This window comes from Arachis ipaensis, chromosome B4 (assembly GCF_059453495.1).
Source record: "Arachis ipaensis isolate K30076 ecotype BB chromosome B4, ASM5945349v1, whole genome shotgun sequence".
NCBI classification, from domain to species: Eukaryota; Viridiplantae; Streptophyta; class Magnoliopsida; order Fabales; family Fabaceae; genus Arachis; species Arachis ipaensis.
The window spans coordinates 30424951-30569129 of record NC_142439.1 but is presented as its reverse complement, the minus strand read 5'-3'; the positions used below and the strand labels follow the sequence as shown (position 1 = coordinate 30569129).

The following is a 144179-nucleotide window of genomic DNA, read 5'->3' as shown; positions in this document are numbered from 1 at the left end:
TAAATTTACTTTGCATTATAATACATAAAATGGTTTTCAATTTTTCAACTATAGAGTTTCTTATTTTTTAAAGAAAAATCTATATGTGATGCCAGTGAAGATTTTAAACATAATTGAATTACAAATATAATTTAATAACTTGATTAATTTTGATCATATGAACACGTAAAAATAATTTATATTTAACATGAATCTTGAAGTGAAAACTAAATATTTTATATTTGATATGGGAACTATCATAACATTCTCACTTCAATATTCAGAAGAAGGAAAAAAAAAATCAATTTATAACAATATATTATGGTATGCCCGAAACTCTTATTTGGGGGGAGAGAACCAGCCAAAGTTTGTTGTGTTCCACCTTCAAATTCTCACCTGAATAATTAAGCCAGAAAATAGGAAAGTCAACCTAATAAGGTGGAGCGAGGTGCAAGGAGAACCAAGCACGTGCAATGGAAGTTACACAACTTGGGAGGAAATCAATAGCAAGTATTCAACCCAAAGGGGTATAAAAGGGAGGGGGCAAGGCACTAACAAAATCAGAAGAAGAAAAAGCAATCATCTATCTCTTTGCTTCTTCCCACTATCTATTAGGCAAGGAAGGAGATACTCACAAAAGGGTTGATCTTTCCTTGCCTGCAAGAGAATAATAAATTTATAAGAGGGAAAAAACCACCAAAAGGGAGAAATATATATATCTATTTAGAAATGGCTCGTGCGGCTATTTCCGTGGTGATGCTTTGCCTCTTTGCAGCAACTGTGATTGCTGAAGATCCATATGTCTACTACACATGGAATGTCTCTTATGGCACCATTTCTCCATTCGGTGCTCCAAAACAAGCTATCCTCATCAACGACCAGTTCCCTGGCCCTGAAATCAACTGCTCCAGCAACAACAACATCGTTGTCAATGTCTTCAACAACCTCGACGAGCCACTCCTCTTCACCTGGCACGGAATCCAACACAGGAAGAACTCATGGCAAGATGGTACCCCAGGTACCATGTGCCCCATCCTTCCTGGCACCAACTTCACCTACAAGTTCCAGGTCAAGGACCAAATTGGTACCTACTTCTACTACCCAAGCCTTGGCCTCCACAGAACCGCTGGTGGTGTTGGTGGTCTCAGAATCTTCAGCAGGTTGTTGATCCCAGTTCCGTACCCAGATCCCGAGGCTGAGCACTGGTTCCTCATTGGTGACTACTATGCCAAGAGCCACACGGCCTTGAAGCAGATCCTTGACAATGGCGGCTCCCTTGGAATGCCTAATGGTGTCCTTATCAACGGTGAAAGTGTCAAGCATTTGCATGGAGACAACAAACCACAATTCACAATGAAGCCTGGAAAGACCTACAAATTGAGAATCTGCAACGTTGGTAGCAAAGACTCATTGAACTTCAGAATCCAAGGTCATCCCATGACACTTGTTGAGACTGAAGGCTCACACACCGTCCAGAACGCCTACGAGTCTCTCGACGTCCACGTCGGACAGTGCTTCACCGTTCTCATCACCGCCAACCAGGAGCCAAGGGAATACGCCGTTATTGCCTCAACTCGCTTCACTCCTTACATCCTTGAGGGAAAAGCCATCATTAGCTACGAAGGAGCCAAGAAACACGCTTCATTGTTCCTTCCACTTTCTCCCATCACCTGGTTCTGGTCCCTCAACCAGTTCAGGACATTCAGGTGGAACCTTACCGCTAGCGCTGCCAGGCCTAACCCTCAGGGATCTTACCACTACGGTCAGATCAACATCACTCGCACTATCAAGATCGTTAACTCTGTTGCCAGGGATGCTAGTGGCAAGCTCAGGTATGCCATCAATGGCGTTTCCCATGTTGATCCCGAGACTCCACTCAAGCTCGCTCAGTACTACGGTGTTGGTGACAAGGTCTTCCAGTACAACCTCATCAGCGACAGCCCCGCCGATTACATCAGCGAGGTCACCGTCGCCCCTAATGTCCTCAACGCCACCTTCAGGGATTTCGTTGAGATCATCTTTGAGAACCCCACCGTGTCCGTCCAGTCCTACAACCTTGACGGTTACTCTTTCTTCCTTGTTGGGTAAGTATCACTCAATCGGTTAATAATACATGTATTTATATATAAATGCATCAAATTCAGATTTCTTGACGAATAAATTACATATTTCTTGTGTAGCATGGAGGCAGGAAGGTGGAGCCCAGACAAGAGGGAGAGCTACAACCTTCTTGATGCTGTGAGCAGGCACACCGTGCAAGTGTTCCCTAACTCATGGTCCGCCATTTTGTTGACATTCGACAATGCCGGAATGTGGAACTTGAGGTCTGACAATGCCGAAAACCGCTACTTGGGACAACAGATGTACGTTAGCGTTTTGTCACCAGAGAAGTCCTTGAGGGATGAGTACAACCTTCCCCTCACCCAACAAGTCTGCGGTATCGTAAAGGATATGCCAGTTCCTGCACCAGTTTACCACTAAGCTATTATTTCATTGTTCAACCCTCTTTCTGGAAACTTAGTCGAAAGGAGCATTTATTCATTCTTTTTCATGAGGATACAAGGAACATCAATGGTTGTTGTTCAACCCTGAGAGATATTCATTATTCAAAGAGATGTATTGCTTTTATAACTTGTGTGGTAGGCTTGATATATATGTGATGTATCATCGCTTTTGTTAGCGAACACAACAATTTTCCCCATTTAATGCATAACATATATATCAATTTTCTAACAGTGTTTGGTTCGCTAGATAATAAATTTATACTTAAGGATATGATTAAAATGTGGACAAAAACACAACACGTGTATTATATTTTTTATATTAATAATTAATTTTTTTAAAATATATATCATATCAATTATTTTATTAAACTATTTTTATATTTTAATAACAATAAAAAAATATTTTTTTAATATTATAAAAAAATTAAAATATCATTTTTTATATATTAAACAAAAAATATATTAATCTTTTTAATTTAATCAAAATTCAATTAGCTTTAATTTTATAATTTTAAATCAGAATCAATTTAAAAATCAAAATATACATTTTATTATTCATATGCACTAAAAGATTGTATCATTTCTCAAGAACCCTAATCTAATATCTCTTAATCCCATTCATACAAAAAAGAACACATCTAAAAAATTGTTCTTCATTGACAGCAGCCTATCCTCACTCTCTCCCTCCCTTCCTTGTAGTCGCACGTAGCAGCACGTACCAGCGGTTTTCCATTCATCAACAGCCCTGTGTCGCCCTCCATGCAGTAGCCATCATGTCGTCCTCCACGTAGCAGCAACCCCTTATCACTCTCCAGTGTCATGCCTTCCTCCACTCCTCCCTATAATTGCTACTCTCTATCTTTTGTTTGCAGCTGTTCAGCCCTGCCGTTTCCGTCGTCTAGCCCCACAGTTTTCGTCAACACAGTCCTCTGCATTTAGAATGGAGCCTCAAGTAATTTACAGTTCAGTTCCAGCGTTCTCTGTTCTCACTTTTTTTTTTTTGATAATTTATTATTTTGATAATTTTAATTATTTATGATTCTATTATTTGTGGTTATGTTCGCTATTCCACTGTTCTCTCACGTAACTTTTGCGATTGCTGTTTCTTGATTATGTAATTTTAATTTGTGGAATCAAATTTGTCGTTTTCATAATTTTATTTTTACAAGTATTCTCTTACTAATGTAGAGAAGAAGGGAGGCACATCGATAAAATCTAACCTATTATTATAGTTTTGAGCTTCTGTTTTTCCTTCAAATAAAAAATATAACATTGTAAGTTTTGTTTTTCAGGTAAACTAACTGATAAGAGCGATGTGTATGCTTTTGGAAAAAATTAGTATATGCCCTCATTTGATACTTCTACATCAGTTACTTTGCATTCTGTATTCTATTTGTTAGATTTGTAGCAGAATAATAGATTGCACAAAATGGCTATACCTTCTATTTTGTGTACTTCTATTGCTGAAGGCAGAAACTTGTTATGTTCCAATCACTTTTGTCCAAAATGCGATCACAAAAGGAGCCGGTGAGAAGTTTTTTGCTGTGTCTGATAGAAGTTAACTTTCTTTATTGAGCTATTCTTTTTTTGCTATGAACATTGCTTTGTTGGTACAATTTGGAAGTAGCTATTTGATTGGGTGCTAAGTCCCTGTTCTCAGTTATTTGTAGTGTGCAACAATTGTAAAAATGATTCTAGGAAATATTTAGGCCAAAATAGGTAGTGAAATGCGGTGAAATTTCTGAAAATTATGCATTAGTTATTAGGAATAAGATGGTATCCTCTTTTTTAGCTTACCTTATGCACATTACATCAGTAAATAGAATTATCCTCTTCTAAGGAGGTCCTTTTACGAATCTGTATTTAAACTGTTGAAAAGTATCACCAATTTTAACCAAGGAAAGGGGTGTGTAGCGAAAAGAAAGCGCAAATAGAGAATTATCTTTAATGTTGTTCTTGTAATTATATAGACTGGGCATTTATGGATGACATTTATTCAAATTTGGCCTTAGTACTCGAGTATATTCCTATAAAGTAATAGGTTCCTAGAGAAATTTTAAGGCATTACTGTGTCATTTATACAAGTACCTGGAATAAAAAAATGCCTAATAATAATGGAATCTTCCTTTAATTGTTGAAAATTAAATTGACCAAAGAAATGTGCTATTTGATTTAATCACAAAAAATGTTCATCATTCAAGTTTGTAAGAGTCAAGTTTCCAAAACAAGTATACAGATACACCAAAAACAAATAGGAATATAATAGTACTTCATCATCAAAAAAGAAAACAGTTGCTTTTACTCAAAACTCCCTTAACAAAATCTTGCCTTAACCTCCCTGATTTTGCTTCCAATGGCTTGAACAAGTCCTTGAAGGAAGCATGGAACTCCAATGCCATGATACTCGGGCTTTAGTCAAAACAAATTTTCCAAGCTTCAAATCATTTCTATATTCTCCTGGTCTACAAGAATAATCGTGATGCATTATACTAACCAAAATAATCAGGCTATAGCCATCAGTTCTATATTATTTTCCAGCTTCTTCAAATAAATGAACTGCTCACCAAGTTGTGCCTCAAGAGCAGCTTGAACATCAGGCGCCAGAGCTTTATATAAAAATACTTGGTGAGGTTGAGTTTAGTCAAGATTTCAAAGATTTTTATACAAAATTTCTATACCTCTGACCTCCTTGCTTGCTTGCTTGGCATATTTGTCACCAAATCTTTCATTAAATTGGAGAGCTTATCCAAATTGCTCTTAAGAACCTTTTCGGCTGCATTCTTATTATCACTACTCAGTGTCACCAATGACTTCAATATTTTCATTACCAAATCTAGTGCCTCCACTCGTCGAAGGTGACCAGTTAATAAATTATTATTGTCTTCAATACCAATCAAAGTGCAATAGGTAAAACATTTATGCTAGTATATTCTAGTATGTAAACAACACTTAATAAGCAAGTGATATCAACTCTTGCAAATGAAGTACTAGCCAATCACCAGTGTCTGACCCCTTTTCATATTCTTGCCTTGCCAAAATCAGGTCAAAATGTGCAAGATTTCTTCCTACAGCTTCTGGGTGATGGATTAAGCATCTGTAAAAAAAGTAATTACTCAAATAACAACAAATAATATAATCATCAACAGCTACGCCTTGCTAGGCTACATGAATCAAACAGGAAAGCCCAACCATAAATGATGCTTACATCCCTTTTTACATTCAACTTTTAAAGAGTATATATTTTTAAAATTTTATTAGTTTCACCTATAGTTTTTCTAGGTCTCCTGGCCAACTCTCTCTCTAGTGATAGAGTTACTGCCCTATCTGACAAACTTGCCACGTGGAACTTCTACTAAACCTTTCCACTCATTTCCACCTAAGACAAGACTTCATCTTTTGACCAATAAGTGCGACCCAACATATAAATCATCCTCATGCTAATTCTTTACCAAAGGATGAAGGTATATTTCACATTACATTCATTAAAATCACATGAAAGAAGCCAAGAAAACATAGGGTTTGAATCTAGGATAGGTTGGTATTTTTGAATCATATATATAAAAAACTAAATTACATGGCTAAACACAAACATACTATGCAGCATTAAGTCTGGTCAGGTATCTAAGGTACTTTTTTCTCTTACGATCAACATTGGATGCTTGAAAATTGTAACTCTGCTTGCTGTTGGAGCTAGAAATCATATCTTCATCATCCCCTTGGTTCAACTGTGTATCACCATCTATGTTAAAACTAAAACTAGAATAGCATAAATTAAAATTATAACAATACTAAAATTAGAACAAATACAAATTAAATATCAAATCACAAATTAAAATTACATAATCAAGAAATAGAAATCGCAAAAGTTACATGAGAGAACACTGGAATAGTGAACATAACCACAAATAATAGAACCATAAATAATTAAAATTATCAAAACAACAAATTATCAAAAAAAAAAACCAAAAGTTAGAACAAAGAATGCTAGAATTGAACTGCAAATTACCTGATGCTCCATTCTAGATGCAGAAGACTGTGTCGACAAAAATTATGGGGCTAGACGGCGGAAACGGCAGGGCTGAACAGCTGCAAACGGAAGACAGAGAATGGCAATTGCAGGGAGTGGAGGAAGGCATGACGCTGGAGAGTGATACGAGGTTGCTGCTACGTGGAGAATGACACGATGGCTGCACTACACGGAGGGCGACACAGGGTTGTTGATGCATGGAGAACGACAAGGCCACTGCTGGCGCGTGCTACTACTGTGTGAAGACCGACAGAGAGAGAGCGGCTACGAGGAAGGGAGAGGGTGAGGATAGGGTGCTGCTGTCCAGGTAGGGATTAGGGATGATGTTGCACTTTATTGGTAGATTGGTATATAAGGATGAAGAACAATTTTTTAGATGTGTTTTTTTCAGTATGAATAGGGTTAAGAGATATTAGATTAGGGTTCATGAGAAATGATGCAATTTTTTAGTGTACATGAATAATGAAATGTATGTTGGTTTTGATTTTTAAACTGATTCTGATTTAAAATTATAAAACTAAAGCTAATTGAATTTTGACTAAATTAAAAAGGATTAATGTAATTTTTGTTTAATATATAAAAAGGGATATTTTAGTCATTTTGTAACATTAAATAAAAAAATATTTTTTTTATTTTTATTAAAGTATAAGGATAGTTTAGTAAAATGATTGATATGATATATATTTAAAAAAATTAATTATTAATGTGAAAAATATAATACACGTGTTGTAATTTAATTTGTCTACATTTTAATCGTATCGGTACATGTGAATTTATCATCGTACCAAAACAAACACCTTTTCTAATTCCCTGATATCCCTTTAATTCCTTGTTGTTTATATATTTCTTTTCGTCGCAAACAAAACTTTTATTGGAGCTAGAATTATATGTAAATTAACTTAACCAAAACTCCAAAAGAGATATTTTTCACATTCAAACAATTTTGGCATCCAAGTTCATCTAAGCAATTTTAGGTCACGCTTTTTTCCCACTTTCTTCTTTTCTCACGCTTCTTCTCTTCTCCCCCGCCCTTCTTCTTCTTACGCTTGTTTACGCACAGAGCGTCTTCTTCTTCTTTTTCGCCTTCTTCTCTGTGTTCCTCCTCCTCCTCATTCTCCTCCTTTTTCGCGTTCCTTCTTCTTCATGTGTTTTCTCCTTATCACCATTCTTTTGTTGTTGCTGCTGCTATTTTTTCTTTTTTTTTTTTATCTTTTCATCCTTCTCTCCAAGGTGAAAAAGTAGTAGAAGGTGAGAAGGAAGTGTTTTGAATTGTGTAGAACAGAAATGAACCGAACATGCTATTATGGTGAAATAATTGTATAGTACTAAATGAATGGAACATTATCCATTATATAAATTCAAATTCAAACAGTTTTCTGTATATTGAACCGAATACGTACTCATGGTGAAACAATTGTATAGTACTGAATGAACAAAACATAATCCATTATATAAAATCAAATTCAAACAACTTTCTGCACAATGAACTGAACATGTACTCATGGTGAAACAATTGTATAGTACTGAATGAACAAAACATAATCCATTATATAAAATCAAATTCAAATAGCTTTCTGCATAATGAACCAAACATGCACTCATGGTGAAACAATTGTATAGTATTGAATGAATGAAACATAATCCATTATATAAAATCAAATTCAAACAGCTTTCTGCATAATGAATCAAACACGTACTCATGATGAAATAATTGTATAGTACTGAATGAATGAAACATAATCCATTATATAAAATTAAATTCAAACAGCTTTCTACATAATGAACCGAACACGTACTCATGGTGAAATAATTGTATAGTATTGAATGAATGAAACATAATCCATTATATAAAATCAAATTCAAACAACTTTCTGCATAATGAACTGAATATGTACTCATGGTGAAACAATTGTATAGTACTGAATGAACGAAACATAATCCATTATATAGAATCAAATTTGAAACACCTCTGTCTATAATTTAGAGATTATCAATTCAATTCAATTCAATTCAGGTTCAGAACACCTGCATCCATTCAATTCAATTCAATTCAATTTAGCAATTCCATTCCCATTCCATTCGATTGAAAAAATAATCTATTGGCAAAATGTTGGTGTTGTTGGTGATGACGATAATGAAGAAGAAGAAGAAGAAGAAGAAGAAGAAGAAGAAGAAGAAGAAGAAGAAGAAGAAGAAGAAGAAGAAGAAGAAGAAGAAGAAGAAAAATCTGCGTGCGCGAAGGAGGAGGAGGAGGAGGAGGAGGAGGTATACGTGAATTTGAAAGAAGAAGAAGATGACGTATGCGTGTATTTGAAAGAAAAAAATGCGGGGGAGGAGAAGAAGATAAAGCGCGTGTGATGACGCTTTATATAAAAAAATTTTATTAAAATTTAAATAAAAAATATCTATAGTAATTATTATTATTATAAATATTTTACAACTTAAAAATATTAAAAATAATTAATATTTGTTTTAATCAATTTGGATTGGGTGAATAGTCATCTCATTTGTCCGTTTAAGCAAGTATTTAGAATTTGAATCTCGCCTTGTGTGTATAACAATCCATTAGTTAGCGACAGACATTTAATAAATAGAGCATCAATATGTGGTGGATTAGTCATCGACTTGCCGAGTTAGGAAATCCGTAGAAAAAAATTGTATTTGTCTTTAAAATAGATTAATTTTTCATTAATAGCAATACTTATGGACTTTTGTTTTGTTGAAATTTACTTGGGAGAATTTTATTTATTGGTATCATATTCATTCTTGAAGTCAAAACAATATGATCAGCACTGTTACTTGTTAAAACTTCACATTTTATGAAATGATTTCTAAATTTTTAAATTCATAAACTTATGTCATTACAAAAGTTATTAGATCGATCGATTAATATTTCTTGGTAACATAGTGTACCGAAATACCATCGTTGAGTATTAGTTAGTGTGAAGAGAAACTAATAACAACTTTTGTTATTCAATATATAATTTATTCTATTGAAAAATAAATTAATATTTTATAAACTTGTAAATACATTTTTTTCTAATTTCTTACACTATTTTATTTGAAAATATTTACCATTAAAAAATAGCAAATGACCATACTATTTTACAATATATATGATGTATAAAGTAATTTCTTATCTTGAAATTAATTCTGGTTAGTGAGATAAAATTTAAAATATTTTTTATTTTCTTAGTCAAATTGAAATTTAAATTTAAAATTGATTAACAACTCATTTTTTTAATTCAATAAAAAAATAAATTGGTTTGACACAAAATATTGAGCATTTAATAATTTCAATTATTTATATTTTAATTACCAAAAATTAGATTAAAAATTAATTATAAACTTAATAATCGATAATATATATATTATATTAATACTTAAATAATAATATTCAATGTATTAATTATTTATTTTTTGACAGAGTTAATGTATAATCTATTTAGAATTGATTTATTATCCAAAATTTTTTTCATAAACTTTGTAATATGTGAAAATAGTGATCTTATTTTTATTATTATTTAAAAAAATTCATAATTTTGTAATTATGTAATTAAATTAATTCATAACCTTTATTATTTCTTTTATACTAAAAAAATATCAATTTATATTATTTACATATTTTTTCACTACTAATAAATAAATAAGTATTTTCACTATTATACTTATTGTCCTAGATAATGACTTAAATTACTCATTTTGTATGTTAAATAATATTTTATATGTTAAATTTATTAAATATTAAGATGAAAAAATTGTTCAATAAATTATATAAATAGTCATTATAAAAAAGAAAAAATTATATATCATATATAATAATCCTTGATATATATATATATATAGTGTCATGTATATATTAAGATTATCTATTTTAATTATGTGAGTAATTATTTTTATTTTCACTTTTTTGTTACATTAGAAAATAATATTTAAAACTAAAAAAGAGATAATTAATTTTTTTAATTTGAATTAAAAAAATATCTTATAAATATAAAATTAAAAAAATATCTTATAAATATATCCAACTTATATATATACTAAGTGTTATAATATTAAATAGTATAGTATTTGTTATAACAATGACTTAAAATATTAATCCAAGATATATTTGGGCCTAGTAAGACCTCAATGCAAGCAAGATAAACTAAAATTCATTGTTAGGGTCCCAAATCCGACTTAGGTTCATTATCTTAAATGCCCAACGCAGATGAAGTCCACGCGTCCCCTCTTAAATCGGCTCAGATTAGATCCCGTTGCTAGTTAGATATGGTAATGAGTACTCAGGGGAGCGTGAGAAGCCCTCTTCCCATCCATCACTCCTATTTTAAGAAAAATGGCCTTTTCCTTCTCTGTCATTGCAAGTTCATGTTTAATTACCCCTTAAGGAACGTAGATCTCCTCGGGTATCTACGAATATTCTTTGAAAACTTTTGAAAAAAAAAATAACACAAAAAGACATAATATAATAATAATAAAATAATCGATTCAATATAATTCAACACAATTTATAACATATTCGTTATGAAAATTAACATTCCAAAAGAGAAAACATAAAAACATATTCCAACATAATAACATAACATAATTTTTTGGGACGATACTGAGCGACGTAGTGACGGACTTAAGAGGCAGAGAAAGTGAGTTAGAGAGAGAGAGGATCAAGGCTGAGAATGAGTTTGGAAGAAAAAGGAAGAATTTGAATTGGAGGCAGAAATTAGGGTTGCTAAATTCAAGAAATGGATTTATGTATATAAATTAGGAATTAATAATTTTATATTCCCGTATATTTAATAGGTTCTATAGGGCAGATACTTATGTCCATGTCCCCATTAGGGTGACAAACAGAAAAGCCCGTTCTGTCTTGCCAAAAGCCCGCCATCTGGTGGGTTGGCCTACCCCGCCTCGCCTAGTAAGGCGATCCTGAATTTCTCTCCCGCCTCGCCTAATGATACGCTGGCGGGTTGGCGGGTTCTCCTTTTTTTTTATAAACCATCAAATATTAAACAATATATATAATTTCACAATAACTTCAATAAATTTATAATTTCTAAAAATATAAAAAAATTATAATTTTTAAATTCACACACATTAAAGTCTTTATAATTATAAATATGTAATAAACATAATTATAAACCAAATTTATTGAAACAAAATAGTAAAACCAACATTGTCCAAAGCAAAATAAATATTGTCCAAAATATATAATTAAACACCTTCAAGTTTATAATCAATCAAACATAAAACATAATCCAAAATATAATTTAGAACATCTTCAATTATCATCTTCATCCTCTTGTAGATCAATAATATCATAAAAATTTGTAAAAAAATGGTCCTGACAAAATAAAAGCTTGGCTCAGCGGGGAAGTCTACCCCACCCTGCCGAAACCTACCAAATCTCATGAATTAGGCAGTGCGGGGTAGGCAGGCTTTTTAAGTTTGGCAGTCTTAAATTTCCAACCCATCCCGCCTTTTGGGGGGTTATGCGGGCCAACTCGATAGGTTTCGTCCTGTTTACCACCCCTAGTTCCCATCTATTTTAGCGTGGCAGGTCATGAGGATTTCACAAGTCCCCATCTAGTCCCAAAACGCGAGTAATTCCTGCAAATACCCGTTTCAGCTATTTTTGTGATCATTCCTATTGCAAGCATTCATTAGTTCGTGACGTGGAGCTATTCTAGCCACTGAATAAATTCTCAGATAATCAAAGTTAAGGTTATATCATTTTTATAAAGTCACATATATCCTTGTCATAATAATATTAATAGAAGATAAATGGATAAATACTAAACTATTGTTTGGATATAAGATGGAAAATAAGAGGAAAGATAATGGAAAGAAAGAAAATGAGAGGAAAGAAAATGGAAAGAAAAGTATATTTCTGTGTGTTGTTTAGATGAAGAAAAAATGAATGGAAAGAAAATAGAGAAAAAATTTTCTTTTGCTTAGATGGAAGGAAAAGTAAGAAGAAAAAAAATTATAATAGAGTAAAATTATATTAATGTTTTTATATATTATATATAAATTATATATTCAAATGATAACTTTATATTTTTACCCATGTTTGCACTTCTGCATCAATTTTCTTCACAACTTTGAAGAAAAAAAATTTACATGACCTTCACATACACTTTTATGTTTTCCATTCAATTTCTTTGTTGATCCAAACAATAAAAAATTAATTTTTTTCGTCCATTTTCTTCTCCAACATTTATTTTCCTATAAATTCTTCTAATCCAAACAATGCATAAATAAGTCACATTTTTCATATATATAACAATAACTAATATCACATATTAGGTTAATTTATGTTGATAAACCAAAGCCACCCCAAAATTATTTGAATCTCCCAAACTCAAAAATATTACTTGGTTGTCTCTATTTACATTTCTATATAAATCGAATTTAATGAATTCAAATTAGGGTAATAAGTAGTAAATCGAATCTATAAGATTCGAATTACTTGACATTGTGATTCGAAAGTAAATTGAATTCAAAGAATTCGAATTATGTCATCTCCTACAAAATCGATATAAATTTCGATTTATATGGTCCATACTAAATCGAAGCAATAAGGTTCAATTTATACTCACTTAGTAGCAATCCAGCTCATTGTAAATCGAATCTCCTTCATTCGATTTAGTAGTGATATGACTGTTACAATCCGAAGATATAACTCGGCACTGTACGTTACTACGAAAACACATAATTCGAACTCCATAAATTTGATTTACATAGATATGTAAATTGAGACATGCACGTAGTTTTTTTATTTTGGGGGATATACGTAAAATTGGTTTGTAAATGGTTTATAAAGGTGATTTACCCCACATATTATAACTTGTGAAATCATAATATTTTGAGAAGTGATGTATAGACAACTTAAATGTTGATAATTCTAAAAAATTTTAGAAAAAAAAATATCAAAAAATTACATGTTGACCCATAAGATTTTTTTTTTTAAATTTGTCCATAGTTTATGATTAATAACTTTAAAATTATATATATGTTATTTATTTTATATATTTTTTATTTAATAGAGACATATAATTTTATTATCAGCGATGTTAGTGGTTATAAAGAGATTTTTACTTTTAAATAAATTATAGAGAAATTAAAAACAAAATTGGTTGCTATTTTTCTGACACTTTATTTATTTATTAGTTTAAATTAAAATTAAATTATATATTTAATTTATATTTATTTGTTTATCCTAACGATTGTATATAATAAATAATATATTTAAGCATATTTTGAAAGAAACTATTGAATTTTATATAATTAAAAGTTAACTATGAAATTAAAACTAAGATGAAATGAAATACAATAAACATATGAGAAGTGAAAGTAAAATAAATAATTAAAAATAAGATAATAAAATAATTAAAAAAGTAAAAAAAGACAGAAAAAACAATGCATGTAGTTGATAAAAATATACTGTAAAAAAATTAGTATAATCAATGAATATATGAAAGACAAAAATTAAGATATATTTTTGATAAAAAATTCAAGAAAAACATTATGAAGAAGAACCTATTAATTAATCAAGTTTTATGAAAATATTATAAAAAATTTAAAATATTAGTAAATAAAATAGTAACTCCTTTAAGAACTATTAATCTAAATATATAAAAATACATTCTGATTCATAAATATAAAAAATAATAAGAGAATGATTTAAATTAAATTCATTTATTTTATTTTTTATTTATTATTTATTAAATAATTTAATATTTATTTAATTTTAGTCAAATTAGATAATATAATTGATTAATATAATTGATTAATTATAATTAATGTTGTTCACCCTAATGGTATAATTGAAACATATTGAAACTCTAAAGGTAAAATTAAAATTAAATATTAAGGATAAAATTAAAATAAAGTTGCATTTGCTATCTTGTAATTTTTTTTAATAAAAATCTCATTTATACATTTTTAAAATGCATCACTTTAATGCAATAATATTTTATTAAAAATAAAAGTTATGATAAATATCTCATATATTTGTTAGTTAATTATATATAAATATTTTTTGAAGCATATCACTTTTATTATATGAAAATAACTTAAATATCTTTAAATGTGATTATGATAATTTATTAAGTATTATATTTTTTATACTAATTTATATTTAATAATTTACCTCTGACTTTTAATTATAATAAAAATGTAAGATATGATGCCAAAAAAAAAAAAGCTAAAGTGACATAAATTTTTTACTAACAAAAAAATATATTTTTTTCATTTTTTAGACACGTATCATTTTTTTAAGTTATACATTTTAATTTATATAAATTAATAACAATTAAATGTACAAAAAAATACTAATTAATAAAGAAATAAAATTTAAGATAAATATATCTTGAACAAATTGAAATAAAATAAAGACTTTTAATTATGATCATTAATTATAATCACATATATTTACTTCAAGATTTATACTTCGAAAATTCAGTATATTAATATTTTGTATTTTGATGTCTCAATTTTAGACTATCATAAACATTAGTTACTCTCCAATAATGACAATACTTTTAAAAAATATAAACATAATTAAATGATCTTAAAATTATATAATAATTTTTAAAATAACAAAAAAAATATACAATTACCTAAAATATAATATTTGTATAGTAACTAAAATCTAATTGCAAATATAAAAGTAATATATAATGTCATTTCATAATCAAATAAGTGTTTAATCAAAGAATTGAATATTTATATAATAATATGACAAAATAAATTAAAGTTTGAGTTTAACAATAGCTTTTTCTCAAATTTAAATTTTCATAAATTAATTTATTTTTGATAAAGTGAATTGCGCAATAAAAAAATTCATAAAAAAATTTATATATTAAAGTAGAAAATAATTTATTTATAAATACAAAATTAAAAAAATTATTCTTAAAAGTTGAATATGCAGGTAAAAAAATTAATTATAACTTGCAAAAATTATCTCTAGAATTTATTAAAATAAATAATAAAATTATAAAAGTCATGTATCTATATAAATTAAATTATATTAAATTATAAGATATCTAGATATTTAATCAACCTAATTAATTAGTTTGTAACTGATTTTATTTAATAATTTAAAAAAATTGAATAACCCTTTTTAGAAATATACCAATCTAAATAATAAAGAAACAATCAAATACAAAAAAGTTATAGAACACCTATCATACATTACGATTATTAGTATTGAGGAAGTTTTAACCATTTATTCTTTTATTGGTTGTCTTTTTATCTACGAATATGTTAAGAATTAAACTTATGCTTCAACCTTTCAAAATCTCATATATTCTTGCCAAATACAATATTATTATGTCTTTTTTTTTATAGAAACCATTGAATAGAAGAACCGTTGGCAAAAAGATGAGGTTCTCCTATAATATGTATGATTTTTTATGATAATAAATTAAAAATAAAAAGCATGAAATAATATTGTGTATATTTAAGTTAATTTTAATCTTTTTTAATAACCAGATTTGTTATAACGTAATTGATAAATAATGACAATTAATACGGATTAGATATATTTTGAATATGCTATACATTTTATAATTTTGTACGAAACAATATTAGTTTTAATTTATATATTTATTATTGGGTATTAAAAATAAAAAGTATTTGTATTGTTAGCATTTTTTAAATTTTCATCAACTCGGACCGTGATTAGGCCTAAAAAATCATCTACCTTGTTAGAAATAAATGTAATCCAATCAATTTTCATCTGATAGTGCTATACATTCGCATAATTATAGGAGAATTAACTTTAGCGAGATAACAATATGGTATGTAGTTACTACATGAGTATTTTTATATATAGAATTATCAATCAATTATGTATGACTTCTGATAAAAATAATACAACATAGATATTGTTTGTTAGGTAAAAGATAACATATTGACAAAGAAAATTAATTACAATGGGTATATTTATTTTAAAAAATATTTTTCTATGTAATACTATAAAAAATATCATGGTCACCCTGAATTATTAGAGGTTCAACTTCTATCGACAGCGATAGAATGCCTAAATTGAGACATTTTCAGACTATAATATTTATCAAACAAACAATTAATGAAACACTCATCCATACCTTCTCATTTTGAGTACATTTATACATTAAAAAAAAAGTTAAAACAACAAAAGCAATAAAAATGATGATTTTTATAATTTTGTGTGGCTATCTATATATAGAACACCAGAAGACCATGATTATCTAACAAAATTAATTTTATTTATTGCATTTAATTTGAATAATTAAAAAATTATCTTATTTTAGTTTAGTCCTTAATTCACATGATTTAAATTTATCTCAATAAATATGATTTGATTTGATTTAATTATTAGTGAAAAATATCTCGAGAACCTATTTTATTCATAGATTTATTATTTTAATGATTAATTAATTAATCTAATCTAATTAATTAATACAGATAATTAGTATAATTAATTTGATTTAATAAATTAAAAAATAAATTAAAAAATACAAATAGAATATTAAAAGAAATAAATTAAAAAATGCTACCAAATCAAATTGATATAAATTATAATAAATTATGTGATATTTAAATATCTAATCGAATTAATTAGTTGATATAGTTAATTTATTATAATAAATTATATTTAATGAGTTAAAAGAAACAAATTGCTAAACACCCTCATAAGCATGTCACGTCATTCCATCATTAAGTGCAGAAACCTGATTTTTATATAATAGAATAGATAATAAATAGAATATATGAGAATATGATATGTGCTATTTTAATTATGAAATTAGTATTATATAATAGATTTTTCTGAATTTTTATTGCTTGCTCGTTGTTAATTTTATGTAATTACTTAATAATTTTCGCCTATAAAATTATCAACTACCTAATATTATGATTTAATTAATAAAAATGATGACATTAATATTTTTTTATAAGTCTTGTTATTATTTATAATTAGAAAATAGTCATAAATAAATTTATTTCTTTAATGAATGTTAATTTTGTTGTCAAATTCTATATTACCTTTAAAATTTTAACGTAATTGAATCTAATTTCTATATTTTGAAATGAATTTACCCGAAAAAATTAATATGTAAATCACATTATTATTACAAAATTACTTTTTTAATATAATTAGTGGTGCTTATTTGAACCATTAAATTTAACTTCTAATGATATTAAAGTTAACCTATTTTATTATCTTGTACCTTCAAAGAATTTACACGACTGACATAAAAATATAACAATTGAAAAAAATTCATTACAATGGGTATATTCATTTTAATAAATATTCTTCTATCTAATACTATAAAAAAATACATTTGCCACTTTGAATTGCTACAGGTCAACTTCTATCCACAGTAGTAGAATGCTTAAATTTAGATATATTCATCAAATAAATAATTAATAAAATACTCATCTGTACTTTCTCATTTTGGATAAATTTATATATAAAATAAATTATACATAAAGAAAAAGAAGAAGAAGAAAAGAAGAGTTGAAATAGCAAGAACGATAAAAAATACTATTCTTATAATTTTGTGTGGCCATCTATATATAGTAGACCAGACAACTATGATTATCTAACAAAATTAATTTGTATATATTGCACTCAACTTGAATAAGTAAGAAATTATCTTATTTTAATTTAGTCCTTAATTCACATGATTTGAATTTAGCTCAATATATATATGATTTGATTTGATTTAATTTAATTATTGAATGAAAATATCTCAGTTACCTATTTTATTCATAAATTTATTATTGTAATGACTAATAAAATAATCAAATTAATTAATTAGTACACATAATAAATTTGATTTAATAAATTAAAAGAAATAAATTAAAAAATACTAACAGAATATTAAAATAAATAAATTAGAAAATGCTACCAAATCAAATTGATATAAATTATAATAAATTATATGATATTTAAATATCTAATCAAATCAATTAGTTGATATAGTTAGTTTATCGTAATAACTTGTATTTAATGCGTTAAAAGAAATAAATCGGAAAACACTCTCAAAAGCATGCCACGTAAGCTCCATCATTAAGTATAGAAATTCGATTTTTATATAATAGAATAGATGGTTTTTGTTGGTGTTGGACCTATTTAAATAAAAATTAGATAAAAAAATACTTGAATGTATAACATAGTCCTTACAAAAAAGAGCTGCTAATTATTAACGCAACAATAGAAAAAATAATCTAAAATTATTTTATTTAATTTAATATTTATAATTATATATATAATTATTACATGTAATATTATTAATTTTTATAATACAAGATAATTAAAGAATAAAAATAAATAATTTAAGATTATTTTAATTAATTTTTTATTTCTTCTAAATATTTTTAAATTGCTAAATTTTTTAATATCAAAATTAAGTACTAAGTGTTTCTAACTATGATGCACTGATATGCATACATGATACAATGATACATCAAATTCTAATAATCTGTTGGAATATATATATATTATAATCTTATGTTAATATATATTTTACTGATATTAATAAACAAGTTAACTTTTTTCAATGTAATTTAACGTCTTTTTCAAATTACATAAATAGTCTTTTTTAAACTCGTATAAAAAATATAGGTTGAGAACGATATTACATATATAATATATTAATATGTAATTATATTTAGGTTATTAGGTGTATTTAAATATATTTAAAAAATAATTTTTCTTACGCTATAATTGAATATGAAAGATGTTCGTGTATTTGAATAATATCATATCTAAAATGTGTTTATAAAATAGCTCAACCAAATATTTGTATTTCATAGTTATGGCTAAACCAAAATCTATAATCTATTTTATATTCAAATTTTACAACTAAAATATATCGTATGTCATTTTTTTATTATAATTGAAATTAAATTTTTTTCTCTAAAATTAAGAAATTTTTCTATCATCCTTACTAATTTTACAACTAAAATGTGTTATATACCACTCTCTCATTGTAATTGAAATTAAATATTTTTCTTTAAAATTAAAGTTAAAGATCTATTATACATCTATTATACATTCTAATTTTACAACCAAAATGTATCACATGTCACTTTCTCATTGCAATTGGAATCAAATCTTTCCCTCCAAAATTAAGAAATTCTCCTCCTTACTAATTTTACAACTAAAATGTGACACATGTCACTCCTTCATTGTAATTGAAATCAAATCTTTTCCTCCAAAATTAAAGAATTCTTCCCTCCTTCATACTAATTTTACAACCAAAATGTGTCACATGTCACTCTCTCATTGCAATTGAAATCAAATATCTCCCTCCAAAATTAAAGAGTTTTTCCCTCCTCCATCTTTCTTTCTCTATCTCTCTCATTCCTTCAACCACTCTATCTATTTTATATATCATTATTAATATCATTGATTAATTACTAATTTGACAATCAAAATATACAACATGACATTTTTTAATTGTATTAAAATTAAAATATTAAAATTAAAATTGAAATATACCTATATTATGTATCATATATTACTATCTAATTTAATAATCAATGTGTCACATGACACTCTCTTATTAAAATTGAGCGAAAATATTTTTTTCCAAAATTAATAAACTCCCTTCCTAAATTCTCACATCTACCTCTCTCCATTTTTTATTTCTCTCTATCATTTTTACTCTATATATAATTTATATTTTATATTAGTAATTTGACAAATCAAAATATGTCATCCGATATTTTTTTATTATAATTAAAATAAATTTTTTTCTTCCAAAGTTAACAAACTCTCACTCTCATTTTTCATCTTTATCTTTCTCTCTTTTTTATCTCATTCTCTATTTTTTCTACCTTTCTATTCTACAAAAAATAAAATAATATAATTCAAATAAAAAATATTATTATTATTCTATACATATTTTTTTAATTTTTTATTTAGTTTTAAATTTTCACCGCTTATCTTTTTAATCTATATTTTCATTTCTTTTCTTTCAAATATTTATTACATATAATTTGGAGAGAATACTAATGTTATAATTAAAAGTTAGAATCAAGATTCAATTATTTTAAAAAAATTAGTTTTGAGTTAATTTTATAACTATCCATATAATTTTTTTATACTAATATTTAATTATATTTATATATAGAGAGAGAAAAAATATTACTTTTAAATAACAGGTATAAAAATTAATTATTTCTATTTGTACAATAGACTTAACACCTAATTAAATATAAAAGTATACACGTTAAATTGTTTCAAATTTTAGATAATGAATATTAAAATTAATTATTAATAAAAAATGAGACTTTTTCATATAAAAATAATAACTAAAAATCTTATTATTTGATTTTTTATCTATAGATATATTGATTTTTTTAGCCAGAAATTTTTGTTAATCTATAATTTTTTTTTATAAAAGTAATTTAATTTTATAAATTTTTTGTATCATGCACAATCTATACTGTCAGAATAAAATAAACTGTAATTTTAAAAAATAATCTATACTGTTAAAATAAAATAAACTATAATTTAAAAAAAATGTATATTTTCGTAATGTTATTACGGATAAAAATAATAATACTAAATAAATCCAGATTAGGGGTAGAATACTTCTACAAAATTACAGCATCCATTTTATTTTAGCCTTTATTTTTCCCAATAACGAATTTGAAGTGTGAAAGCTAAGCTAAGCTGGCACATAAATTCAATTCATCATGATTGATATATATATACGGTGATTATGATTGTGATGAATATAGTAACTATAAAAGTTAGCAATGATAGTTAAAATTAAGGTCATATTTGTCACATTTGACAACACTTTTAATTTGATCATAGATTTTAATTTTTATTTTTTAAATTAAAAATATTATCAAATAATAAAAATCTATAACCTTAATTTTAGTTATATTTTTTAAGTATTATCAAACTTTCACAGTTATTATATTCACCATAATCAAAGTTACATAAAATGTATTTTTGAAATAATAAGTAAAATAATAAAAAATAACTTAAAAATTAAGTAAAAATAAAAAATAATAATAAAATATTTATTTTGATTATGTATACTTATATATATTAGTATAGTTATAATAACTGATACATAGAATACGCAAATTAAACTAGGAATTTTGTATCGATATTAAAAGTTCATTAGTATTGTTAAGAGAATAATTAGAATCAAATTAAATTAATTAGTATCATTTGTATTTATATAGTATATCTATATATTAATTGTAGGATTCTATATTTTTATTATTTTAATTTTTTTAGTAGCTATATATACTTCATGTACATTGTACTTTTCCTCAAATTGAATAATACACAAAATACTTTCTTTAGATTGCTCTCTTGTTTCTAACATGGTATCAAGAGCTTATGTTATTTTTTTCAGAAACAATTGGTTTCTAGCTCCTTTATTTTGTCTCCTCCGACAGTATTTTATTTTCACTTTTCGATTTCTTCTCGACGTTTTGGCTCGTCATCGCTGTCACTCTCGCCTTCTCCTCATCGTAACGTTTCCAACGCCACCGGAATCACCGCCGGACGTGCTGCCACGCGCCAGTTGAAGTTGCCTGTCCGATTCAAGACGCTCTCCTTCCAGACGCCTCAAGCGCCGTCGAATCAGTGCCCCATATCAAGGGTTCTGCATCGCACCACGTGTCAGACAGAAGCTCCAGGACCCGTGCTTGACCCGCGCGCCTGACTCGATCCGCTTCGCAACCCGCGTGCCACCTCATGCCCCGTCAGCGCTGATGTGTTCTTCCGCCTCCAATCACGCAGCGCCACGTGTCCTTTCCTGCTGACATGGCAGCTGACGTGTCACTGACGTAGTGCTTACGTGGCAGACAAGTGGGACACTCCCAAAAGTTTTTTGGTGAGCTCTTTTCGATTCTGCACTCAGATTTCTCATTTTCTACTCCGAAATTGTAATTTTTCTCCTTTCTTTGATCTCTATGACTACTATTATGAAAAAGTCAGATGTTTTTGCTGCCACAGACAGAAAGGGTAACTTCTGTCGAAATTGTAACTGTTTCGGGCACCTCTTCTCCGATTGTCCCTCTGTTGAATGTCGCACATGCCACCAGAATGGTCATATTAGCTACCATTGTTCACAGCTGTTCTGCCATTATTGCAAGCTCTCAAGACATTTGATTACTACCTGCCCTACTGGCCCACCACATCCTGATCAACTCAAGTATCATTCTCGTCCCACCTTTTCCAAGATGTTGCCTGCTTTTGTTGTTGCTGCTACTACTGAATCTACTATCTCTGCTCCTCTCAACCCGTCTTCTATCTCTCTATCTGATATTGCGTCTCTTCTTCAGCATCTTCTCTCCCTTTCTGGTAATACCCCTACTGCTTTTTCAACTCTTCCAGGTAATTCTAAATGGTATTTTGACTCGGGTTGCTTTGATCACATGTCTTCATTGCGTAATCTTTTCTCGTCTTTGTCTACCACTACAAATACACCTTCTGTCAATACTGCCAATGGTTCCCTACTCTTGCACGTAACATACAAGGGTTCTATCTCCCAGTCGACTCTTAATCTTCCTGATACTTATTATATTCTCAAATTAAACCTTAATCTTATTTCTGTTGGTCAACTTGTTGATCTGGGTTTTGATGTCACTTTTTCCATTTCTGGTTGTCGTATACAGGATCGTCGGATGGGACAAATCATCGAGACTGGACGTAAGGTCAGAAGGTTGTTTGAACTTGAGAATCTTCATATTCCTCCTGTACCAAATCCCTGTGCTGCTTCTTCTCCATCTACCCTTCACTTATGGCATCAATGTCTTGCCCACATCTCCTTAAGAAAATTGCGTCCTCTTGTGTCTCAGGGTATTTTGGGTCAGGTTCCTAATGAATCTTTTGATTGTATTTCTTGTCAAACAGCCAAACAACCTGCTTTATCTTTTTACAATAATTCCTATCTTGCTTGCTCTCCTTTTGATCTCATTCACTTTGATGCTTGGGGCCCCCTCCCATTGCTTCTATTGGTGAAACTCGATACTTTATCATTTTCATTGATGATTATTCACATTTTACTTGGGTTTATTTGATGACTAATCGTCATGAGTTACCTCAGATTTATATTAACTTTGCCACTATGATTAAAACTCAGTTTTCCAATGTCAATAAAGTTTTTCAACGTGATAATGCTATGGAATACCGTGATTTCAAACTTTTAACCTTTCTTGCAGAACAAGGTACTTTGCCTGAGTTTTCTTGTCCTGGTACGTCTCAACAAAATGGCCGAGCTGAACGCAAACACCGTCACATTCTTGACTCTGTTCATGCAATGCTTCTTTCTTCTTCATGTCTTGAGCGCACTTAGACTGAAGCTGTTCTTATTGCTGTTCATGTTATCAATAAACTCCCTTCTTTTGTTCTTAGTAACGTTACTCCCTTTGAGCGTCTTTATCATACCTCCCCAGATTATAGTTCTCTTTGAGTTTTGGGTTGTTTCTGTTTTGTTCTTCTTTAGCCTCATGAACATAGTAAACTTGAACCTCAGTCTCGTATGTGTTATTTCCTTGGTTATGGTACTGAACACAAGGGTTATCGTTGTTGGGATTCTCTATCTAAACGTATTCATATATCTCGTTATATTGTCTTTTGGGAGCATCACATGTTTTCTAGGTTCTCCTCCTTTGAGTCCATTCCTCCTACTCAGTCACCTTTTTTTACTAACCCCAATGTTGATCTTTTTTCTAGTGATGATTCTACGGGTTCTATCTCGAGTCACCCTCTACAACCTCCTGTTCTTCTGCCTTCTCCATCTCCCGATGATCCCAGACCGAACGACGATCCTGCTCCTACCGTCATGCCTCCTCCTTCCACTCGTTCTTCTAGGGTAAGAAATCTACCTCTTCATCTTCTTTATTATCATTGTTTTTCTACTATTCTTTATCAACATGAACCTAGGTCATTCAAAGTAGCCTCCATAAATCCAAATTGGAAACAAGCAATGTAAGAAGAAATACAGGCGCTTGAAAAAGCACACACTTGGAATTTGGTTGATCCTCCTTCTAATCAGGAAGTTGTGAGAAGAAGATAGGTATACAAGATCAAGACTCGCTCTGATGGTTCTATTAACCATTATAAGGCACGATTAGTTGCTCAGGATTGTACGCAAGAGCATGGTACTGGCTATGAAGAGACTTTTGCTCTTGTTGCTCTTCTCATATCTGTTCAAGCTCTTCTTGCCATTGTTGCGGTCGAAAAATGGTCTCTGAGTTAGATGAATGTGAAGAATGCATTTCTTAATGGAGATTTGAAAAAGAAGGTCTATATGAAACCCCCACCAGGTTATCCTTGTCCTTCTAGCAAAGTTTGTCTCCTTCGCAAGGCACTCTATGGACTTAAGCAAGCTCCTCGTGAATGGTTTGACAAGTTCAGCACTACTATATGTAATCTTGGTTTCACTTGCAGCCCTCATGAGAATGCTCTCTTCATTTGTAAAAGTGAACGTGGAGTTGTTCTTCTACTTCTGTATGTTGATAACATGATCATTACTAGAGATGATGTTGATAGTATCTCTAATCTCAAGGCATCCCTTTAGCGTACTTTTGAGATGTAAAATCTTGGTTCTCTCAGCTATTTTCTTGGTCTAGAAGTCATATCCACCGATGATGGCATCTATCTCTCTCAAGCTAAATATGCTTCAGATCTTCTTGCTCGAGCTAGAATTACAGATAGTCGCACTTAGTCTACTCCTCTTGAGCCTAATATTCGATTTACTCCTATGGATGGCGCTGTTTTGGATAATCCTACTCTTTATCAACAGCTAGTTGGAGGACTCGTCTACTTAACTGTCACTCAACCAGACATCGCCTATCCGGTTCATGTTCTTAGCCAGTTCTTGTCAGCTCCTCGTACTACTCACAATTTGGCAGTTCTTCGCATTCTTCGCTGCATCAAAGGCATACTATTCCATAGCCTTTATTTTTCTGCCCATTCATCTTTATCCCTTCAGGCGTACTCAGATGTTGATTAGGCTGGTGATCCCACTGATCGTCATTCCATTACTGGTTATTGTTTGTTTCTTGGCGACTCTCTCATTTCCTGGCGAGCTAAGAAGCAAACATTCACTGCTCGATCAAGCACAGAAGTTGAATATCGTGCTCTCGCTGACACCACTGCTGAAGTTATCTCGTTTTGTTGCCTTTTCGAAGACTTGGGTGCTCCTCAGTCATCCCTAACTAATGTTTTTTGTGACAACCGCAGTGCTATTCAAATTGCACATAATAATGTGTTTCATGAACGCACCAAACACATTAAGATTGATTGTCACTTTGTTTGGCAACGTATCCTTATTGATGTTGTTGGTCTCATCGTTGTTAGAACATTGGATCGACTGCTGATATCTTCACGAAGGCTCATCATCCGAATCGTTTTCGGACTTTGTTTTCCAAACTTAGATGGTATCCTTAGCTCCCACTTGAGTTTGAGGGGGATGTTAAGAGAATAATTAGAATTAAATTAGATCAATTAGTATCATTTGTATTTATATAGCATATCTGTATATTAATTGTAGGATTTTATGCTTTTATTACTTTGATTCTTCTAGCAGCTATATATACCCCTTATACATTGTACTTTTCCTCAGACTGAATAATACACAAAACACTTTCTTTAAATTGCTCTCTTGTTTCTAACAAGTATTATCTAATTGTATGTTTTTATTTATAAAACTTGTTAAATAATACTTTCAAAAAAGATTTGTCAAATAATAAATGGTTTAAACATTTTTTATTAAAGCAAATACATATAATTAAGTATTGACAGAAATAATATTATATTAAAAGTGTGTGAAAATTTAATTATTTAGTGTACTATACATCCAAAGAAAAATGAAAAAAAAAAAGCTCTATTAGAATCTCGTTGTATGAATACACATAGTTACTGTGCAAACGGGGCTGTCCTAAGTCGTTAACCTGAGAATCTGAGAAGCAGGTGGCACCACAGGTCAAAGGAAGAGATTTTTTATTAAAAAAGAAAACATAAAACTGAACATCATATACGTACGACAGTAACATAATTATACTGATCTCACTTCTAAGTGATTAATGGTTGTTGATTTTCTAGACTTTTTTAGAAAGAGTGTAAAATCAAGAAAAATAGGCAATCCTACCTATAGGAAGCATTTTAGGTAGTCCATTATATTTTTCTAGAGTTTCAATACTCCAGGTACAAACAGTTTTTTGTCTAGGTTTTGTCTTATAGTGTGGACGTAAATGATTATGGTGCCCCTAAAGGAAGTAGGGAAAAAAAGTAATGGGCAACTTGTATCGAGCGTCGCAAACTTAGCTAGGAAGCTAAGTTTTGCACGAAAAGGAGATTGTAGCTTGATTTTATTGGTCAAAAATGTTTTTTTTTTGTTTTGAATTAAGTCCTCGACTCGTTGGGATAGGGTTGTTGTGCGCAACGGCCTGTGGTGAAGGAAGAAAAATAGCCGATCAAGGGTGTTTGAAGGGTACAAAAACATTTATGTAAGGTATGATTCCTTGAATGATTTATCTCTGTTAGAGTATAATTATGATCAATTAGATCAAATTAGCATTATTTAACATATCTGAATATTTATTATAGGATATTACGTCATTATTATTTCGATTCTCTTAGTACCTATAAATACCCTTCTATATTGTATCATTCTACACAACTTGAATACTCACAAATCTTTTTTCTATTGCTCCATCTCCCATTTCCAACATGGTATCAGAGCTATGGTATCCTCCTTAAGGAGGATAAGTTGATTTTCTTCTGGTGAAATCACCGTACTTTTCATATTTTTCTTCCTTGCCATTTTTTTCCTTCTCTTTTGTCAATACTTTGATGCTTTTCTGACCCCACCAATTAGCTCATCCACTACTTACTTATTCTCATGGAGAAACCATATATTTTTCGTCACCTTCCGATAGTTTGTCATCTCTTCGCACTTTGTCACTTTTCAACAGTTTTCCGGCAGTTCGCCATCTTTTCAGCAGTTGGCCACTCTTATGGCAGTTCCGTCTGCGTTCTCTTTTGCCAGTTCTATCTGTGTTCCTTTCTAGAAATTTTGTCTATGCTTCCTTTCGACAGTTCCGTCTGCGTTTTCTTGTGGCGGTTCTGTCTGCGCTTTCTTTCTGTCTGTGCTTCCTTCAGGCAGTTCCATCTGCACCTGTTTTATCAGTTTATGTATTTTTTTTGTTATTGTTTCAAATAAGTTTCAAACTCAAATTGTCATTTGAATTTAAGGGGGGATGTTAGAGTATAATTATGATCAATTAGATCAATTAGCATTATTTAACATATATGAATATTTATTATAGGATATTACGTCTTTATTATTTCGATTCTCTTAGCACCTATAAATACCATTCTATATTGTATCATTCTACACAACTTGAATACTCACAAATATTTTTTCTATTGCTCTATCTCCCCTTTCTAACAATCTCCCTGAATGGGTGTTTGGAAGAAGGCCGGCAGCGGTAGGGGAATATTATTATTTTCGTTCTGTGAGTAGAGTAGGCAGCTGTTGGCAACAAGAGTCAGGGGGAAGGTATGAATGACCCGATAATTGTGTTATGTGACTCTAATTTTCCTATTTTGTGTGTTATGTGAAGTGAAATTATTGATAGGTCGGCGAAATCTTTGGTGGTTTCATCAAGTGTGTAACATTGATGCATTAGTTGATGACAAGAAGTGGCAACATCGCGGCAATCGATACAAAAGACGATAACAGAGTGCAGTAGGGGATTCGTAACCTTGAATCCACATGTAGTGAAGCGCGAATTATTAATTCCGATGGAGACGAGGGGCTTTAGAATTGTGATATTTTAAATGTCAAAATTTTTCATGATGGTTTATTATGTTATGAATTTAATTATAGTTTTTATGCTGTGGGGTAGCCTAATTAAAGCAATGTTTGCGCAGCGCAATTTCTTTGACACAGGTATTGAAGGAGATGAGATGAATGTGCAGGGTGCGTAGCAATACATCCGAGTTGGGGAAGGACTGGATGCCTCTTAGGCATGGCAACAGATATCCAGAGAACCGAGACATGCCTCCGCCTCCATATTCAATCCCCGTCTCCGTCCCATTTTCGCAACCAGTAACGGTGACCTGTATCCGCCGGGGACCATGGACTCTATGAATATTCGCAGAATTTAAAAAAAATAGAAAAAATAAAAAAAAATGAAAAAAACATATCAAACATCTTCTTCATAGTCTCCAATGATATTAACAATAATAAAGACATTAACAACATGTTCATAGTCTCCAAAAATATTAACAACAATAAACATTTAATATCAAACATATCCATAAAACAACCAAAGTATCCAACATTCAAAAATTACGAAGTATAGTTCATCACATTGTAGAATCCTCAAGCATTTTTTTTTATTTGTTGTTCCTTCATTAGTAGTCATATCGGTTGGAGGTTTTTGAGGTTGAGATTGAGGAGCCTCTTGAGTAGTTTGAACATTAGTGGCTATAGGTTCTTCTAATGGAGTACTTTTCTCGAGAGGATGACCTATAAAATCACAGAACAATAAAACTATAATCACATATACACAACAATCCACAATAAATCACAAAAATCAAATTATAGAGAACAATTCACAGAAAATCACAAAAATTAAATCACAGACATCACAAAATCACACATAAATTACAGAAATCACAGATAAATATAAATTAACAAATATAAATTATAATTATAATTATAATTAATCTAACTCAAAAATTATAACACTGCTGCTGTAATTAACAAAGAATCAGAATAAAAAACTATAACATAAACACATAAATCACAAAATCCACAAAAATTGAATCATATAAACCTTAAAAATCAGAATCAGCATCAGAAATATAAATTATAATTAACGTAATTTCAAACATTATTATAACAAATTAATCAAAGTAAATAACAAAAATCTTAGAGTTCACACTTCACAGAGTTGACTTACCCAACGGAGAAGAGGGGCAGACCAGCGAAGACTGGCGATTTACCGGTGAAGACCGGCGAAGACGCAATGACCGGCGAAGACGCGATGACCATCGAAAATCTATTTTTGGATTTCAGGTAAAATTTGGAGCAATTTGGCAGAGTTTGGAGCAAAAAAGGAAAATATTTGAAGTAACCCTCTTGGGCGCTAAACGCCAAGCTGGCGCCAGCAACAAAGCAAAACAAAAACGTTGCTGCCCATTAGGGGCGCTAAACGCCCAACCAGCGTTTAGCGCCAGGCATCCGGATCTCACTTGCACTCTTGGAGCATCTCTAGTTGGATTTAACTTTTATTAGTTATCTTATCTTTTATTTTTGTAATTTTTATTTACAAACAATATCTTTTGGTTTTAGGATTTACTATTTTATTTTATTTTTAAATCAAATTAGGTAAGATAAAAAAAGAGAAAAGAATCACCTTTTACGGGTCATTTTCTCTCTTCTGCACTTTTCATAACCCTTCTTTTCTCTATAAATCATGAGCCACTAAACCTTTTTGGTTAAGGTTAGGAGCTCTGTTTATTTCTATGGATTAAGACTATTACTTTTCTGTTTTAATTAATGTACTGATTCAGTTTCAAGGATTACTTTCGTTCTTAATTTCATGAATCTGGGTGGAACGAGAGTACGACCCTTATTCTAGATGCGTTCTTGTGACCCTTGGGAGAGGTCTCTCACCTGAACACAGCTTGAAAGTAAATTCCTCCTAAATTGCTAATTACTTGAACTAATGAATATACGTGACATATAATCATTTTAGCCTTGGATAATTAGGATTTTTGTGGCCATAAACTAGATTTGAACTTAACCCTCTAATCAGAATCAAGTGACCAAAAGATTGGCAGTTGATGAAGATTCGAGGAGACTAAATCACTAAGAGATTAGGGTTTAGTCAATTACAGTTTGCCATGAAATGGATCTTGCATGATTAAAATAGTTGGTAAGAAAACTTGATCCGAAAAAGTAAACATCTCCGATATTTTAATTGTTTCTCTCATTGATTTCTACACCAAACTCATTATTACTTTTTTTACTCCTGATTTATTGTTTAATGCTTTTGAAAACCACAAAACCAACTCTTCTGTTGCCTGACTAAGCCAATCAGTCGACCATTATTGCTCAATCCATCAATTCTCGTGGGATCGACCCTCACTTACCTAAGGTATTACTTGGACGATCCGGTGCACTTACCGATTCAGTTGTGGATATTCTCAAAATCTGCACCAAATTTTTGGCGTCATCGTCGAAGACTAACGGTGATTGACAACTACTAGTTGTCTGATTGCTTAGATTAGGTATTTTTCTTAGTTTTTATTTGTTTATTTTTATTTTATTTCCCTTACAATTTTTGAATTAGGTTTTATTTGTTTTCCCATAGTTTCTGATTTTAAGTTTGCTGTCTATTAAGTGATTTTTCTTTTTTCACTATTTTCAAAAACTTTAGTATTCTTCATTGTTTAATTTTCAAAAATCCTGGTTTACCTTTTCTTAGTAGTATTCGAAATTCTTAGTTTAATTGCTTGCTTTATTTTGTTTTATTTCGTTTTATATAGGATACCTCACTGGAAATTCTCTATAATCTAACATAGAGACTCCCACTCTTCTTTGTTTCTTGCTTGTTTATGAGCAGGAACAGGAAAAAAGAACCCCTTCTTGATTTTGATCCTGAACGTGAGAAGACCTTGAGGCGACATTTGTAACATGCTAGAGCTTATAGAGCCGGTGAGAATCTCAAGGATACTTTTGAGAAGGAAGCCATGGATCCCAACAATCCCAATAATGCTGTTAATGGTAATGGAGGGAATCTGAATGGTAATGAGCAAGCAAGGAGGACTCTGAGTTCCTACACTAGCCCCTGTAACACCCTAATATTCAAATCCTTATGCTCGAGTCATAAGTCAATGATATTACGGTTGTACGACTCTCAGGTGGATTTTTAATATACATAAAAGTAGGTAATTTCGAAAGGAGTATTAATCGAGAAGCCTGAAAAGAGTAGAAATAAAATCGCGAAGACGTATCACTCACGTTTCGACAACAAAAGATAAACCGTGAAGCCGAAAGCGATATACGGACAAGGTGTAGAGGAGATTAAGAGGTAGATAACAGATAGATACATATAACATAAGTAAATAGCCACTAGTCGCGACCCGTGAAGTTTAGGTCGGCTAGGGTACAGTATAAAAGTAGTTGACAACAGTATATCCTAATCTCTCCCGAAGGAAACATGAGAGCCTCTATAGGCAAATTCAAAAGAGTTCAATACATAATATAATCTTTTCAAAACAAAGGTGGAGAGATTCTAAGCAAAACACAAAGTAGAGAAAATAAAGATCTTCGCCGTCTCTCAGACGACCCACAACTCACTTCTGAGCACCTGGACCTGTATCTGAAAAACAAGAGATATATACGGAATAAGAACCCCAGGCCCATGGGTTTCCAGTACGGTAAAAGTGCCAAATAAATACAATGCACTGCAATAAAAACTCACTAAGCATCCTAAACTCCTTCACCAATTATCCATCCTAGGTTCTCGCTAATCCATGAATAGGCAACTGTCATGAGGGAGTGCTAAATCTAATTCATGTTTCACATGTTTCCTAACTCGCTGACTCTTCCACGAATCAGACTCAGAATCATAAGCAAAACCATAACCAGTTGTTTTACCTCAACAATTCTATATCAATACATCATACCTTCACCTGGAGCTAGTGAAACCACATCACTGCGTCTACCCAGAGAGTTCAAATTATCTCATTCAATGATCATCATCATCATGCAATCACATCATCGATTCATCTCAACAAGAACAGCCCTCAACATCCACCGACACCAGCATGAGGGCCTCCCAGTTGTACAAACACAAGCAATACAGGCAAGTAATACACAAATAAGGTACAAGTAGAACAAGTAGCACATAATCAAGTAACATAGCATATGTGATGTAGAAATCCAAAACAAATAGGCAAACCCAAACAATTCAAACATATGCAAATGATGAATGCCTGCCCTATGGCTGATGATATCATCTATCGGTTATATAGCCAACCCGACATGTCCTGGTAGCTAACCATTGGACAGAAACACCCCTTGCGGAGCAAGTAGGTTTGAGCTACAACCCCCTTGCTACTGCCCGCTCAACCTAGAGCCAGTGAAATAACCACTACTGCGGCTACTACCCAGACGGGTGTTTAAAAGCTCAACCTGGAGCGAGTGGATTCACCACTACTGCCGCTACTACCCAGGCGTCACAATCTCTGACCTAGAGCAAGAGGGACGAACCACAACCCTTGCTACTGCCCAGGATCTCAAAACATATATTCGTTCAGTTTAAAAGCAATCATCATTGTTATCAAATCTCAAACATTAACCTGGAGCAAGCGGGATGAACCACCACCTTTACTACTACCCAGGTATCACAAATACACATTTATTCAAAACTCCATAATTAAACTCATTTATCATAAACATCCTTTCTCGTCTCATACCCGGAGCAAGTGGACAACGCCACTGCCTACTACCCGGGGTCACACATCACATTTCAACATTTTCCATTATTATCCATTTAACACATTCATTCATTAATCATATATGCTTTTATACTCAGCCATAACCAATAATGGCTTTGCCATAACTCGGCAATAACTCAGCCATCTGGCTCATGGTTCAATCAAGAACCAGCCATTTATCAATAAATATAGCCCTTTGACTCATGGCATACACGGTACTTCCACCGTCATCCTCCATATCTCATATAATCATCTTTGATCATCATTGATCATAACTTTTCCCCTTGCTTCACTCGCAAGTTACTACATCCCATACCTCCTTTCTCATTGCTAGGCATATCATAATGATTTAATACATAAGGGGTGAGATCGGAGGCTTAGAAGCATGAGATTTGGCTTTTAAAACTCAAAAATTAACTTTGGCATGAAAACAGGGCCACGCGTGCGCGCACTCCACGCGCACGCGTGGATGGCCACAAAACTCATCGATGCGCAAGCGTCATACGCGCGGATTGAAAAATAGCCAAACGGCACATATGCGTCAGCCACGCGTACGCGTGGGTGCACTTGCGTCCCAGGCACAAAACTGGCACAACTCTGGCACAACTCTCAGGAAAATGGCTGGGCATTTGGTGCAGCGCGGCGCCCGCGCACACCACGCGCATGCGTGGATGGTGCCTTCTTGAAGAACGACGCGTACGCGCCAAGTGCACCTACGCGTGGAGGGTCATTCTGCTAAAAATTTTCTAAGTTAAAAGCTGCAGAATTCACAGATTCAACCCCCAATCTCCCGACGGACATAACTTTCTCATTTTAAATCGTTTTTCGCCCGTTTTTTGAACGGCATGGACATCCCGGATCCAATTTCACTTCTAAATAAGTTTGGCACAAAACGGAAATCCGCAGTCCAAGGTATGTCCCATCAAAGCTTGCCCAAAAACCATATTTTCACACAAAACCACAAAGTACCATTTTCAAAACAAGCCATTTTCAACTCTTTTCAAAATCAACCAAAACATGCCAATTTCTTCCCTTTTTGAAATCAATCAAAATATACCAAAATCAACATCAAGCCTCCTCAACTCATACATTAACACCTTACCACAATTTACAAAACTGCCATATAACCATTTTACCCATTTCAAACAAATGGCTAAATTACAAACACATTAACATGTCATACATCCTTCCTCATCCCAATTTCCAACAATACTATTTCCAATCAACCATCATTATACATAATCAATATCATACTCACTATCACGTGGTTTCACCCACAAATCAACCTTAATCATTCCTCAAGCATATATCACAACATACATATCTCTCATGCATCATCATGCCATCAAGGCATCAATAATCATAATTACATATATGACCACATAATATATCTCAACCAAAACCAAACATACCTCATCTACATAATTTTACCCAAAATTACCAAATTCCACACTTCAACTCCTCAAACCTTATTATTCAATAACCAACCCAATCATTCATATATTCATTATCTGAAATTCATCCAATCACTTGTGTCATCATACAATGCACACGTCAACTTACCTTCCTTACCTCTTTCCGGCCTCCGGCCCAAAATTCACGGCCTCCGGCCCAATTTCACAATTTAAATGCATAAACCACAAATCAATACTCATTACCCAATACATCAAATTCTCAATACACCAAGCATACAAGGCGACACAATTCTCAACCCAATCATTAATTCACATTACATACCAACTATGCATATTAGCACTAACCATTTACACAATCCAAACTTAATCCTAGGGGCATCTAGCCTAGGAATTCTCATCACACCACAAGGTACTTAAATGAAACTTAAACTGTACCTCTTGTAGCCAAACCAATTGAGCTTCTTCTTTGGAAGTCTTCACCAACCTTAGCTCCAAGCCTCACCAAAGCTCCTTAAGCAATACCAATCTCCCAATTGTGCACTAACATCACTAAATACACTAACATAACCAATATCACATACATACATCAACTTAGGGCTCATAAAAATGACAAATTACAATGGTTTGAGCACTTCTTACCTCAGCCCATATGAAGTAGGGATAGAACCCGTTTAGAATCCATGTTGGAGTATCCCTAAACACCCAAAATCACAAGATTTCAACACTAACTACCTAAAAACGTGTAACAGTGGGGAATTTCGAAAACTGGGCAGAGATGAATAGAATACTCACCACAAAACTTAGATAGAATTGTAGAGGATGAGAAGAGCGACACGTAGCCGCAAACGGCTCGTCAATCGGAGCTCCGTAGCTCAAGTTATGGTGGTTTGAAGATCAAAGAGAGTTAGGTTTTCTCTCTTCTCTTCTCTCTTCCCAAATCAGCGCCCCAACCCTTCCTTTTAGGGTAAAATGAGCTGAAATGCTCATAACTAATGTTTATATATATTGGGTCTTGGACCCACTTAGGCCCGGTTCACTTATTTTTGTCCGTTGGCCCAATTTTGGGCCAAAATCCTTTAAGATTAGCGCTCTAAATCGCACTTTAAAAATTTCTACCTCCCCTAATTATAATTCCTCATTTCTTAATCTTATTTACTCATAATCAATTTCCTCAGCTGTAATACCAGACAGATCTTAGCCGGTACTGCTGGTCAAAATTCTATTGCGCACTTTTACGCAGAAAACTATGTTTTCCGACGCAGAAAACTATGTTTTCCGACTCGGAAAAATTCACTGAATCCAAATATCATATTTAAATTATCAAAATTCAATTGCCAAATCTTCCAACTATATTCGCTCCTATTTAACTTATTATTTAATTAATTTCGGTTAGACCGGGTATTACATTCTACCCCCCTAACAGAAATTTTCGCCCTCGAAAATTCCATCCATCACTGCGAGTACGCGAGCGTAGTCTGCCTTTATATCCAACGCATAACAGTTCCAAGGTCCTTTTACTCTGCGCGCTTCCGTTGCCGCGCTCTGATTTCTCTATCTCCGAGGGTCTCGGTCATTCGTTCAACGCCGACCAACAGCCTCGTTCCTTACTTTTATCGTCTCATCAACTCACACCCTATTAAATCTCAAATCATGTCATCAATAATATTGCCATCATCGTTAATCATAGCCATCATCCCACCTCACTATAATCAATCAAAGCCTTCTTCATTTTTAGAATTCAAACGAGTTTGGACTAACACGCTGACAAAATCTTAAGTATCCGGCTTCCTTTAATAATCTACAAAAGCATTTGAAACACATCTCTTTTGTTAAAGTTATTCAAATCAAAGGTCCTTCTCGAAACTATAACCAACACTCTTTTAAATTCTTGAAAAAAAAATTTCAACATCACCTCCCCAAAAATTGGAGTTTACCACCCGTCACGGGTTCCCTCAAACCAATCTCAGTACCGCATCAGCATTGTAATTTAAAGGTTTCCAAACTATTCCTCTGAAACCGATCATTATAAATCTTGATTTAAATCCAAGGTCACCATGACCAAACATCATAGCACTCATCTCTCGAACACGACAACTTGCACTCAATCATCATCTAAATCCGATTACGCATCAATGATAATTTCCTCATCCGTTTCAGAACCATCAAGGCTCACAGCCGCAATTAATTCCAATTATCTAGAATCATTATCTGCATAAGCTCACTAAACTTTTAAGTACTCAAAGCATAAAGCATTTCTAATCATACCCCACTTTTCCTTATTATTACCATACTATGCTAACGCTTTAGCAAGCTTCTGCTATGCCACTTTGATTTCTCGTCAAGTATTAGTTCCATCACTTATTTCCTCAAGTACTAAACCACCACTTAACTTGACCGACAATTCAAATCAATGTTTCCAAATCCATCATTTAGGACCATCCCTTATCTTTTTAAATCAAAGGAACTAAAAGTCACAGGTTCAATCCGTTTCACCAAAAATCCAAAAATCAACCAACTACATAACAAACACAACACATCATTCTCAATAGAAAGTCATTTACATCACAGACATTTATCCATTTGTATTAAGGCAATTACCTCAATCTTGCTGTCGCAATCGGCCCGCATCCTGACTCTCTCCTTGTTGGCAATTTCTTGATACATGCACTGGTAACCCGCACTTGTAACATACACCTAACCCCAATCGGCACGGCCTATTTGGGTGGTGACTTCCACATCTCTGACAGCTTGAAACATCAGAAGCAGTCGCTGCCCGTTTCCCCTTACCGTTCCTTTGGGACTCCTCACTCGTCGCAAAGTTATTCTGTCCTTGGGGAAAGTGTTGTACGTATCCTCTCTCCTTAAACTCTCGACCCCTTGGTGCGCATCCTTCGTTGTGCTCTCTATGACTTCCTTTCTCTGCAACCCTCCTTTTCACACACTCTTGAGCAATTTTGCTCTTATTCACCAACTCTGAAAAAGTTCGGATCTCCATTGGTTCCACCGAACTTAAGATGTCGCTCCGGAATCCTCCTTCATACTTAATGCATTTCCATTCCTCGAAGTCTCCCGGAGCACCCTGACACATGCGGGAAAACCTGAATAGCTCCTCAAATTTGTCTGTATACTCAGATACGGACATAACACCTTACTTCAACTGCAGTAACTCCAATTCCTTGGCTGTCTTGGCAGAATTCGGAAAGTACTTCTTATAGAATTCCACCTGGAAGGCATCCCAAGTGATAGGATCATTCCTCTGTTGCAGGAGACGTTGAGCCCCTTGCCACCAATGCGATGCTTCCCCCGTGAGCAGATAGGTAGCAAATTCAACACACTGCTCTTCAGGCACCAACTGCGCTTGCAGTGCTCGCTCCATGGCCTGAAACCAAGTATCAGCTTCAGTCGGACTGGTGGTTCCCTTGAACTTAGGTGGATTAACCTTTAAGAAGGTTGCTAGTGTCATCGGGCCCTGAGCTTCCCTTTCGCCATTGCCATTATTGTTTATCTGTTGCCCAAGAGCCTCCGCAGTGGCCTGCATAGCAGCAACCATATTCTCCAACGCCGCCATAAGGTTTACCGGGTTATTCGGGTTGATTTCCGATTCCTGCGCATTAGTACAATCTCTCTCACGTCCCCGACCGGGTCCACGAGGTGCCATCTGGTTCCTATACACACCAAACAATCGATATCAAGTTGATCAGTCTCAATATCGGAAGTATAGTGCTTCAAAGTACCAAAGGTACACACATGGACTTCATGCTAGATGTATCGGTTAGATACCCTAACTAGCACAGGCACAGACTCAGAGTTTGCATTGAAGCATAAGTAGTTCCATCCCTCAGGCTCACGAGGACGAACTGCTCTGATACCATAATGTAACACCCTAATATTCAAATCCTTATGCTCGAGTCATAAGTCAACGATATTACGGTGGTACGACTCTCAGGTGGATTTTTAATATACATAAAAGTAGGTAATTTCGAAAGGAGTATTAATCGAGAAGCCTGAAAAGAGTAGAAATAAAATCGCGAAGACGTATCACTCACGTTTCGACAACAAAAGATAAACCGTGAAGCCGAAAGCGATATACGGACAAGGTGTAGAGGAGATTAAGAGGTAGATAACAGATAGATACATATAACATAAGTAAATAGCCACTAGTCGCGACCCGTGAAGTTTAGGCCGGCTAGGGTACAGTATAAAAGTAGTTGACAACAGTATATCCTAATCTCTCCCGAAGGAAACATGAGAGCCTCTATAGGCAAATTCAAAAGAGTTCAATACATAATATAATCTTTTCAAAACAAAGGTGGAGAGATTCTAAGCAAAACACAAAGTAGAGAAAATAAAGATCTTCGCCGTCTCTCAGACGACCCACAACTCACTTCTGAGCACCTGGACCTGTATCTGAAAAACAAGAGATATATACGGAATAAGAACCCCAGGCCCATGGGTTTCCAGTACGGTAAAAGTGCCAAATAAATACAATGCACTGCAATAAAAACTCACTAAGCATCCTAAACTCCTTCACCAATTATCCATCCTAGGTTCTCGCTAATCCATGAATAGGCAACTGTCATGAGGGAGTGCTAAATCTAATTCATGTTTCACATGTTTCCTAACTCGCTGACTCTTCCACGAATCAGACTCAGAATCATAAGCAAAACCATAACCAGTTGTTTTACCTCAACAATTCTATATCAATACATCATACCTTCACCTGGAGCTAGTGAAACCACATCACTGCGTCTACCCAGAGAGTTCAAATTATCTCATTCAATGATCATCATCATCATGCAATCACATCATCGATTCATCTCAACAAGAACAGCCCTCAACATCCACCGACACCAGCATGAGGGCCTCCCAGTTGTACAAACACAAGCAATACAGGCAAGTAATACACAAATAAGGTACAAGTAGAACAAGTAGCACATAATCAAGTAACATAGCATATGTGATGTAGAAATCCAAAACAAATAGGCAAACCCAAACAATTCAAACATATGCAAATGATGAATGCCTGCCCTATGGCTGATGATATCATCTATCGGTTATATAGCCAACCCGACATGTCCTGGTAGCTAACCATTGGACAGAAACACCCCTTGCGGAGCAAGTAGGTTTGAGCTACAACCCCCTTGCTACTGCCCGCTCAACCTAGAGCCAGTGAAATAACCACTACTGCGGCTACTACCCAGACGGGTGTTTAAAAGCTCAACCTGGAGCGAGTGGATTCACCACTACTGCCGCTACTACCCAGGCGTCACAATCTCTGACCTAGAGCAAGAGGGACGAACCACAACCCTTGCTACTGCCCAGGATCTCAAAACATATATTCGTTCAGTTTAAAAGCAATCATCATTGTTATCAAATCTCAAACATTAACCTGGAGCAAGCGGGATGAACCACCACCTTTACTACTACCCAGGTATCACAAATACACATTTATTCAAAACTCCATAATTAAACTCATTTATCATAAACATCCTTTCTCGTCTCATACCCGGAGCAAGTGGACAACGCCACTGCCTACTACCCGGGGTCACACATCACATTTCAACATTTTCCATTATTATCCATTTAACACATTCATTCATTAATCATATATGCTTTTATACTCAGCCATAACCAATAATGGCTTTGCCATAACTCGGCAATAACTCAGCCATCTGGCTCATGGTTCAATCAAGAACCAGCCATTTATCAATAAATATAGCCCTTCGACTCATGGCATACACGGTACTTCCACCGTCATCCTCCATATCTCATATAATCATCTTTGATCATCATTGATCATAACTTTTCCCCTTGCTTCACTCGCAAGTTACTACATCCCATACCTCCTTTCTCATTGCTAGGCATATCATAATGATTTAATACATAAGGGGTGAGATCGGAGGCTTAGAAGCATGAGATTTGGCTTTTAAAACTCAAAAATTAACTTTGGCATGAAAACAGGGCCACGCGTGCGCGCACTCCACGCGCACGCGTGGATGGCCACAAAACTCATCGATGCGCAAGCGTCATACGCGCGGATTGAAAAATAGCCAAACGGCGCATATGCGTCAGCCACGCGTATGCGTGGGTGCACTTGCGCCCCAGGCACAAAACTGGCACAACTCTGGCACAACTCTCGGGAAAATGGCTGGGCATTTGGTGCAGCGCATCGACGCGCCCGTGCACACAACGCGCACGCGTGGATGGTGCCTTCTTGAAGAACGACGCGTACGCGCCAAGTGCACCTACGCGTGGAGGGTCATTCTGCTAAAAATTTTCTAAGTTAAAAGCTGCAGAATTCACAGATTCAACCCCCAATCTCCCGACGGACATAACTTTCTCATTTTAAATCGTTTTTCGCCCGTTTTTTGAACGGCATGGACATCCCGGATCCAATTTCACTTCTAAATAAGTTTGGTACAAAACGGAAATCCGCAGTCCAAGGTATATCCCGTCAAAGCTTGCCCAAAAACCATATTTTCACACAAAACCACAAAGTGCCATTTTCAAAACAAGCCATTTTCAACTCTTTTCAAAATCAACCAAAACATGCCAATTTCTTCCCTTTTTGAAATCAATCAAAATATACCAAAATCAACATCAAGCCTCCCCAACTCATATATTAACACCTTACCACAATTTACAAAACCGCCATATAACCATTTTACCCATTTCAAACAAATGGCTAAATTACAAACACATTAACATGTCATACATCCTTCCTCATCCCAATTTCCAACAATATTATTTCCAATCAACTATCATTATACATAATCAATATCATACTCACTATCACGTGGTTTCACCCACAAATCAACCTTAATCATTCCTCAAGCATATATCACAACATACATATCTCTCATGCATCATCATGCCATCAAGGCATTAATAATCATAATCACATATATGACCACATAATATATCTCAACCAAAACCAAACATACCTCATCTACATAATTTCACCCAAAATTACCAAATTCCGCACTTCAACTCCTCAAACCTTATTATTCAATAACCAACCCAATCATTCATATATTCATTATCTGAAATTCATCCAATCACTTTTGTCATCATACAATGCACACGTCAACTTACCTTCCTTACCTCTTTCCGGCCTCCGGCCCAAAATTCACGGCCTCCGGCCCAATTTCACAATTTAAATGCATAAACCACAAATCAATACTCATTACCCAATACATCAAATTCTCAATACACCAAGCATACAAGGCGACACAATTCTCAACCCAATCATTAATTCACATTACATACCAACTATGCATATTAGCACCAACCATTTACACAATCCAAACTTAATCCTAGGGGCATCTAGCCTAGGAATTCTCATCACACCACACGGTACTTAAATGAAACTTAAACCGTACCTCTTGTAGCCAAACCAATTGAGCTTCTTCTTTGGAAGTCTTCACCAACCTTAGCTCCAAGCCTCACCAAAGCTCCTTAAGCAATACCAATCTCCCAATTGTGCACCAACATCACCAAATACACTAACATAACCAATATCACATACATACATCAACCTAGGGCTCATAAAAATGACAAATTACAAGGGTTTGAGCACTTCTTACCTCAGCCCATATGAAGTAGGGATAGAACCCGCTTAGAATCCATGTTGGAGTATCCCTAAACACCCAAAATCACAAGATTTCAACACTAACTACCTAAAAACGTGTAACAGTGGGGAATTTCAAAAACTGGGCAGAGATGAATGGAATAAGAGGATGAGAAGAGCAACGCGTGGCCACAAACGGCTCGTCAATCGGAGCTTCGTAGCTCAAGTTATGGTAGTTTGAAGATCAAAGAGAGTTAGGTTTTCTCTCTTCTCTTCTCTCTTCCCAAATCAGCGCCCCAACCCTTTCTTTTAGGGTAAAATGAGCTGAAATGCTCATAACTAATGTTTATATATATTGGGTCTTGGGCCCACTTAGGCCCGGTTCACTTATTTTTGCCCGTTGGCCCAATTTTGGGCCAAAATCCTTTAAGATTAGCGCTCTAAATCGCACTTTAAAAATTTCTACTTTCCCTAATTATAATTCCTCATTTCTTAATCTTATTTACTCATAATCAATTTCCTCAGCTGTAATACCAGGCAGATCTTAGCCGGTACTGCTGGTCAAAATTCTACTGCGCGCTTTTACGCAGAAAACTATGTTTTCTGACTCGGAAAAATTCACTGAATCCAAATATCATATTTAAATTATCAAATTCCAATTGCCAAATCTTCTAACCTATTTGCTCCTATTTAACTTATTATTTAATTAATTTCGGTTAGACCGGGTATTACAGCCCCACTGCTAACTTTTATGGGTGCAGTATCTCAGTACCTCCTATAGGTGCTAACAATTTTGAGCTGAAACCAAAGTTGATCTCTCTAGTGCAACAAAATTGTCAGTTTCATGGGCTCCAATAGGAAGATCCAAATCTCTTCATCTCTAACTTCTTGTAGATCTCTGACATTGTAAAGACTAATGGAGTAAATCCTGATGTCTATAAGCTCATGCTCTTTCTATTTGCTGTGAGGGACAGAGCAAAGCAGTGTCTGGATACTCAGCCAAATGTGAGCTTGGACTCTTGGGACAAGGTAGTCAATGGATTTTTGACCAAGTTTTTCCCACCTCAAAAGTTGACTAAGCTGAGGGTGGATGTTCAGACTTTCAGGCAGAGAGATGATGAGTCCCTCTATAAAGCCTGGAAAAGATACAAGCAAGATGATCAGGAAGTGTCCCCCAAATATGTTTTTAGACTGGACAAAGCTGCAGATCTTCTATGATGGCCTCTCTGAGATGGCAAAAATGTCTATGGACAATTCTGTAGGTGGTTCTTTACACATGAAGAAGACGCCTGAGATGGTTACAACTTTGTTGATTATTTTTATTAGTTTTTATTTTTATTTGCTACTATGAATTCTCATCCCTTTGGCTATGAGAGTGGTTACAACTATGTTGTATGGAATGGAAGCTACAATGAGAACATGCATCAAGGATGGGACAACCAAAGATGGGAGGAGTCACAAGGATTTGATCAACCCTCTTGGCAACAACATCCTCCGATGCACTATGAACAAGAACCACTCTTTGATTCGTACCAAGACAATGGATATGGTGGACCCCCTTGTAGTTACCAACAAGCCCCACCATATACCTATGAACCCCCTCCTCAATATAGTCCTCAACCACCATACTCACAAGCCTCATCCTACCAAACACTTCCATATGACCCTAACCCATATCCACCATACCAACCACCTTATGAGCCATATGAGCCATACATAGAGCCATCCACATTCCAACCCAATTACTCCCAAAAACCACCACCTCAATATACACCACCTCCAATGTGTACGAGCTTTCAACCACAATATGATCCTAATTATGTTAGTCAAGCAGAACAAAACCCACAGGATCATTTTAAGGAAGCAATGGATCGACTTCAAGCAACCATCCATCAAATGGAGCGAGAGGAAAGCCGAAAAGCACACGAAGCTCTCATGGTTAACAAATCTTAACTTGAGAACAAGGGATTGAAGTGTGTTGTACCACAAGTGGAAAAGATGGAGAGTGTTAAACCGTCACATCCTTATCAAGATGAACCACCCTCTTATCATGAACCTTTCCTCCCAAGTAATGAACCCTCATATCCACCCCAATCTCCAATGGATGACACTCTTGGTGTTCTTTTTTAAGAGCAAAGAGAGATGCAGTGGACGATACTAGAGTTCATAGCTACCTTGACTGAGGTAGTAGATAATTTAGCTTCACTGCAATTTGACACTCAAGGCACTCCCATGGCTACATGTGGAGAATCTAATGAAAAGTGCAGCATGAATGAGAGACTAGAAACTCCGGTGGACAATGAGAAACGTGACTTTGTATTGGAACAATTAGAGGAAGCCGTACCTGTTGAAGAGGAAGAAGTGGTTAAAGACTTAGGAGATGTTGAACCTCCATGGGAATCTAGAGTAGAAGAGTATTCCTCCAAAAAGCTTGAAATCGATGTTGAGGAGGCTAGTGCACAACCTCCAATGTATATTCCTTATAAAGAATTGGATGGAATAGATCAAGAGGCAAGTTCCCTTGGTGTGATGATCATGAATCAAGTCTTCCGAGTTATGAATCTGCATCCACAAGTGAAATCCATGAGTTAGAAGAGCCTTCTCTCGATGAAATTGAAAGCAACACTGAGGTAGATTTCTCTCAACCTCTTATTTATGATTTAAGTGACGGAGAAGAGTTGGATGAGTCCGGTGAGGAAGAGCTTGAAGGTGAAGAATCTTATCAAAAGGTGAAAGTCCTTCGAAAAGGATGGACGGGAGTTAAATATGCTTTGTGAAGATCGTTGGAGACTTCTCTACCTAGGTTGCCATCTACTCCTTCACTTGAGTGGGTAAAACTTATCTCTATTAGCTTTACTATCCCACTTGAGTATGGTATTCTTGAAACAGATGGCCAACTTAGGAGGCTTTGTGGAATTAAGCGTAAGAGAAGGATGTTTAGTGGTTAGAGTTGTAAATCAAGACTCATCAAGGTTGATATTTCAAGAGCTAGATGCAGGGTGGGACTAGTGAACATTTGGTTGGATCTAAGAGAAGAGTTTGGTATTGCATTGAGAATTCGGATTGCTTGCCACCCGATTGGAACAATAATGATCCGCTTAAAGACAGGTGTAGGAACAAGATTTGGGATCCCGTCATACAAGAGGATCAACTTTGGGAGGTCAAAGCTTGTGAAGAACGTCATCAAGGCTTGGTAAATTCACTTAGAAATGTTGGAGCTTATTGGAAGTCCAAGCTTTGGGGGAAGTTTCAAGATGAGTTAAAGCACAAGCCACCATGACAAGGAGCTCACCAAATATCCAACTTAAGGACTTTAACTAAAAGTGCTAGGTAGAAGACACCCCACCATGGTATATTCTTCCTATTTTCTCTTTTGTTTACATTGGTAATAAGTTAAATTTTCATTTTTAGTTATGTTTATTTAGTTTAAATTATGGTTTCACTTGCTTAATCATGTTTGGCATTGCTTTGGTAGCCTGCTATTTCTGAATAAGCGATAAAAAAAGGGGGCATGTCATGATGTCAATTTCGCTCTCAAATATAATGAATTGAGAGTAGTGACGGAATCGTGCGGGTGGGGTGTCAGGCGCACAACCCCACCCACGCGTGCGCGTCCCCGACGCGTACGCTTCATGTTCATTTCTGGCCTCCCACGCGTGGGCGTGACCGACGCGCACGCGTCGCATGTAAATGCTGCCCTAGTACAAATTGAACAGAGAGTTGTGCGCCAAGTGTGCTGAAACTGTGCGTTTCGCACAATTTTCATCCACGCGTACGCGTGCTTTACGCGTATACGTCGGCCTCATTTCTCTCACTTCACGCGTTCACGTCGCTGACGCATACGCGTAGATGCCTATTTCTCTCTTCCATGCTCAAGCGTGATCCACGCGTACGCGTGGATTTAAATGCGATAACACCCCTGACGCGTGAACCCTAGCCAATTCGTGTCCCCTTTTCCACCTTCTTCCCTCCAACATTCCTTTTCCTCCTCTTCAAACTCATTGAACCTTCAACCACTGCCACCCATCATCGCCGACGACCCCGAACTGCCACCGGCCAACCCTCTCTCTTTCCCTTTTCTTTCTTTCTTCTCCTCTCTCTATCTCCTTCTCTGCCCATTTCATGTTCTCCGTTGCCACCAGCTTCACCGCGGCCGCCCATTGCCGATGGTGACCTCAACCATCTTACCACAACCATCTACCTTATTTCTTCCATCTTCTCTTCTTTCCCATTTCATATTCCTCTGCTCTCTCAGCGACAAGAACAGGGACCTCTATTTCTGCTTCTGTCATGGTCACTACCGCGGGCCACCATAGCCGCTGTCTCTGAGCCGGCATCCCACCTCTCCTAACCCATTTCCATTTTTTTGTCTTTCACAGGTTCCAGTTCCTCTATTGTTTTCATTTCTATTTTTTATTTCTTTTGATTCATTTAATTTCAATTCCATTGCTGAGTTTAAATTCTGTTGCCGAGTTAGTTTAGTAATGCATGTGGTTAGGAAATTTTAGTTGTTTGTTAGTGGATTTAGGTTTAAATTATGCTGCTCCTGTTGTCTGATTTGGTATCTGCTTAATTGTTCATATATGAGATGATGCTGGTGCTTTTCTCTTATCAATATGCACTTTGTGTTGATGATTTTGTTGCTGTTACGCTTGAGTATTTACTTTAGTTCATATGTTGCTGCTACACTCTTGCTGATAGCTGAGTTTTGACTTGTTTTGATGGTGATACCCTGATATTGATATGTGCATTGATGCTGTTTTAGGCTTTAGTTGGTAAACTAATGCTGCTGCCTGGCTTTTAGTTTGTTTACTGCTAGCTGCTACATGCCATTGTGCTACTGATTGATTGGATGCTGTTTTGGTTAATAATGCCCAATTCATGTGAATTTATTGTGTTTGGCTCTTGTTTAAATTTATCCTAAGTTCATATGGATTGAATTTGCTGCTCATGTTTGAATATGAAATTATGGTTGCTGATTTTGTCTAAATTATTCTGAGTTCATATGAACTGAGTTTGTTGCTGTTTGTTTAATCCGGGAACGCTCATTTTACTGCCGGAATGCTCCCCAATTTTTTTTTGAAAACTGTTTTACTCTTAACTTCTACTCATGAATTGACTTTAGTACTTTTGACTTGTTATTTATTTGGTTTAAACCAAAGCCAATTCATGGGGAGATGGGTTAGCATTTCCGTTCCTTTTGGTTCCCTTTCTATTTGAAATGCATTGTTGATGATTTCAATTCTTTTTATGCTTCTTTCATTACATATTTCATCATCAATGACTTGCATTGTATGCTTAGATGTGATCTTGCTTGTTCTGAAACCTTTTGAACTTTTTTTAGTTAGGAACTACATTACCATGCGACTAATTTTAACCCACTTCTCTAACTTTTAACTAAATTGACTTTCTCACTTTTCTTTTTAGTTTTCACCCTTTTCAAACTAACTCTTTTAGTTTCTTTCAAGGCATGATACTTGTTTTTTTTGAACAAACAAGCATTCTGAATTTTATTGTATAGATTCTTGGATCGTGATTTTTGATTGATTTTTTTTAATCCTACCTTTCTTTCATTCCAATGATTTATCTCTTTTTGACTCACTTCATATTTTAGCTTAACTCCTCTGTTGCCCATCTTCTGTTTGTTTTGCTTACATATTGTTTGCCTTTCTGTTTCTCTACTTTGATTTGATAATCTGTACCCTAGAAATTCTATTTTTCAGGATGTCTGATAGGAAAGGGAAAGGCAAGGCTAAGGCCAACTCCAATAAAAGGAAGAAAGGATAGTCATCCGTTGTTCTATCGGATGAATTTTGGTGTGAAAAGAAATTTAGTGATCAAGAAAAGGCTGATCAACTTGTACCTGCTAATGACTCAGTCAAATTTGTTAACCTTTACTGTGAACTCTGGTTTCCAGTATTTGTGGAAAAACGGAACCTCTACTTAGAAAGGAAGCTCAGAATACCAACCGAGCTGAGGAAGTATACTGAACATCAGATTAAACAGAGAGATTGGGTATTTCTGGATAGAAATCTGGCGGATGTGAACGCATCATGGGTTCGTGAGTTCTATTACAACTATTATAGGACGACCCTTGATGCAGTGCAGCTTAGGGGCAAGCAGTTCTTAGTCACAGAGGAGGCAATACAGGATATCCTCCACTTCCAGCCTAAAACAGATGAAACAGATGGTTTTCAGAAGGCCGAGGAAGCTATTCAATTTATGAGCTTTGATTGGGATGCCGTCCGGCATACTATAGCCATTGATCCAGATGTTCCGTGGGCTATGGGAAAGTCGAAGGAAACTCCACGGGGTATCAAGGTTGATTATCTCAATGATGAGGCTAGGCTGTGGCAATAGATATTGAGCAATTATGTCATGCCTAGCACTCATGAGTCAGAGGTGCCAGCTGCTATGATCTTCCTTATTTGGTGTGTCATGGAAGGGAAGGACCTATACCTTCCAAGACTCATCAGGAAGTATATGTCTAGAGTTCATACCAGAGGCACCTTGGCTTTTCCTTATTTGATCACTCAGATGGCTACTCGAGCTGAGGTGCCTTGGGAGCCCCAGGATGAGAGACCACCGATTGCCGACTGTAAGAAGGTTATTCCGTACGGCAAGCGGTTTGGACCTCTAGGGCACAGACCACAAAATACTACTCCCACTGAGGCAGCCACATCCTCAACAGCACCTGCAACACCACCCACTTCAGCAGCACTATCATCCACTTCTCAGCCAGTTTACCATCTTGTGCAGCGCCTTTTCGAGCGCATTGATTAGATAGAGCGCCGCAATCAGCGACGCTATGAGCAGTCGGAGCATCGCAACAAGTGATGCTATGCCCATCTAAAGCTGATTGTGACTACTAGGCGTACTGACACCCCCTCTGAGCTTGACACACCCTCGGAGCACTCTGAGGAGGAGGAGGAGCATGAGGAGGACCAGCAGGAGGTTGCACAGCATAAGGCGACTCAGCCTGAGCATCTGACAGAGTCACAGACACCTGCAGCTGACAGTGGACCAGTGGGCGATGATCCCTCTCACCTAGCTTGATTGAGAGCATCGAGGACGATGCTGTGATTTAAGTGTGGGGAGGTCGCCTTCATCGGCAGAGTTATATTTTGGTGAACCATTTAGACACTTTTGCTTTTATTTTTGTTTTACTTTTCAGTATTTGCACATTTTTACTTTATTGCACTTTCAGCTTTTGTATATATTAATTATTATGGATACTTTTGAGTTTATCCCATTTTGTACTTTGGTTTGTATATATCTTAAATTTTTAGTTTGAGTTGCACTTTTAGTTAATAGTACATATATATAGTTATTTTGGTTTAGTAGTTGTGATTTGGAAAAATGTGGATTGTTGAGCTTAGTTTACCCCTTTTGCATATGAGAATTTGGTTTGATTGAAAATAGGGAGTGAACTACATATTTTTTACTTTTCTTAATCACAACATTGCATTTAGTATATATATAATATAAGAAATGTTGGTCAAATTGATGAAATTTTCAAGGAATGTATCTTTTTCTTAAAAAGGGCATTAAGATTCACATTGATTTGAGTTGAAACCTTTTGAAACTTTCATGATGTATTACAATTTGGAATATAATTTTTGAGCTAAGAACACACAACCTATGAGTTTTTTAGCCTAATTATATGGTTACATTAATTAACCATGATTTTTATTCTTGTGTGTTTTCTTCTCTATGATTGTAATCTTTGGTTTGTTCCATTCTATATATCCATTATTTAGTGTATATTCATGCATTTATGTGATTGAGGCCATCATTTGATTATAGCTCACTTATCCCAAATAGCCTACCATTTCATTTACCTTTGTTTGCCAATTTGAGCCTTTTTAACCCTCTTTTGTTCTTTATATTACCATATCACTAGCCTTAAGCGGAAAAATAATTAAGTATCCTATTTGAATCTTTGGTTAGCTTAAGATAGTGTGTGTCAACTAAGTGTGGGAAAATGTGAGAACTTTGATTAATGAGAATGTGTTTTGTTTATTATTGACAAATATTGAGAATTTAGGTGTATACTCATGTGGAATTATAGAAACCATATGTATTGATGTATTATGCTTTCATGTTGAAAAAAAAAGAAAAAAAAGAAAAAAAAGAAGAAATAAATAAATAGGAGATAAAATTACCCTGATGTTAAGTTCAATAAAAAGATCAATGCATATGTGGTGGAATTAGAATTGATACATGAGTGTGTGAAAATATGCAAAAGTGAGATTTTGGGTGGCTAGGCTTGATTTTAGAATTGTATAGAGTGTGTGCATGTGTTAGGTGAGAAATCAGGTTAGTCAAAGATTCAATTGATAGCTCACTTGGCCATACATATATCCTCACCCTTGCCTTAGCCCCATTACAACCTTGAAAAGCCCTCATGATAATTGCATTTGTACACTAAATATTTGTTGATTGGTTAGATGAAAAACAAAATTTTAGAAAGCATGATTAGAGGAGATATGAGTGGTTTAACCCTAAACACTTGAGCGATTAGAGTGCATATACACATCCAGTGAGGGTTCAATTGCTCAACTCCATATGTCCATATTTAATCATTGCTTATTTTGCAAGTTTGTGAACTCTTTTGAATAACTCAATTCAATTGTGAATGTGTTTTGATATGATTGATTTAGCCATTGATTGTGCATATATGATCTCTTGGAAATTTGACTCACTTTGACCACATATATATATATATATATAAGTAGAAGCATTTTTACATGTAGTTGCATTCATATAGATAGGTTGCATTTAAATAAGTCATACCATCCTTCTTCACTCTTATAGTTTCTCTTGAGCTTAGCATGAGGACATGCTAATCTTTAAGTGTGGGGAGATTGATAAACCGCTATTTTACGGTTTATTTTGTCTTGAATTGAGCTGGTTTTATCAATTATTCTCACACTTATGCATATAATTAGCATGTTTTATATTTTCCTTCCTAATTTTGTGCTATGATTGAAAACATGCTTCTTTGGTCTTAAATTACTAATTTTTAATCCTCCTTTGTTACCATTCGATGCCGTAATATGTTTGTTAAGTGTTTTCAGGGTTTATAGGGCAGGAATGACTTAGAGGATGGAAAGGAGGCATTTAAAGGTGGAAGGAACACAGGAAAAATGATGTTTTGAGAAGCTGGCAGCGACGCGCACGCGTGGATGACGCGTACACGTGACCAGGGATTTGTTCAGTGATGCGTACGCATGGCTGACGCGTACGCGTGACGAGCATCACGTGCTGCAATTTACAGAAAATGCTGGGGGCGATTTCTTGGCTGCCTTGGACCCAATTTCAGGCCCGAAAACACTTATTAGAGACTGCAGAGTGGAGCGGGGGGGGGGGGGGGGAAGATCAATCATTCAACATTCATTCACAATTATTAGGTTGAGATGCAGTTTTCTAGAGAGAGAGGCTCTCTCCTCTCTCTAGGTTTTAGGTTTCTTAGTCTTAGTTCCTCTTAATTTCAGGATTCTATCTTGTTTTAATTTAATTTTCTTCTACTCTTATTTGTTCTAGTACTTTATTTTATCTTCTCTTATTGATTTATTTATTTTCTAATTTAGTTTATGAACTCTTGATGTTAGATTCAATTTCCATATTAATGCAATTTATGTTTTCCATATTTGTGATTGCTTTCTTTAATTTGTGTTATTGATGATTGCAATTGGTTGTTTAAATTTAATATTTCTTGTTACTTTTCTATGCTTTTAATGTCGTGCCTACCAAGTATTTGATAAAATGCTTGGTAGAATTTTAAATTAGATTTTTCGTATTCTTAGCTCAGATTGGGTGATTCGGAGACTCTTGAATTATCAAAGTCTCTTGTTAGTTGGTGATTGAAAGTTGCTAGTTGGCTTGAGCTTCACTAACTCTAATCTTTGATTAGGACTTGTGAACTCAAGTTGAATTGCTCACTTGACTTACCTTCAATTGTTAGAGGTTAACTAAGTGAGAGCAAAAGGCAATTACCATCACAAGTGATGATGATAATGAGGATAGGAATTCCAATTCTCAATCCTTAGCTTGTTAGGACTTTTCTTAGTTGTTATTTTATTTCCTTGTTATTTACATTACTTGTTCCTTATTTCAAAACCCAAAAATATACTTTCTCATAACCAATAATAACTACACCTCCCTGCAATTCCTTGAGAGACGACCCGAGGTTTAATACTTCGGTTATTTTTATTGGGTTTGCTTTAGTGACAAATAAATTAAAGGTTGATTGAGGTTTAATTGTCGGTTTAGACTATACTTGCAACGCGATATTTTTAGTGAAAATCTTTACCGACATTTTTCCTCCGTCAGACACCTTGGATGCCATTTTAGCTCAGAACAAGATCATGTCACAGCAGATCAGTATGATTTCTCAGCACTTGAGTGGGATACAAGTCTCAGTAGTTAATATTCAAGATGTACCTTATGACATGAGTGGAGGCCTCAACCAAGGGGAGAATAATGATTTTGCCTAACCCACTACTGAGCAAGTTAATTATATGGAAAATTCCTCCAGAAATCCCAATAATGATCCTTATTCGAATACATTTAATCAGGGATAGAGGAATCACCCTAACTTTGGGTGGAAAGAGCAACTCCAGAGGCCCCAGCCGAATTTCAACAACAACTCTCGTAACTTGGCCTCTTTAGTCGCAGAACTTTCCAAGAACACTCATAGTTTTATGTAGGAGACTAGAGCTTCCATTTGGAACTTGGAAGTACAAGTGGGTCAGTTGAGTAAGAGAATACCTGAGAGACCTCCCAACATTCTTCCTAGTGACTAACCCAAGAGAAGAGTGTAAAACCCTAACAATGGATAAAGAATCCTTATTGAAAAAGGAGGTGGAAGTTGCTAAGGTGTCAGAGGAGAAAGAAGCTCCAGAAAGGGCTGAGGTTACACTGTCACACGCCCCCCTCTGAGGCACCTATTTAAGAGCCTGAAGCACCACAACCTCAGAAGCTCTAAGAGGAGATCAAGGACAAGCAGTTCTCCCAGTTCTTGGAAATCTTTAAAAAGTTACAAATTAATATTCCTTTTGCTGAGGTTTTAGAGAAAATGCCTCCCTATGTAGCATTCGTGAAAGACTTGCTCTCTGAGAAGAAGGCCTTAAAGGGAGATAAAACAGTGGTCCTAACCAAAGAATGTAGTGCACTCATTCAGAGCAAGCTTCCAAAGAAGATGCCAGATCCAGAGAGCTTTCAGATTTCTTGTACTATTGGGAATGTCACTTTTGACAAAGTCCTTTGTGATCTTGGCTCAAGTATCAATCTAATACCCCTAACTGTGATGAAGAAGCTGCAAATTCAAGAGGCACATCCTACAAGATTAGCATTGGAGATGTTTGACAAATCTCTGAGGCAGGCACATGGGCTAATGAAAAATGTCTTGGTCAAGGTTGGAGAGCTCTTCCTCTCTGCAGATTCTGTGATACTAAACATGGGAGAGGATGCAAATGACTCCATCATCTTGGGAAGACCATTCTTGACCACTGGAAGAGCTCCGATTGATGTTGAGAGAGATGAATTGATTTTGAGGTTGCGAGAGGACTACTTGGTATTCAAAGTTTTTAAACCTTCACCATTCTCTAGAGAAGGAGGTACTTGCATGCAGAGTTCATTGCTTAAGCCTTCTCCTTTGGTGGGGACCAATACAATTCCCCTGACATCAAAGTTAAATTTAGTGTTGGGCATTCATCACCCATCAAGGAAGGAGGAGGTCCCAAGAAGAAGGTACCAAGGGATGGAGGAACAAGAAGATTCTCACTGAAGATTTCTCTCCTGGAATGAAAGCAGTATTCACTAGAAGTCCAATCCTACCTCATACAGTAAGCAGGAGCCTGTCTTTGGAACATATTGAGTTGATACATGAGAGCACAGGAAAGAAGTTCACAGTGAGGGGTGAAAACCTAAGCCCCTATAACCCTCCTCCTTAGAGGACCTGACCGTCAAGCTAGTGACGGTAAAGAAGCGCTTGTTGGGAGGCAACCCAACTATGAGTATCCTTTAGGTTTTATTTCAGTTTGAGTTTCTTTTATTTTTTTTCATTGTTTTTCATAGTTTTTTCTTAGTTTAATTTAGTTTGTGATCATGCACAGTGTTTAGAACAGGAATAGAAGAATTCAGAATGAAGAACAGAACATCTTAAAGTAAAGAGCTTTCGAAGGGTTTGGGCACTAAACGCCAGGGAGGGCGTTTAGCGCCAGGAAGGGTGCCAGGGAACCTGGCATTTAACGCCTAGGACGGATTACAGAGATTGGCGTTAAACGCCAGGTGGGCATTTAACACCCATGAAGGAAGCATTTCTCAACCCACCAAGGACGCTAAATGCCACCTGGCCATTTAGCACCACATATGGCTCGTCTTTATTTAGAAAAAAAAAGTGTTTCATAATTGTATCCACATTGGAATTATCGTGTAGTTTGCCTTTTCTATCCGTATATCAGCATCCCATCTTTTCAGATGAATTATGAATTGTTTGGATAACCATGGAAAACCCCTTTCCACCCTTATAACGTCTGCCTCCTTTGCAAAGAAAACTTGAAATAATATATTATCCCCATGAGATTTGACTCGTAATTCCTCTGATTGGTTCTATATGGTACTGAACGTTGTTTCTAGGTTGCAATAGTAAATTCTTTGTCTGTTATTATTCTCACCACCAAACTCCTTGAGCAATTTTTCAAACCTAATCTGATATCCTTTTTTCTAGGGTCACGATGTTATTGTCTTCCTCTGCTTATAGGTCTGGATTTGGTTTTTGATTCACCTATCCCCTTCTCTAATTCTCCCCTTCCTCCACTTTCCTTTGGTTTCTGTCGCTCATATGCTTACACTTTGTTATGATGCATTCATAATTTTACTGATGATCTCTCTATCTCTCTTATAGTGACTCAATGACATTCACTCTTACACTCACTCTTTCAAAATTCCTTATTCACTCTCTGTATAAAGTGCACTCTCACACAAATTTTAAAAAAAACACTAAATCTTAGCAAAGTACACTAAACCGTATCCTAGCAGAATACAATAGAATTAAACCTTAGTAGGAATACACAAATTTTTATTCAAACATATCTCATTTGCACATGAAATATAGTTTAAAAGAATTAACTTATCTCATATACAGTGTAAATAAATGAGATATTTATATATTTTTTATTTATTGTGTAAATCAGATAAATAATATGATATAAATTAATAAATATTTCCTATATATAAATCTAATTCAGTAATTGAATTGGATTGAATTCTACAACCCATAACCAATATCTAAATCAATTAAAATTGAGTTTAATCTGATTTGATTCTATTGTAATCGAATTTATTCATCGGGGACAGAATCGATATAATATTATAATCAAATCAGATTAATTTTGAACAGATAATCAGATTACTTGCTAACAATCCTAATAACTAGCTTGTCTATTGCTTATTTTTGGGAATGGGGAAGCAAAGCTTAGAAAAGAAGAGAGGTTGGGCTGTTCACCACAAATAAATAAGGCCCATAATTTACGAATTAAAATAAAAGGATATCGTATCTGCATGTTGCATAGGACTAATACTATACTTTAGGAAATCATTGTTGGGATATATAGTACTACCTGATGTCCTCATCTTAAGTGGAGACAAAAGAATCTCAGCGACTCGGCCTCAATTTTTAGTTTGGAAAGAACAAGAAAGTCATCGGAGCCAACATTACCAACCATGTATCATGTAAATTTACGCGGCCTTATAGACCACAATGCTTTTAACGGTTTGGATCTTTCTAGGAAGCAGCAAACATCAGATTTCCACATAGATAGAACCGCGCCAAGATAATTTGGCTAAAAAACCATCTTTCACAACAAATCATATTTTGCCAAAGAAAAAAAAAGGACAGATGTATGCTGAATGATAAACTTAATTTATTTGACAACGAAATATTTTTATTGAAATATCATCATCCTATTTCTTTTGTCATTGAAATTGATGGCTCAATTATTTTATATATTTAATCTAAAGTTATTAATCAGATTACGGTCTCCATCTACTTTATGTTGTCTGTTTCAGTATTTTCTTCTCTCTCTTAAAACTTAAGTCACCGTTTTAAATAAATATTGATTTAAATGTATAAATAATATATATTAGTTAGATATTACTTCTTCAATTCTTTTTTATATACTTTAATTGATTATTTGTTTAATATTTTCGTAAAATTATTACAAATTATATATTTTAATAAATAAAATATTTATTTTATTTATTTTAAAAATTTTCATTTATTATTTTTATTTAAAAATTATTAAAATTTTTATTTTTAATAATTATTTAATTATTAAATTTAATTTTTAAATTATTTTTTTAATTTAATAATTTATCAATATATTTTATTTTATACTTTTAAATATTAATACCTAATTAATAACTAAAAATAATAAATTCTGATAATTATTTAACATTCTTATTATTTAAATTCATCGTCAAACTATAAATTACATTCTTAATTAAATATTATTTAATAATAATTGACTTCAGATTATTTTTATGACTAAGATCTTTTTAATAGTTTTCAGTTCACAAAAATGATAAATAAAAAATATTAATCACATAAAATTATTTTTACATAAAAATAATAACATTAACACATATTATATTAAAATAGTTAATTAAGAATAATAAATTATCTAATAATTTTTAATAATTATCATTACATATAAAAAAAATTATGTGTAATCACCGTAAAAAACGAAAGGACTAAGAAATATATATAATACGGACAAGATAGACTATGCTATTAATTTATCTTGGAGCACGTGATTAAATTTCATCCCTTACTCCACTTATCAACCCCTGATCCCTCTTTCTATATATATGGAATAATAAGTTGCCTAATGCCTGTTATATATTCCTAACTCACAAGTCAAATTCACAAATCATAAGTCACACCAAAAAAAAAAAGACACAAATTAAACAAGATTGGTATATTGTAGAAACCCTTTACTACTCTGTCTAAAGATTCCTCTTCTTGTTCCTCTTCCTCTTTCACTTTCTCTCTCTAATGGAGAATATTGGTGATGAGTACCATCGTTATTGGGAGACCAGCATGTTCCTCCAAACCCAAGAACTCGACAAGTAAGTCACAATTTCTCTCCCTCTCCAACTTAATTGAATTAATTAACGCCTATCTATACATGTTTTCTTCATTGATAATTAAGTTGAAGATTAATTAATTGACATTAATTAGCCATGGCAGCTGGGGTTTGGATGAGGCGTTGTCAGGCTACTACGATTCGAGCTCGCCGGACGGTGCCGCTTCGTCGGCGGCGTCGAAGAATATTGTGTCGGAGAGGAATAGAAGGAAGAAGCTCAATGAAAGGCTTTTTGCTCTTCGATCAGTGGTCCCCAACATCAGCAAGGTAATTAAACAAGCACCACTTCTTTTCGTGTTAATTAATTAATTAATTTAATTAATAAAAAATACTAAAACATCATTTAAATTTATTATTTTTAATTATTAATTTAATTTTTTAATATAGGTTTTTAATTTAATAATTTAATATATTTTATTTTACAATTTTAAATATTAATAATTAATTAATGACTAAAAATAATGAATTTTAATAATTTTTAGTATATATTTTTAACTAATTTTTTATTATTAATTTGTACCGCACATTTGGTGTGCCCACTTTTTTTTATTTTATTCTATTTATATTTGATTGAATGGGTACACCAGCTGCAGTATCGGTAGTAGTTAGGATTATTTATGTAATAATGTTATTGTCATCATCTTAATTTTATTATTGTTGATCCATATTTTATATTTTTGACCTATTATAAAATGTTATACAATAATTATTGTTATTTTACATAAAATAAAAAAGATGATTGATTATTTAAAATTAAAGAAAAATTATCTTATTTGATTTTGGACTATTTGTTCAAAAAACCAAATATCTTTCTACAATTCTAAAATTCCTAACTAAACAATTCAAGTAATTTGTTTCTGTAAACAATAATTTATTGATGTGTGAAAAACTATTTAGTCCAATAATAAAAATAGATTTAGCCAATTAATTAGACAATTAGAAAGCCATTAAAAAATTTTAAATTGCTACCAAATAATGAGGACATGAATTAAAATAATGACATTTACTCGAACTTAAATGATTGTATGTTGGTGCAGATGGATAAGGCTTCAATAATAAAGGATGCAATTGAGTACATACAAAAGTTGCAAGAACAAGAGAGGATAATTCAATCAGAGATAGTTGAGCTTGAGAGTGGTATGATGGTGGAGAAGAAGAATCCTAACAGCTATGAATTTGAGCATCAGGAGCTTCCAATGTTGTTGAGGTCCAAGAAGAAGAGAACAGATGAGCTTTATGATTCTCTCAATTCTAGAAACTCCCCTATTCATATATTAGAGGTACTCTCTTTCATTTCCTAGTTTCTCTCTCTTGTATTATTGATACTATTAATTTTATTTTAATATGGTGGACACATTACTTATTATACTAGCTTAATTATTGGTCACCAAAAAATACTAGCTTAATTATTGATAAAAAGATTGTTTTTGTTTTTGTTTTTTTATTTGATATATCCATTTGATAACGACACTCAAATTTTACTAAATCTCTTTTCTTAAAATTATAAAGTATTAAATACATGAAAAATATAAGAAATATAAGAAAAAATGAGTCCCATGCGCTGGTTTACTTAGGATAAATTATAAAAAAGTGCACGGAGAAATTTAAGTACTGATAAATATAGACTAAAAAAATTGGTATTAATTTGACAAAGACGCAGTGTTTTACAAGTATGTTAGAAAAATGAAATCTTTTCCTAATTTTTATTAATAAAACTTGGTGATTTTACCAGAGTAGTAGATTTGATTATTTATTCATTTATTTCTACATAATTAACTGGAAATTAAAATTGGAAAGAAGTTTATTTAGAGAATTTTGTGCTAAATTTTCTATGCAGCTGAGGGTAACATACATGGGAGAGAAGACAATAGTGATAAGCTTGACATGCAATAAAAGGACAGATACAATGGTGAAACTGTGTGAAATTTTTGAGTCATTGAAGCTGAAGATCATCACCGCCAATATCACTTCCCTTTCCTCTGCCAGGCTTTTGAAGACAGTCTTCATTGAGGTAGGTCACTCTTTCCTTTTTCCCTTTAAATAATTAATTAATTTCACCTTTACCATATACTATACTACTATTTAATATCCCTGCCTTCTCTTCCTTTATTACCATTCAGTTATAGCTTTGTTAGGTACGCTTAGCATTTATTTTTAAATTTTTTTCTCCGTAAGTAACAAGTGCTTTAAACTCTATTTATAGTTTTATACCATCAACTGTTAAAGTATAATATTAAATACGCCCCTGTATTACATATACAAAGATTTTAGGGTTAGGGGCATATTTTAAAAACAGTGTAAAAGATATTTTACTAAAAATTATTAAAAGTATATTTTTTGAATATGTAAAATTTTTAGAAAAATTATTATTATATTGTTAAAATGTGTCTTTAGATATAAAATAGCTGAATTTAAATTTTTATTCGATGACTACTCTCTTTAATTTGAAAGATATACTAATATAGTTATCTTTTAAGTGATATATATGACATGTAATAAGATAGTGTCTTTATATTTTATTAAATATGCTAATATTTTTTATAAACACACATATCAACCTAAAATATTAGTACATGTTAAGTGGAATATCACCTGATTTTACAAGATGACAATGGTATAATTTACTCTAACAAAATAATTAAAAAAATAGCAAATTACAGCTAGAATAAGGGGCCTACATGCTTGAAAAACTAATAGAGCACTTTAGCAAAAGTGGAAGTGTGGAACACCCATATATATAAGTGAGTGAATATTAAATTTTTAAGGACAATCATCATGAGGGTTGTAGTCCATGATGTCCGGTTAAAGCTAATCAATGAAAATTTAGATTTTGATCCCCTCCAATAACACCAAGACTCCAAGAGATAGAAATTTAAAGGAACATGAACCTTTCCACTTTTCATAAAATTATGAAGTGTGCCATTTTACTCTCCTTTTTTCTTTCCCTCCCTTTAATTACCCTACACAAAATGTTAAACCATAGGAAATCTAATTGAAGTAAAAGACGCTCTATGAATGAATATAATACTTTCAAGTTCAAACAAAAGGAGATTCTAAATTTCTACATCATTCGTGACATGTTTATGAAGCTATTATAAGCTACTAATTAATTATAATTAGGTCCTTTTTTCTAGAGATCAGAGATAAGATATATTAATAACTAGAATAGCCTTTGTTGCTTTTTAGTCGCTCCTCTAGACCCCTTCTGTCATTTCACGTCAATACAAAGTAAAAAATTAAAAACATTTCCCTCTTAGTATGCTATATTTTTATCTTAATGATCTTGTGGCAAATTAGAAAATTAGTTATATTTCCTCATATGAAGAATATATGGACCCAATTTATATCTTTCGTATATTAGGAATTAGGATACCGTGTATCTAGGATTATTATTTATTTTATGCGTTGAATAATTAAGTTGTTCTTTTCTTTTTTTTCTTTTTTTCTTCATGTTTTTTCATGAATTAAAATTACTTAAATTTTGGATTTAAAATAAAATTTTTCTTTGTAAAACGTCATTAGTTGACCGTTCCTTGCTTGACTAATTTGAAAGTTTAAAGTTGTGTTCATATATTTGAGGGGAAAAGAAATAGAAATTTATTTTAAAAAATAAAAAATAAAAAGACTAAGTCAAGAATATTTTAACATTAAAAATGTTATTTGTATATTAAAATCAACTACTAAAATCAATCACCAATGTATTTGTTTATAAATATATGTGTAGTTTAATTTATTTTCAATATGTATTTATTTTTCAGCATATATTTTATACTAAAAACTAACTTTAATGACTGATTTTGGTGTACACGTAGCATAACTCATTTAACATAAATGAAATCAAGTAATTCTTTAACATGAAGTTTAAAATAGTAATAGAGTACGTAGCGAGAGGAATTGAAGTTTTTTTTTCATAAAAAAATAAAGAAGTCGTCTAACAAACTCTGTAAACTCTTTTTTTTCCCTTTTCATAAATGATATTCCTTAGAGTTAAAGTATAATTTTGTTCCCTAAGGTATAAATTGAAAAAAAATTTTATTCCTAACATTTTTTTCACACAAAATTGTCTGTAACCGTAAGATTTAACTTAGTCTTAAAACTGTCTTTCGGACCAAAATATCTTTTTTCTTTTTCTTCAAAACCAAAATATCCTTCTCCTTCTTCATTAAAATACCCAGTTTCTATTCTTCTCCATCACAACAGCATCTCTTTCTTTTCTTCTTCTTCATCACAACCCCAGCAGCAACAACAATAAAATCAAAAGCAAAACTAATGTAATAAACATAAAAAATAGAATAAGAAATAAAAGCATAAACAGAAGTAAAAAAAAAAATCTGTATCTCAAATATCAAAGAATCAAAACATAAAAAATCAGAAAGACAATAAAATTAGAAGTGCAACAACAATGAAATCAAAGAAACAGAATCAGAATCTGAAGCACAAGAACAATAAAATCAAAATTAAAATCAGAAGCACAAGAACAATAAAATTAGAATCAGAATCAGAAGTACAACTGCACAAGAAACAGAAGCAGAAGATCAAATCAGAAGAAGAAGAAATTAGAAGCAGAACGAATCAGAAATAGAATCGGAACCCTAGGGAGGACCAACAGCGAGGACGCGAAGCAGCGGCGAGGTCAATAGCATCGGCGACAGTGCGGCAGAGGCGGCAGTGGCAAAGCGCGACAGCGACGAGGCATCCCTCTTCCTTTCCCTAGCCGTGCGTTTTCTCTCTCTCTCTTCACGAGTTCTTCGACAGCGGCAAGGCGTGGCAGCAAGGCTCGTGTCTTCTCTCTCCCTCGCGAGCTCTCTCCCCCTTTGGTTCTGATTCCCTATGGCGACAGCGGCTCAAGCCTCACCTGGCGCTGTCCCCCCTTTCCCCCTCTTCCTTTCTTTTCCCTTTTTTTCCCGTCTCCGTTCTTCTTCTTATCTCCTCCCCCCTCGCGTGATTTCATTCTCCCTCTCATCGGTTCTGTTTCTCTTTTTATAATTTTTTTTGTTAAAGATAATTTGGTAATGAAATTTAAAATTTGAGTAAAAAGGATAATTTTAAAATCAAGTTAAACTTTAAGGATGATTTTCTGTGCAAAAAAAAAGGTTAGGGACGAAAAAATTTTTCGACCTATATCTTAGAAACCAAAATCGTACTTAACCATCTCCTTACTATGTAAATCATAGCAAATCACCTAAAAAAACCAAATCCAATGTAATTTTAGCTTCATTATTTATGATGTGTTAATACTTCACTGAGTTGTTATTTTTTATGTTTAAACATATCTTAATAAAATATAAAAAAATATTTTTTTAACATGTTTGAATGCATCTAAATACTATTACGTGTGAGTATATCTTACCTTATTTTTAATTAATTGTATTCTTAAAATAAATTTAAAAATGTGATATATTATTATTTATTAAAATAAAATATTATTTAAATTTTTTATATAATTATAAAAGAATATTAAAAAAAATTAAAAACTAATTTAAATTTTAATATAAATAAAATATTAAAATATCATATATATATATATATATATATATATATTGTCTCTTTGTGTCTTATAAAAATTTAAAAGTCGTGTATTTGCTATTTGCATGTCCTATGTCGTGTTATGTATTCGTATCGATGCAAGTTCATTATTAAACGTTTTTTATTAAGTAAGGAAGGCTGTAATTTTTGTTAATTAAAAAAATTTTAATTTTTTTTATATATTATATTTTATATCATTAATTTAAATTTAAGATATAAAATTTATGATTTAGGGTTTAAAATTTGTTTTTGTTTTTTTTTTATCTTTAATAGCAAATTAATTTTTAGAGAACAGTGTTACACTTTCTATTTTTTCCGAAACGCATGAAAGTATATTCGTCGTAATTTCATAATCATCTTCAAATTCTAAAAGGCTAAAATCCCCCTTCAAAGTTTTTTTTTTTTTTTTTTTCAGTTAAAAGATAGATGGGATAAGTTGGATAAGTCAAACATGCATGTCAATCATTAAACACTAATCTATTCTCTTTAGATAGTAGCATACACAAATTAAATTTACCTTTCTCTTTTCCGTCAAATTTTTTCATATACACAAAACACAATCCAACAAATAGTTATTTTTAATAAAGAACAATTCAAATAACATTTGTATCAAAATTTAATAAAAAACGTCCATTTTGCTAGACCAAAATTGTACTTTATACATACATGGCTACAACCTTAATCAGCTTGTGGCACCAAAGAGGACAAAGGAAAACTCTAAATAAAGAAAAACAAAAAAACATAAACGTAGGTTGTTGTAACAAAGAATAATAACGGCCAAACTAGATTTGGAAACGTGTTTCTGATTCTTGTTTTTTTCTTTCTTCAGCGTGTTTCTGACCCATGCGGTCGTTTCCCTTTCACGCACGTTCTTCTCAATTTTTTTCCCCCTTCTTTCTTTACCAAAATATACATAGTTGTATTTTCAGTATTTTGAGAACCTTCCACGTAGAAAGATTCATCACTCACATAGTCACATGGCCACGTTAATTATCGAGAAAATAAATTGTTTTGTGTCGTATAAAATATAATATAAGCGGTCCAGTTAAAACATAATTTAATTTTTACGCATTACAACATGAGTTTAATTTTTATGTACGAACATAATAAAATGTTTTACACGGTCGTGCAATTATAATTATTCTGTTAGGTGACCAATTGACCATTCACGTGATCAATATAAAATATAATTATTTTTACTAATCTGACGTTATGTGATTGAATATACGGATAAGACGGTTTTTACACACTCACAGTACATTTAAATTAAATTCTTACAACATACCGTTACATAAAAAATGGGTTCACTTTCATTTCATTATTTGTCATAAAAAATGAAACCTATTATTAATTAGATATCAAATTTTACATTTTTTGGTACGTAAGATTTTTTTCTTAAATATCGATGATGCATAAAAATTAAACTTGAAAATTTTTGTTACATTATTTTTATTAACAAAATTATTTGAAAATAACATTATGAAAAATAAAGATTATATATGTAGAAGTGTATCAAATATTATTTTGCACTGATCACAATTGGTTGTGACACCGTTGTTTTTTGTCGTTTAGAGTATAATTAATTAGAGTGCTCCACAGTAGGTTTAGCACTTAGCTATAGCGTCACGGCCAAACAGGGAATTTTCTTATTATCTTAACAAACACATCAACGTGTTTTGATATTTTATAATGGAAAAGTCAAATATTCATTCAAAGGATACAAAACAGAAAACGACACATTCGTATGAGGGAATTTGGTTGTTGATTTCGGCAAAGCTATTGATGAGAAATTTGCTCGTGTTTTGTATGTAGTGGCCTTTAATATATACATGAGACCCCCACTGGCTAGTAGCTATACTGCTATAGGTTGTGGAAACAACACGGAAAAAAAATAAATAAATAAATAAAATAAAAAGATTTCCCTCGCGCTTTTCTTTTGAGGGTATTTTGAAGATACGTACATTAAATAAGAAATTAAAGGATAATTATAGATATCTATGTATGTAGAAAAAGTTTTATAAATGTAATTAAGTTTATATATATATATATATATATTAGATAAAAATTTTACATTTTTTTTAAAAAGTAGGATATTCTAATAATATGTTATTTTTAATGGACAACTGCTAGTAGGAATCTGATTAAAAATGTTCGAAAATTATAAAAATCTACACAGTAACTAATTAACCTAAAATAAACTAGTTTAGACAAAAAAGAATGTAGGAAGTAAAAAAAAAAATCTTATATATATATATATATATATAAGTTACTTTATACTTACGGTAAATCAAAATAAAATTTTTATTGTTATTGTTAACCAAAAATAGTGGGAATTGTTAATCATATAAGACTAGAAATACTTTTATTGGATTATAGTATTTTATAATTTTTAATGATGTTTATATAAAAAGTTTATTTTAACCGTCTTAAGGAGTGTCCTTTGAAATATTATGTGTACGTATCGGGATATTCCAGGAACTATTGCTTATATTATTGATTGTTGTAATAAGGTTTGGTTTGGTAAATTTTTTGAAGAGGTGTTATAAGTATTTTGTTTTGTGTTTGATAAATTAAAAATCTCATATACTTGTGTCTATAGTTTTTAAAAGTATTTAAGAGAAGTTTTTTAAAGTTATTGTGTGCTTATTAAAATTAAAATGTTTAATATAATTATATATATTAATTAATATTTAAATTTAATTCTTATATTAATATTTATTATAATATTTTAAATTTTAAAAATTATTTTATTAAATACATTTATTATTATTTGTGTTTATTAAAAAATATTTTTAATTTAATTTATCAAATATAGATGTTACAATTTTTAAAAAATTATTTTTAAAAGCTAATTTTTATAAGCTAACAAAGTAAATTTTCAAATTATAATTTGTGTTTAAATGGAAAATAACTATTACTCTTTTCTTGAACTTTTCATTTGGATAAGTTTTCTTTTCTTGATGCATTCTTTTTTTTATTATTTTTTAAATCACTTATTTTATTTACATCACTACTTTAGTGCCTTTGTATTTGTGGTGTGAGGTGAGCTGTTATTTATTTTTTATGATTTTATCACAAAAGTTCAAAAGTTGTTTAAGCATAATGATGGTTAATAAAATATAAACTTAATTTTTATTTACTCAGTATAAATGAGTTTTATACATATATTTAATATTATATTATCACATTATCTAAAGTAAATAATTTTTAAAGTTTTTAATTTAAAAATTATTTAAACATATAAATTTAATTAAATATTTGTGTACAATTTTTTAGGCAGGTGAGACATCAAATTAATCTCATAGCATTAATTTTTTAATTAAAAAATTATTTTCATAACTTTAAAGTAGCATTGGAATTGTTACTTTTCAAACACTGATATAGTAGTTGTGAGGTTGATTTTTTTTTGTTAGAATATATCGAAGTTGGCATGGCCATGTCTTGATTAAGAATTATTTTAATTGATTTATCTGTTCAATAAAATCTTCAATAGATTATATGTATGTGTGTGCAGCTGTGATCTTGAATCATAAAATTTTATAACTATGTTAGGTGTACATTTACTAATATAAAATATATATTAAAATATAAAATATATATTAAAAATAAATTAATTATATATATTTTTATAAAAATATATGATGGTTAATTTTAGTAATTAATTTTATTGTATAAATATTATTTTTAAACTTTCAAATTCAAAGTGTATTCTAAGATGATTCTATTATTTAATTTACCAAAAAAATTTCTACAAAATTATATCTTTAATTTAAGTTAAGTGCAAAGTCAAAACATGTATTATTTCAATTGGGTAGTAGTCACATCAAATATCAATTTTTTCTACCGGAGCCCAAGAAAGGGGTTTAATAAATGAATGGATAGAAGTGTCTTAATCAGAGATTAATTAGTAACAAGGAGTATCTTTTCATGATGTATACATAGATTTTCCAATTTAAAGATTAAATCATTCTTTAAATAGTCCTTTAAAAAAAAATGAATCAATAATAATAATAAGAGTAATGTTATATATCTAAATCTTTTTAGGAATTAAGTCCAACCAACTTAAATAATAAGATTTGGAGTAATGCTATCCATAACTAATTTTTGTTGATGTTAGATCAATTTAGTTGAACTTAGTTAACAAAAATTCTTAGAAATGTGTAGCATTATTCTGATAAATAATAATAGCTTAAAAGAAGAATTTAACAAGCTTATGGTATATAAAAAATTCATTTCATTTTATAAATTCTCACAAAATATTGTTAACAAAAATGAAATTCAAACCATACTTTTAGGATAAATTTGTAAAAAAAAAAAAAATAATTGCTAGTACTCCAAATTAATCTAATATTCATTTCATTCTAGGCATATCATTAGTATTAAGTACTAACTTTCTACAACTTTGGTGATTTAAGCACAAATTTGTTGTGTTTTCAGGCAGATGAAGAAGAAAAAGATCTTTTGCAGATAAAGATCCAAACAGCAATTGCAGCTCTTAATGACCCTCTAAGTCCAATGAGCATTTGATGAAGAATATAATTATATTATTAATTGGAAGTTCCAACTTTTGGGTCAGTGGTGAGTGTTGGGTACAATACAAGGTTCAAATGAGTGCTATTTGGGTGGTATTTTCCTTATCCCTCTTTGGTGTTTCCACTCAAATCTTCTCATCACTAGTGAATAGTGTGATTATGTCTTCACCTTTGTTTTGTGGGTAAGTTTAGCAAGTTTTCTCATAAAGTGCTTTCTGTGTCCAACAAATTACAAGGTGTATTATTGCCTCTATTATTATTAAATTAAGTTTTATCACTAAAGATAATTAATAAATTTGGTAATAAAAAAAGTTTTTAGCATGTAAGAATATGAGTTCAAATTTTACTACAGATAGGAGAGTAACTGAGTTAAGGGTAAAAAAAAAAAAGATATGTAGCGATCTTGATAATGATTAATGATAAGTTTATTTAATTTTTTTCTCTTAAGAAAACTTTTGACGTTATTAGAAAAAAAAAAGTTGTGTAAGGATCAAAACTTATTGAAAGCACCTTACAAGTTGCAATCACGGTTTAAAAAAATAAAAAAGAAACAGTAATCTACTCTACAACAAAGAAGAATATTTACATTGGAGAACTGGCCTTTCTCAAACATTGAACATTAGCCAGTTAGCCAATATTGAGGACCCTGCTATTGTTCTTAACATGACCCCATTGGAAAAATGGGATCCAACATTGATGCACTTTATTTGGTGTATTTTGTTTGGAATTTGGTATTCTCAGAATATGATATCATTCAATGGACAATACACTAGCATTTTTTATGATTGACAAATCCTAGTGGTAAAGTATCAATACTATTTATAGAGAGATCTAGTGGCAGCATTAGAAGCAATAATAAAATCTTAGAAGCACTAGCAAAAAAATTGTCTAGGCTTGTCATGAGATTAGTTAGTAAAAACAAATGTCTACATATTTACTAAGAAAATTCTAGAAGTTAATTAAATAATTAAGTGCTAGAAAATAATATTTAGTGCCTTCATTCTCTATAAGTCTTAGTTAAAAAAGAAATAACACCTTTTGATGGCTCTTATGTCTCCATTCCCTGTTGCTTTATTTGCAATCGTTAAAAGATCCAAAATGGAAACCAAGTGTTCAACACATAATGTGCATGACTCTAGTGTTCGACAATTAATTCTAGAACAATTTTGATTAAGAGAACATCCAACAGAAAAACAATAAGACTATTTCAAGATACCCATGTTGGAAATAAGTGCATTCATCTTCTGCAAAATCTCTTGTATCCAGAGTACAACCTTACTAAACAGCAAGCAGAAATTTAACTATTCATGCATGCTTCCGATATAAGCCCATGAAAAAATTTAGAAACATAAAATCATTAGACGTCAATTATTCCAGCATGAAAGTTTTGCCGTGTTAATTACGTTGAGTTTTTCCACACAAAAATACATGAAAAGGCCAATTTTTCGTACGGATATGCAGAAAACTTCTCAATTTTCAGGAGAACATTGGTGTAGAAAATTTGGATTAACACATGGGAACTCTTATAACTGGACATCAAAATCATAACTTTGACAAAATAACCACTCTTCCAGAGACAATTCCACTGTCAACTATCCAAGATTTGAACAAACTGAATCGACAATAAAACTTGTGGCTCATACATATTAATTTAATTCAATTTATATATACATATACAGAATGATAGAGGCGCTGCCCTATCTACCAATCTTTGAGCAGGTCATTGGCAACGTCCTTGTAGCTAACTTTCTTTTTCTTAGTGATTGTAGGTTCAGCAGCATTGGTGCTACTGCTTTCTGCTGCTGCAGCTGGCCTCTCTTCTTTTAGATCACAATGCTTAGTGTCCTCAACTTTCTTGGCGGTAGCAAGGCCGGGAATCTTGTCAAATAACATGGGATCAGCCCGATTTTCAATCTCATTAGCCAATTCACTGTTTTGGTCATTGGTCCTATCTGCCATTTTTATTTCTGGAACATACATTCTTTCACTCTCACTACTATTCCTCAAATCATGCACTGCCCTGTTTGGTTCAGAACTTTCTTCTGTTTCGGCAACTTGGACATTGGCCTGTTGCTCGACCTCCTGAGGTTCCAAATGTCTATTGTAAATATCAAAACTTGCTTCTCCGGTGTCATTCTCCTGCTCTTCTGGTTCATTGTCATGAGAATCACTTTTGTCTGATTCATATTCGCTTATTTTCGCACGCTTTCTCACAGTGCGTGGCCGTGCTCTTTGGGCTTTGTTGCCAGCCATCTTAACATTTTTAACACCTCTCCCTGCAGGTCTTCCTCTCTTCCTTGGGCCAACATTCTCATGGGACACCGTGGCCAAACTGTGTTCATGAGCAGCTTTTGCACTTCTCTGTCTATTTTCCTTTTCAGAGGGTACATTCTGGTCTTGTACATTGTCTCCACCAAAGTGAGACTCTAAGGTGTCATTTTCACTAAAACAGAGAGTAAGGAACCATCACATAAAAGGAAAAGGTACATTGGAACACTAGTGCAAATTAACCATAAGGCCATCGCTACTTTACCTAAACCAAAAATTGAATTTTACATTTTTAGGTTGTATATCATTTCAAATATCAAGGGCAACCATCATCAGTGTTGTTAGTAGAGACAGAGAATTATAATGAGGAGAAAACAGGCTACAAAATTTACTAAACATAAGCATATCAGACAAAACCTTAACAAAACTTATCTCCAACAAATTCTAACGAAAGGAGATGTCATTAGCTGTCAACAGATTAGTTCATCTCAAGCTAAGACGATTATCAAACATGGTTTCATACTAACAAAATATACTTTACCCGCCAGAATTTTCAAAATAATGGTGTAGAAGTTTGAAAAACTTTTCAAGTTACTATATTGTCAATTTTTCAAGTTTATTCCATTCCCTACAGGTGATGTCCTTTGCTGCTATGCAATGCTTTGTCTCGGATTAGCTCTGGACCTTTCTACGCTGTTTCCTTATATATTCTTGACAAAGTTAGCCCTAGCATACTCCACAACAGTAATGTGTATCAAACCTTCGGATTACTCCTATTATGTAATAATGTAATATATATGAGGTCCTAAGTTTAAACGTCAAACGTCATTGCCGTCAATGGACTGAAAAATTTATGCTCCTACAGCATGTTAACTTTTTCATTATGCAGTACACTTCCTGGCCCTTAATGGTGCAAATACTCCACAAAAAAGAATTCAATAAGTTGACAACTTACAGCACTTGTGCAGGTATATCAAACATTAAAGGCAAATGGATCCACATAACTGACCCATTTTCAGATGTTGACTCTGCTATTACAGAGGGCCTCAAGCTGTAACTTTCTTCTGGTAATCTTTTGTTATTGTCCAGACAATCTTCAAACCAATGGGATTTTATTATATGCAACCTCTTGCTCTGGAGAAACCTCCTATCCACTGAAGTAAAACTGCAGAGTTGTAGTCCCCCAACAAAAAGGAAAAGGAGAAAGAATTTGAGAGCATGGAGGTTTGGGAATTCTAAGAATATCAATAACAACATACAGTTTTATCATTCATATGGACTGTGAAGCAGAGGTGGAATAAATTGTATGATAAACAGGCAACTAGTATGAGAAGTAGCACAAAGAAAATACATATGAAAGAATTGAAACAGAAGTTAACCATAAGTAAGCTGTAATTTACAAAGCACACTATAAAGGAATCGTGGATACACTTTGCAGCAAGTTTCGAATAGATGGATCACTTACCATCTCTGTAGCTCATCAAATTCGGCATCATATCCTGGAACTGACAAGACAACTAAATGGGTTGCACAAGTAAGTTTATCAGTAACTCTACCACCGCCCATGAGAACTTCAACCTTGAATCTTCTCAAAGCAAGTTGCAATAGAACTTCCCATTCCCCTTTCCTGAATAAAAATGTTGAATGACCAGAGACCTACTAAGCAAACTTGGTGAAAATGGAGCATCCAATGAAAATGTTTATTAGTTGATTTCACATTGCTAGATCTTACACTGATGGTATTGCAGTGTGGAAATATATGGAGCATCCAATAAAGACAGACCACTCATCCTTTGGGCAGTATTTTTTGCTGTAATGATCAATAGTACTGATATCTTCTGACCTATTAATAGTGTTTAAGAGCTGCAAAAGATTCAAACAAGTCTAATCTATTTACTAAGACATCACATAGGTTGACATGATCAAATATTGAGGAGCTTCTTGTTTTAATGAAAACAATGCATTTTATGGCATGAGAACCACCATTTTGTGGCTCCCCAAAAGGTTCAGTTTCTGAAAAAAGTGACCCCAAAAAAAATAAAAAAATAAAGAAATGACATAATGATCCCCCAAAGATTAATTCAATCTAACAAAAATGCATCAAATACGGAAGACATACTCTAAAAAAGAAAAAGCTCGAGAGATCAGATTTTGACACAATTTTTTGAAAGGAATGCTTAGAAAAATGTGATCTTTCCATTTTCAAATTTGGCGATTTTACAATAAGCAGATCTTTTTGGCGATTCTTTTGGAGGCCAAAATAGTGGTTTACTAAAAAGAAAGAGGGAGAACGAAAAAATGCAACAGGCACAAGATGATAAAATCAAGGGGGAAAGATGAATTGACTTAAGTTAAAAGTATACGCCCATTTTGACAGATATAGCGGTTCCTCATTCGTACTTCATACAGGATTTTTCCTTATACAAATTTTAATAGATTATAGTATATAACTTATGCAATAGTAATAAGACTTATACTATCAAACTTTAGACCATAAACTATGAAGTCTTATGCTTTACAAAATTCCAGGACCAGACAGTCTACTTGTGCTTCTGTGCTACGTTCCACACATGACAAATGACACAGTTTTGTCAGAAATTTTTCAAGAAATAAACAAACTAATAGCTAATGAAATCATATACCTGTTTGAACTCTCCAAGATCAATATACATGTAGTAAGAGTCAGAGAACTCGTCAATTTCTTCTTGTAACTTCTTCCTTGTTACTTCAGATAGGAAGAGGAAGTACCTTTTATAGGAAATATTTAAGGCAACGTATCATCAGAAGAGCTTAAATGGATGTAAAGAAGTTCATATTCAGTCATGAAACTCACTTTGGCTGTAAGGGGATAAGCTTCTTTTGTGAGCAGCAATCTAATATCCAACTGTAGTGAATGATATCACCATGACGTTTTGCAGCTTCAAATTTAAACCCTGCAGATAACTGCATTAGGTATTTGATTCAGCCAATAAAAAAATACTCTTAATGAGGGCCGTGCACATGCGTGCACGCAAGCGCACACACACACACACGCAGAGAGAGAGAGAGAGAGAGAACCCTTGCTCTCTGCCGCCACACGATGAGTGACAGAGTTATTTAAGTTCATCGAGAAAACTCCCCCATTCTCAGCAATCATTTTGTGCAAGCTCTCAAGAGAATGAGATGGAGGCACATTAACGAAGTCTGAACATGTCAAGGGAAATGAAAGACCATTTTTTATGTATTTCCAAATCAGTCAGGATGATTGAAATAATGAATAATTCCTCTTATTATGTTGCACTGTCAAATATCTTTTAAAAATTATGAAGAAATGGGAGTAAACCAACATAACATATTTTTGCAATGGAAAGAACTAGTTTCCTATTTCCTCTGTTAAAAGCACCTATTTACTAACAAATGTACAATGAAATCTGTGGGGATAACCATTTCATATTCTGCAAAAGCAATTGTTTTCTTTGACCAGCATCTTTCAATGAGCGCAGAATTCTGAAAATGTAAATCAACAGATGGAAGCAGATGCAACTCAAGATAAAACATATGAAGATATAAACAGAAAGGATACTTCAAAAGAAACATATACAGATAGAAGAATTATTAGTAGTCAGTTATCAGGACAAACGACAGCTGGCTAGCAAGACTGTAGGATACAAAACATCATATTTGAAAATATATGAGAGTCTCCCTTGATACTGGAAACATCAGTCTGAGTTAAATGAGAAGGAACAATGGACATGATTTTCTTTTCTCCCCTTATGGAGGACCTTATACGATTTGATTTGCCACCCTGCTTGGTTTCTGTATCCCTCTGAGTAGTACCATTGCTGGACTGTACTAGTTCTATGAATGCTGCAAAAAAAGAAGGGGAAGGGGGGGGGGGGTAACAGATCAAAATTACGTCAACATCATCAATGAAGATATTATAAACAAGTTTCAATTCACTCACATTGCACATCAAGGCATTCGTACCAAGCTTTGTCATATCTCACCCTGTCAATCCGAGGAAACCTCAGGCTGTACGGTGCAGCAAATACCTGCAAACAAAACCACTCATATTAAAGTTGAACAGTTCGGGATAAGATTTAGACGCTGCATTTTTAAAAAATATATGTATTTTTTGCAAGGACACACCTCAGATTCTATAGTTCGGATATCACTGGTTATGGACAGAATAATCGATCTGCATGAAGATAAGGGTAAATTTCGATCATCATTCAAAAACAAATAACACATACAGATATTGAGGTGAAGGATACTTACTTCTCAGGGCTATCAACCCACACATCAGGCCTTTCTTTTGAATGATTAGTTACTTGATAGAAACTTGGCGGCCTCTTCTTCGGATATTCATACTTTCTAAGAAAGAGAAAAAGAGAGACAGATAAACAAAAATTAGAGAGAAATGGAAGGGAATTGATAAACTACATCCAAATCTTAAATCTTCAATGCGTGAAAGTTCAATCAATGTAAGGAAAAAAAGACACAAAAATATAACAAAGAATAAAATTAATCCCACCGGAAGTAAGGTTTTAGTTTTGTTACTAACGCATCAAGCTCATCATCAGAAAGCCCAGTACCAACTCTACAGAAGGAGATAAACCTGCATCATAAAGGACCTTGTTAGCAGAACCATCCATAGATGCCTATGTACATCAAACAAGCTATTTGGAACAAAACAACTCTTAAGTTATCTCCAAATATGCACCATAGTTCTACAAAAGTAAGAAAAGAAATGAAAAGTTTGGAGACTGCAATGATTCATCAAATAGTTTATTTACTTTCAAGTTAGTCTCATGGATACAATTAAGTATCAAAACTTTCACTCCAAAGCTCAGTTAGCAGAACTCAAATATATATATATATATATAATTTGGAATGTTTGCCCTATTGAAAATTTCAGCAGCAAATTTAGTTAAAAGTAACTTAAATACCTGCTTTGTAAATGTTTTAAAATAATGTTATTATTTTGCAAGTCCACATATTTGGAATAATTGAATATTATGTTTTACTCCATAGTGTGATAAGAACAAGAACCTGATTACAAAATGTTAAACAAGGTAGGGACTCGATTACAAAGGTTCAGACAATCGGGATCTTGTTTAAAAATTGAATGAAACTATAAAGACCTACAAAGTAATTAAACCTTTAAAGGTGTCATTTTTAGCACTGAAACTGCGTTCAACAGATTACTAAACTGTAGGTAAGTATTTTTCTACAGTGATCTAAATGAACAAAGGATTGTTCGATATAAATATAAAAGACCTCTCATGAGCTGAATGTTTTTGGACCTTAAATGTTTCAAACAAGCACAATTAAATAAATGTTAGGGCCAAAATCTCAATTGTTTTTCACTTTTCATAGAAAACCTTGAATCCTTTTTTTTCAGACAGGACAGCCTGAAACTCAAAGCTTTCAGTCAGCAAATTTGCAGAGAGAGAGAGAGAGAGAGACCTCAGCAAAAGTGGAATATAGACAGGCAAGGAAGCGGGAAAACAAGACCTCAGTCATATGTATAAACAAAATTTATGCACCTGCTTTTTTTGTTCTTTCAGTTTTTAACTTCTTAATCGAGTGTGCTAACTACTTCATCGAAGAATGCAGAGTTGTGTGTGCTTAAATTAAATCATACCCATTTTCCCTCAGAAAAGTTCCACATGAGAAAAAAAACAGAAAGAAATATTTTGTGTATGTACTAAATCAAATCTCATACAAATTTAAATTTAACCCATTTGAGCAAGTATGTGATCATTAGTATCCACATTGCAGCAGAATATTTCAATTACTCTTTATAGTAGATCTTGAAGTTAGAAAAACAATGCCAATGCAATCAGCCATTGCAAAGAAGTTCCATATTGTAACATTCATACCGCTTGGGATGTGTATTTGGGGATGGACGCTCAGCAAGGCCCACCAAGAACTGAGCAACCTGAAATGGAAAACATGTCCCTACAAGGTCATATAAAGAACAAGAGAACAATCAGTCAGAAAGTCAAATGTTAGGGAAAAAACCAAACCTCCCCTCCACGTCGTCCAGAGCCATAATAACCTCCTATTAAGTGTCAAAACAGCCAAATTTAAAATGACCATGTTACACAAGCTGCTTTGGGATGTGTGTATAACAATATGTTCTTAACGACATAAATCATATACCTATGATTACCTATGATAAGCACATCCAGATCAGCGCCAGCTTGAATGTACTCAGGCTTCAATTTTAGCCACTTTCCACTTCGATCACTAGGCTCCCATTTAGAACCGAGGTCTTTAACAACTATTCCCTCATCTCTAAACAAAAGGATTAGAACAAAAATTCTTTAGAAGAGGTATAAACAGTTTCCTCCTTTTCCACTTTTAGTAAATATAAATATATTATATATACTGAAAATAAAATCACCGAAATAAAACAATCATCCAAATTTAATATAATAAACTTTGACACATAATCCACAATTCTTCATCTCAACTTTATAATGGATGAATACAGTGCATGGGAGATATACAGAAATACAGACAGACAAACACTGACATGGAACATTAAAAATTAAAATATATGTAAATAAAGAAATGGAAGATATGTTTATGTATTATCCTTCCTAAAATGTAAATTCAGCAAGTGAAGACACATAAATGGCTTATAGCACACCCATCAGCGTATTAGGATTGCAACATATACAATGCACAAGCACACTATATATTGCACAAGAATTGAACATTTATATTAGAAATATAGGAGCATGAATGATTGAACTTTACACGAACCAACTCTTTCTTAACCCAAAAATATCAGGTTGAAGAACATAAATTGCTTTCTATATAACAAATGCTAGAAAGCATAGAAAGCATGCAAAAGTTGCTTGTAGCCTAACACTTTCATTTGAGGATATTTTCATTATGATCTTTCCTGATCTATTTAGCATTCTTAAGGAATTAAAAGAGATAAACAAAGAAAATTCCAAGGACAGCAATGGAGTCTGGTTTGCTGAGTTTGGACTTTTGAGGATACTAAGCAAAGACCCCAAAATAAATGAGAAGAATTCCTACTCTCCTAAGTCCATTTATGGCTACATCATGAAAAATCGTTTTTGGCTTTTCTTCTATATTGAAAGATTAGCATCATAAGGCAAACATATACAAACAGAAATTGTCAAATGTTTCAAAAGTTCAGAACCTTCCTATATGGCTCAATCATACTGATTTTGGAAATGTCCAGGAAAATTATGATGAGTAAACAAATTGTTAAAATGATTTAGGGCTTTTGCTAACCTGTTCTCTATAGTTTCTTTGAAAAATTTCTCAACTTCATCCACATTATGAGCAATGAATGACCAACATGGTTCACCTGCAAAACAACATGGGAAAGAGGACTGATTAGTGAAAGCGTATAAAAAGTTATATGAATTACCAAGTACCAAAAAAACATTGCAACCATAAACAAGGAATCAATTACAATTGATAAATGGATACTAAGTTTATTTAAGTATCAATGATGTGTATAGCTAGTAGTAACATTGAGGCTCACAAAAGATTAAATACTCCAAATCCACAACCACAACAACAATCGGTGTCATTGCTCCCTATCATGTATCATGTCTACAGTGAGATAGTTCACATAGAGATCTCACTTGACCACTTCATGCAAAGTCTTTTTAGGTTTTACTCTACCTCTAATCACTGGTCTATTTTCCATCTGATCCACCTTTCTCACTAGATGCTCTACCGGCCTTGTCCCCACATGTTCAAACCACTTAAGACAAGATTCTATCATCTTTCCAATAGTGGGTGTTACTCCAACTTTCTCTCTCATCCTCATTCTCATTTTGCCCATACACGTATAACCACTTAAGACACTATGCATTTGTGTTAATAGGGAAACAGTTAGAATGGGGTAGGACGGGGAGCATTAACAATGGGAAGTGTGGGATATGAACACGTGAGGGGAAGGTGCTTCTTTGAGAAAGGGTGGGAAAGCTACAGAGGACAACATTAGTGTGTGAATGTAGATCAATCTGATACTTTTCTAATGGCTCTTGAGGTTAGGAACTTGATTGAAAAATTTTATTCCTTATAGAGATCCAACTACATATTTTTAAACTGCGGGGATCTAAATGAAAATTGAGTAAAAATTATAAGGTCTTGCAAACATGAAAATAACAAAAAAACTAAACCAATTAGTAAACCAATGATGCAAGAGGAAAAAGTATTTCCTTATAACTTATAAGACACATGACAATTAAGTTGAAGTTGAAAATTCCATACCTGAAGAGCAATGACTATTAAGACCACCATTAGGTACTAAAATTTCAAGGCGCCCCTTCAATGGCCTCACAACTTTACGGAGAATCTCATGTCGTTCCTTCAAAGTTTGGTGAATTACACTAGTATCTCCAAAATAAAGGATATCAAATGCAACATCTAGCCAATCTAAAAGTCAAGGCATTTTAGATATAATTTCTCTTGCACTAGAACATTTTCCTGAAGTAAGAAATTAGTTGCATAATTACATAAAGAATTAGTTACTCATCCATCCACTGAAACCAAAACGACACCAAAGTTCTAGATAGCTGGAATTAACAGCTAACCCGTTCAGGTAAAAGGATACAGCATAACTGCATCAAGAAAGGACCGAGAATAGTTAAAAATTTAGCTTGATAATTTCTCATACCAGACAATTTATATACACAGACAAAATTGAGAACCTGTCTGTCACTGTCAAGTCCATCCCTTGCTGCCTTGGCTGCAACAGAGAGGGGAAAAAAATGGTAACTAATACTTAAAATAGAAGTTTTAATGTGGCCAAGCAAAAATAAAGGTGCATGCCTATTTCCTGATTTGAGCCAAACTCAGCAAAACGATTCAAGGAACTGTCCCAAACCAACATTTCACCATCAAGTATGCACCTACATAGGATCATAAAGAGAAAATAACAAATAAGCTTTTTAGAAGGAGGAAAATAGATGACTTAATGTCTTCATCATACTAGCAATCACGCATAGAAACTTGAAACTGTGGTGTCAATGACATCAGAATTAGAATATTGAATGCTTTGGGAATATAGAAAGATAACATGTGGAGGATAGAGGCGAGGAAAAAAAGTACAACAGAGGATAAAATAATGTCCATCCTACACATTATAATTATGGCCATCCTATCCAGCAACAAGAATAAAATAATGGGATAAAAATTAATGAAGATAAAACAAATTTGTAATGATGAAAAGAAACATATTGCTCACCTATCTACCAAGATGTTTTGCTGTATGATTTCTGACATTGCATGTGCATATTCTGAATGATCAAGGAAGTTCCTGCAGCAAAATGAAAATCAGAATTGCAGAAGATGCAAAAAATAGAATACGAAGTGATTTAATAATTTTACAAATAACTAGAAGTGGAAAAGAACTAGAAGATCATGTCATGTCATGACTGAGCAATGTGATGATACAAAGGTAAGAACTAAAGAAACAAAACACGTGCAGGTAAGGATGCTGGGCAGCAAAAGCAAGAATCCTCCTTAGGTGAAAGGGCCACAATTTGGAGCACGTCACCATGTCACATACAATTAAAGAAGTTACATATGCACATACCTCGAGAAGAAATGTATCTCTGTTCCATTTTTGTGAATTTGAATGCGGTCACCATCAAATTTGCACTCGACAACCACTTCCTTCCCATGAAGCTAAATAAAAGAGCACATATACAAAGACAAAGAAATTCAAACTAATGAGTTCACATGATTTCAAAATGTAAGAAATCATGAATTTTGATCTCTTGAACAATTCCAAAATGCTTTAAATATAGTGGTTACAGTTCTGAACTGCTTTATGATGAAACCAATTCGAACAGAAGACAGATTAATGCTTGGCGCCTATAGTTTAAGCTGGAATGAGTAGCCATTGACATGGTGATCTGAATAAATTCACATAATGGGGAATCCAAAGGTTTGACCTTTATAATGCATGAAGGGATACAAAAAAATGATGGATTAATTTATTTATTCAGCAAGAAAGGAGAACCCCTACTTGGGGAAGAATTATACACACAAGATAACTGGTCTGCAAATAGGACATGATTTAGAGGATAAGCCAGAGACAATGAAATTGTTCGATGAAGCATTTAATGTTAAAACCTAAACCCCAAAATCCCAAAGGATAAACCCCAACACCTAGTCATGAAAAGGGTCAAGTGCCACAGCACTGCAGGTGTGGGAAGTCAACCAGTGGCTTCGGCAACCCCGATTGTGGTCAAATGTTCCCCATTTCAAAGTGGCATACATAAAACATAGGATAATCATGAAAGGATATATATATATAAGAAAAGGGATAGAGAATTAGAAATCTCAAGGGCATACACAAAAATCTTAGCAAATAGTAAAGCGAACCTTCTTCCATGCTTCAGCTGCATTAGCAACTCTCTTAGCTAGCTGAGGACGCACAGCTTTTCCAACTTCAATATCCTGCAATTTAAGAAAAGAAGATACAAGATTGTTCATACAAACCATATATGAAGAAGAACATATCCCTTCTAATAACTACATTTTCTACAAAAACTGATAGCAACCACTGGAATATAATCCTGCATGATTACCCAAGGCCAAGGCTTTTGCAATGATATATATATATATATGAGAGAGAGAGAGAGAGAGAGAGAGAGAGAGAGAGAGAGAGAGAGAGAGAGAATTGAATAGATGAAGTAAAGGCACACATTTCCATGTTTGGACTGAACACAAATCACAGTTTGATAAAGCCCTGACTTAGTGAAAAATAGTGTTTAGCTCACCATGGCTTGTTCAATCACAACCTTTTTACAAAAAAGTTAGGAAAAAATTATTAGATAAGAAATCAGAGCAACAAAGAGAGAGAACTAAACATTTTTTTGTGTCAGTGGATAAATGAAAATCACTAAATAGCCTCTGAGCCAAACACCAAATGGATACCAAAATAGTAATCCTATTGAAAATAAAATCAACTCTCAAGAAGAAATGCAGAAGAATGACAAAAACCAACGTCAAAATGCTATATAGAGCTCCAAGACACCTTCCTATGTCACTACTAACCTGTCGCTTATGACGCTGATTCCGATCCCTTAGTTTTTCACACACTAATTTTAAGTCGCATGTAACATTAAATAAGTCTTCAGCATCAGGATGGAATTCATGAAAAATGCTTTTTTCACTAATTCCTAGCTTCAGATCTGCAAGACATAGTTAACGATTAATCCCAAGCAAGGCATTAAATCAATTCACAGGGTTAAACAAAAACACCTTTGAGGACTATCATGATAATCCACTTCATTTCCTGTGCATTTGTCTTTTGGATAAAGGTAGAAAGAACCTGAGTCTTCTCGGCCCTGTATCCACAATCATGCAAATCAAACCAAAGAACAATTCTGTATCTGAACTTATGATAGTGAAAACACTGGATGTTATAAACTGGGACTATAATGATACAAATAATAATGCATGCAAAAGAAAGGGACCAATAAACAAAGGTTTCATCCACAGAATCAAGCAGCAAACCTGTTTTCACTAGCAGCCAACTGATCAAGCAAGTCATTTACCTCCTTTATCGTCAATCCACCCGAAGCAGTACCTTGCCTGCGCTGCAGTACCTGTTTCACAAACAATAACATTTCTCAAGTCTCACTGAAACCTTAAAAATTTGCTCTTCCCTTTCAACAACTAAAACATAAAAACACATCTTCACTACTTTCTTGCAACATATTTCAATCCAAAATGATTCGTCCTCACCAAAAATTCTATTACTCACAACATGGGTCAATAAAGAAGGGGAAAATGATGAATATAAAGCACATGCATGTTACATGTATGAAGTCTGAACCATAAAGCTTTCATATTCCATTTCAGTCCAATGTAAAGGCACAACATTCACTACTTTCTAGAGACAGTTACCTATATCCAACCTTCTAAATAACACACATTTTCTCCAAAACAACTGTTACTCAAATATTACACGCTCACAAGTCGCAAAACATAATTCTACTATAGGATGACATGTTCAATATTTATCTTCGAACAAGACTCTAAACTGAACATGTCTATAAAGTAAACCAGCAAAAATTATATTCACCATTAATTAATGATGCCATGGTGTAATAGACCGAGCTGAGTAAGATTCTAGAAGAATTTGAATCAGTTAAGTTGATCTCTTAGGTAGATAGAGCAAGTGCCAGCAAGGATAGATTCCCGTAACTAACTAAAGCATATAAACCTCTACCCTTTGCACTAGCTTGATGAACACGCTTCTCCTCTATGTATATAAGCACACTTCAGTGTTTAAGATTACTTTAGTGATTTAGAATACACATACCAGATTCTTCTATCTATCTATCTTCCGATTCTCAAAAATACTTCCCTCCCCCCCCCCCCCTTTCTTGTTCTCTGTCTCCTTTTTTTTCTCAAAAGCTATTTGAAATTTGACTTCTATTTTATCATTTTTGCTGATTTTACTTTCTCCTCCATATGGTTATGAAAGCTCTGAAGTAGGGGGGAAAAAAGGAAATGAAAATGGAAACCAAAACACCTAAAGCTTCGAATTTTTTTTTCATACAAAAAGAATAACATAACGAAGAGTGGAGCGGGGAAGTGAACCTCGGTGGCGACGAGGGCGAAATTGCCGGCATTGGCGCCGGTCTTGGCGCCGCCCTTGCGCCAATTAATGAGGCGAAGGGCGTCTTCGGAGTCGCGAGACATGCCGAGGGCGTCGATGAGGGAAATGGCGAGGACTGACTCCTTGAGGCCGTAGGAGCCGCGCTCGCGGTCGAGGTTGGGGAGGACGAGGCGAATGGCAGGGAAGAAGTTGCGGTCGGCGCAGAATGAGTCGAGGAACTTGCGGAACTTTGCGCGCTTCTTGGCCGGCGACTTGGCACGCTGCGTCCAGTTGAAGAGGCTGCACATAACGCTGAACTTGGTTTGCTCCGTCGCCATTTTCTTTCTTTGTTTTGTGTTGGGAAGGTTCAGTGTGGGTTTTAGTTAAGTTGGGGTTTCGGCCGGTTGACCGTGTTGGTGTATTTAACCATTTATAGTGTTGGGTTCTGCGTTCGTCGTCAACTGAGCGGAGAAAAGGAGTTGCTGCCTTGCTGGATACGCTTTTTAAGTCAAAAGGCATACTTGTGAATCAAATTAGTAAGGCCATTAGTTTATTAATTTATTAGTTTATCCATAAATTATTGGTTAAATTGATTAATTTAGTCTCATATAATTATATAAATAAAAATATAAAATAATTAAAAATTTAAAATATGTATAGTTATATACACATTAACATCTTAATATATAAATATTTAAAATATTTAATATTTATTTTAATAATTATATAAATTTCAATAAAATAAATATGTAAAATTATAATAAAATAAAAATATTAATAATAAAAATATAAAAATATAATATTATTATTAATACAAATTTGATTTATTTTAATTATATATAAATTATAATATAATATGAGTTTATATATATATATATATTGTTCGAGCCTAGAGCGAGATCCCGAACTAAAGAGGTAGAGACTGGAGATCCCAATTTCATCAAGTGCAAAATTAAGTTGGGTGGACAACTTACAAGTCACTTCGATGTTAAACTCAATAGAGTGTGAGGTTGTAAAGTGAGTTTTTTTTTTTTTTTTTGTATTTACCTAGTGGTTGCCTCATTGGGATATGTCTTTTTTATATAATTGACCATTTATCATAGTGTATTTGACTACTTTAAGCCGTAATTTCTTCGCTTCCTTTGGATCACTGGACAACGTCCCGTGCTCTAAATATTCACAAATTGGGTTTATCCATGTGTTGACAATAGATGAACACAAGGTCGGGACATCGGGTTTCGTTACAGTGGGCTCTGCAAGTACCTCCTGTATTAAACTACGATTTTTTTTTTATCCTAACTTAGTGCTTGCAAGTTTGGATAACACATCAGCACAAGTATTTTGCTCTCTAGGTACATGCTTGATTGAAAAAGAATTGAAGTTTTACCTCTTCTTGTACTTTTTTCAAGTACTGTTGTAATAATGGGTCCCTTGCTTGAAACTCTCCATTAACTTGAGAGGTCACCAACTGTGAATTACTGAACACAGCTACATCTATGGCTCCAACATCCCAAGCTAGTGCCGCTCCTGCAAGCAAAGCCTCATACTCAACTTGATTATTTGAAATAGGAAAGTCAAATTTAATAGAGGCCTCAATCACCACGTCTTCTCCTTTGGTTAAGATGAGGCCTGCTCTCTCCACACCGGACATTGAAAGCTCCATCTACGTGAAGCTCCCATACCGGTATGTCAGAATTAGGGTGTGTCATCTCAACTAAGAAGTCAACCATCGCTTGAGCCTTAATGGCTGAGCGTGGTTCGTAACGTACGTCAAATTAGGACAACTCAATGGACCAGTTCATCATTCGACCTGCGAGGTCGGGCTTTTGCAAAACTTTCTTGATCGGTTGGTCGGTCCGCACAATTATTAGATAACTTTGGAAATATTAGCGCAACTGACGTGTCGATGTCAGTAATGTGAAAGCAAGTTTCTCTATTTTTGAGTATCATAGTTCAGGTCCTTGAAGGACCTTGCTAATGAAATACACTGGCCGTTGATGTTTGTTCTGATCTTCTAAGACCAAGGCTGAAGTCAGGGTCTTTTCAGTCACGGAAAAAATATAAATATAGAGGCTGGCCGTGCTTGGATTTTTCCAAAATAGGAGGAGATGAGAGTAAGTTTTTAAAATGCTGGAAAGCATTCCCACATTCATCCGTCCAAGCAAAGTCAACATCTTTTCTTATTAAATTAAAGAATGGTTTGGCTTTAGTGGTAGAGGCTCCCAAGAACCTTGATAGGGTAGCCAACCTACCTGTTAGCCTTTGGACCTCTTTGAGGTTCCGAGGACTTGACATATCCAAGATTTCCTGGCACTTCTCAGGATTGGCCTCTATGCTTCTTTGGATAACCATAAACCCTAAAAATTTACCTCCCTAAACTCTGAAAGCGCACTTTACCGGGTTCAACCTCATTCTGTGAAGTCAGAGGCAATCAAAAACTTCCTTGAGGTCCTTGATCAGGTCGGAATCTTCATTGGTTTTAATCAATATATCATCAATGTATACTTTCATATTTCTCCCAATCTGTTGATTAAAAACCTTTGCCATTAGCCTTTGGTATGTTGCCCCTGTATATTTTTTAACCAAATTAAAAGGCATTACAGTATAACAATAAATCCCCTCCGAGGTAATGAAAGTTGTTTATTCTCGTCAGCTTTGTGCATCGGGATTTGGTTGTAACCACTATAAGCATGAAAGAAGCTTAGAACCCGATATTTCGATGAGGAGTTAATCATATTATCTATGTTGGGTAAAAGAAAACAGTCTTTTAGGCAGGCTATATTGAAATTGATGTAATCTACACACATTCGCCACTTTTCATTAGACTTTTTCACCATTACCACATTCGACAACCAAGTGGAATAAGTTAATTTTCAGATGAACCCGGCATCCAGTAGTCCCTGGACTTGGCTTTTGACCTCAGCTGCTTAGTCGGGTGACATCTTACAACGTCGCTGCGCAACCAACTTAAAGGCAGGGCCAATGGCCAGTTGATAGGACATGAATGCAGGGTCTATTCCGAGCATATCAGCAGGTTTCCAAGCAAATAAGTCTACATTACCTCTCAAGAAACCTTGAAGTTCCGATTTCATGGGGTAAGGTAGCTCTTTATTAATCATATTATATTTCTCTGGCTTGTCCCGAATTTGAAATTTTTCAAGCTCTCCGTTAGGCTCTGGCCTTGGGTTTTCCTCAATTCGGGTACCTAAGTCAATATGGAAGACTCCAGACACCCGATCTCCATGAATCGTTGCAACTCGATTTTCCACCGTTAGGAACTTCATGACCAAGAACTTAATTGAGATGAACGCACACAAATCGTTGAGTGTCTTCCTCCCCAAAATGACATTGTAGGCTGTAGAATCTTGGAGGACAATAAAGGCTTGTACTACCTTTATGTTCGTGCCTTCCCCTAAAGTAAAGAGGAGGTCCATAGCTCCGTCCGGCTTGATATAATGATCCCCCAGGCCAACAACCCTTGGGAGATGGGGTTTTAGGTGCTAATCCTTTAACCCCCCAGGGCATCAAATGCATTCCTGAAAAGAAGATTTGAATATGCGCCGATATCAACGAGGATCCTTTTTACAATGCCATTACCCAATCTGGCCTTGATAACGAGGGGCTTGTCTTCATCCGATGTGGCTACTTGGAAGTCTTCCTATGTGAATTGGACTACTAGAATGCTTGTCACCTTGAGAACTTTCGAGGTTTTGCCTTTAATGTCTCTTTTTACCGCATTATTGGACCTTGGCAACTTATTCCTTCCAACCACCACGTTGACCATGACTTGAGCTGTGTCCTCCATGCTTTCTAGAGGTCTGGAGCTCCTCAGATTTCTGGTTTCCCAATCTTCGTCCTCATTACGCCATCTTGACAGTCGTACGTGTTAGACGAATTTAGGAATATTTCCATCTTAGATTGCCTGCTCCAAGGCATCTTTCAGATCAATGCAATCTTCAATCTTGTGACCATGGGACTTGTGGTAGTCACAATAGTGGGATTTATTTAACGAGGCTCTTGGTCGATCTGCCTTGCTTTTGGTAAGATGCCTCTATGAGAAACTTGCTGATAAATTTTAGCAAGTGAGGCCACTAGGGGAGTGTAGGAGGTGAACTTTTCAACTCCAGGAACTGAGGGTTTTGAGTTTGAGGTTTGTCCCGAATTTTTGCCTTTCTGAGGAGTTGGTGCTGGATTTTTTCTTTTGGTGGAAACTACCTTTGACATATCCTCATCTCACATGTACTCCAATGGGATATGATGGATTTCCTCCATGGATTTTACATCATTGGAGGTTAGGTGCCTATGGAAATCTCCTTCCAATAATACAACAATTAAGCACAAGCACATTCGCGTGTTCACCTCTAAAAGTGCTTTGTTAAACCGATCCAAGTAGTCCCGAATGCTTTCTCCCACCCTTTGCTCTACTCCTAACAGGGAAATTGTATATTTCGCTCGAGTTCTCCTGGTAGTGAAGTGAGCTAAAACTTTGACCTTAATATAAACAAAGGAAAAGATTGACCCAGTGGGTAGTGTGTTTAACCACATCATGGCAGGTCCCAACAATGTTATTGGGAAAGCCCTACACCGGATAGCATCTTCAACTCCTTCTAAATTTATCCTGGCCTCAAAGGCATCGATATACTCTTAAGGATTCATATTTCCATCCTACTTCAAGTCTGTTGGCCTATCGAAATGCTTTGGCAATCGAACTTGAAGAACGTGGGAGACAAATGGAGTCTGACCCATGATGACGTATACTTAGGATTCCCTATGCCTTTTAGGAGTTGGACTCCTTTGTGGAGTCCTCTTCCTTTTAGACTGGGTAGATCATCACTCTTCCCTTGCCCAGGAATCGCTGCGTCGCTAGGGTAACCTTCTCTCGTCTTTACGACATGGTGGAGAAGGTGAAACTTGCCGGTGTTCCCTCCTGTGTTCATGGTTTCCAGGGTGAGGTTCCTCCCATTCTTTAGCTGGGCGGCTTTGAGATCGGGACTACCTAGATAACGAGTGCTCAGTTAACTGTCGTGAAGTTCTAATTAGTATCGTTCCAATTCTTGCACCCTATGCCGCATCTCTTGCATGGCATGGTGATAGTCGTCTCCAAGGCCAGCGAAATGACGGGCTTCTTGGTTGATGGGTTCACGATTTTCGTAGCTAGGAGGAACTTCCTCTCGACTTAGTGTGACGTCTGTCTCGTGTCCATCTTCCAGTTGTTGGCTCTTCAACGGAGTTTCTAAATTAATAGTAGATTGAATCCGTCGTTCGACCATGATTCTTACTAAAGTGGAATCCCCATAGATGGCACCAAATGTTCGAGTCCAGAGACGAGATCCTGAACTAAAGAGGTGGAGACCAGAGATTCCAACTTTGTCAAATGCAGAACCAGGCCGGGTGGACAACCTGCAAGACACTCCGATGCTAAAGTCAGTAGAGTGTGAGGTTGTAAACTGAGTTTTTTGTTTGTTTACCTGGTAGTTGCCTTTCCCTTTTAGTCTTTGCCTTTTGGGACTGCCGTTTTTCCGGCATTAAGTGCTTATTATGGTACATTATTTGTCGGAATTCGGCAGTTACGGAATATGGTAGCGTATCCATTGTGGTATCCAGCCGTTATCCTGTGAGGTCGGTTATGGCTTTAATCACTTGGTCGGTTATGTTCTCTTTTATCTGGAACATATATATAAATTCTTTAAGTTGTACCAGATTTCAATATATAAAATTATAAACACATTATCTATTAAAAAGACAAATGGCTCATAGGTATAAAAAGGCATGTCAAGATCTTAGCAACCTCCGTATTCAAAGGTATGATGTCATGATGACGTCAGCTGCAGCAGTTGACCAATCTGGTTTAGTTGTGGTTCGTATTGATTTTGAACGGTTTAAACGAGTTTAATCGATTTTGACCGATTTGGTTTTTATAACTACATCAAAACGTGCTCTGGTTTAACTTTTGGGAGCAGTTTTTTTTTTTTTAAAAAGTTATAGGTGAATTATGTAACACCCTCACTATCAGAATGTCACGCTTCCGGCTGCACTACTCTGATAGTAAGAAGTATTACCATGACTTCATATACTTAATAATAAAATAGGAGCCTTTGACTCAAAATTGTATCACTGTTCTTTTTGAAAACCGGAAAAAGAATGCTTTTTAAATAAAACAAAACAAGCATATACATGTACAAAACTTCTTACTCAAGTAACCTATACATATTATATACATACAAATCATATAACTCATGTCCCTCTTACATAATATAATATTGATGGCGAGGGGTAAGTAAATACAATCTAAACAACATTATCGACTAAGCGAAATGCAATACAACCCTTCGTGAGCTTTTTCATCCCTCTCCTGAAAAGATAAAGCTGTAAGGGGGTGAGAACCGAACCACACGGTCTCACCACAGAGTTTCAGAATTGTCATAATAAGATATTTAAAGAGAAATCTATTTTTAAACTCGATGATTATTGTTCGTCCTTTGAATCTTTTAAAAACTAACAACTAGTCATCCAAAAACCCTTTTCGAAAATCAATATTTAAATATCCAGAAATCCAAAACCTTTTTTTTTCTTATAAGAAAATCTTAATCAGAAACCAACCATGCAATCAATCAACACAATCATCAATTCAGCACAAAAGCTCATTCTCAAAAGTAGCACACCAGGACAAACACATGCAAAACAGACAAGGAAAGCACATGTTTAGGTAGCAGTTACAGCAAATAGTTCAGATAGCAGTTAATAACAGTTTAACAATTAGGCAAACCAAAACAAATGCAAACCCAAGCAAAGCATACAAATGCATATGATGCATGTTGTCCTATGGCTAATGAGCTCATCTATTGGTTATACAGCCAACTCGACAAGTCCGGTTTGCTAAACCCTTGGACAGTCCCTCGATGCGCATCCCCATGAGTCTATGCATAGCTTTTTCTCGTATATATCAAATCGCTCAATGGGTGTACCATTCCCGGGAATTTATACGTGCCCGGTCACCCTTACGTTGTAGGGTCAACAGAGTATCGAATCTCAACCTGGAGCAAGTGGTGGCAAGCCACTGCGTCTACCTAGGGAAACTCGTGTCTCAGATAATTCAAATTCATAAGCCATATGAATAATTCATTGAACATTCATCAATATCTAAGTCATTCTCAATATCATCATCATTCATCAATCCATATCTCATTTCCAAATTCATTAAAAAATCATATTTCAAAAATCAATCATCTTCATCCTTCTTTCCATTCCGTTCATCAACAATCCCAATTCAAAACATAATTCTTTCCTTTCTAAATAAAACAATCTTAAAACATATAATGTTTAAAACCAATTCTTTTAAATAATTACTTCAAACGAAACTTCTAATTTTTATAAAATTTTGGCAGTATCTCCTCTAAAACTCAGACTCAGACTCTGTCACCCTTTTCGGGTCCTATCCAAACATATCTGTCACTCTTTTCTTGGTACATTAAGTGCTTGTTTGCTTTGTTTACTTTAGTTTGCCTAATTGTATAGTATGCCTACTTGCTTCTTTAATTAATTGTTATATATTTGAATATTACTTCTGTTTTCCTTGCTTGTAGTATCTGTGTTTGTCTGGTTTTGGGGAGCTTAGGTAGGCAGTGGCGATGTCATCGCAAGGAGGTTAGGGTGGCGAAGGCTGTGGGATACAGCGGTGTGATTAGTATCAGTTAGAATTTTCCCTAAGTTTAGATAACCCAGTTTATGGTGTAAGTTCTATATTTATTTTATTATATTTGTTCTAAGCTTGAATATCGGTTTGATGTGAAGTTCTAGGATTGCCTTTGGCGTCCCGGAGCCTTATATCTTACATATTGGGCACTGTTATCATACTGAGAACCTTCGGTTCTCATTCCATACTTTGTTGATATTTTTCAGATGAAGGTCGTAGTCCACCTCGGTGAGATTGCGGATATGGTGACAGAGCGGAGTATGGTTCCTCCTTGGTTTATTTCTGTTTTTCTTTGTTATAAACATCTTTTGTATATTTATCTTTATGGCCTTAGAGGCTTATTTGAGAGAATAGTTGTATAAGCTATTTTTAACTCCAAAACTCTGTATGTCTGTATATACTAGTCGGCTTAAACTCCGCAAGCTACGACTAGTCCCCTATGATTATTATACTATTATATCTATATATATTCCATTCTTTTGCATATATATCTTGTATCTTATGCGTTAGCTTTGTGTGAACATTTTGCGCTTTTGTAATCCTATTTTTGAGCTTAATCCTTCATCAAGCTTCTAGAATATATTATTTCCTTCTATATAAATATGTATAAGCCTTAGAATTATTGTAACGTTTGATTAACCTTTGCCTTACGGCTAGAGGTAGGGTTTAGGGTAATTGGGGTATTACAGGCCCCTTCTGGCTGCATCCCTGAGTCACGCGTTTTCCCCCTCCATCAATCGGTGACGGCGACGGCGAGGCAGCAGCAGCAGCGGCGCCTCCTCTCCTTTGTGTACGTCGTTCTCTCGCACCATCAGATTCGGTCTCTCTCCTCAACTCAGTTCGGCGGCTCGATGGCGGCAGCCGGGGCAAGACGCGTCGGCGTCGGCCTCCCCTATCCCTTCCTTTTTCACCGTTCTCCTATGCTTTCCCCATATCTCTATCTCTTCCCTCCTTTCTTTCATTGTTTCCATTTTCTTTTAACCGTGTGTATAACTAAAGGGGATGGCGGTGGGTGAGTGGCGGTGGCTAGGTTAAATTAGGGTTGGTGGGTTCAATTTGGGGATTTTTGGGTAGTTTAGGTAATTTTAATAAAATTAGGGTAATAGAGTAATTGAAAATTACTTCAATCAAATAATAATTATATATAAAAATAGCGTTTATTCAACAACTTGCAAATTATTTTTAGATAAGTAATCCAATTCAATAATTAGAGATAGTATGATTAATTTTCTTTATTTATAAAAAAAAAATCAAAGTATTAAACTCTAAAATCTCAATTATTTAAATCAAATCATATAAAATTTTTAGTATTTATAATTTAAATATGGAAATTATCCGACGATTGTAAAATTAGATATAAATTCTAATTTAATTATCAAAACTTGATTTAATTTGCTTTAATAAAATACTTTCTAAAAAATACTTTCTGAAATTAGAGTCTTTAATAAATAAATAAATTAAAATTGACTCATAATAAGAATTTTAAAAAATTATGAGTCTTACAAATTAGTTATTTATATAATTAAATTCAACAAAATATTTTTTCTTTTCTATTTTAACTAAAATTTTTTATTATTAACTTTTAAACTATTAGTCCAACTTGATTAAATTTAGTTACTAAAATGATTTATCATGAAGTATCTAAATAATGTTACCAACATCATTTTTCGTTGAAGCTAAGATAATAGTTTAGCCATGTTATAAAAATTAGTATATTAATTGATAATAACAAGAATTATTTTTTATATGAAAATAAGTGATATATTTGCAGAATACTAACATTTGGATTGTTTTGCGTATTGTAAATGTTTAGAATTATAGATAAAAATTTTGACACAAGTCTCAAGATATAGGTAGTCAGGTGTTGTGCTGGTCTCATCTAGAGTTACCTCCGGACTAGCTTTGACCAGATTTCCTCAACACGCCAGTCGTGGAATGACAATACACGGGCCGCATACTACCTGAACGCAGAGGACATGACTCGTACATAAAGAACAAGAGGCACAGGGTTTGGCTATTTAAATTGGCACTTTTTGCTCTCTATATCTCTTTCATTCATAACAATAGAGCTAGCTTTTAGAGTGATTAGTGTTAATTTTATTCATTAGAAAATGATACGTGATTATATATCGAAAATAAAACATATTATTAATCATTTGAATCATTTGAATTATGTAAGGTTATTATTATTATTTTTTATTTAGAGCTCATTATTTAGTTAATATTATTTTTATTGTTATCATCTGTAATAATTACTTTATTGATTTTAAGTAGCCATGAGTTATATGTATACAATTAGTCTATAATTTATAATATTTTTTTGTGAATATTAATTATATTAATATTATATATATCCTGTAAACATTATAATTAAAAAAGAATGATTATATACTGTAACTTATTATAATTTTTAAAAATTATAAATAATAAATAATTAGAAAATTTTAATCATTTATTATTTTCTAAAAATATTATAAGAATATAGGTTGGATTTTTTTGATAACTTTTTATCATAATATTAAATTATTTTAACTAAAGTAGTTGTATTATCAATATTATTTTAATTTGTAATTATTATAATTAATAAATAATATTAACAGTTTAATAATTACATTTTCTGCAAGAAATTAAAAAATTTTTCTGATATTATTTTTTTAAGATAGTTTTAATTATAATATTATATTATTATAAGTTAAATAGTTGTAATGTTCGTTGCATTATTATAATTTGCTATTAGTGAAAATAATAAATATTAGAATTTTTTTTAATCATTAGTCATTTTTTGAAAATAATAAAAAATATATTTTAGATTTTATTATAATACGATATTATTTTAACTTAAAAAGTTATATTTAGCAATATTATTATAATTAGAAATTATTAACATTAATAAATAATATTAATATTTTAATAATTATATTTTCTATTAGAGATTAAAAGAATTTTCGAATATTATTTTTTAAAATAGTTTTAATTATAATTTTATATTGTTATATTCTCTCGTAGAAGGCATATTGATTATGACTACACCTCAAGTCAGATGTCAATTGATTCTCAAGGAAGTGGTAGCATCACTTCGCATCTTTTAATCGACACAACTTATGTGTTGATACCTTCACATAGGCTAATCGAGTTTGACTTAATTGTGGCGGTCGAAGAGGATGTTTATGAGTAGAACACTAGTGCGTCTGCTCTGGGACAGGCAGCAAGTAAATTAGGTACGATAGAGGTCTATACTTTTGATATGGGTCATTCGTATAACTTATAGACGAAAATCAATGCACCAGATAAATTTATTCCGTTGTCTATTAATAAGTTGATGAAAAAAAGGTTGAAGTGGTACTTGAAAAAAAAGTAAGGAGTTTTTTTTCTGAAAATTTTTGTATAAGTTTTTTGTATCATATTTTTGTATTAATAATAAAAGTAATTTATTTAAAAAAATTGCATTTAGTTGTTATTGCTGATTTAACTTCAAATTAAATTATAAAATTAACTCCAAAACTAAACTCATTAATTCAAATACGTTAATTGATAAATAAACAAAAACTTTCAACCACATTAATTCACCAAGTTAACAAATAAATTCAAATGCATTAATTCATAAAGCTAATACAAAGTTTCAAAGACATGAATTAATAAAATTAATTTAAAAATACAAATATATTAATTTAAATACAACAGCCTAAAGAGACATACGCACTACCACAGTTACCAACTCCAGCATCTCCACTTGGTCCAGCATGCTGAGGACATCGACTACAGCTATGATTTTGTCTCCCGCAGAAACGACATTATCCGAAAACCATGTATTCCCGTGAATCCATTATATTCGGGTAGCGGGTTGATTTGGGACGACCTTTTGCCACTTGCCTCAAGGTAGCATTAGCGACCATCGTCGGTCTTAGGTAAGCAGGTCATGTCTCCAGGTGGCTAATGGTACAAACTCATACCTGTAAACCTTGCAAATCTCTCACATCTTGTACATGTCATTGGCATACACTTGTCAATCAAGGCGTTGGTTAGCATAGCAAGCAATAACGTGGCGACAAGGTAATCCCTCTACCTGAAAAGTGAACACAGTCACACATCCGTCCTGCAAAATCAACTGTTAACATTTTTTTCATTGGACATTTTGCGCACCTTAAACATCTCATTTCGTATATCAAACATGTGTACAACTATATTTCCTACATTTGCTTATATGCTTCTATTCATTGAGTGGTAAATTTAGAATAAATAAATTTGGCACACTTACGCTCGTGAACCTCAGCACTTTTCTGCGTAAATAGCTCGTTCAACCGATAAAATGTTGCTCAAAGGAGCGTCAACATAGGAAGGTTTCGGACACTCTTCAACACTGAATTTATGCACTCGAGTAGGGAGTCAAATCTCAATACCCACTGGTGACGTTCAATGTTGTTGCACCACCAAGCATATGCCTCGCCTCGCTCTTGTAACTTCTTGTAGTTGATGTTGTATTCTTCCACTGTCATTGAATATCCCACAAATCACACTATACATCGTCATATTAGACACTACCAACATATCACAAGTAGAAATAACAGTAGCATCAAATATATATGTTGACAATAAGCTTATGCAAGTACCTTAATTAGTCAATGGGAGAGGGAGGAGTCTATCTCGGAGGCTACTTGGCCTTGCTTTCCTCTTGTCTATCTTGTCTGTTTCTGTTCAGAAACATGGTCCCATTTCCTACCAAATCTTGGGCGATCTATCTGCATATCCCCTGGATGGGGTTCCCTTTGAGATTCTGCTTTCTGCATTATATTATCACCCATTCTGGGAAGGTCATTGCGTGGTCAAGAGACGACTGTGGTGCCTGAGAGGTATTTCCCGAGCTGTCGAACTGTGGTGCTTTATCAACACTACAAGAAAAAAACCTGCATTTGTAACAAAAAAATTGTTAAAAAATTACAATTTTTGTTACAAAATAATTTTGTAATAAATTTAAAATAGCTACATAGTTGTTGAGGTATGTGTCCCATTACAAAAAAAATTGTAACAAAAAATGAAATTGTTACAATATAATATAATATTTTGTAACAATATTTTTTAATACAAAAACTAAAATTTGTTACAAAATTAGTAATAATTTTTTATCTGTAGAATTTTTTTGTAAGAGTATAATTTTTCGTATCATAAAATTTTGTTACAAAATATGATTTGATTTTATAACATTTTTTTAGTTACAAAAATAGGACATTTATTTTGTTATAATTTTTGTAAGACAAATTACACACAATTTGTCAAATTTTATTCTTTTTTATTTAATTAACATATTTACTGAACATGTCAATTAGTAAATATTTATATAATCTCTATCTCTACTTATATCTTAAAAGCTGGTGGTTTGACTGCTGATGTGTCCACTTCTCCTTCATTCTAACATTATTCTATCATTATTTCTTTCCTAATATATTCAATTTTTCCCTCGTTCTACTCATATTTCCATAATTGTGTTTTTGACTATCAGTGCTTTGAATTGAATAACTTTCATTCAATTTACTTTGCCATTTTCATTCATCGTATTTCTTCTCTTTAATATATTAAATAACATTTTAAATAACATCTCAGTGTATTGTCAATGCATGTGTTATTGACTATTAATGTTCTAAATGCAGTAAACTAATTCATTGAATCACATACGAAATCTAGTGACAATTGGTAGTTCCAAATAAATGAAATTCATTGGCCTTTCTTCATGTTGGGTCGAATTATTTTCCTCCAAAATCCTAAATTTGAGTCTGGGTGTTGCTATTGGTGCGTGGCAGCTGTTGGTTAATGATTGGCGTCTGTTGGTCTCTCTTGTGTCCAATGTACCCATTATTGTGCGTCTTCCTATCACTTCTTCAGTGCTGCATCTCTTTCTTGCTCCGCAGTGGCTTTTTTTTGCTTCTCTACTCGGTCTCTCTTGGTGTGTGGTTTAATTTTTCTCCTATATTTGTTATTTTATGAATATTTTTTCCATTAATTTGTTCTCCTGATGTTTCTTATGGGGACTTCTTTTAATGCATTAGGCTCTATTATTAAACTCTTGGTTTGTTTATCTTTGTTTTGGGTTCTTTCATGGAGGCTGAGCTGGTGCTATAACTGAATTGATAGAGATTTGATCCGAAGATACCAACGACTACAAGAAAAATGTTGAATACCGTTGAATTTATCGTCGGCTTTACCGACGGATTTATTGATGGTTTTGGTATAAAATTCATCAAGTCAAATCAATATTACGGATTTTCGTTTCCGATAATAAATTTATCGGTAATAATTGGAGAAAAAATGGAAAAAATAGGTGCAAAATGTAGCGTGAGATTTACCGGCAGATTTTTTGCCAATAAACCCAATAAGTGGAATGTTACGTTTTGGTGACCCGCAATGCATTATTCGCCGATAAATCCGACGGTAATGAGCCCTAAAATTTGAAGCACGAACCCTCTCCCCCTTCATTTTGAAATCCCCTCTCTCTCTCTCTCTAACCTCTCTTCTCCTACTCTCTCTAACCCTCTCGTCTCCCTGCCACTCCGTCAACTCCATCGCCGCCGGCGCCTCCTGTCGCTGATGGCGCCTCCTGTCGCTGCCTCCTTCCCCCTCCCCAAAACTAGACCGTTCCTCCTCTCTCCTCCGTCATCCGCAACTCCTTCTCTGCCTCTTTGTTCATATCTCACCGTCGCCGTCCAGCACCGTCGTGGTTGTAAAACCTGGTTAATTAATAAATAATTAAATCATAAATTAAAATTTATTCTAGAAAATTTGAAAGTGAAATCTAATGATTAAATGTGATATAGAAAATTAAAACGAGAATTTTGACACCAATTTTAAAGAATTTGGCCCAAAATTGGGCCAAATAAGCCGAACCGATTGAACCAGGCCCAATTGGGCCCAAGCCCATAAACACAACCCACATACAAGCTGAGCATTCAGCCCCCTTCCTCATTATTCATTCCATTCACGGTGAGAGAGGGAGCAAGAACACAAACCCTTGTTTCACTATTCACTCCAACATTTAATCTTCCGTAACTTTCAATCCGGAGCTCTGATTGACGAGTCGTTTGCGACCACGTGTTCGTCTTGAAGTCCTCTTCAATTATATCCAAACAAAAAGGTATGTCTTTCTGAAATTCGTGCCCAGTTCTCTGTGCCCTCTTTATGTGCGAAATTGGCTTGAGTTTTGAGTGATTTTGATGATTTTGGTGGTTTAGGTGCAATCTAACATTGGATAATTGTTGAATTATACTCCAACCATCAATTGGTAAGTTAAGAAAACTCTAAACCATTATGGTTTGTCCATTTTTGTGTGCCCTAGTGTTAAATTGTTCAATTGTATGAACTAGTTTGAGTTTATGTTGAATTAGAGTTGAAATTGTCAAATTGGAGCTTGATTGAAGTCTTGGAAAGCTTGGAAATGGGCTTTTGTGTTGAAAAACCTGGTTAAAGGGTGTTGAAGCTTTGAGAGCTTCTAAAATAGTGATATTGGAAGTGTTCCGGGTTTGACCGGGGAATCGGCCAAAGTATGATTTCAAGTTCCTGTATCTAAAATGTAATGTGGTGTGAAAACTTAGGCTAGAGACCTTCAGATAGGATTTGAACTATTGAGGTTGTTGATTGGTTGAGATGAATTATGGTTATTGGTGTACGAAATTGTAATCATCAATGGCGCCAACAACTTGGTATGCACAATTGTAATCTCAACTCTTTATCACAACTCCGCACAACTAACCAGCAAGTGTACTGGGTCGTCCAAGTAATAAACCTTACGTGAGTAAGGGTCGATCCCACGGAGATTGTCGGCTTGAAGCAAGCTATGGTCATCTTGTAAATCTCAGTCAGGCAGATTCAAATGGTTATGGAGAATTGATAATTAAAAGATGAATAAAACATAAAATAGGATAGAGATACTTATGTAATTCATTGGTGAGAATTTCAGATAAGCGTATGAAGATGCTTTGTTCCTCCTAAACTTCTGCTTTCCTATTGCCTTCATCCAATCATTCATACTCCTTTCCATGGCAAGCTGTATGTTGGGTTTCACCATTGTCAATGGCTACCTCCCGTCCTCTCAGTGAAAATATTCCAAATGCGCTGTCACCGCACGGCTAATTAGCTGTTGGTTCTCGATCATGTTGGAATAGGATCCATTGATCCTTTTCCGTCTGTTACTACGCCCAACACTCGCGAGTTTGAAGCTCGTCACAGTTATCCCTTCCCAGATCCTACTCGAAATACCACAGACAAGGTTTAGACTTTCCGGATCTCAAGAATGACCGCCAATGATTCTAGCCTATACCACGAAGGTTCTAATCTTAGATTAGAAACCCAAGAGATACACATTCAAGCTTGTTTGCATGTAGAACGGTATGGTTGTCAGGCACGCGTTCATAGGTGAGAATGATGATGAGTGTCACGGATCATCACATTCATCAAGTTGAAGAACGAGTGTATATCTTAGAGAAGAAGTAGGCGTGAATTGAATATAAAAATACTAGTACTTTGCATTAATTCATGAAGAACAGCAGAGTTTCACACCTTAATCTATGGTGTGTAGAAACTCCACCGTTGAAAATACATAAGTGATAATGGTGGTCATTGGCTTCGGCCCCAAAGAGGGAACTAGAAGAACCCAGATGAAAATACAATAGCAAAAGGTCCTATTTATAAAGAACTAGTAGCCTAGGGTTACAGAAATAAGTAAATGATGCAGAAATCCATTTCCGGGCCCACTTGGTGTGTGCTTGGGCTGAGCATTGAAGCTTTCATGTGTAGAAACTTTTCTTGGAGTTAAACGCCAGCTTTTGTGCCAGTTTGGGCGTTTAACTCCAGCTTTTATGCCAGTTCTGGCGTTTTGACGTCAGAATTTCTATGCTGACTTGGAACGCCAGTTTGGGCCATCAAATCTTGGGAAAAGTATGGACTATTATATATTTCTGGAAAGCCCAGAATGTCTACTTTTCAACGCAATTGAGAGCGTGCCAATTGGGCTTCTGTAGCTCAAGAAAATCCACTTCGAGTGCAAGGAGGTCAGAATCCAATAGCATCTGCAGTCCTTTTTCAGCCTCTGAATCAGATTTTTGCTCAGGTCCCTCAATTCCAGCCAGAAAATACCTGAAATCACAGAAAAATACACAAACTCATAGTAAAGTCCAGAAATGTGATTTTTATTAAAACTAGTAAAAATATAATAAAAACTAACTAAAATATATTAAAAACATACTAAAAACAATGCCAAAAAGTGTATAAATTATCCGCTCATCACAACACCAAACTTAAATTGTTGCTTGTCCCCAAGCAACTAAAAATCAAATAGGATAAAAAGAAGAGAATATACAATGAATTCCAGAAACATCTATGAAGATCAGTCTTAATTAGATGAGCGGGGTTATTAGCTTTTTGCTTCTGAACTGTTTTGGCATCTCACTTTTTCCTTTGAAGTTCAGAATGATTGGTATCTATAGGAACTCAGAATTCAGATAGTGTTATTGATTCTCCTAGTATAGTATGTTGATTCTTGAACACAGTTACTTTATGAGTCTTGGCCGTGACCCTAAGCATTTTGTTTTCCAGTGTTACCCCCGGATACATAAATGCTACAGACACATAACTGGGTGAACCTTTTCAGATTGTGACTCAGCTTTGCTAGAGTCCCCAATTAGAGGTGTCCAGAGCTCTTAAGCACATTCTTTTTGCTTTGGACCACGACTTTAACTGCTCAGTCTCAAGCTTTTCACTTGACACCTTCACGCCATAAGCACATGGTTAGGGACAGCTTGGTTTAGCCGCTTAGGCCAGGATTTTATTCCTGTGGGCCCTCCTATCCACTGATACTCAAAGCCTTGGATTTTTTTTATTTTACCCTTGCCTTTTGGTTTAAAGGGCTATTGGCTTTTTCTGCTTGTTTTTTCTTTTTCTCTTTTTTTCGCATATATTTTTTTCTGCAAGCTTTTCACTGCTTTTTCTTGCTTCAAGAATCATTTTTTTATGATTTTTCAGATTATCAATAACATTTCTCCTTTTTCCATTATTCTTTCAAGAGCCAACAATTTTAACAATCTTAAACAACAAATTCAAAAAATATGCACTGTTCAAGCATTCATTCAGAAAACAAAAGTATTGCCACCACATCAAAATAATTAAACTGTTTTTAAAATTCGAAATTCATGCACTTCTTTTTCTTTTTCAATTAAAAACACTTTTTATTTAAGAAAGGTGATGGATTCATATGCATAGCTTCAAGGCATAGACACTAAGACACTAGTGATCATGTAATAAAGACACAAACATAGATATAACATAAAGCATAAGAACTCAAAAAACAGAAAATAAAGAACAAGGAAATTAAAGAACGGGTCCACCTTAGTGATGGCGGCTAGTTCTTCCTCTTGAAGATCTTATGGAGTGCTTGACCTCCTCAATGTCTCTTCCTTGCCTTTGTTGCTCCTCTCTCATAACTCTTTGGTCTTCTCTAATTTCATGGAGGAGGATGGAATGCTCTTGGTGCTCCACCCTTAGTTGTCCCATATTGGAACTCAATTCTCCTAGGGAGGTGTTAATTTTCTCCCAATAGTTTTGTGGAGGAAAATGCATCCCTTGAGGCATCTCAGGGATTTCATGATGAGGAATTTTCTCATGCTCTTGTCCATGAGTGGGATCTCTTGTTTGCTCCATCCTTTTCTTAGTGATGGGCTTGTCCTCATCAATGAGAATGTCTTCCTCTATGTTAATTCCAGCTGAATTGCAGAGGTGACAAATGAGATGAGGGAAGGCTAACCTTGCCAAAGTAGAGGACTTGTCAGCCACCTTGTAGAGTTCTAGAGATATAATGTCATGAACTTCTACTTCCTCTCCAATCATGATGCTATGGATCATGATAGTCCAGTCTATAGTAACTTCAGACCGGTTTCTAGTGGGAATGATTGAGCGTTGGATGAACTCCAACCATCTCCTAGCTACGGGCTTGAGGTCATGCCTTCTTAGTTGAACCGGCTTCCCTCTTGAATCTCTCTTCCATTAAGCGCCCTCTTCACAAATGTCTATGAGGACTTGGTCCAACCTTTGATCAAAATTGACCCTTCTAGTGTAGGGATGTGCATCTCCTTGCATCATGGGCAAGTTGAATGCCAATCTTACATTTTTCGGACTGAAATCTAAGCATTTACCCTGAACCATTGTAAGCCAATTTTTAGGGTCCGGGTTCACACTTTGATCATGGTTCTTGGTGATCCATGCATTGGCATAGAACTCTTGAACCATTAAGATCCCGACTTGTTGAATGGGGTTGGTGCGAACTTCCCAACCTCTTCTTCGAATCTCATGTCGGATCTCCGGGTATTCACCCTTTTTGAGCTTGAAAGGGACCTCGGGGATCACCTTCTTCTTGGCCACAACTTTATAGAAGTGGTCTTGATGGACCTTTGAGATGAATCTCTCCATCTTCCATGACTCAGAGGTGGAAGCTTTTGCCTTCCCTTTCCTCTTTCTAGAGGTTTCTCCGGCCTTAGGTGCCATAAATGGTTATGGAAAAACAAAAAGCAACGCTTTTACCACACCAAACTTAAAAGGTTTGCTCGTCCTCGAGCAAAAGAAGAAAGAAGAGAGTAGAGGAAGAAGAAATAGAGGAGATGGATGGGGGTTAGTGTTTCGGCCAAGGGGGAGAAGTAGTGTTTAAGATGTGTGAAAATGAAGGGGTGAAGAGGGGTTTATATAGAAGTGGGGAGAGGGTAAGGTTCGGCCATGTATGGGTGGGATTGGGAGGGAAAGTGGTTTGAATTTGAATGGTGAGGTAGGTGGGATTTATGATGGATGGATGTGGATTAGTGAAGGGTTTATGGAGAAGAGGGTAGGATTTGATAGGTGAGGGGTTTTTGGGGAAGATGTATTGAGGTGATTGGTGAAGGGTATTTGGGGAAGAGTATTATGAAAAAGTGTGAAGAAGAGAGAGATTGAATTGAGGTTGGTGGGGATCCTGTGGGGTCCACAGATCCTGAGGTGTCAAGGATTTCTCATCCCTGCACCAATTAGGCTTGCAAAACGCCCTTTGCTGCCAATCCTGGCGTTAAACGCCAGGTTGCTGCCCATTTATGGCGTTTAACGCCAGCTTCTTGCCCTTTTCTGGCGTTAAACGCCCAGAATGGTGCCAGACTATGTGTTTAACGCCCATTCTGCTGCCCTTACTGGCGTTTAAACGCCAGTAGGCTTCTCCTCCAGGGTGTGCTGTTTTTCATTCTGTTTTTCAGTTTATTTTTGCTTTTTCAATTATTTTTGTGACTTCACATGATCATCAACCTACAGAAAATATAAAATAACAATGGAAAATAGAAATTTAACATAGATAAGTAAAATTGGGTTGCCTCCCAACAAGCGCTTCTTTAATGTCAGTAGCTTGACAGTAGGCTCTCATGGAGCCTCACAGATACCCAGAGCATGATGATGGTCTCCCAACACCAAACTTAGAGTTTGAATGTGAGGGTTCTATATGACTCTGCATTGAGAGAAGCTTTTCATGCTTCCTCTCTATGGTTACAGAGGGAGATCCTTGAGCTTTAAACACAAGGGAGTCCTCATTCACTTGAAGGTCCAATTCTCCTCTGTCAACATCAATCACAGCTTTTACTGTGGCTAGGAAGGGTCTGCCAAGGATGATGGATTCATCCATACACTTCCCAGTTTCTAGGATTATGAAATCAGCAGGGATGTAGTGGTCTTTAACCTTTACCAAGACATCCTCTACAAGTCTATAAGCCTATTTCCTTGAGTTGTCTGCCATCTCTAGTGAGATTCTTGCAGCTTGTACCTCAAAGATCCCTAGCTTCTCCATTACAGAGAGAGGCATGAGGTTTATGCTTGACCCTAGGTCACACAGAGCTTTTTCAAAGGTCATGGTGCCTATGGTACAAGGTATTGAGAACTTTTCAGGATCTTGTCTCTTCAGAGGTAATTTTTGCCTAGTCAAGTCATCCAGTTCTTTGGTGAGCAAGGGGGGTTCATCCTCCCAAGTCTCATTACCAAATAACTTGGCATTTAACTTCATGATTGATCCAAGGTACTTAGCAACTTGCTCTTCAGTAACATCTTTATCCTCTTCAGAGGAAGAATACTCATCAGAGCTCATGAATGGCAAAAGTAAATTCAATGGAATCTCTATGGTCTCAGTGTGAGCATCAGATTCCCATGGTTCCTCATTAGGGAACTCCTTGGAGGCTAGTGGACGTCCATTGAGGTCTCCCTCAGTGGAGATCACTGCCTCTTCCTCCTCTCCAGGTTCGGCTTTGTGGGTTATGTTGATGGCCTTGCACTCTCCTTTTGGATTCTCTTCTGTATTGCTTGAAAGAGTACTAGGAGGGAATTCAGTAACTTTCTTACTCAGCTGACCCACCTGTGCCTCCAAATTTCTAATGGAGGACATTATTTCAGTCATGAAACTTTGAGTGGTTTTAATTAAATCAGAGACTACAGTTGCTAAGTCAGAATGGCTTTGCTTATAATTCTCTGTCTGTTGTTGAGAAGATGATGAAAAAGATTTGCCATTGCTAAACCTATTTCTTCCACCATTATTGTTGTTGAAGCCTTGTTGAGGCCTCTGTTGATCCTTCCATGAGAGGTTTGGATGATTTCTCCATGAAGGATTATAGGTGTTTCCATAGAATTCTCCCATGTAATTTACCTCTTCCATTGTTGGGTTCTCAGGATCATAAGCTTCTTCTTCAGATGAAGCTTCTTTGGTACTGCCTGTTGCTGCTTGCATTCCAGACAGACTCTGAGAAATCATATTGACTTGCTGAGTCAATATTTTATTCTGAGCCAATATGGCATTTAGAGTATCAATTTCAAGAACTTCTTTCTTCTGATTTGTCCCATTATTCTCAGGATTCCTTTCAGAAGTGTACATGAATTGGTTATTTGCAACCATTTCAATGAGTTCTTGGGCTTCTGCATGTGTCTTCTTTAGATGAAGAGATCCTCCAGCAGAGCTATCCAATGACATATTGGACAGTTCAGACAGACCATCATAGAAGATACCTATGATGCTCCATTCTGAAAGCATGTCAGAAGGACACCTTCTGATCAATTGCTTGTATCTTTCCCAAGCTTCATCTCATTCCTTCTGTCTGAAGATTTGGACTTCCACTCTAAGCTTGCTCAATTTTTGAGGTGGAAAGAACTTTGCCAAGAAGGCATTGACTAGCTTTTCCCAAGAGTTCAGGCTTTCTTTAGGTTGTGAATACAACCATGTTCTAGCTCTGTCTCTTACAGCAAAGGGAAAGAGCATAAGCTTGTAGACCTCGGGATCAACCCCATTGGTCTTGACAGTGTCACAGATTTGCAAGAATTCAGCTAAGAACTGATGAGGATCTTCCAATGGAAGTCCATGAAACTTGCAATTCTGTTGCATCAGAGAAACTAATTGAGGCTTAAGCTCAAAGTTGTTTGCTCCAATGGCAGGGATTGAGATGCTTCTCCCATAGAAGTCGGAAGTAGGTGCAGTATAGTCAGCAAGCACCTTCCTTGCATTGTTGGCATTGTTGTTGTTTTCGGCTGCCATGGCTTCTTCTTGTTTGAAGAGCTCTGTTAGGTCCTCTACAGAGAGTTGTACTTTAGCTTCTCTCAGCTTTCTCTTCAAGGTCCTTTTAGGTTCAGGATCAGCTTCAACAAGAATGCCCTTGTCCTTGCTCCTGCTCATATGAAAAGAGAGGAGAAGAAAATATAGAATCCTCTATGTTACAGTATAGAGATTCCTTGAGGTGTCAGAGGAAAATAAAAATAGAAGGATGAGGTAGAGAAGAGAGAATTCGAACTTATCATGAGGGACAGAGTTCGAATTGCTGAAAATGGAGAAGTGTTAGTCCTTTAAATAGAAGGATTTGAGAAGAGGGGAAGAATTTTCGAAATTAAAGTAAAAGGATTTTGAAATAATTAAAAGAAATTTTGAAAATTTGGCAAATGATTTTCGATACTAAGATTGGGAAAGAAATTAAATGATTTTTGGAAAAGATTTTGAAATTAGAACTCAAAAAGATATGATTGAAAATTAATTTTGAAAAAGATGTGATTGAAAAGATATGATTGAGAAGATATGATTGAGAATCAAATTAAAAAGAGAAATTTTTAAAATTAAAGTTGATTACTTGACTAACAGGAAATTAAAAGATATGATTCTAGAATTAAAATTTGATCCTTTCTTAATAGGCAAGTAACAACTTGAAAATTTTGAGTTAAATCATTAATTGTAGCAAGGATTTTCGAAAATAATAATAATTTAAAAAAATGGAAAGAAATTGATTTTGAAAAGATATGATTGAAAAGATATGATTTGAAAAAGATTTGATTTTGAAAAATTAAGAATATTTGAAAAAGATTTGAATTAAAAACAAAATCTTCCCTCAAGTATCCTCCTGGTGTTAAACGCCCAGAATGGCATCCATTCTGGCGTTTAACGCCCAAAATGCTACCTTTTTGGGCGTTTAACGCCTAGCCAGGTACCCTGGCTGGCGTTTAAACGCCATTTTTCCTTCTTCACTGGGTGTTTTGAACGCCCAGCTTTTTCTGTGTAATTCCTCTGCTGTATGTTCTGAATCTTCAATTCTCTGTATTATTGACTTGAGAAGACATAATTTAAAATTTTTTTGAAATTTTTAATGATGAAAAATAATCAAAATGCAACTAATCATGAAAACTAAGATCAAACAAACAATGCATGCAAGACACCAAACTTAGAAGTTTGTATACTAAGGACTATAACAATTTGAAAATGCATATGAGAAACAACAAAAGAAACAAAACAAGAGAATTTAAAGATCAGAGCAAGGAAATCATCAAGAACAACTTGAAGATCAATGAAGAACATAATGCATGTATTTTTTGAAAATTAGAAGAATGCAATTGACACCAAACTTAAGATTAGACACTAGACTCAAACAAGAAACATAAAATATTTTTGATTTTAAGATTTTATAAATTTTTTTGTGATTTTTTGAAAATTATATGGAAAAGAAAATAAAAAGATTCAAAAATTTTAATGAGAATTCCAAGAATCATGCAATGTTAGTCTAAAACTTCGGTCCAGGAATTAGACATGGCTTACTAGCCAGCCAAGCCTTCAGTGAAAGCTTCGGTCCAAAACACTAGACATGGCCAATGGCTAGCCAAGCTTTAGCAGATCATTACTTTCAACAGCAAGATTGATAGAAATCAACAAGCTCTTGTGATGATAAGTTGAAACCTCGGTCCAAAAGATTAGGCATGGCTTCACAGCCAGCCAGACTTCAACAAATCATCATGAAATCCTAGAATTCATTCTTAAAAACTCTGAAGAACAAAATAGAAAATTTTTTGTATTTTTGAAAATATTTTCAAAAATAAAAAGTAAAAAGCTTAAACATAAAATAAAAATACCTAATTTAAGCAACAAGATGAACTGCCAGTTGTTCAAACTCAAACAATCCCCGACAACGGCGCCAAAAACTTGGTGCACAAAATTGTGATCATCAATGGCGCCAACAACTTGGTACGCACAATTGTAATCTCAACTCTTTATCACAACTCCGCCAACTAACCAGCAAGTGCACTGGGTCATCCAAGTAATAAACCTTACGTGAGTAAGAGTCGATCCCATGGAGATTGTCGGCTTGAAGCAAGCTACGGTCATCTTGTAAATCTCAGTCAGGCAGATTCAAATGGTTATGGAGAATTGATAATTAAAAGATGAATAAAACATAAAATAGGATAGAGATACTTATGTAATTCATTGGTGAGAATTTCAGATAAGCGTATGAAGATGCTTTGTTCCTCCTAAACTTCTGCTTTCCTATTGCCTTCATCCAATCCTTTATACTCCTTTCCATGGCAAGCTGTATGTTGGGTTTCACCGTTGTCAATGGCTACCTCCCGTCCTCTTAGTGAAAATATTCCAAATGCGCTGTCACCGCACGGCTAATCAACTGTTGGTTCTCGATCATGTTGGAATAGGATCCATTGATCCTTTTGCATCTGTCACTACGCCCAACACTTGCGAGTTTGAAGCTTGTCACAGTCATCCCTTCCCAGATCCTACTCGGAATACCACAGATAAGGTTTAGACTTTCCGGATCTCAAGAATGACCGCCAATGATTCTAGCCTATACCACGAAGGTTCTAATCTTAGATTAGAAACCCAAGAGATACACATTCAAGCTTGTTTGCATGTAGAACGGTATGGTTGTCAGGCACGCGTTCATAGGTGAGAATGATGATGAGTGTCACGGATCATCACATTCATCAAGCTGAAGAACGAGTGTATATCTTAGAGAAGAAGTAGGCGTGAATTGAATAGAAAAACAGTAGTACTTTGCATTAGTTCATGAAGAACAGCAAAGCTCCACACCTTAATCTATGGTGTGTAGAAACTCCACCATTGAAAATACAAAAGTGATAATGGTAGTCATTGGCTTCGGCCCTAAAGAGGGAACCAGAAGAACCCAGATGAAAATACAATAGCAAAAGGTCCTATCTATAGAGAACTAGTAGTCTAGGGTTACAAAAATAAGTAAATGATGCAGAAATCCACTTCCGGGCCCACTTGGTGTATGCTTGGGCTGAGCATTGAAGCTTTCACATGTAGAGACTTTTCTTGGAGTTAAACGCCAGCTTTTGTGCCAGTTTGGGCGTTTAACTCCAGCTTTTATACCAGTTCTGGTGTTTTGACGTCAGAATTTCTATGCTGACCTGGAACGCCAGTTTGGGCCATCAAATCTCAAGCAAAGTATGGACTATTATATATTTTTGGAAAGCCCAGAATGTCTACTTTCCAAAACAATTAAGAGCGTGCCAATTGGGCTTCTGTAGCTTTAGAAAATCCACTTTGAGTGTAGGGAGGTCAGAATCCAACAGCATATGCAGTCCTTTTTCAGCCTCTGAATCAGATTTTTGCTCAGGTCCCTCAATTTCAGCCAGAAAATACCTGAAATCATAGAAAAACACACAAACTCATAGTAAAGTCCAAAAATGTGATTTTTATTTAAAAACTAGTAAAAATATAATAAAAACTAACTAAAATATATTAAAAATATACTAAAAATAATGCCAAAAAGCGTATAAATTATCCGCTCATCAGTTATGTTCATGATTAGTGGATTTTGGATGTTTTGATGGTATGATGTATGAGAGATATGCATGTTTTGATATATGTTTAATGATTGGTTGAGATTGAATTGTGGGTGAAACCATGTTGATGGTGATGATGATATTGATTATATGTATTGATGGTTGATGGAATTGGTATTGTTTGAACTTGGGATGGGGAAACATATATGATATGTATTTTGTTTAAAATTGAGTTATTTGATTGAGATTGGTCAAAATGGTGGATTGGTGGATTGTGAATTTAATAAGAATGTTAAAAATAGGAGTTGAGGAGGCTTGAGGTTGATTTTGGTAGGTTTTGGTTGGTTTTAAAAGGATTTGGAAGTGTATGTTTTGAAAATTGGAAGCTTGTGAACTTTGTAAAAATGAATTTTTGATGAACTTCAACGGATCATATCTTGAGCTACTGTTTTTTAAATTTAATGCTCTCTATATCAAATGAAAGATAATTTAACAAGATTTAAAATGGTTTAAATTTTGTGGAAATTTGAATTCTGTAGAAAGAGATATGATCGTTGAAAGTTGGTGTCTAAAATCTGAATTCTGTGAATGCTGCAGACTTTGTGTTTTCTGGTTTGTGTGCGCACGCACACCCTGTGGATTTTTGAACCTAGGGAGTTTAAAAGAGAAAGCTGTGTATTCTTGGAGACTACTTCGGCGACAGTAACAGAAGAGTGATCGACCTAAAGGAGTTTATTTCAAGGTACGATGGGCCGTCTGAGGTGTTAGAACAATTTGAACCAGTTCAATTAAAAAAGGATATGAAGTTTCAAGTGACCCCAATTAGAATTGATAATGTAAACACTAAGGAACTCTGAGGAAAAGAAGTCTCGTTAAGAGAAGGTGACTTGGAAGTCAAGTCAGAATGGAGAAACACACCGAAGAACTTGAATTAGAAAGGGGGACAGACTACCTGTACTTATTTTCAGGTAACTGAACTCAAATTTTGTGGGTAAAATTCCTATTTAGGTGTGTAGAATGTAAAACCCGGTTAATTAATAAATAATTAAATCATAAATTAAAATTTATTCTAGAAAATTTAAAAATGAAATCTTATGGTTAAATTTGAAAGAGAAAAATAAAACGAGAATTTTGAAACCAATTTTAAAGAATTTGGCCCAAAATTGGGCCAAACGGGCCGAACCGATCGAACTGGGCCCAAGCCCATAAACACAACCCACATACATGCTGAGCATTGATAAACCCATATTTTATGATGTATATTGTGCTCAATTTAAGTGATTTATTCAATCCTTCACCCACTTATTCATGTAAATTGCATGGTTTTACTTTCCCTTCCTTATTATGTGATGTATGTGAAAAACATGTTTCCTATGCTTAAAAATTATCAATTTTAATTACCTTTTATTACCATTCGATGCCGTAATTTGTGTGTTAAGTATTTTCAGATCTCCTAAGGCAAGAATGATTTAAAGGATGGAAAGGAAACATACAAAAATGGAAGGAAAGTACAAAATGGAGTTTTTGAGGAAACAGGCAGCGACGCGAACGCGTGACTGACGCGGACGCGCGCCTTGAGCAGAACGCAGATGACGCGTACGCATGACCGAAGCGAACGCGTGACAAGGAAAACTCCCAGATGACGCGACCGCGTGACCCACGCAGACGCATGACAGACGCCACGTGCAGAAACTGCAGAAAACGCCCCCAGCGATTTCTGACACCCTTTTTGGCCCAGATCCAAGTGCAGAAAACACAGATTAGAGGTTATAAAGTGGGGGAATGCATCCATTCATGGGGAGAGACTCAATTACTCACTTTTCATAATTTATATGTAGTTTTTAAAGAGAGAGGTTCTCTCCTCTCTCTTAGGTTTTAGGATTAGGATTCCTCTTAAAGGAATTAGGATTTCTTATTATTTCAACTTATTATTTCAACTTCCCCTCATGTTCAATATTCCTTTTACTTTATATTTCTCTTTTACTTTCAGATACTTTAATGCTTTTATTTAATTACTTATGTTGCCAAATTGGCTTATGAACCATTCATGTTAGGATTTTCTTTATTTAATATAAATTGAGGTATTTCAGATTTATGGTTCTTATTTAGCCTTTTTTATATTCTTGGCTTTAATTGATTAACTGGAGGTTCTTGAGTTATCAAACTTATTGTGATTGATTGTTATGTCCGCTAATTGAATTGAATTCCACTAACTCTAGTCTTTCCTTAGGAGTTGGCTAGGACTTGGGAATCTAACTAATTAGTCCACTTGACTTTCCCTTGCTTTTGTAAAGGTTAACTAAGTGGGATTAACTTCAATTCTCATAAGAATAACTAGGATAGGACTTCCGAATTTTCATACCTTGCCAAGAGTTCTTTTCTATTATTATTATTAATTTATTTTTCTTGTCATTTAAATTACTTGCTTCTTATTTCAAAAACCCCCAATTTACAAAACTCATAACTAATAATAAGAACACCTCCCTGCAGTTCCTTGAGAAGACGATCCGAGGTTAAATACTTCGGTTATCAATTTCAAAGGGGTTTGTTACTTGTGACAACCAAAACGTTTGTAAGAAAGGATGATTGCTCGGTTTAGAAACTATACTTGCAACGAGAATTTATTCTGAATTCTAAACCGTCAATCTTCCGCTCTTCAAAATGTCGCCGTTGCCGGGGAGCTGCAAATGTGTGCCTTATTATTGGTTATTGTAAATATTTTGCTTTTACTAGTTTATTTGTTTTTGTTTTCTCCTTTTATTTCTATTAGCTACTATGAATTCTCACCCCTCTCGCTTTGAGTTTGGTTCTAAATTCGTTGAAAGGAGTGGAAGCTATAATAGGAATATGCATCAAGGTCTAAGCAATCAAAGATGGATGGAGCCAAGAGGATCTGATCAACCCTTTAGGCAACAACACCCTCCAAGATATCATAGACAAGGACCACCCTACAATGCATATCAAGCTGATAGATATGGTGGACCACCTGGTAATTACCAACAAGCCCCACCCTGTGCTCATAGACCATCCTCTCAACATAGCTTTGAACCACCACACTCATAAGTTCTTTTTCACCATTCACCACCATATGACCCTTATCCACCACAATCCCAATCCAATTACTCCCAAGAACCACCACATTCTTATTTTGAACCCTCTTCCCCAACCAATGAACCCCCATATCCACCCCAACCTCCAATGAATGACAAACTTCGTGTTCTTCTTTAAGGGCAAGCGAAGATGTAAAGAAACGTACTGGAACTCACTACTGCCTTAACTGAGGTAGTAAATATAATAGCTTCCCGACATCTGAGAACTCAAAGTACTCCCATGGCTACATGTGGAGAATCTAAAGAAGAGCGTAGCATGAAGGAGACACTAGACACTTTAGTGGACAATGAGGAGCATGGCTTTGTATTGGAACAAGTGGAGGAAGCCATGATAGTTGTAGAGGAAGAAGTGGTTGAAGATTTAGGAGATGCTGAACCTCCATGGGAATCGAGAACTGTAAAGGATTCCACCGAGAAGTTCGAATTTAATGCCAAGGAGGATAGTGCACAACCTCCAAAGAATATACCTTGTGAAAAATTGGACGGAACAGACCAAGAAGTTGATTCCATAGGCAGCGATGATCATGAATCAAGCTCTCCTAGTCATGAACTTGCACCTGCAACTGAACTCCTTGAGCCTGAAGAACCTTATCCAAGTGAATACGAAGATGACGTCGAGGTAGATTTCTCTCAACCTCCAACTTATGACTTGAGTGATGAAGAAGACATAGAAGATTTTGATCAAGACGCAGTTGCAGTTGAAGAATTCTGCAAAGAAATGGAGGAATTCACAGAAGAATACAAGGGAGTAGAGCTTATAGAACCACTAGAAACACCTATCCCAAGGCCATTACCACCTAATACAAGCTTTAAGTGGGTACAATCCTTAACCTTTATCTTTACTTTTCCACTTGAATTTGGTTTACTTGAAACAGATGGCCAGCTTAGAGCTCTCTGCGGCTTTAAGAGTAAGAGGGAAATGGCTCGTACTCAGAGCTGGTGTACAAGATTCAACAAGGTTCCACGCTTCAATTCGAAGTACACGGATTGGTATCAAGCTCAATTAAATGGGTCCCGGAAGACATTTGGTCATCTTGGTGAGAATACCATTTCTGAACCACCCAGATGGAAGAATATAGATCAGGACAAAGGCAAATTTAAAAGCAAAGTTTGGGATCCTGGAATCTACTCTGACATTCAACACCCCGGGAGCCTGAGAATTTGTTTGAAGCTGTTCAGAAGCTTTACTTGCCTAGTTTGGGACCCCGGAGGCTATTGGCATTCCAAACATTGGTGGAGATTTCTGGATGAATTTAAGCATAAGCCACCATAACAAGAAGCCCATCCAATGTCCAACTTAAGGACTTTAACTAAAAGTGCTAGGTGGGAGACAACCCACCATGGTATGGTCGTTTCTTTTTCAATTTTTATTTCGTGTTGTTTGTTTTTATATTATATTATTTTTAATTTTATTGAACCTGGATATTATTCGTAGCATTTAAATTAGCATCGCATACTGCATAATTGCATAATTGCATAAAAAAAATGCACGCGACGCGTAAGCGTCGCTGACGCATCCGCGTCACAAGTGCATTAGGAAGAAAAGGAAAGTGAACAGAAAGTCACGCGAAAGCTTGGCTGGAGGCGTGCCTTTGGCACAAATTGTTCCACGCGACCGCGTCGCTAACGCGTTCGCGTCAGTTGCGAAAAATACCTCCCACGCGTCTGCGTCAATCACGCGAATGCGTGATCTGGAAATCGGCGTAAAAGATCCAACGCCCAGAAATCTGGGCTGGAATCGTGCGGCTGGTGTATGTTTAGCACAAAACAGCCCACGCGTTCGCGTCTCTGACACAAATGCGTCACTTGCGAAACACTCATCCCACGCGAAAGCGTGAGCGATGCGTTCGCGTCGCGTGGATATTATGGCTCCTAAATGGAGACAGAGAGTTGCGCTGAAACAATGCTGGAAGTGTGCGTCTAGCACAATTTCCAGCGACGCGGTTGCGTGCTCCACGCGTCCGCGTCATCCATATTTTCCCCAACCCACGCAATCGCATCAATCACGTGACCGCGTCGAAACCATTTCGCCCTAGTCACACGATTATGTGCCCCACGCGTTTGCGTGGATTTGAATCCACTAACCCCAAGTCACACGAACCTTAACCCCATCGCGCCCTCATACGCCCCTTCTCCTCCCCTTCTCTGCAACTCCCTCCTCTGAATCCATCACCTCCGCCGACCACCTCCGACCGCCGCACCACTCCCAACCACCTAGACCCCGCCACGACACCCACCCCCCTCTCTTCTTTCTTTTCTTCCTCCACCACTCCCAACCCTCCCTCTCACCCACCACCGCCCCTCCTCTGCCACTGCCCCCCACCGCGGCCAACCACGACCACCACGCCACCAGCGCCACATCCCACCTTTCCAACCCCCTCCTTCTCAACCTTCACCACCCCCTCCACCGTTTCACCCTACCCAAGCCCCCTGCCACCGCCCCTGCTTCGCCACCGCACCGCCGTGCCCTCCAGCGCCGCCGCATTACCACCACCATCTCTCTGCCCTCATCTCTGTTCCATTCATTTGTACTTTTACACACCAGGTTCCGCCATATTGCAATTTCTCCTTTCGATTCCTTAGTTTGTTTTTCAATTTTTCTTCAAATTAGGCTAGTTAGAGATGCATGTTTGTAGTGGATTCTAGGTGGTTAGGTAGCTAGGATGTGGTTAGTGGATTTAGGCCTGATAATTGTGCTGTTCTTGCTACTTGTTTTATCTATTTTGCATTTCTTATTTTGCTGTGATGATCATATTGTTCATATGCTGTTCTTTCATATTTCATGCTGCTGTTAAGACTGTTTTTTACTGTTCCTACTATTTGCGCCTATTTGCAGCTTTATTTAAATTCATATGAACTATTTTCCTTGCTTTTTATTACTCGGGAACATCCAATTTTAGCCGAAATGCTGCCCAATTTTCTGCAAATTGTTTTCATGTATTGAGTTTGGTAACCTACTATTTTGCCTTACTTGGCTACAACCAAACCAACTCATGCCTGCCCAGGCTAGCATTCTTATTCCCTTTGGATCCCCTAGTTAATAACTTGCATTATTGATAATTTCATGCTAGTTTTGCAACTTTTCTATCCTTCTGCATTATCATCAATAACCTGATATTTTTGCTTGCATATGAGTTGATTATTCTTTAAATTTGTGAATTTATTGTTACCTAGGAACCATTTATCATGCCACTCCCTTTAACATACTTTCTCCTAACTCACTGATTTCCACTTTCTAACCTCTTTTTCAATCCTAACCAATCTAACTTTCAAACGTCTCTTTTTGGTTTTTAAATATTTACTTTAACTTTCTAACTCAAGGCATGATTATTGTTTTTCCTAATTAACATGAATTCTACTTATATTACATTTTGGATTGTGATTTTTCATCTCAAATTTCTACCTCAAATACAGTCCATAATGCACATATACTTAACTCATTTCATAATTCTACTGCTCTTTTGCTACTATGTGCTTATATTTTTATTTTTCTATTTGCCTACTTGTTTTCCTGCTTTGTTCTTCAATTATACCCTGGAATTTCTGCTTTTCAGGATGTCTGACCCTCAGCGCAAAGGAAAAGGAAAAGCAACCACTGGCAAACAGAAAAGAGGCGAATCCTCTATGTCCGTCCTCGACATTATACATGATGACTCCTGGCGGGAAAAGCACTTTACCCCGCAGGAGAAGGCTGACCAGCTCCTCACTGCCACAGATCCGGTAAAATTTGCAAACAGATACTGTGAGCTGAAGTATCCAGTGTTTGCCACTTCCAGGAACCTGTACCTGGAAAGAACTCTAAAAATTCCAGAAGAACTCCAGCAGTACACCTCCGAACAGATTAAGCAGAGAGGCTGATTCTTCTTGGAGAGAAACTTGACATAGGTCAATGCTTCTCGGGTCAGAGAGTTTTACTGCAACTATTTCAAGACTTCCCTAGATGCAGTGCACCTCAGAGGGAAATAGATTCTGGTCACTGAGGAAGCTATTGAGGATATCCTCCAGCTTCATCCTAAGTCGGATCAGCCTGACGGTTACCAAAAGACTGAAGAGGATATGCGTTTTATGAGATTTGACTGGGATGCTGTCAAGCAGAGAATAGCCCTTGATCCTACTGTACCATGGGTCATGGGAAAGAATACAGCAATGCCTAAGGGAATCAAGCTGATGTATCTAAATGATGAGGCTCGGCTCTGGCACCAGATTCTGAGCAACTATGTTATGCTGAGCACTCATGAGACGGAGCTGCCCGCTGCTATGATCACCCTCATCTGGTGTGTGATGGAGGGTAAAGACCTGTATCTTCCACGATTCATTCTGTATTATATGGCCAGGGTCCATGTCAGAGGCACTCTCCCTTTCCCTTATCTGGTCACCCAACTAGGCCGTCGAGCTGACGTGCCTTGGGAGCTGGCTGATGCGAAGCCGACTGCTGCAGACTACAAGAAGATCAATTCTCATAGTAGGAAGTTTCAGGCTTTGGGCTACAGACCTCCATTCCTCACCGCTTCTGGTGAGGCAGCCACATCTTTAGCTGCTCCTTCTGCCTCCACTGCTGCACCAGCCTCATCCACTGCACATCCACCTGCTCCTGAGCCCATTTATCATCTGGTGCATCGACTCTTCACCCGCTTAGATCGTATGGAGCGTCGCAACAAGCGGCGCTATGAGCACCTTAAGTTGATGATCCGATCCAGCAGCGACATCCCCTCCGAGCCTGACACCCCTTCTGATACATCTGAGGTGGAGGCGAGCGATCATGAGGAGGAGACACATGCCCAGGCTGAGCAGGCAGGATCAGAGCAGGCTGCGCCACAGCATGAGGAGCCACACCAGATTCAGGCCGCAGACCCAGAGATTCCTCTACAGTCAGCACCTCCACTGCAGCAGACAGATCCTCCTACACTTATACAGTCTACAGATCTTCCGACCACCACAGAGACTCTAGCAGCCCATCCTTCCGGTGATGACACTCCTTCACACCCAGCTTGAGTGAGCATCGAGGACGATGCTTTATTTTAAGTGTGGGGAGGTCGCCATCCCTGGCGTATCTTTTTGGTGAACCACTACAGACTCTTTTTATCTTATTTTGTTTATTTTTCTGTATTTTTATTTTTATTTTTATTTTTTAGTACTTGCACATTGTTCTTTTGCTATATTTTTACTTTATTTTCGTATTTTGCACTTCAGTTTATATCTTAGACATCTAGTTTAGTTTGTAATTCTAAACTTATTAGTTATAGAATATGTGGATTAATTAGTATAGTTTACCCTTTTAGCATATGATAGTTTGGCTTAATTGAAAATAAAAGGAGTAAACCAGAAACTTTAGTAAATTAAAACAATCCAGACACCTTGTATACATAGCATAATATGTTAGTTAGTTAACAACATTTCATCAAGGAGGAACATTGAGATTTTAAGGGCCACCCTAAGATTTACATTGAGAATAATGGGAACTCTTAATTTTTACTTGCATGACATCTATAACTGATATATGATTTTTGAGCTGGAGAACACACAGCATGTGAGTTTTGAGCTTAATTGTATGGTTACATTCAAACCATAAATTTCATTCCTTTGTGTTTTACCCTTCTTTTTTATTCTGATGTTCTTTACTTTATTTTAATCTATATGTCCAATATAGAATATAGATACATACCAAGAGATGATTGAGGCCATAATTTGAATTTTCCCTTACTTATCCCAAATTAGCCTACCTTTTACATCACCCTTGTTAGCCCCCTTGAGCTTTTTAATCTCCTCTTGTTCTATAACCACATTACTAGCCTTAAGCAGAAAGACAAAATAAAAAAAATTCCAAGTTGAATTCTTGGTTAGCTTAATATAGAAATTGTGTATTATTTAAGTGTGGGGAGTTTTATGGGAACATGGGATGATAGAAACAAAGTGGGAATTTAAAAAGAATGAGTTGTTTCAAAAACAAAATTTGGGAAGCATGCTCATCAAAATAATTAAATTACCATGTGTGTAATATATATATATATATATATATATATATATATATATATATATATATATATATATATATTCAGTATTTAAATAAAGGGGATACAAAAATTCTCCAATTGCAAAATAAAAAGAATCAATACACATGGGACAAAATTAAATTTAATGCATGAGTTTGCAATACAAAGTGGGAAAATTTGGGCAAATAGGTTAAGAAACTTTGGTTTATATGAAGTATGTATGTTAGGTGAGATCTTAGACTAATCAAGGATTCACTTATTAGCTCACTTAGCCTTATACATATACCCTTACCCTTACCTTGGCCCCATTATAACCTTGAAAAAGACCTCATAATTTTTGTATGTATGTATTCTATAATTGTTGATTGGTTAGATGAAGAACAAAGTTATAGAAAGTAAGGATAGAAAAAGAATAGAGTGATTAACACAATAAACACTGAGTGACTAGAGAGTAAACACAAAATCCAGTGAGGGTTCAATAGCTCATCACCATATATCTCTGCTTAATTGTTAATTGTCTTGCAAGTTTATGAAATATTCTAACCCATCTCAATTGTAAAAAGTGCTTTAACATTATCCAGGGTTTGGCTATGCATATGTGATTCCTTGAGGATATGAATTAATTTAACTACATGTAAGCTTTATATACAAGTGAATAATGACTAGAATTGCATGATTCATTTAGGTAGTTGCATTTAGAATAGAATGCATTGCATGAGATTCCACCACTTTAACCTTACCTTATTCTTTATCTTGGATTTAGCATGAGGACATGCTATTGTTTAAGTATGGGGAGGTTGATAAACCCATATTTTATGATGCATATTGTGCTCAATTTAAGTGATTTATTCAATCCTTCACCCACTTATTCATATAAATTGCATGGTTTTACTTTCCCTTCCTTATTATGTGATGTATGTGAAAAACATGTTTCCTATGCTTAAAAATTATCAATTTTAATTACCCTTTATTACCATTCGATGCCGTGATTTGTGTGTTAAGTATTTTCAGATCTCCTAAGGCAGGAATGATTTAAAGGATGGAAAGGAAACATACAAAAATGGAAGGAAATCACAAAATGGAGTTTTTGAGGAAACAGGCAGCGACGTGAACGCATGGACGACGCGGCCGCGTGCCTAGCGCGAAAAGGCAGCGACGCGAACATGTGACTGACGCGGACGCGCGCTTTGAGCAGAATGCAGATGACGCGTACGCGTGACCGAAGTGAACGCGTGACAAGGAAAACTCCCAGATGACGCGACCGCGTGACCCACGCGGACGCGTGACAGACGCCACGTGCAGAAACTGCAGAAAACACCCCCAACGATTTTTGAAACCCTTTTTGGCCCAGATCCAAGTCCAGAAAACACAGATTAGAGGTTATAAAGTGGGGGAATGCATCCATTCATGGGGAGAGACTCAATTACTCACTTTTCATAATTTATATGTAGTTTTTAGAGAGAGAGGTTCTCTCCTCTCTCTTAGGTTTTAGGATTAGGGTTCCTCTTAAAGGAATTAGGATTTCTTATTATTTCAACTTTCCGTCAGGTTCAATATTCCTTTTACTTTATATTTCTCTTTTACTTTCAGATACTTTAATGCTTTTATTTAATTACTTATGTTGCCAAATTGGCTTATGAACCATTCATGTTAGGATTTTCTTTATTTAATATAAATTGAGGTAATTCAGATTTATGGTTCTTATTTAGCCTTTTTTATATTCTTGGCTTTAATTGATTAACTGGAGGTTCTTGAGTTATTAAACTTATCGTGATTGATTGTTATGTCCGCTAATTGAATTGAATTCCACTAACTCTAGTCTTTCCTTAGGAGTTGGCTAGGACTTGGGAACCTAACTAATTAGTCCACTTGACTTTCCCTTGCTTTTATAAAGGTTAACTAAGTGGGATTAACTTTAATTCTCATAAGAATAACTAGGATAGGACTTTCAAATTTTCATACCTTGCCAAGAGTTCTTTTCTGTTATTATTATTAATTTATTTTTCTTGTCATTTAAATTACTTGCTTCTTATTTCAAAAAACCCCCAATTTACAAAACTCATAACCAACAATAAGAATACCTCCCTGCAGTTCCTTGAGAAGACGACCCGAGGTTAAATACTTCGGTTATCAATTTCAAAGGGGTTTGTTACTTGTGACAATAAAAACATTTGTAAGAAAGGATGATTGCTCGGTTTAGAAACTATACTTGCAACAAGAATTTATTCTGAATTCTAAACCGTCAATCTTTCACTCTTCATGCATTCAGCCCCCTTCGTCATTATTCATTCCATTCACGGTTAGAGAGGGAGCAAGAACGCAAACTCTTGTTTCACTATTCACTCCAACATTCAATCTTTCGTAACTTTCAATCCGAAGCTTCGATTGACGAGCCGTTTATGACCACGCGTTCGTTTCGGAGTCTTCTTCAATTCTATCAAACAAAGAGGTATGCCTTTTTGAAATTCATGCCTAGTTCTTTGTTCCCTTTTTATGTGCGAAATTGGCTTGAGTTTTGAGTAATTTTGATGATTTTGGTGGTTTAGGTGCAATCTAACATTGGATAATTATTGGATTATACTCCAACCATCAACGGGTAAGGTAAGAAAACTCTAAACCCTTATGGTTTGTCCAATTTTGTGTGCCCTAGTGTTAAATTGTTCAGTTGTATGAACTAGTTTGAGTTTATGTTGAATTAGAGTTGAAATTGTCAAATTGGAGCTTGATTGAAGTCTTGGAAAGCTTGGAAATGGGCTTTTGTGCTGAAAAACTTGGTTGAAGCTTTGAGAGCTTGTGAAATAGTGATATTGGAGGTGTTCCGGGTTTGAGCGCAGAATCGGCTAAGGTATGGTTTCGGTTTTCTGTATCTAAAATGTAATATGGTGTGAAAACTTAGGCTTGAGACCTTCAGATAGGATTTGAACTATTGATGTTGTTGATTGGTTGAGATGAATTGTGGTTATGTATGTGATTAGTGGATTTTGGATGTTTTGATGGTATGATGTATGAGAGATATGCATGTTTTGATATATGTTTAATGATTGGTTGAGATTGAATTGTGGGTGAAACTATGTTGATGGTGAGGATGATATTGATTGTATGTATTGATGGTTGATGGAATTGGTACTGTTGGAACTTTGGATGCGGAAAGATATATGATATGTTATTTTGTTTGAAATTGAGTTATTTGATTGAGATTGGTCAAAATGGTAGATTGGTAGATTGTGAATTTAATAAGAATGTTAAAAATAGGAGTTGAGGAGGCTTGAGGTTGATTTTGGTAGGATTTGGTTGGTTTTAAAAGGATTTGGAAGTGTATGTTTTGAAAATTGAAAGCTTGCAAACTTTGTAAAAATGAATTCTAGATGAACTTCAATGGATCATATCTTGAGCTACTGTTTTTAAAATTTAATTCTCTCTATATCAAATGAAAGATAATTTAACAAGCTTTAAAATGGTTTAAATTTTGTGGAAATCTGAATTCTGTAGAAAGAGATATGATCGTTGAAAGTTGGTGTCTAAAATCTGAATTCTGTGAATGCTGCAGAATTTGTGATTTCTGGTTTGTGTGCGCACGCACAGCCTTGTGCACACACACACCCTGTGGATTTTTGAAACTGTGCGCATGCACACACAGCGATATGGCTACTGCTGGGAGTGCTAGCATGCTCTGTGCGCATACACAACCAACGAAGTTTTGCAAGCTGTGCGCACGTACAGCCTTGTGCGCGTGTACACATTGGGAGGTGTATTCTGTTGAGGACTTTCACACGCCTTGTACGAGCAAACAGAATTGAAAAATTTTACTCCTGTGTGTACGCACGCCTCTATACGTACGCACACATCTTGAAAATCCTTCTGGTCGTGCGCACGCACAACCCTATGCGTACGCACACTGCCCTGTTTTCTTATAAAAACCTTGTTTTTAAATGTTTCATCTTCCCGACAAGCTTGTAATCTTTTGTGACCTTGTTTTCAGCAAATATGAATTCTGTGTTTTTAAAACAGAATTTCCAACTTCTAAACTTCCATTTTCATCCTTTTAGTTCTAAATCCTTATAGTATGCCTAGAAATGGGAAGAAGTTAGGAAGGGTGATAGCTTGAGGGTGAAGTAAGGGGAGAGTTAATGATGTATTAGGATTAATGATGATTGTATGAGTTGCGGAGGGTGATGATGAAAGTGCGGTGTATGCCGTGATCCGAGGGGCTGTATTTAATAATGATTATTGGCTGGTTATGGATTATGTTATGAGCCAGATGGCTATGATAAATATTGTTTTATGGCTGGAAATGAAAATATGAATTTGAATAATTGTTTTATCTTGAGCTCTCTTTCTCAAAAGTGCGACCCCAGAGAGATGAAGGAAGGTGAGGATCCCCTTCCTTGTTCCTTCTGGTATTGTAAAATCACCTCCAGCGAGATGGTGGAAGGCTAGGATCCCCTCCTTAGTTCCTCCTGGACATATGAGAATGTACCTCCTGGGTGGACGCAAGTGTGTGATTTTGCCCCACTTGCTCTAGGTTGGTTAGTATAGAGGCTCCCCGGGTGGACGCAAGGGTTGTGGTTTTGCCCCACTTGCCCCGGGTTATGATGAGTGATGTATGAAAAGTGGAATTATATGATGTATAATTGATTATATGGTCATAATGAATGATTATGGAATGTGTATGAATGAACGGGAAATGATTATCTGAGATACGAGTTTTCCTAGATGAAAGCAGTAACTAGCCACCACGTGCTCTAGATCGAGACTCGATACTCTACTGACCCTATGTCGTAAGTATAGCCGGACACTGTGAAAGTTCTGGATGAGCTCACTCCCGTGGATAAACACCAATGTGGGTGTTGTATGATTATGATTATGATTATGTTTATGATTGATGAATTACTCGAGTTGGGGATGCGCGATAGAGGGACAGTCCAATGGTTAGCTACCAGGACTTGTCGGGTTGGTTTTATAAGTGACAGATGAGACTCATCAGCCACTAGGACAAGCATGCATCATATGCATCTATATGTCTTATTTGGATTGTCTAAGTGATTTCATAACTAAATGCTACTTGATTATCTTCTATATTTGAATCCTATTTGTGATTTCTCTATTTGTAATAATTGTGGTTGTTGCATTTGGTTCCGTTGGTAGTTGGGAGGTTCGGAGGAATTGGAAAGGGGAGTTTTAGATAGCTCTGAAGACCCTTAGCTAGTTGCCTATTTTAATTTCATAGTTTAGTTATGTTTTAAGCTTTAATTATATTTTGGAAGTTCTAGGATTGCCTTCGGCTTTCCCAGGACATTATATGTTAGATATGTGGGCACTGTTACCATGCTGAGAACCTCCGATTCTCACCCATGCGGATTTTGTGGTTTTCAAATGCAGGACGAGAGCTCCTCGCTGAGGCATGCTGGAAGCTTCTGATGTTGTGAAGATCTCTATCTTTTGGGTTTATTTTGGTTGTTTGTATTTGTTTAGATGCGTATTATCTCCATCTATTATATATATGCTGTATTAATTCCTCTTAGAGGTGATTTTTGGAGACTCAGGTTTTGTAACTTTGTATTTTGGGTTTTCTTTTAGGTTTTTCTATATATCTATATATGTATAACTATGTGCTCGGACTGGTTTATCTTCGCGAGCCGAGTCTTGAGTTTTGTTATATGTGTTTTGGAACTCTTTGTATATTAACTCCTTAGCTTGTTCTATCTTGCTTCGTCTGCTTTATCGCTTTGTGAGCGTTACACTTTTCAATTTAACGGTTTTGCTTTATCCCTTTCTTCAAAGGCTCCTAGTTATAAACCTTTTTCACTATATTATATATGTAGTTTTTTTAGAGGTCGTAGCGCCTCGCCACCTCTGTTTTACATCCTAGGTGTAAAGCTCTATGTGGTAGGGTGTTACAGTGGTGCTCCACCAGCAGCGGCTGTCACTGTCACTGCATTTCCCTCTCCTGAGTTCTTTTTCCTCTGTTCGAAGCTTAGGTTCCAACATCACTCTTTTTCTTTGTTTAAGTTAATTTAGGATTTAGTTATATGTTAATTTGTAGTTTGTAAGTAAAATTGGTTATCATTGGTTATCATATGCTAATTGCATGCCTTAGAAGAATGGAATGTTAATTAGGGTGGAGCTTCATGTTTAGCGTTGGGTGGATTTAGGCTATTGAAGATAAATTCCCTTGTTGAAGCCTAAATAATTAATAATTAGTATTTTCTATGTGACTATATCAAATATTATTTCAGCTATTAAATTTAATTTACTTACTTATGATATTTGAAGATATAAAATTAATATTATATAAATTGTATTAATTATACATTGTACCTAAATCATCATATATTATCTGTGCTAGTACTTGTATCTTGTAATTTATGCAATGTAATAACTTCTACGAATTAATGAGAATATAAAGGATGAGTTCTAGTTGAGTATTTATTATGTTAATCTATATGAATGCATAAGAATTATGAAACTATTATAAATAAATATGAAGTAATATATTATGAAGTTATTATTGCAAAATAAATCTCATAATGATTGGATGAACATGTATTAACAATTATTTGCTAAAATTTCTGAGCATAACTCAAACAAAAATGTTGCCTTTTTAATGTATAAAAAAGTTAATATATTCTACTAGAAATATTGTGAATTTAATTGAGTTTAGACTGATGCTGTGGATTAAGGTTAGTTGGATTTGTGAGAACTATAAAGGTGGATGGTGGGAGAAAAAATATCGGTGTGTACTTGTTAAGAATAAGATATTATATTTTCTAAAATTTATTCTAAAGTGTTTTGTTCTTATAAATATATAATATATGTAGGAGAATCCATAGTATAAAAATTATATGTTGAAAGAATTTTTATTTGCTTATGAATTAATAGAATTATTTAAAGGTATCTTTACTGTTGGAAATCTTTGTTGGCCTGCAACATTAAGAAAATTACCAACTGATAGAAAATAATGCAAATGTGTATCGTCCATATTTTGAAAGTGGTGGTGTGGATCTAAAAGAAGGTTAAGGAAATAGCGAAGAATCTTTAGAGGTTAACAGTGATATGGGAGTTACTGCTGATTTTCAGGATATTAATGTAAGTTTTTCAAAAGAAAATAATAGTCAAATGAGTACTGAAAAGAGGAAGAGAGTTGTAATTTTTGAAGCATTTGAAACAAAGAAAAAAAAATCAAAACCCCTACCTCAATGCAACTTGCAGATGCAGTTACTTGGATGGCATCTGCATATGAGGTTTTTTCACTGCGATTATGAACACACTTATAGTACCTAGTACTTCTATTGTTGAAGTGACGGCTAAGCTTCTAAGGGTTAAGCTGTTACAAAGGATCTTGATTTAAATGCTCGTTATTGTCAATTAATGATGTAGAAGTCTGCAAGAGAAGTATTTGTGTCTTTGAAAGGACATGAGCAAATTGTTGGATTGGCTTAAATTTATAGCTTATAATTAACTACTATTTACAAAAAATAACCAAATTATCCTTTTATATTTTGTTGGGTTAGTTATTTGAAATTGGTGTTGCTTACAAAGTTTGTTATAACAAGTGAATTATGTTTTTTATGTCTGAGTGTACAATACATTTTTATATTCAAAGAATAGTACTTCAACATGAAATTTTGTAGTATATGAGTTTCTCAATAATTATGATTTGTTATGTTTACATCAATAAAATTAAGTTCAATAGAGATCTGGGATGAAATTTACCAAAACAAATGAAATGAAGAATTAAAATATTTTTCTCTTTTACTAGAAGACTGCAATGGAGATGAAGATGTTAGTTTAATAATGGCTCAATATGCTATGAAATATATATGTAAAGAGCCAAGATGAACAAATCAACAAACAGGTAGTTTGTGGGTGCATAAAATTTTACAAATGTCATCCCATTAGATGCTATGAACAATTTCGAATGAAAAAATTTTTCTTCAATTTTGTACTGAATTGACTAAACATGGTCTACAAGCTCTTAAAAGAATGAGAATTAAGAAATAACTGTAATATTCTTAAACATATTTGGTCATGGGAAATCTAATAAAGTGGCATAAGAAAGGTTTCAATACTTAGGAGAGACTATAAGTAGATATTTTTATAATGTACTAGTTGCTTGCCTAAAATTGTCATTCAAGTACATTAAACCATTAGATGATACATTTTATTTGGTTCATCCAAAAATACAAAATCACAAAAGATATTGGCCATTTTTTAAGAATGCTATAGGGACAATTGATGGAACCCATATCCCATGTGTGGTTAGTCCTATGGAACAAGCTAAATGTATAGGTAGAAAAGGATATCCAACACAAAATGTGATGGCTGCTTGTGATTGGGATATGTGTTTTATTTTTACCTTAGCTGGATGGGAAGATGCTCGTATATGAAAGAATATGTTTACAATTTTGAGAAAAATACAAGTTTCAATATTGAAACTCAAGTTCACATAATTAGTGCAACAATGATTATACATAACTTTATTAGAAGAAACTCTCAAATAGATATTGAGTTTAAACGATTTGCAGACAAGGATACCATTGAACTTGAGGATAATAAAGGTGACAGAAAATTTAAATGTTACTTCCACAGAAATTGATGATCTTCGTGACTCAATTAGAAGTCAAATAGTTCATCACATGTAGCATAATTAGTTTTAGTTGTTTATTTGTGTATGTATATTTCATGTAAATCATAACTATATCTTTTTAAGATTGATTTTGATATTACCAAATTTATATTACAAAAGAAATGAGTAAGTTTTATCTTAATTTTATTTATATACTTATATTTACACATCATTTTTTATACATGTTTGAACTATTACGATACAAAACAAAAAAACTAATCTCCTAGTTACCTTATCATACACGTCAATTTGCGCAACACATAATGTCATATTTATTTTATACTTTCTCATAGTTACATATATATTTAAATTTTTTGTTTTTTAAATCATATAATAATATTTATTATTTAAATACATTTTGTTTAACATATTATATTTATATAATAATATTTATATTTTAAAAATTACATTTAATAATCTTTATCTTTTGTATAAGTAATATAAAGAATGATATAAAGTATGTCTTTTTTAGTAATTTTACATTCTAATATGATTTTGGTCAATATAATCCAACCATAATTCATTTTCTCAAAAGCATATTTGGCAAAAAAAATATTCAAACACATTACATTGACACTAATACAATTTTGATCAAAATTAATTTTGTAAAAGCACATTTATATCAATGTCTGTTTACAAACATTAATCTAAACACACACTAAGCTTTCTTATTTCATTTTTTTGATGTTACTTACTGTAACTTTTTTTTGTTTTGTGATTCCTGCATGTACATTATGCCAAATTTGCAAAATGTTCTTAGTGATCATCTGGATGTAGATTTTTATAGGCTGATTTTTATTGTGCTGATCCTATGGCGATAAACTATTCATATTCGTCTTTTTTCTTCCTGCTTATTATTTAATAACATCTTTCTGTATTATGTATTTTGTTACAACGAAAACTTATTAGAACATGCAATTAATATTTGTTTATTGTTGTTTTAATTTTGGAATTTTGTTTAAAAATATCTCCATTTTATATATTGATATAGTTATTAGTGTTTTGTGTATTTTTTTAAATACATAATTTAAATAGAATAATATTGATTTTTCACACTAGTTCCAAATTCCATACTGTCATATGTGTTTTATTTAAGTTTTATAAGTTTGGATATTTTCTTCAACTATTTGTGGGTCTTATTATTTATTTTTTATTACATGTCTTCAACTTTTGTTATATTGTTATGTTTTTTGGCCTTTTATGGTATATTAATATAGGTTTTTTGTTGTTTATGTTCTTATATTTCTTTCCCTTTTTACCTGAATCGTAAATGTAGACCACAGTACAGGTTCTAAATCCATTTTGTCATGCTTTTCAAAGGCAGTTGGGTGATTTTATAATATTTAAAGATAATCATGATAATGAATTCCATGTTATGCCTTATAAAAGGAGCTATGACTACTTATTTTGGACAAGGTTATCGTGACATGGTCCAATCATATAATCTAACACATGTGGCTTAGTTGAGAGTAGTAGTGTCAATTTAGCCCAAACCTTAGGGCTAGCCCTCAACCCTACAAAATAATTCTAGCCCACGTCCCCAAAAATTACAAAATCATATTTTATAAGCCCAGTCTTAATTAAGCCCTCCCAACAAAAATCAAAATAGGGCTGGCCCTACAAGCCCTAAAAGCCCCAAATATGATCTCCTCCTCCCTGACCCAAGAACAAGATGCTGAAATGGTGATGCTGAAGACGTGAAACAGCGCCGTGCTCTTCCTCCTTCTCCTTTGCATTCTACTTCTGCGTTCTGCTCCACCTATGACGGTGGCTGACTTCTACACTTTGCTCCTCCTATGACGGTGGTTGTACCCAGTGGACGACGCGGTGGTTGCTCCTCCTCCCTAACGCGGTGCTCATCCTTCTTGATGCAGTGGACGAAATTAGTGGCTGCTTCTCCTCCCTCACGCAGATTCAGAGGTGGGTTTTTTCGTTTTTTGTCCCTTTCTGAGTTTCTTTTTTGTTTGTTTGCATCACCCATTTTAATTCTCTTGTTAATAAACCAAGGTGGGTGGTCTATGACCACCTTTTCTCTGACCCTCTCTGTGATTTCAAAATGGTTGAACTATGAATTGTGAACTATGAACTTGAACTGTGAACTATGAACTTGTTTCTTCAATTGTGTATTTTCAGGTTAATTGATTGTAAACATTTTTATTCCTCTGTTTCCTGAGAATTTGAGCATTGTTTTAAGAATTTTATTCGTTAATTACCCAGAAAAACAAAATCTCACAGAAAGTAGCTTTTTTAGTCATTTCTAATGTGTATATAGTTGTTATATTAGTTTAATTTCTTGAATTTTGCAATTGCATATGCATATTTAGATCAGATGAATAATTACCTTTTGCTGCTAAATCATGTTAGTTAAAAGAAGTACATTCTCTTGTAAAAGAAAAAAAATCACTCTACCTGCTAGTTTATCTGTTTATGACTTTATGTGAACACTACTAGAAATAGGGTTTTTTCGGACGAATTTTGAGACGAAATTGAAATAAATTTCGAACAAATTAGAGAAAAATTTTTTCTTTCAAACAAAATTGGGACGAATTTTTTTTGTCCCAAAAAGCCTTGTTGCTAATTTAAATTTTGTCTAAAATTTCGTTCAAAATTTTTTTCAGACGATTTTGTGACGCATTTCGAATAGGCATTTATCTGCTAGATTTCTAACTATTATGATGTATTTTAGACGAATTTCAAACAGATTAGCCAACATAAAAATAACGTATAATTAATTCCATTACATTCCAAGAGCAAAAGATTATCTGCTCAAGTGCTTAAGTGATGCTGGATTGTTCCTTGACGCGTAAACATCATCCAATGAACTTCAAGTTCTAGTCTATTATTCAATGGATCTGCTCATAGATCTTAGTTCCGATCGGCGCATACACTCTTAGTAACAAAATGATTATCTGGAATTGCATTATTGCAGTGTTAATGTATCTGGCCATCGCAATTTGAGGAATTTGTTTGGAGGTGTGGTTGCCTTACAGGTATTTTTCTCATGAGAAATTTTTTCTGTTGCTTCCTTCTGTTTCTATTTCAAGAATTGATGACATAGTATAACATGAATAAGTTGAAATGATTTATAGTTGTTTCTTCACATCACAGGGAGCACAAAGAAACCTTCTGAGGACTTGTACCAGTCGCCTTAATCCAATTTTGGTAACTATTATTCCCTTTTTGTGAATTTTTTGTCATATTGCTATTAACTTAAAATGTAGAGCAATCTCATTTTTGTCTTTTCTTTATTTGTAAGTAATCTCAGCTTTGTGGCGTTTTCAATTTTCTTTGTTAAATCTGATCTAATTGCCATTGGCACAAACATGCTCCTTTATTTGCTGTTGTATGTGTTTGGGCCCGTCATTTTGAATTTGGTTGGGAAGCTAATATAGTATAATTAGAGGTGTTATTTTCATAGCAGACATTATTATATAGTGGTTTTCTTCTCAAGTATGCATTTTATTGTGGAAGAGAGTATTTACTGAGATTGAGATGATTGTTATTTATATATTTTTCATAATATTGGTTTCTTTTGCTTTTGAATAGAGACAAATAGAGTTAATTTAAAGAAGAAAGACCCAATATGACCCTTGTAAAAAAAAAGAGACACTTCGACTTTTAATTTTTTAATTTTATGACAATATAACTATTAAATAGTAACTTTTAATTTCTAATGTTGTCAATGAATGTTATTGTTGTTGCTATAGAATTTTAATACACACTATTTGGATATGATTAGGAAATTTATAAACATAGATGATGAGATTATTTCTGAGACTCCTGTTCAAGCTTCTCGTAGTGTTGATTCTGGTAAAAAAAATTAATGTTTGGAGGTTTTTTAAGAAGATTGAAAAAGACAGAGATGGTATTGAAAAGGCTGAATGCAATTTTTGTCATCATGAATACAAAATTGGAAAAAATTCGAAAACTAAGAATGGTTACGGGACTTCTCATCTGAGTCATCATATAGTTTCTTGTAATTCCATACCCCTCAGTATTAGATTTGATGATGATATAAAGGGTCTTCCAACCAAAATTGATCAGAATGTTCATCGAAAAAACTCGCTCAGGCTATAGCAAAACATGATCTTGCGTTTAGCTTTGTTGAGTATGAGGGTATTAGAAATTGGATTAATTACATTAGTCCAACGATTATAATGCTTTCTAGAAACACTTTAATTTCAGATCTTAAATTGATTTATTCAACAGAGAAAGAAAAATTGAAGCAGAAGATGTCTAGGATACCTAATAGAATTTGTTTGACATCTGATGTGTGGACAACATCTACCACTGAAGGATATATTTGTCTAACAGCTCATTTTGTTGATGAGAATTGGTGACTAGTGAGTAAGATTTTGAATTTTTGTCGAATGGTTCCTGATAAACCCATATTTTATGATATATATTGTGCTCAATTCAAGAGATTTATTCAATCCTTCACCCACTTATTCATGTAAATTGCATGGTTTTACTTTCCCTTCCTTATTGTGTGATATATGTGAATTACATGTTTCCTATGCTTTAAAATTATTTATTTTCATTACCTTTTATTTCCATTCGATGCCGTGATTTGTGTGTTAAGTAGTTTCAGATCTTCTAAGGCAGGAATGACTTAAAGGATGGAAAGGAAACATACAAAAATGGATGGAAAGCACAAAATAGAGTTTTTGAAGAAATTGGCAGCGACGCAAACGCATGGACGATGCGGCCGCATGCCTAGTGCGAAAAGGCAGCGATGCGAACGCGTGACTGACGCGGACGCGCGCTATGAGCTGAACACAGATGACGAGGACGCATGACCTAAGCGAACGTGTGACAAGAAAAACTCCAGATGATGCGACCGCGTGATCCACGCAGACGCGTGACCCACGCGGACGCGTGACAGACGCCACGCAGCAGAAATTATAGAAAACGCCCCCAGCAATTTCTGAAGCCCTTTTTGGCCCAGATCCAAGTCTAGAAGGCACAGATTAGAGGTTATGAAGTGGGAGAATGCATCCATTCATAGAGAGATCTCCAATTATTCACTTTTCATAATTTAGATGTAGTTTTTAGAGAGAGAGGTTGATGAGCGGATAATTTATACGCTTTTTGGCATTGTTTTTAGTAGGATCTAGTTACTTTTAGGGATGTTTTCATTAGTTTTTATGTTAAATTCACATTTCTGGACTTTACTATGAGTTTGTGTGTTTTTCTGTGATTTCAGGTATTTTCTGGCTGAAATTGAGGGACTTGAGCAGAAATCAGATTCAGAGGTTGAAGAAGGACTGCTGATGCTGTTGGATTCTGACCTCCCTGCACTCAAAGTAGATTTTCTGGAGCTACAGAACTTGAAATGGCGCGCTTCCAATTGCGTTGGAAAGTAGACATCCAGGGCTTTCCAGCAATATATAATAGTCCATATTTTGGCCAAGAATAGACGACATAAACTGGCGTTCAACGCCAGCTTTCTACCCAAATCTGGCGTCCAGCGCCAGAAAAGGAGCCAAAACCAGAGTTGAACGCCCAAACTGGCACAAAAGCTGGCGTTCAACTCCAAGAAGGACCTCTACACGTGCAACACTCAGGCTCAGCCCAAACACACACCAAGTGGGCCCAGGAAGTGGATTTATACATCAATTACTTACTCATGTAAACCCTAGTAGCTAGTTTATTATAAATAGGACCTTTTACTATTGTATTAGGCATCTTTTGATCATCTTTGGATTACCTTATGATCCTTTGATCACGTTTTAGGGGCTGGCCATCTCGGCCATGCCTGGACCTTCACTTATGTATTTTCATACGGTAGAGTTTCTACACTCCATAGATTAAGGTGTGGAGCTCTGCTGTTCCTCAAAGATTAATGCAAGTACTACTGTTTTCTATTCAATTCATCTTATTTCGCTTCTAAGATATCCATTCGCACCCAAGAACGTGATGAAGGTGATGATTATGTGTGACGCTCATCACCATCTCCCCTATGAACGCGTGCCTGACAAACACTTTCGTTCTACATGAAATAAGCTAGAATGAATATCTCTTAGATCTCCTAACCGGAATCTTCGTGGCGTAAGCTAGAATGATGGCGGCATTCAAGAGAATCCGAAAGGTCTAAACCTTGTCTGTGGTATTCCGGGTAGGATTCAATGATTGAATGACTGTGACGAGCTCCTAACTCGCGATTGCAGGGCGTTAGTGACAGACGCAAAAGGATAGTAAATCTTATTCCAGCATGATCGAGAACCGACAGATGAATAGCCGTGCTGTGACAGGGTGCGTGAGCATATTATTCACTGAGAGGATAAGATGAAGCGATTGGCAAGGGTGATGCCTCCAGACGATTAGCCGTGCCGTGACAGGGCATTGGATCATTTTCCCGAGAGATGACCGAAAGTAGCCATTGACAGTGGTGATGTATCACATAAAGCCAGCCATGGAAAGGAGTGAGACTGATTGGATGAAGATAGCAGGAAAGCAGAGGTTCAGAGGAACGAAAAGCATCTCCATTCGCTTATCTTAAATTCCTACCAATGATTTACATAAGTATCTCTATCCCTATTTTATTATATAATATTCGAAAACACCATTATCACTTTATATCTGCCTGACTGAGATTTACAAGGTGACCATAGCTTGCTTCATACCAACAATCTCCGTGGGATTCGACCCTTACTCACGTAAGGTATTACTTGGACGACCCAGTGCACTTGCTGGTCAGTTGTATCGAAGTTGTGACAAATTATGAATGTGTAATCACGATTACGCGTACCAAGTTGCTCACGTGCCAGGAATAGTTTGAGCCTGGACATCACAATTTCGTGCACCAAGTTTTTGGCGCCGTTGCCGGGGATTGTTTGAGTTTGGACAACTGACGGTTCATCTTGTTGCTCAGATTAGGTAATTTTCTTTTTATTTTATTTTCAAAAATTTTTCAAAAATATTTCTAAAATTTTCTCATCTGTTTTCGAAAATATTATAAAAATGTTTTCAAAAAAAATTTTATTCAAAATTTTTAAGAATGAATTCTAGTGTTTCATGAAGCATGTGAAGCCTGGCTGGCTGTAAAGCCATGTCTAAATTCTTTTGGACTGAGGCTTCCAAACCATCAGAGGTAAGTTACATACTTGATAAATGATGAGCAGCAATTTGTTATCAAGAGCAATATACTCTGGTGTTAAATGCTGAAGCTTGGCTGGCCATTGGCCATGTCTAGTATTTTGGACTGGAGCTTTCTTTGAAAACTTGGCTGGCTAGTGAGCCATGTCTAATTCCTGGACTGAAGCTTTAGACTAAGAATGCAAGATTCCTGGAATTCATATTAAAAAAAATTTTGGAATCCTTATTTTCCTTTTTCATATAATTTTCGAAAAAATCCAAAAAAAATTAAAAAATCATAAAAATCAAAAATATTTTTGTGTTTCTTGTTTGAGTCTTGAGTCATATCATAAGTTTGGTGTCAATTGCATGTGCATCTTGCATTTTTCGAAAATTTTCATGCATTCATAGTGTTCTTCATGATCTTCAAGTTGTTCTTGGTAAGGCTTCTTGTTTGATCTTGATGATTTTTTGTTTTGTGTCTTTTCTTGTTTTCCATATGCATTCTTGAATTCTTGGTGTCTAGGCATTAAAGAATTCTAAGTTTGGTGTCTTGCATGTTTTCTTTGCATTAAAAATTTTTCAAAATTGTGTCTATGATGTTCATCTTGACATTCAAAGTGTTCTTGGTGTTCATCTTGACATTCATAGCATTCTTGCATGCATCACATGTTTTGATCTAAAAATTTCATGCATTGCATCTTTTTAGTGTTTTTCTCTCTTGCATCATAAAAATTCAAAAATCATAAAAAAAAATATCTTTTCCTTCTTCTCTCATCAAATTCGAAAATTTGGGTTGACTTTTTCAAAAATTTTTAAAATCAAGTTGTTTCTTATGAGTCAAATCAAATTTTCAATTTGAAAATCTTATCTTTTTTCAAAATCTTTTTCAAAAATAAAATCTTTTTCAAAATTCTTAGTTATTTTCGAAAATTCCAAAAATATCTTTCAAAAATCTTTTTCTTATTTTTAGACCAAATTTTCGAAAATAACATAATCAATTAATGTTTTGATTCAAAAATTTGAAGTTTGTTACTTGCTTGTTAAGAAAGATTCAAACTTTAAGTTCTAGAATCATATCTTGTGATTTCTTATGAATCAAGTCATTAATTGAGATTTTAAAAATCAAATCTTTTTCAAAACTAATTTCTAAAATATCTTCTTATCTTATCTTTTTCAAAAATTTGATTTCAAAATATCTTTTCTAACCTCCTAACTTCTTATCTTTTCAAAACTAGTTTCAACTAACTAACTAACTTTTTGTTTGTTTCTTAAATTTTTCAAAACTACCTAACTAACTCTCTCTCTCTAATTTTCGAAAATATCTTCCCTCTTTTTTCAAAAATTTCTTTTTAATTAACTAATTATTCTCATTTTTTTATTTTTGATTTTAAAAAATTTTTTTCGAAAATTACTAACATTTTTCAAAAACCATTTTCGAAAATCACTAACTCTTTTTCAAAAGAATATTTTCGAAAATTCTCCCTCTCCCATCTCATTCTATTTATTCATTCATATCCTAACATCTCATCTCACATATCTAGCCTCCTCACAGTTGTGTTCCTTCCATTATATTACATTCTTTGTCTCCCCCTCTTCTTCTACTCACACAGGGATCCCTATACTGTGGTATAAAGGATCTCTATTATTATTATTATTATTTTTCTGTGCCCTCTTCTTTGTCATATGAGCAGGAGCAAGGACAAGAACATTCTTGTGGAAGCAGATCCAGAACCTGAAAGGACTCTGAAGAGAAAATTAAGAGAAGCTAAATTACAACAATCCAGAGAAAACCTTTCAGAAATTTTCGAACAGGAAGAGGAGATGGCAGCCGAAAATAATAATAATGTAAGGAAGATGCTTGGTGACTTTACTGCACCTAATTCCAATTTACATGGAAGAAGCATCGCCATTCCTGCCATTGGAGCAAACAACTTTGAGCTGAAACCTCAATTAGTTTCTCTGATGCAGCAGAACTGCAAGTTTCATGGACTTCCATCTGAAGATCCTTTTCAGTTCTTAACTGAATTCTTGCAGATATGTGATACTGTTAAGAATAATGGAGTAGATCCTGAAGTCTACAGGCTCATGCTTTTCCCTTTTGCTATAAGAGACAGAGCTAGATTATGGTTGGATTCTCAACCCAAAGACAGCCTGAACTCTTGGGATAAGCTGGTCACGGCTTTCTTAGCCAAGTACTTTCCTCCTCAAAAGCTGAGCAAGCTTAGAGCTGATGTTCAAACCTTCAGACAGAAAGAAGGTGAATCCCTCTATGAAGCTTGGGAAAGATACAAACAGTTGACCAAAAAGTGTCCTTCTGACATGCTTTCAGAATTGACCATCCTGGATATATTCTATGATGGTTTATCTGAGCTATCAAAGATGTCACTGGACACTTCTGCAGGTGGATCCATTCACCTAAAGAAAATGCCTGCAGAAGCTCAAGAACTCATTGACATGGTTGCTAATAACCAGTTCATGTACACTTCTGAAAGGAATCCTGTGAATAATGGGACGCCTATGAAGAAGGGAGTTCTTGAAGTTGATACTCTGAATGCCATATTGGCTCAGAACAAAATATTGACTCAGCAAGTCAATATGATCTCTCAGAGTCTGAATGGAATGCAAGCTGCATCCAACAGTACTCAAGAGGCTTCTTATGAAGAAGAAGCTTATGATCCTGAGAACCCTGCAATAGCAGAGGTGAATTACTTAGGTGAACCTTATGGAAACACCTATAACTCATCATGGAGAAATCATCCAAATTTCTCATGGAAGGATCAAAAGCCCCAACAAGGCTTTAATAATGGTGGAAGAAACAGGTTTAGCAATAGCAAGCCTTTTCCATCATCAACTCAGCAACAGACAGAGAACTCTGAACAAAATGCTTCTAATTTAGCAAATCTAGTCTCTGATCTATCTAAGGCCACTGTAAGTTTCATGAATGAAACAAGGTCTTCCATTAGAAATCTGGAAGCACAAGTGGGCCAGTTGAGTAAAAGGATCACTGAAATCCCTCCTAGTACTCTCCCAAGCAATACAGAAGAGAATCCAAAAGGAGAGTGCAAGGCCATTGACATAAGCACCATGGCCGAACCTGTGAGGAGAGGAGAGGACGTGAATCCCAAGGAGGAAGACCTCCTGGGACGTCCAGTGATCAATAAGGAGCTTCCCTCTGAGGAACCAAAGGACTCTGAAGCTCATCTAGAGACCATAGAGATTCCATTGAACCTCCTTATGCCCTTCATGAGCTCTGATAAGTATTCCTCTTCTGAAGAGAATGAGGATGTTACTGAAGAGCAAACTGCCAAGTTTCTTGGTGCAATCATGAAGCTGAATGCCAAATTATTTGGCATTGATGCTTGGGAAGTTGAACCTCCCTTGTTCATCAATGAACTAAGTGATCTGGATCAACTGACATTGCCTCAGAAGAGACAGGATCCTGGAAAGTTCATAATACCTTGTACCATAGGCACCATGATCTTTAAGGCCCTGTGTGACCTTGGTTCAGGGATAAACCTCATGCCCCTCTCTGTAATAGAGAAACTGAGAATCTATGGGGTGCAAGTTGCTAGAATCTCATTAGAGATGGCAGACAACTCAAGAAAACAGGCTTATGGACAAGTAGAGGATGTGCTAGTAAAGGTTGAGGGCCTTTACATCCCTACTGATTTCATAGTCCTGGATACTGGAAAGGAAGAGGATGAATCCATCATCCTAGGAAGACCTTTCCTGGCCACAGCAAGAGCTGTGATTGATGTTGACAGAGGTGAAATAGTCCTTCAATGGAATGAGGACTCCCTTGTGTTTAAAACTCAAGGATCTCCCTCTGCAACCATGGAGAGGAAGTAGAAAAAGCTTCTCTCAAAGCAGAGTCAACCAGAGCCCCCACAGTCAAACTCTAAGTTTGGTGTTGGGAGGCCACAACCAAACTCTAAGTTTGGTGTTGAACTCCCATATCCAAACTCTAAGTTTGGTGTTGGAGAGTCTCAACAAAGCTCTGCACATCTGTGAGGCTCCATGAGAGCCCACTGTCAAGCTATTGACATTAAAGAAGCGCTTGTTGGGAGGCAACCCGATTTTTATTTATCTAACTATTTTTTTCTCAGTTATATGTCTTTGTAGGTTCATGATCATGTGGAGTCACAAAATAAATATAAAAATTGAAAACGGAATCAAAAACAGCAGAAGAAAAATCACACCCTGGAGGAGCATCTGTCTGGCGTTCAGCGCCAGAACAGAGCATGGTTCTGGCGCTGAACGCCCAAAATGGGCAGCTTTTGGGCGTTGAACGCCAGAACAGGCATGGTTCTGGCGTTCAACGCCAGAAATGGCACACAAATGGGCGTTGAACGCCCAAAATGGCCACCAACCTGGCGCTGAACGCCCAGAGTTGGGTACAAAGGCATTTTTACATGCCTAATGGATGCAGGGATATAAATCCTTGAACACCTCAGGATCTGTGGACCCCACAGGATCCACTCAGGATCTGTGGACCCCACAGGATCCCTAACTACCTCCACTCACTTCTTCTCACCACTCTCTTTCACACAACCCCATAAACACTCTTCCCCAAAAACCCTTCACCAATCATCTCAAACACTCTTCCCCATCACCTCTTCACCACTCACATCCACCCACTCTTCCCCATAAACCTACCTCATAAACTCCACCTACCTTCAAAATTCAAAACCAATTTCCCACCCAAACCCACCCATATGGCCGAACCTTAACCCCCCCTCCCTTCCCTATATAAAGCCCTCTATTCTTCATCAAATTCACACAACACACCCCTCTACACCCCTCTTGGCCGAAACCACATCTCCCTCTCCCTCTCCATATTTCTTCTTCTTCTTCTTCTTCTATTCTTTTGTTTATTGCTCGAGGGCGAGCAATATTCTAAGTTTGGTGTGGTAAAAGCATAAGCTTTTCGTTTTTCCATTACCATTGATGGCATCTAAGACCGGAGAATCCTCTAGAAGAGGGAAAGGAAAGACAAAAGCTTCCACATCCGAGTCATGGGAGATGGAAAGGTTCATCTCCAAAGCCCATCAAGACCACTTCTATGATGTTGTGGCAAAGAAAAAGGTGATCCCTGAGGTCCCTTTTAAACTAAAAAGAAATGAGTATCCGGAGATCCGACATGAAATTCAAAGAAGAGGTTGGGAAGTTCTAACAAATCCCATCCAACAAGTCGGCATCCTAATGGTTCAAGAGTTCTATGCTAATGCATGGATCACCAAGAACCATGATCAAAGTAATAACCCGGATCCAAAGAACTATGTTACAATGGTTCGGGGGAAATACTTAGATTTTAGTCCGGAGAATGTGAGGTTGGCGTTTAACTTGCCATACATGGAAGAGAACGCACGCCCCTACACAAGGAGAGTCAACTTTGATCAAAGGTTGGACCAAGTCCTTATGGACATATGTGTAGAAGGAGCTCAATGGAAGATTGACTCCAAAGGCAAGCCGGTTCAACTAAGAAGATTGGACCTCAAGCCTGTGGCTAGAGGATGGTTGGAGTTCATTCAATGCTCAATCATTCCCACTAGCAACCGGTCTGAAGTTACTATAGACCGGGCCATCATGATCCATAGCATCATGATTGGAGAATAGGTGGAAGTTCATGAGATTATACCTCAAGAACTCTACAAGGTGGCTGACAAGTCCTCCACTATGGCAAGGTTAGCCTTTCCTCACCTCATTTGCCACCTATGCAATTCGGCTGGGATTGACATAGAGGGAGATATCCTCATTAAAGAGGACAAGCCCATCACTAAGAAAAAGATGGAGCAAGCAAGAGAGCCCAATCATGGAGCTCAAGAGGCGCAAGAAGCTCATTTCCATGAGATCCCGGAGATGCCTCAAATGCACTTTCCTCCACAAAATTATTGGGAGCAAATCAACACCTCCCTAGGTGAATTGAGTTCCAATATGGGACAACTAAGGGTGGAACATCAAGAGCACTCCATCATGCTTCATGAAATAAGAGAAGATCAAAAAGCAATGAGGGAGGAGCAACAAAGACAAGGAAGAGACATAGAAGAGCTCAAGGACATCATTGGTTCCTCAAGAAGGAAACGCCACCATCACTAAGGTGGATTCATTCCTTGTTCTTAATTCTTCTGTTTTTCGTTTTCTATGTTATGTGCTTATCTATGTTTGTGTCTTCATTACATGATCATTAGTAGTTAGTAACTTTGTCTTAAAGTTATGAATGTCCTATGAATCCATCACCTCTCTTAAAAATGTTTTAATTCAAAAGAACAAGAAGTACATGAGTTTCGAATTTATCCTTGAACTTAGTTTAATTATATTGATGTGGTGACAATGCTTCTTGTTTTCTGAATGTATGCTTGAACAGTGCATATGTCTTTTGAAGTTGTTGTTTAAGAATGTTAAATATGTTGGCTCTTGAAAGAATGATGACTAGGAGACATGTTATTTGATAATCTGAAAAATCATAAAAATGATTCTTGAAGCAAGAAAAAGCAGAAAAGAACAAAGCTTGCAGAAAAAAAAAAGAAGAAGAAATAAAGGGGCGAAAAAAAAATAGAAAAAAAATAATAGAAAGAAAAAGAAAAAGCAAGCAGAAAAAGTCAATAACCCTTAAAACCAAAAGGCAAGGGCAAATAAAAAGGACCCCAAGGCTTTGAGCATCAGTGGATAGGAGGGCCTAAAGGAATAAACTCCTGGTCTAAGCGGCTAAACCAAGCTGTCCCTAACCATGTGCTTGTGGCGTGTAGGTGTCGAGTGAAAACTTGAGACTGAGTGGTTAAAGTCAAGGTCCAAAGCAAAAAAAAAAGAGTGTGCTTAAGAACCCTGGACACCTCTAATTGGGGACTTTAGCAAAGCTGAGTCACAATCTGAAAAGGTTCACCCAATTATGTGTCTGTGGCATTTATGTATCCGGTGGTAATACTGGAAAACAAAGTGCTTAGGGCCACGGCCAAGACTCATAAAGAAGCTGTGTTCAAGAATCATCATACTGAACTAAGAGAGTCAATAACACTATTCGAAATCTGAAGTTCCTATAGATGCCAATCATTCTGAACTTCAATGGATAAAGTGAGATGCCAAAACTATTCAAGAGGCAAAAAGCTATAAGTCCCGCTCATATGATTGAAGCTCTGTTTCATTGATAGTTTGGAATTTATAGTATATTCTCTTCTTTTTATCCTATTTGATTTTCAGTTGCTTGGGGACAAGCAACAATTTAAGTTTGGTGTTGTGATGAGCGGATAATTTATACGCTTTTTGGCATTGTTTTTAGTATATTTTTAGTAGGATCTAGTTACTTTTAGGGATGTTTTCATTAGTTTTTATGTTAAATTCACATTTCTGGACTTTACTATGAGTTTGTGTGTTTTTCTGTGATTTCAGGTATTTTCTGGTTGAAATTGAGGGACTTGAGCAGAAATCAGATTCAGAGGTTGAAGAAGGACTGCTGATGCTGTTGGATTCTGACCTCCCTGCACTCAAAGTGGATTTTCTGGAGCTACAGAACTCGCAATGGTGCGCTTCCAATTGCGTTGGAAAGTAGACATCCAGGGCTTTCCAGCAATATATAATAGTCCATACTTTGGCCAAGAATAGACGACGTAAACTGGCGTTCAACGCCAGCTTTCTACCCAAATCTGGCGTCCAGCGCCAGAAAAGGAGCCAAAACCAGAGTTGAACGCCCAAACTGGCACAAAAGCTGGCGTTCAACTCCAAGAAGGACCTCTACACGTGCAACACTCAGGCTCAGCCCAAACACACACCAAGTGGGCCCAGGAAGTGGATTTATACATCAATTACTTGCTCATGTAAACCCTAGTAGCTAGTTTATTATAAATAGGACCTTTTACTATTGTATTAGGCATCTTTTGATCATCTTTGGATTACCTTATGATCCTTTGATCACGTTTTAGGGGGCTGGCCATCTCGGCCATGCCTGGACCTTCACTTATGTATTTTCATACGGTAGAGTTTCTACACTCCATAGATTAAGGTGTGGAGCTCTGCTGTTCCTCAAAGATTAATGCAAGTACTACTGTTTTCTATTCAATTCATCTTATTTCGCTTATAAGATATCCATTCGCACCCAAGAACGTGATGAAGGTGATGATTATGTGTGACGCTCATCACCATCTCCCCTATGAACGCGTGCCTGACAAACACTTCCGTTCTACATGAAATAAGCTAGAATGAATATCTCTTAGATCTCCTAACCGGAATCTTCGTGGCGTAAGCTAGAATGATGGCGGAATTCAAGAGAATCAGGAAGGTCTAAACCTTGTCTGTGGTATTCCGAGTAGGATTCAATGATTGAATGACTGTGACGAGCTCCTAACTCGCGATTGCAGGGCGTTAGTGACAGATGCAAAAGGATAGTAAATCCTATTCCAGCATGATCGAGAACTGACAGATGAATAGCCGTGCCGTGACAGGGTGCGTGAGCATATTATTCACTGAGAGGATAAGATGAAGCCATTGGCAAGGGTGATGCCTCCAGACGATTAGCCGTGCCGTGACAGGGCATTGGATCATTTTCCCGAGAGATGACCGAAAGTAGCCATTGACAGTGGTGATGTATCACATAAAGCCAGCCATGGAAAGGAGTGAGACTGATTGGATGAAGATAGCAGGAAAGCAGAGGTTCAGAGGAACGAAAAGCATCTCCATTCGCTTATCTTAAATTCCTACCAATGATTTACATAAGTATCTCTATCCCTATTTTATTATATAATATTCGAAAACACCATTATCACTTTATATCTGCCTGACTGAGATTTACAAGGTGACCATAGCTTGCTTCATACCAACAATCTCCGTGGGATTCGACCCTTACTCACGTAAGGTATTACTTGGACGACCCAGTGCACTTGCTGGTCAGTTGTATCGAAGTTGTGACAAATTATGAATGTGTAATCACGATTACGCGTACCAAGTTGCTCACGTGCCAGGAATAGTTTGAGCCTGGACATCACAATTTCGTGCACCAGAGGTTCTCTCCTCTCTCTTAGGTTTTAGGATTAGGATTTCTTATTATTTCAATTTAGTATTCCAACTCCTTATCAGGTTCAATATTTCTTTTGCTTTATATTTCTCTTTTACTTTCAGATCTTTTAAAGCTTTCTTTTAATTACTTTTGTTGCCAAATTGACTTATGAACCATTCATGTTTAGATTTGATTTTCTATTTAATATAATTTGAGGTATTTCAGAATTATGATTGCTTTTCTTTATTTACATTAATAATTTGCAATTTCTTCCTTTTGGCTTTGGTTGATTAATTGGCAACTCTTGAGTTATCAAACTCATCATGACTGATAATTGTTATTTTTGCCAATTGAATTAAACTCTAATAACTCTAGTCCTTTCTTAGGAATTGACTAGGACCTGAGGATCAAACTAATTGGTCCACTTGACCTTCCTTTGCTTTAGCAAGGGCTAACTAAGTGGGATTAAAATTCAATTCTCATCACCATTGATAAGGATAACTAGGATAGATTCTCATACCTTGCCAAGAGTTTATTTTACAGTTATTTATTTATTTTATTTGTCATTTAAATTATTTGTTCCTCACTTTCAAAACCCCAATTTACAAAACTCATAACCAATAATAAGAACATACCTCCCTGCAGTTTCTTGCGAAGAAGACCCGAGGTTTAAATACTTCAGTTATTAATTTATTTAGGGGTTTGTTACTTGTGACAACCAAAACGTTTGTAAGAAAGGAATTCTTGTCGGTCTAGAAGCTATACTTACAACGCGAATTCATTTGCGAAAATTCTAGATCGCGCGAGAGTTCCTCTCTCTTCAAAAAATGGCATCGTTGCCGGGAAACTGCAAACATGTGCCTTATTATTGGTTATTGTAAATATTTTTCTTTTACTTGTTTATTTATTTTTGTTTTCTCCTTTTATTTCCATTAGCTACTATGAATTCTCACCCCTCTTGCTTTGAGTTTAGTTCTAATATTGTTGAAGGGAACGGAAGTTATAGCAGGAACATGCATCAAGGTTAGAGAAATCAAAGATGGATGGAGCCAAGAGGATTTGATCAACCCTTTAGGCAACAACACCCTCCAAGATATCATGGACAAAGACCATTCTACAATGCATACCAAGCTGATAGATATGGTGGACAACCTTGTAACTACCAACAAGCCCCACCCTGTGCCTATAGACCATCCTCTCAACATAACTTTGAACCACCACACTCACAAGCTCCTTTTCACCATTCACCACCGTATGATCCTTATTTACCCCAATTCCAATCCAATTACTCCCAAACACCACCACTTCCCTGTGTACCATGTCCAAATCCATCACCTCGAGAATCATAGGCTCGCCTCAAGAAAACAGTAGATCAACTTCATACAACCCTTCATCAGCTGGAGCAAGCAATACATCAATTATCTTCCAAACGTTTAGACCTTCAAGGAATTCCAATAGCTTTATGTGGAGAATCTAATGACGAACATAGCATGAAGGAGACACTAGAAACCCCAGTGGGCAATATTGAGCATAACTTTGTTCTGGAACAATTGGAGGAAGCTCAAAGTATCCAAGAAGAAGCAGTACTGATTGATGATTTAGGAGATGCTGAACCTCCATGGGAATCCAGAGTTGTGAAAAATTCTGTCAAGGACATTACAATTAATGCTAAAGAGGGTAGTGCACAACCTCCAAAGCAGGTATTTCATGAAGAACTAGACGGAATAACCCAAGACGCACGTTTCCTTGATGATGATAGTCTCAAGTCAAGTTCTCCTAGTAATGAACTTGCATCCGCAAGTGAATTCTCTGAGATTGAGGAATCTTCCCCAAGTGAATACGAAGATGATGCGGAGGTAGATTTCTCTCAACCTCCAACTTATGACTTGAGTGATGTGGAAGATTTCGATGACTTTGATCAAGACGTGGTTGCATTTGAAGAAGTTTGCAAGGAAGTGGAGGAATTCGCAGAAGATTGCAAAGGAGTAGAACTTACGGAACCACTGGAAACACCTACCCCAAGGCCATTACCACCCGATACAAGCTTCAAGTGGGTACAATCCTTAACCTTTAACTTTACTTTTCTACTTGAATATGGTTTGCTTGAAACAGATGGCCAGCTTAGAGCTCTCTGCGGCTTTAAGAGTAAGAGGGAAATGGCTCGTAGTCAGAGCTGGTGCACAAGGTTCAATAAGGTTCGACAATTCAACTCGAAGTACATGGATTGGTATCATGTTCAATCGAATGGATCTCGGAAAATGTTTGGTCTTCTTGGTGAGAATCTAATTTCTAAACCGCACGGATGGAAAAATATAGATCAAGACGAAGGCGGATTGAAAAGCAAGGTTTGGGATCCTGGAAAATACTCTGATATTCGTCACTCTAGAAACCTGAAAATTGGTGTGAAGCTGCTCAGAAGCTTTACATGCCTAGTATGGGACCCCGGAGGCTGTTGGCATTCCAAACATTGGTGGAGATTTCTGGATGAATTTAAGCATAAGCCACCATAACAGAAAGCTCATCCAATGTCCAACTTAAGGACTTT

General features: G+C 34.9%; 4 protein-coding genes, 1 non-coding gene and 2 pseudogenes across 6 annotated transcripts; 4 read left to right on the top strand and 3 right to left on the bottom strand.

Moving 5' to 3' along the window:
* Nucleotides 1–554: 554 nt before the first annotated feature.
* LOC107637689 (L-ascorbate oxidase homolog) lies at nt 555–2712 on the top strand. The gene is made up of 2 exons (XM_016341056.3): nt 555–2063; nt 2160–2712. Exons 1-2 carry the CDS (start codon nt 709–711, stop codon nt 2458–2460), a joined length of 1656 nt encoding a protein of 551 aa, XP_016196542.2. The 5' UTR covers nt 555–708; the 3' UTR covers nt 2461–2712.
* Nucleotides 2713–4654: 1942 nt separating this feature from the next.
* Nucleotides 4655–6893, bottom strand: LOC148567067 (protein SWEETIE-like). Its single transcript, XM_088483152.1, has 3 exons — nt 6490–6893; nt 6114–6208; nt 4655–5577 (listed from the first exon to the last, which is right to left on the bottom strand). The coding sequence occupies exons 1-3, from the start codon at nt 6499–6501 to the stop codon at nt 5433–5435; spliced, it is 252 nt and encodes an 83-aa protein (XP_088339278.1). The 5' UTR covers nt 6502–6893; the 3' UTR covers nt 4655–5432.
* A 41630-nt stretch (nt 6894–48523) lies between these two features.
* LOC148567066 (uncharacterized) lies at nt 48524–49042 on the top strand (annotated as a pseudogene).
* A 7740-nt stretch (nt 49043–56782) lies between these two features.
* LOC107639158 (basic helix-loop-helix (bHLH) DNA-binding superfamily protein) lies at nt 56783–67478 on the top strand. 2 transcript variants are annotated; one of them, XM_088483418.1, is made up of 5 exons: nt 56783–57121; nt 57234–57405; nt 58176–58418; nt 58976–59149; nt 67102–67478. In XM_088483418.1, the coding sequence occupies exons 1-5, from the start codon at nt 57048–57050 to the stop codon at nt 67189–67191; spliced, it is 753 nt and encodes a 250-aa protein (XP_088339544.1). In that variant the 5' UTR covers nt 56783–57047; the 3' UTR covers nt 67192–67478. The 2 variants fall into 2 exon arrangements, with proteins under 2 accessions (XP_088339544.1, XP_088339545.1); XM_088483419.1 differs by having other exon boundaries at nt 56890–57121; nt 57243–57405.
* A 1218-nt stretch (nt 67479–68696) lies between these two features.
* Nucleotides 68697–82602, bottom strand: ATLIG4 (DNA ligase IV). Its single transcript, XM_088483417.1, has 26 exons — nt 82068–82602; nt 80976–81067; nt 80721–80806; nt 80514–80650; nt 79839–79913; nt 79045–79136; nt 78694–78765; nt 78279–78358; nt 78142–78195; nt 77718–77873; nt 76725–76800; nt 75622–75746; nt 75476–75510; nt 75329–75387; nt 73978–74061; nt 73722–73817; nt 73593–73641; nt 73408–73495; nt 73113–73310; nt 72522–72647; nt 72298–72397; nt 72107–72212; nt 71197–71327; nt 70930–71091; nt 70474–70629; nt 68697–69639 (listed from the first exon to the last, which is right to left on the bottom strand). Exons 1-26 carry the CDS (start codon nt 82401–82403, stop codon nt 68898–68900), a joined length of 3513 nt encoding a protein of 1170 aa, XP_088339543.1. The 5' UTR covers nt 82404–82602; the 3' UTR covers nt 68697–68897.
* Nucleotides 82603–87811: 5209 nt separating this feature from the next.
* Nucleotides 87812–129911, top strand: LOC107636275 (zinc finger BED domain-containing protein RICESLEEPER 3-like; annotated as a pseudogene).
* Nucleotides 129912–134868: 4957 nt separating this feature from the next.
* LOC148567065 (small nucleolar RNA R71) lies at nt 134869–134976 on the bottom strand. Its single transcript, XR_015881786.1, has one exon. It is a non-coding gene; the product is annotated as a small nucleolar RNA R71 (small nucleolar RNA).
* Nucleotides 134977–144179: the final 9203 nt, after the last annotated feature.

What these genes read in the sequence shown, in the direction of transcription:
- LOC107637689 (XM_016341056.3), top strand. Translation starts at nt 709, where the DNA reads ATGGCTCGTGCGGCTATTTCCGTGGTGATGCTTTGCCTCTTTGCAGCA. An exon ending in TACTCTTTCTTCCTTGTTGG is followed by an intron (nt 2,064 to 2,159) that starts GTAAGTATCACT and finishes TTTCTTGTGTAG; the next exon opens with CATGGAGGCAGGAAGGTGGA.
- LOC148567067 (XM_088483152.1), bottom strand. An exon ending in GTTGATCGTAAGAGAAAAAA is followed by an intron (nt 5,578 to 6,113) that starts GTACCTTAGATA and finishes CTTTTTTTACAG; the next exon opens with ATGCTTAATCCATCACCCAG.
- LOC107639158 (XM_088483418.1), top strand. Translation starts at nt 57,048, where the DNA reads ATGGAGAATATTGGTGATGAGTACCATCGTTATTGGGAGACCAGCATG. An exon ending in TGGTCCCCAACATCAGCAAG is followed by an intron (nt 57,406 to 58,175) that starts GTAATTAAACAA and finishes ATGTTGGTGCAG; the next exon opens with ATGGATAAGGCTTCAATAAT. An exon ending in CCCCTATTCATATATTAGAG is followed by an intron (nt 58,419 to 58,975) that starts GTACTCTCTTTC and finishes TTTTCTATGCAG; the next exon opens with CTGAGGGTAACATACATGGG.
- ATLIG4 (XM_088483417.1), bottom strand. Translation starts at nt 82,403, where the DNA reads ATGGCGACGGAGCAAACCAAGTTCAGCGTTATGTGCAGCCTCTTCAAC. An exon ending in ACAGGTTCTCAATTTTGTCT is followed by an intron (nt 77,874 to 78,141) that starts GTGTATATAAAT and finishes TAGATTGGCTAG; the next exon opens with ATGTTGCATTTGATATCCTT. An exon ending in CGAATGCCTTGATGTGCAAT is followed by an intron (nt 73,311 to 73,407) that starts GTGAGTGAATTG and finishes CTTTTTTTGCAG; the next exon opens with CATTCATAGAACTAGTACAG.